The sequence below is a fragment of the Papaver somniferum genome, chromosome 1 (assembly GCF_003573695.1).
Source record: "Papaver somniferum cultivar HN1 chromosome 1, ASM357369v1, whole genome shotgun sequence".
Classification (NCBI taxonomy): Eukaryota; Viridiplantae; Streptophyta; class Magnoliopsida; order Ranunculales; family Papaveraceae; genus Papaver; species Papaver somniferum.
In genome coordinates this window covers 201,211,054-201,355,232 of record NC_039358.1, presented here as the reverse complement: position 1 = coordinate 201,355,232, position 144,179 = coordinate 201,211,054, and the positions used below count along the sequence as shown (strand labels likewise).

Genomic DNA, 144,179 nt, shown 5'->3' with positions numbered 1-144,179 from the left:
AAGACATATTTTCTTACTTATCTTTGTCACCCTAATGGAAGATTGGTGGATTGTGTTAGAGTATAGATCGGTCGACCTCGCATGCATTGCTATCTCAAGCATGTTTGTCAATGTTAGTGATCAAAACTATGAGTCTTGATTTCTAGCCTACATAGCTAAGTCTCGGACTAGGATAGAAAAGTGTAATTGAGCTCAAGGACTTCATGGAGATTCATCATACAAAGACGAAGATCTACTCAAGGAACCGTGGAACTTCATCAACAAAAAGGTATGCGGAGACTTGAACTTATCTATCACTCAAAAGTCTATCTCTTCTATCTCCTACTTCTTATGAGACAAAAGTCGTATGATATATAGACTGAATCATACACATTTGATATTTCGATCCGAGTATATCTCGCCTATCTATATCTCGAAATCATGTGTTGGTAAAGCTTTTCGCTTTGGTCAAGTTTATCTTCACCTAGTGACGAAAGTCATGAAAAGTTTCAATTACTTTGAGAATTGCTCTGACGTGAAACGGTATGTAAATAATGCCTATACAACGTCCTCTGAAAATGTCTCAATGATTGGAATGATAGGTTAGATTCCATAACCATGTATTCCTTAATCCGAAGTTTTCGAACTTTGTTGATTGAGAGAAGCCGGAGGAATTGGCTTTGCCAAGTCCGCGAACTCAGTCCAAGAACTGACGGAAGTTCTCGTACCGAGAATTTATGCTGGGATTTTCCAAAAACTCGTTTGCGTGTTAGTCCGCGAACCTAGTCCACGAACTGGCGGAAGTCTCTTTGCCGAGATTTTCTGCTGAGTTTGGAATACTCCGCCAGTTGTCTTAAGTCCGCAAACTTGTTTGTGAGCTTAAGTGGTTATGATCTAAAGATGTGCTCTGAACATGAAACTCAAATTACTAAGGAATGCTTTATGCAAACCGTGGCTATAAACTTCATGAGCCGATTCAATCGAATCGAATCATCTTTGTTTCAATTGTGTCTTGTGTAGTTACATAAGATATCATAGCAATTGAACAACTCTCTAACTAGTTCATTTGAGTCAATTGAACTAGTTATGGTGAAGAAGAACAAGGTTAATATGAAATGCTCATATGGTTAACCTTTTGGGTTACTATGTTAAACCAACATACAAGTACACGTTTGGGCCTGGTTTTCACAAACCCAGTAAACGTCTACCCAAGTGTGTGTGACAAGCTAAGTTTTCGATCTAACGGTTGAGAAATATTATCTTGAATCCAAATCAGGTTCTCATCTAATGGTGAATATGGATTGCTTTGTAACTAAGGCAAAACCCTAATTTGAAGGCTATATAAAGGAGACATCTAGCATTGTGCAAAACTAATCCCCACACGTCTATGTGATACTAGTGCGCTCGCTAGAGTCGATTCTCCTTTAAGCTTTAGTTTTCTTCTCTAAAACCAGGTTAACGACTTAAAGATTTCATTGGGATTGTGAATCCAGACCGATACTACTTTTATCGTAGTTGTGTGATCTGATCTTGCATCTTCTATCGTACGAGTACAATCTATTGATTGGCTTGAGATCGTGAGAGTTATCCGATAGGAAAGATAAAGAAATCACAAACATCTTCGTCTCACTGTTTGTGATTCCTCGACAAACCGCCTGTGTAGTCAGGAAGGATTGTAGAGAGGTGATTGATTAATCTAGGTTGTTCTTCGGGAATATAAGACCGGATTATCAATTGGTTCATGTTCACCTTGATTTTCATATCATAAGACGGAACAAAACCTAGGGTTTTTCTGTGGGAGAAGGATTTATCCTTTGATAGACTTTTCTGTGTGAGACAGATTTATTTATTATCAAGTCTGCGATTTTCGGTTGCAGCAACTCTTGGTTGTGGGTGAGATCAGCTAAAGGAATCAAGTGCGCAGTAACCTACTGGGATCAGAGGCGTAGGAGTACAACTGTACCTTGGGGTTCAACTATAGTCCAGTCCAAAGTTAGCTTGTAGTAGGCTAGTGTCTGTAGCGGCTTAATACAGTGTGTATTCAATCTGGACTAGGTCCCGGGGTTTTTCTGCATTTGCAGTTTCCTTGTTAACAAAACTTCTGGTGTCTGTGTTATTTCTTTTCCGCATTATATTTTTTATATAATTGAAATAATACAGGTTGTGCGTTCGTGATCATCAATTGGAAATCCGACCTTTGGTTGTTGATTGATATTGATTGATCCTTGGACATTGGTCTTTGGACCGTCCAAGTTATTCCTTGTATTTGATAAAGACTCGCTATTGTTTTTAGCTTGAGTAAAAATAAAATCAAGAGAGAGATATTAACTCCTTGAGATACTTTTATCTAGATTGAGTCTGACTGTCTAGTTGCTCTAGCAAAGTATTTCGTAGTTAGTCCATACAGATTGCTAAGCGAAATATTGGGTGGTGTTGTTAGACCCCCGCTTTTTCAGATTGGGTCAGTCAGGACACTATAAATGAGTTACGCATTAGTTCTGATAGCAAGGTGGCTGATTTTTTAGATGAATAAGGGTGGTATTTCCCTGATACAATGGATTAGGATCTTGCTCCGACTATTAGGCAATACAGGAAGTAGAATTTGATGTTTCTGAAACTGATTTGATTATATGTAAACCTAGTTATTCTGGAAGTTATACCATGAAGGATACATATAAGACTTTAGCAGGGGAAACATATACTATATTGTGGTCTAAGCTTGTTTGGTTTAAACCTTATGTACCAAGATTCTCTTTCATCACCTGGCTTGGCATGTATGAGAGACTCAAAACTAGAGATAAAATGGTGAAATGGGGTAAGTTGCAGATTGCTAGATGTGTGTTATGTGAAGATGAGAATTGTGTTGAAGATGAGGACTATATTTTTCATACTTGTTCATTTGCTGCTACTATTTGGATGGGTCTGCTAATTAAAATGGGTTACTCTATAAATCCTTGTAGTTGTTGGAAGGATGAGATTCTCTGGTGCCTGAATGAATTTGTTGGCCAGGGTGTTGTTACCAAAATAAAGAAACCCATCTTAACTTGTTTTGTCTATCATGTTTAGAGGGAGAGAAACAATAGGATTTTTAATAGTAAATAATCCTCTGCTGATCAGGTGGGATATTGTATTCTTTCTGATGTTAGAATTAAAGTGTTGGCCAGTACTTGAAAAGTTGAGGACTCTCTTTACTCCAGGAATTTTATTGAAGGTCTAAGAGTAAGTTGTGAATTTCTTTTACTTTCCATAGTGTTGTTGCCTTGGTTAGCTCCAGAGATGGATTTCATTATGATTAATATTGATGGGTCAATGAGGTTACTGACTGGTGGTTAGGGTGTAGTTTTAAGAGTTAACTCTAGGGAAGTTGTTGCTGCTACTAAGGGAGGTGTCCCTGCAATTTCTGTTAATGCCCATGAACTTCAGGGTGTGGAGTTAGGCTTTAACCTTGCTATTATGAGAGGATTTAAGAAAGTCCATTTAGCCATTGATTCAATGTATTTCTGATTCTTGCTTACGAAGGAATATTTTTCTCCCTCATGGAATTTGATTCAAATTTGGAGAAGAGTTAAGAGATTGAGATCTTGTTTCGAGGATGTTAAGATTTCCCATGTCTATAGGGAAACCAATAGAGCTGCAGATTGTTTAGCAAGTTACCATCCTCCCATTAAATGGGTTGATATTGGTGTTGAGGATTTCTCGCCTGAGTTATGTGAGATTATTAAAGAGGATAGTGAGGGAAAGTTGTATCCCCGTAGTTAGCCTGTTTTACTTCTTCTGCTTTTATTTTTTTGTTTTCTTTTCTGTTTCTTGGGGTGGGGTCCCCTTAACCCCAGATGTCTGATAAAAAAAAAAAAACAATGTGGCTCTGTTACTGTACTATGGTAGGTTACGTTATGATTGGACAAATTATAAAAAAATTAAGGCCACTACAACTCATGTGGGACTTAGTTGGTGATTAGTTTTTCCACAAGTCAAACTCTATTCTAAGCAAGCTTGTTCCTAAAGTTTAGGAACTTAAGAGCTAAGTTAGGAAAACTTGTTCCCAAAGTTAGGGCTTGTTAATGGGCCAAGTTAGTTTCTCTATATATAGGATTAAAATTAGAGGTGTAGATATAATCTAGCCTAGAAGAGTTGTAAATCCTTGTGTTTAGGGTTTTGGTCTCTTTGTTGAGAGGGTCGTGTGCTACTGTGAAGGTCAATATCGGTGTGAGAGAAAAACTTGTAGAGAGAGGATTTTGGCGTTCTAGTGTTTAGGGTTTGAGGCTTTGCCCTAAACCAAATTTCGAGGGTTTCCATGTTTCTCCTTTGTTATTAGCAACCGTGAAGACGGTGTAGAAGAAAAGACATGAGGCTGGTTTAAGGAATGGTTAGAGAATTGATTGCTATGGTTTCTTCAATGGTGTTCTCGGGTATGTCTTGTTAACTCTTTGGGTCTTGTCTTGGGTTGCGTAAAGAACATGTAATGGTCTTTGATTTAATATAAGTTTTTCTGGTGGTGTTGGTCGTGGATATAGCGTGTAAAGGTGAACCACGTATATCTTTTGTTGTGGTTGTGTGTGCTTGTTTATCTTCTGTCTCTCCTATTATTTCTCAAGGTTTGGTTCAAATTACCAATTTCCCTTTGTGATCCTGTGATTCCGCTGCGCTCGGGGTGCCAATTTTCCCAACAACTCATTACTTCAAGAAAGCTTCAGAGGTACAAATTGATTTTGCATTAAGAATGGAAGTCATGGTCTACCTTGTTGATGATGCATGCTAAAAATTTTATTAAAAATGCATGACCACGCTTAAGTTTCTGCAGAAACAATTTGTAGAAATCTAATAAAACATGAAGCTCATTAAGATAGCACACTAGTTCAGTTGTCAGCTTCATCTAATCCTACTCTATGTTTGAAGCCATCTTTCACTCTTCATGCTCATGAGAAGCATGTTAGCTCGATTTCATATTGTCCGGCTGCTCCTAAGTTATGCGTATGTTTACTAGTCAGTCCCTTTAGCTTCGTACGAAGATCATTGAACTCTTGTTATGGACTTTCAACATCGAGGAATGGTTGTAATTCCTTCTCTGCACATCCATAAAGTTTTTCTAATCCTCAAAAACACTAACCTGCATTTATGGGGTATGAAAGTGACAGCCGTGAACTGTCTTTGCAATACAACATTGAGAAAGTCATTAGAGAGATCAATAACTGCACCATCTTCTGAAACAAGATCAACACCATTCCCAGAAACAGGGTCACCAACTGCAGTAATAGAAAATCCGGACACCCCCGATTTATCTCAACTGGTTTTTCTAAACCATGTAGAAGAAAACCAACCCCTGCACTGTTGAGAGGACCTGCAACAACGTCTCCATTGACCACACCTTCTCTGCCCTTACAAGACTTCTTCCAACCATGTAGATGCATGCATCTGCAACATAGCCACATTCGAAGACAACCCAAAACCCTCTCTCAAGCCAGATATATGTTCAAGTTGTTAGCAGTCAATTCCCTGCAGAAGGTTTATTTTCTTCAGAACAAAGATGCATGTCACACAAGTGCTTCAAGAGAGAACCCTTGGATAAACCTCTACCGTTAATCCCATCCTGACAGCCATGAAAATGGTTGAAAGGAAAGTGATAGAGATTTTCGCCTGGAGCAGCTGCATCAGTTTGAGAGGAAGAACCCAAGAACTCCTGTGTAACACCCTGTGTTTTTAGCATGACGCATGCTAAAAGATGCGCCATGGCCTGAGATGAAGCTTCATCCAAAGCTTCTGTTGGGTAGGAAAAGGAACATTGTCCCTTGGCCAATACGTTGACAATGTTCAGCCAACATGGCTGGACATCGGGTTGGCAGCGGACAACCAACATGGCTGCACAACGGGTTCCCAGCTGACAGCCAACATGGATGGACATCGGGTTGGAAGCGGACAACCAACATGGCTGGACAACAAGTTGGCAGTAGACAGCCAACATGGCTGGACATCTGGTTGGCAGCGGACAACCAACATGGATGGACAACAGGTTTGCAACGGACAACCAACATGGCTGCACATCGGGATGATAACGGACAACCAATATGGATGGACATCGGGATGGCAGCGGACAACCAACATGGATGGACATCGGGCTGGCAGCGGACATCCAACATGGCTGGACATCGGATTGGCAGTGGACAGCCAACATGGCCGGGTATATGGCAACGGACCATGCACCAAGTGAGATAGCCTTAGAGATGTACAGCCATCACGGCTGGACATTGGGGTGGCTTATTATTTACTGTTACGATAGAAGATGCAAGATCAGATCACACAACTACGATAAAAGTAGTATCGGTCTAGCTTCACAATCCCAATGAAGTCTTTAAGTCGTTAATCAGGTTTTAGAAGAAGAAAACCCAAGGTTAAAGGAGCAACTAGTATCACACGTAAGGTGTGGGGATTAGTTTTGTACAATACTAGATGTCTCCTTTATATAGCCTTTCAAATCAGGGTTTTTCCTCAGTTACGAAGCAATCAATATTCACAGTTAGATGAAAACCTAATTTAGATTCAAGCTAATATTTCTCAACCGTTAGATCGAAAACTTAGCTTGTCATACACAAATGACTGTACGCTTCTAGGTTTATTAACCGCACCCAAACATGTACATTGTTGGTTCAACAATAGTCTACCCAAAGAGGTTAACCATATGAGCATTTCATACCAACCATGGTCTTCTTCACCATAACTAGTTCAATTGACTCAAATGAACTAGTTAAGAGAGTTGTTCAGTTGCAAGGAAATCTTATGTAACTACACAAGACACAATTGAAGCAAAGATGATTTGATTCACTTAAATCGGTTCATGAACTTTAATAGCCACGGTTTGAAAATGCATTCCTTAGACTTTTAAGATTAAGTTCAGCAATAATATTTAGATATATAACCTTCTCAAGTCCGCGAACCGGATAGAGTTTACAAACTCCAGCAAAAATTCTCGGGTTAGAGAACTACGTCGGTTCGAGGACTGGGTTCGCGGACTTGGCTCGCAAGTAGTTTTCCAACTCTAGCAGAAATTCTCGGATTTGAGAACTTCGGCAGTTCGAGGACTTAGTTTGTGGACTAGGCACTTTCCATTCTTCCGGTTCTCTTCATCAACAAAGTTCGAAAACTTCCGTTCAAGGAATCTATTGGTTATGTAATGTAAACTCTCATTCCAATCATTGAAACATTCTTAGAGGACGTTATATAGTTGTTACACTATTTCTCGTCAAAAAAATTTTCAAAGTGATTGAAACATTCATGACTTTCGTCACTAGGTAAAGATAAACTTGGTCGAAGCGAAAAGCTTACCAACACATATTTCGAGATATAGATAGGCGAGGTGTACTCGGATCGAAATTCCAAATGTGTATGATCTAGTATATATATATAGCATACGACTTTTGTCTCAAAGAATAGGAGATAGAATAGATAGACTTTTGAGTGACAAATAAGTTCAAGTCTCCACATACCTTTTTGTCGAGAAGTTCCACCGGTTCCTTGAGTAGATCTTCTACTTGTATGATGAATCTCCATGAAGTCCTTGAGCTCAACTACACTTACTATACTAGTCCGAGACTTAGATATAAGAGACTAGAAATCAAGACATATAGTTTTGATCACTAACATTGACAAACATGCTTGAGATAGCAACGCATGCGAGTTTGACCGATCAGTGCTCTAACGATCTCCCCTTTTGTCTATTTTAGTGACAAAACTATCAATACATATGGAATACAAAAAATATAATGAAACTTTAGTAGCTCCTATTCCACATGTCTAATTTTCAACATTCCTCGAAATCTTCGTCACTTCCAAGTACTCCAATTATCCCAAATGTTGTAAGTTTAGCACCATCGTTGATGAAGATCCGTAGCTATAACAATGAGAAAGCATCAGTCTCGATCATTGTTATACAGTGTCATAGTATTATTACATAGTATCAAAGTCCAATTGTATCACAACTTCAACAATAATACTATGGTGATATGTATCATTCCCCCTTAGTCAATACTCCATCTCACATGAAAATCACTCCCCCTTACACAATGATCCGAAAACCATATGTATTTGTAATGTGAACTACATATTAATTCTCCCCCTTTTTGTCAATAAAATTGGCAAAGGTACAAGAACGGGATCATAATGAAATTTCCGTAAGAGACATTTCATGACTAAAAGAAATAAACACACATCATCTTATTTAGATGCAATCATATAGCCGAAGCTAACATCATTCATCAAGGAGTTTAAATATACAAGATAACCCCTCTAAAATTCCACAGCCGCACACCCCTCAAGATATGACCATTAAGCATAAGTTCAAAAAAACTCTCCCCCATTTGATGTCATTCCCGAAAGAACAACAACGAGCGACCTTAATTTCAAGAGAAATGAAGGATTTTTATTGGACACCAAAACCATGAGAATGATTTTTTATATCCAAAACTCAATTAAATTATTCATAAGTAAACCCATGAATAATTCAATCGGAATACATAATCAAATTAACCACAAAAGTGATCAATTTAATTCATTGCGCTCAACATAAGTAAACTTACGGAGAAACGACTAAGATAACCATACAAGAGAGTGATTGGCTTAATCGTTCATATACTCAACACAAGAGAATTTTTGGAGTAATAACTAAATAACCAAGAAGATGATTAATTTAGTTCTATATGCTCAACATAACGTACCTTACGGAACAACCAACAAAGCTAATCAAGAATAATCAACTTAGTTGTATCGCGCTCAACATAAGACACATCATGAAGCCTCACGGTAATACAAAAAAGGATGGATCAATGAAGATCAATACCGTGGAATACACAAGGATTCATTCTTTTGCACAAGCATATACAATAGCAATAATCCTTGGATACAAAATATTTTAACCTATCTTCTGTCAAAGATTGACAATATAGGATTAACTTTTGTATATGTCAAAAGTCTATTCATTCTTAAACCAATAAACGAATGCCGATCATGAACGACTTACTTTTGACAAAATATGGGACAACATAGTTCACGGACGTAAAAACCAATATCCCATAACAAGTTGCAATATAACAAGTCAAAAATATTGCAAAACATCATCCTCCAAATAGTTTTAGAATTTAAACCAAAAACCTAAAAACAAGAAGATGAAAATAATAGCTATGTGTAGTCACAATCATCGCTATTCAAAGCACTAGTTATTCTTCCAACTAAACCAAAAAGAAGACTTACTAGGCAAACTAAACTCAGTTTTCCTTGATTATTTCATACCTCTGAAATGGTCCATCGAAATAGGAATCACTGATATCCTTGATCTTGTTGAGCGTAGAGACACCATGTTCATAAGTTTGAACGTTAGTTTTTGGATCAACAATGCGAGCATAATGACGAGCCTTTGCGCAGTCAAGGATAACTTTCTTCTGATTTATGATCAAGATATTCTGAGTACCAAGGATTTTTGTCTGTCCATCAATGAGCTGGTTTATCTGCAGTTGAAGGTTAGCAAGTTTGCTCTTAACTTCATTCTTAACGCGAATTATATCCTTGACAGACTCTCCAATCCAAGAGTTATACTCTTTCCTTTCAAGCATCTTATTCATGATGAACTCTTGAGCAGAATCACATCCTTTGAGATCATCCTCCAAGTTAGGGTTAACTTTTTCTTTTGGAACAGTTTCCATCGAGTTCCTTTCTGAAGATTAATGAACGCTTATAATATATATATATATATATATGTGTTCAAGTATACACCATAGATAGAAACCCTAGAGTTCCTTGAGGAGATATGGACGTTCGTGGGCCGATCGAAATGCCAAAGTAAATAGACCCAATTAGAGACACTGCATACTATGTTGTTTTCTAAGAACCCTTGTCTCTAAAAAGTTACAGAGATGAAAGAAAGAAATACCAGAAAAATATAAAACATACAAACCGAAAGAAAATCAACAAAACATACTTGAGCATCTCTCAGACATCATCCTTGTATATCTCAAGTTAGATATAAGAATGGAGTTTTTCTACTAGGTAGTAGAGGGAGACATAGTCTCACCAAAGTTTCTGAGAGAATAGTTGTGATTTCCTCCAGGATATCTGATTTCAACATTTCTTATCTTTTCATGGCAGTCTCCAAGTTTAGAGATCTGTCTCACAACCCTTCCTGGAAGCACAGGAGAGGAATCTTTCTGATTACAAAGTCTAGGACCTCTAGATATTGGTTCTAGGGTATTTTCGGAAACGAGTCTCCATACTCTAGACTTAGATTTACCAGAGTTATTCTTATAAACACAGGGAATGCTTTCGTGGGTAGCACAAGAATTTTTACCACTAGAATGCAACCCAGTCCTGTAATGACTTCTAGGAAGAAGATCATTTTTATAAGAAGTATGATTCCTTGTGAAGAGGTTCACTGCAGTAGTCGTCTGACTATGTACTCCATTGACAGTGGAAAGAAGCAAATTGCGAAGTTTCGAAATTTGTTTCTTCCTGGCAAAACAATGGACAACATAGTGATTTCCTTTTTCACAGAAGGTACAAGTTCGTGGAGAAGACGCAACAGTTGGTATCTGTTTTAACTTTTCAGCCCTGTGAGAAGATTGTAAGTTATATAAACTTTTCTCGACACAATCTTCTCTTGGAGGATATTTCTTCATGTACTGTAAGTCAAGAGGAACAGTTTAACCAGAAGAATTTTTCCTTAAGACAGAATTTTCCTTTTCCAAGGTCATACACTGTTCATGGGCTAGTGAAAGTGATGCATCTAGCTTTTCTTTCTCAACACGAAGTATGTCAAGATCAGATGAATGTGTCTTGATCAAACATTTTTCTCTAATTGAGCCTTCTTTGATCAACTTTTCAAGATCAACAATCTTTTCATGCTGTAGATTATTTTCTTGAAGAAGTTTCTCAATATCCTTAGATAATGACTCTATGATGTTATAGAGTACATGTTCACGATCAATAGACTTTTAAAATTCATCAATGTGCTGTTCATGATTCTGAAGATCAACAAACTCAGTAAAATTTTTTGCAATTCTGGTGAGCTCCATTTCAGCTTTTTCCATTGTGTCCAATGTCTCATTGGAGGAAGAGTGGTCAACACAAGATGAGACAGTCTTTCTACCTTGGGATTCGTAAGAATCAACTAAGGAGTAATCCTTTGAGGTATGCGTAAGAGATCTGTCCTCAGACTCAGATTGCTACAAACACAGACTTATAAGGTCTTGAACGTGTTTGCCTGCTCTGATACCAATTGAAAAATCGGGGGTCTAACAACACCACCCAATATTTCGCTTAGCAATATGTATGGACTAACTCCGAAACACTTACTAGAGAATCAACTAGACATTCAGACTCAATCAAGATAAAAGTATCTCAAGGAGTTAATATCTCTCTCTTGTTTGGATTTACTCAAGCTAATAGAAATCAGCGAGTCTATAATCAAACACAAGGAATAACTTGGATGGTACCAAAGACCAATGTCCAAGGATCAATAAATGTCAATCAACAACCAAAGGTCGGATTTCCAATTGATTGATTCAAACACACAACCTGCATTATTTCAATTATATAAACAAAGATAATGCGGAAATAGAAATAACACAGACACTAGAATTTTGTTAACGAGAAAACCGCAAATGCAGAAAACCTCGGGACCTAGTCCAGATTGAATACACACTGTATTAAGCCGCTACAGACTCTAGCCTACTCCAATCTAACTTCGGCTGGACTATAGTTGGACCCCAATCAGAATCCCACTGATCCAAGGTACAGTTTACCCTCTACGCCTCTGATCTCAGCAAGATATTGCGCACTTGATTCCCTTAGCTGATCTCACCCACAACTAAGAGTTTCTACGACCCATAATCGCAAGCTTTAACAATAAACAAATCCGTCTCATACAGACAAGTCTATCAAAGGATCAATCTGTCTCCCACAGAAAAATCCTAAAAGTTTTTGTTCCGTCTTTTGATAATAATCAAGGTGAACAGGAACCAATTGATAATCTGGTCTTATATTCCCGAAGAACAACCTAGATTAATCAATCACCTCACAACAATCTTAATAGTATGGTAGCGAAATAAGATGTTGCGGAATCACAAACAATGAGACGAAGGTGTTTTTGATTACTTTTGATATCTTGCCTATCGGATAACTCTCACGATCTCAAGCCAATTAGTATGATTGTACTGTTAAGATAGAAGATGCAAGATCAGATCACACCTACGATAAAAGTAGTATCGGTCTGGCTTCACAATCCCAATGAAGTCTTTAAGTCATTAACCTCGTTTTAGAAGAAGAAAACCCAAGGTTAAAGGAGAAACGACTCTAGTACACAAATTAGTATCACACGTAAGGTGTGGGGATTAGTTTTGCACAATACTAGATGTCTCCTTTATATATCCTTTCAAATCAGGGTTTTGCCTTAGTTACAAAGCAATCAATATTCACCGTTAGATGAAAACCTGATTTAGATTCAAGTTAATATTTCTCAACCGTTAGATCGAAAACTTAGCTTGTCATACACAAATGATTGTATGCTTCTAGGTTTGTTAACCTCACCCAAACATATACATTGTTGGTTCAACAATAGTCTACCCAAAGAGGTTAACCATATGACTGTTTCATACCAACCATGTTCTTCTTCACCATAACTAGTTCAATTGACTCAAATGAACTAGTTAAGAGAGTTTTTTAATTGCAAGGAAATCTTATGTAACTATACAAGACACAATTGAAGCAAAGATGATTTGATTCACTCGAATCGGTTCACGAACTTTAATAGCCATGGTTTACAAATGCATCCTTAGTCTTTTAAGATTAAGTTCATAAATCATCTTTAGATATATAACCTTCTCAAGTTAGAAGACTAGGTTCGCAGACTTAAGACACCGAATAGAGTTTACAAACTCTAGAAGAAATTCTCGGGTTCGAGAACTACGCCGGTTCGCGGAATGGGTTCGCGGACTTGGGTGACGCAAGTAGTTTGTCAACTCCAGCAGAAATTCTCGGGTTTGAGAACTTCGGCAGTTCACAGACTTGGCACTTGCCATTCTTCCAGTTCTCTTGATCAACAAAGTTCGAAAACTTCGGTTCAAAGAATCCATTGTTTATGTAATCTAAACTCTCATTCCAATCATTGAAACATTCTTAGAGGAAGTTATACAGTTGTTACACTACTTCTCGTCAAAGCAATTTTCAAAATGATTGAAACATTCATGACTTTCGTCACTAGGTAAAGATAAACTTGGTCGAAGCGAAAAGCTTACCAACACATATTTCGAGATATAAATAGGCGAGGTATACTCGGCTCGAAATCCAAATGTGTATGATCTAGTCTATATATATAGCATACGACTTTTGTCTCAAAGAATAGGAGATACAGTAGATAGACTTTTGAGTGACAGAGAAGTTCAACTCTCCACATACCATTTTGTCGAGAAGTTCCACCGGTTCCTTGAGTAGATCTTCTACTTGTATGATGAATCTCCATGAAGTCCTTGAGCTCAACTACACTTACTATCTTAGTCCGAGACTTAGCTATAAGAGACAAGAAATCAAGACTTATAGTTTTGATCACTAACATTGACAAACATGCTTGAGATAGCAACGCATGCGAGTTTGACCGAGCAGTGCTCTAATAGAATAGTTGTCCCTCCTTTTGATGGGCCTTCACAAATATCCCTAACAGACTTTATAAATGTCCCTGATGGCATAATTGAAAATTTATTTAAAATCATATTTTCCCTAGTTTCTATTTTTAACCTTTATGTGATATATACTTCAACTTCTTCAATTCTGATAAAAACACGAACCAAAACATCTCAATCTTCGTCACCACCATAACAATCTCTGTCGCCACCACAACCAACACCACCACCACCACCACCACCACCTCTTTAGTCACCGTCTCCATCTTTATAATAGATTCAGGAACCAATTGGGTTTGAGATTGATAAGATTTGAAATTGAGAGAGATATGTGATTCAAAATCGAACCAAACCAATCCCACCACCACCATCTTCATCGTCACCGAACCTGCAACTATCACCACCTTCGTCGTCGCCAACTAATTCAGGATTTTGAAGATTAATTTTAAATAGTAAATCTCATCGTAGGATTCGATTTATGGTAATTCGATTTTCTTTGAGATTCAGATCTACAAATTTAGGTCTAAATTCATAAAATCATTCTTAGATTTAAGATTATATAGAGATTGTTGAAATTTGATTTCATTTGTTTTTGTTGAAATGCAATTGCATGTGTGGTACTAATTCTGTTGATTTGTGAGGAAGATTTGGAGTCGGATGCGTTGCTGGTGGTGACAAAGTTGGAGGTGGTGCTGGTGGAAGTGGAGGATTAGGTTTGGAGAAGGATATGCTTCTATGTTGGTGATGAAATTGGTGGACTTGGTAGTGGCGGCAATGGACTTGGTAGGGTGGATTTTGGGACCGATTATGTACAACACTCAGAGTCAGGTTAGGAATTTTTCACTTTGTGTTCTTTCATAATAGTAATGGTTAGTGTTACTGTCAAGAGTGGTGTTAATGAAATCTACGTTGAGATTGTATATCATTATTCAGGATTAAGCAAATGCTTAGTATTCAAACTGAACAGTAGTGTAGAATCTTATCCCACTTCTTTATTTTTTATTTATACATTATCTCCCATTTGAAACAGGAAGATCGGTGTAATGGATGTCTCAATTGCAGAAAGCAGGGTCTGGAGTATAGTCTGCTTCATGCTATTACCAATTGGCATCCTTGGCATAGTGGATAGGGTTATGAGTTTGGTGCTGGAAGCTTTGCACTCACAGCTGATACTTATATATAAAAAATCAGTAGCAACGTTGGTGTTGGTGTATTAGCATTTTAGGTATTATGTATAGTAGTGAGCATTTTATGTTTGGTTGATTTCTCATCTGTTATTATGTGTAGTAGAGACGGCACATAAGTATGATGTGCACGAACTTGAACTTTTATTTTCGGTTGCGATTTTAGATGACACTCACATTTTGTATTTATTATTGCAGCTGTTACATATATTGACTCCAGCGTTGTTCAAGCAATAAGAGACCTGCACATTTATTTTGGTTGAATTTGTTGATGGTATTCCAGCAATTGTCCTTTCAGTAAACCTATTTACTTCAGTTTTTACGGGATCAACTATTGTTGTTGATCCAATTTATGGGATCAACTGCTATTGTTGACCCAATTTTTTATGGGATCAACTACGGTTGTTGATCCATTTACGGGATCAACTCCTGTTATTGACCTAATTTTTTATGGGATCAACTATTGTTGTTGATCCTTTCAACTCCAATTGTGACATTATTTCCTTCGATAAGTATAATCAGCATTGTAGTTTAAATCATGATTGTAGTATCTTGTAGTTTAAATCATGTAATTTTCTTCCAATGTTGAACTTGTGGTGCAATGGTAGCATGACTGACTCCATGTAAGATGATGCGTGTTCGAATCACGCCAAATTCACTCCATTTACATGGATCGACTTCATTGTTGATCCAATTTAGTGGATCAACTACCATTGTTGATCCCCTAGATTGGATCAACTTCTACTATTGATCTTTTTTTTGGATCAACTACCGTTATTGATCCCCTAAATTGGATCAACTTCTACTGTTGGTTTTATTTTTATTTGGATCAATTACTGTTGTTGATCCAAAAGTATCTGAACTAGTGGTGGCGGCGGCGGCGAAGTGGTGGTGGCGGCGGCGGCGACGGACTAGTGGTGGTGGAGGACTGTTGGTGGTGTAATGGTGGTGGTGAAGGAGTGGTGGTGGAATATTAGTGGTGGTGGTGGTTGGTAGGTGGTGGTCATTGAACGTTGGTGGTGGAATGGTAGTTGAATGTTGGTGGTGGTGGTGCTAGTGGTGGTGATGAAGTGGTAGATGAAGAAATTTGTTCCATTTTGAAATAAATAAAAATATTATATAGGTGAGGGTATTAAGGTAATCTAATTTTAAATGGATAAGGTCATTAAAAAGTAGGGACATATTTATTGTTGTATAAGGATATATTTATTGGGTGTCAAAAGTAGGGACATAAATAATGTACCCATGATTTTTTCTCCCCCAATTTGAGTTGTAAAAATGTCAAATTAACATATATAGGGAGGGGTAGTTGGTTGATGGCGTATATGCGGATTATGCACCACGTAAGCTTCATAGCTTAGCCGGAAGAGTATAAATGATGCCTAAGGATCATTTACATTTTCGTAGTCTCGCGAAGAGGGAATTTGATGCTTAGGCATCGTTATGCCATATTGCGGACCAAACATGCAACACTTGGATACATTTTGACGGAACAGCCTATACGGACTAGGAAATTACCTTTATTGCTTGGCCACGGCCTTGCAAACGAGTTGGTTTAAGTTTTTGTCCCTTCGGGGATGAACTACGGTCTGTGCTTGATCCCTTTAGAGTAGGGAAGGGTACGTAGGCAGCCACAATGAGTTGCAGCGTTGCCGGTCCAGCACTTTGTCGCTCATATCATCTAATTGGGAGATGATTGCGACATTTTGGCCCCTCATATCATCTACGCTCGGTAGATCGATGCAAGAGATGATTGTGGCCAGACTTGATGAGGCTAGTTGCATTCCATTCCTTGGATGCTCATACTTCCTATCAAGGCGTTCAACATAGGCTAAAAACCCGAGTGTCGTAATTTAGCTCAAAAGGAATCCATTTTGATGGGAAACGTCCCAAAGATCAAGACATGTCGATCTATAGATCCACATGGTCACCAGAATTTAGCCAAATTCCTTCTTTTAGGGCCTCAAAAAGCCGTTTTTGCAGTATTAAGAAAGTTTGTATTTTCTTAATAAACCCTTTGCGGAAAAAGGGTAAGTTGGAACAGTGTGGAAGCTTAAATAGCCGCATCATGCTCCACGAGCATGCTTGCAAGGGCAAATGAACGTGCATTTGGCTAGCTGTAAGGCCCGGGTCGTAGCTTCATCATGGCGCATCGGGGAAGTTACAGCCTGCAAGGAACGCACCAAAGGCGTAATTTTCCTGTCTGTCACATCCTGGGAAGAAAGGGGTGCAGTGAAAGAAGATGCCCTGGTGATTCTGGGCATTGCGACTGTAAAATAAATAAAACCCTAAAAAGGAAGGCACGAACCCTAAAAAGGAAGGCACGAACCCTAAAAAAAAAACCGCAAACCAAAACTAAAAGTGAAAACCAGGAAAAGTGGAAATCGTGGGAAAATAAACCAAGAAAAATCGAAAACTAAAGGAAAAATAAATGGAATCATGGTGATCCCAGAGAGAAAAATCTGGCATGGAGTGCTGGAGAAAGTCACCGGATCCTCATGGAGAGAGAAAGTGGAAGATAGTTATTTAAACATTTCTGTAAATAATAAAATTACCAAATATGTATTTTATTACATGTTTCATATACTCCTTCTAATTTTAGTAATAACATAACATTTAATAGGGGTAATTTTGTACACTCCTCCGGTCTCCTAATATCTTGACTTAGAGCATCTCCAATAGAGTTTGGGTCTCTAAAAAATATTGCCGCCACATAGGATTTTAGATACTCTAACATAAAAAACTCTCCCCAATGGTGATTGGATAGTAAAAAATTAGCATGAGTTGACAGTTTGAGTTTCGATGAGAATATCTAAATTTAGATACTCCAATCCATACCCACGTCATATATTTTTCTGTTTAAAATTATTCTGGCCCACATTTTTGATTAACTAACCTGTAACTAAATGACACTTGTATCAAAATATATATAGATACATCTACCATTGGATATGCTTACTAAAATATGATTCTATTTATACATAATGTTTGCTAAAAGCCTAATTTTTAGGTATCCACATATAAAAAAAAAACGAGACACCATTGGAGATGCTCTTAGTCGAAACATTTAGGACGGAGGGTGTACTATATTTGTAATTGTAATTTAAGTTGCTAATTAATTTTATTTGGGGAAATATATCGCAATTTAAAAAAATTCGGAACCATAAAGGAAAGATACTATTATATTTCCCAATATGGGAATTATTTTTTACTTGTATATTCAATATATTAGAGCATCTTCAACAGTGGGCGCTAAAAATCTCACGTGGAGTTTTTATTTAGATCCTTATTTATGGGGTTTTATACTATGGGAAAAATAACAATGTTTTGCTCATGTACCATTTCCAATGAGTCCAAATTTGTTCACACTCCTCTAACGAGTGTATATTTCACATATTCTTCTGATTGGTTGATTATTTAACTGATGGCCCCATTACCCTCCATGTTAAGAATCACAACCCTCGTTACATAACTCCCTAAATTAAATCAGGGGTAGAAATTGAAATGTGAAATATACACTGGTTAAGGAGTGTGCACGAATTCGCACTTATTTCCAATGATGCAAGGTCTTATTTTTAAGGTTAGTTTTTTGGATAAAGAATAAAAGTGATTTTTTTTTGTTATTTTACTATACAATAACGATTATTACATGAAACTAGTTGGAAGCCTAACAAGCTAAGCTCCAACGACATACTACTACATTAATTGAACAGGTTGCTATGCTAGCCTACCATCGAGCCTCATGGGTAACCTATCCAAAGGAGGCGAAGCGGATGGGGGCTGAGATTGTGTCACAAGGGGGGCAAGGGAAAACTAACTCTACCTTCCATGTTAATTTCTGCAATATCATGCCGTTGGGGGCTCGAACCTGGGACCTCCTGGAACGCATGAAACTTTAGGGAACCGGATGACCAACTGAGCTAGGTGTCCATTCTTAAATTGATTTAGAAAAATTTATTTGGAAATAATAATTAAAAAGGTTGTTAAATTGATTACATGGAGGTCATTCTCAATGTCTAAATAAGAATTTCTATGAAACCTTCTTATTTATTTTCACACCCCTCCTTTTTCGTAGGACCTTCTATTGGAGATGGATTTATGAGTGCGAATTCGTGCACTCATAAATCAGAAGAATGGAGGTGTAATATACACTCGTTAGAGGAGTGTGAACAGATTTGGACTCTGGATTTATGGAAAATGGAGGTGTAAAATTCTACGTGTCATGAAAAATAAATAATTTCACCCTCTATTAGAGATGCTCTTACAAATTTAAAATCAAAACCATAAACTATTTAACATAAATGAAAATATTTTTCTCATATGCAATAATTATGTTTCTTAAATTCAGCTTACATTCAATTCTGCATGTGTTAATTTCGATATATATACAGAATAAATTAATTTACATTTAAAGATTTTGACAATCTTATATATTATTATAGTATTTTGTATAACCTTTAAGAAATCATTTTCCCAACTCAAAACTGCTCAGAGTTTCCTATAGTTGTGTTCAATCAAAGAAGAGTAGAAAATATGCAGAAACGATCAATTCTATAGCAATGGTTGTTGTTTATCTTTCATTCCTACTAAACTCGACCATTGCAGTTAAATATTAACACATGCAAATATATAATAATATCAACACATATTAAGTACATGCAATGAAGAATATGGAAACAAGATTAGTACATGCAAAGAATAATATGTGATTGAATGCATGCAATGAAGAATATGGAAACGAGAATAGTACATGAAAAAAATAATATGTGATTGAATGCATGCAATAAAGAATATGAAAACAAGATTAGTACATGCAAAGAATAAGGTTTTCTCTATTTCCCACCCACATTTTTCCTATTTCCAATCCACATAATGTCCTATCCCCAATAATCCTATGTACCATCCACATGATTTTCATGTATCCTAAATACCATCTCTTGACTTTTTATTTGCACCCAACGATATAATCACCTGATAACCAAATAAAAAAAAACCTAATTTAGAGATGATATTTATTCTCCATCTTCCCCACCTCTGCAATCCACCATTATCTTCAACCGCCAAGTAAATATCAAGTTAAAATTATGCAACTTGCATTCATGGACTTAAAGGGAGCCCACGTTTTCAATGTAAGAAACATAGTCACAACTTCATATAAAACACTTGTACATGCTCGGGACCCTATATCTACATTAATATAGTCTATTTCGAGAGATGACTTTTACAGTACCTAGTAGAACATTGAAATTGATTACTTTAATACAGGGGAAACACAATCCACTGGATAGGTTAATGGCCCACAATGGCATTTACAGAGCGCTCATGAACAAAGCCTAATTGAATTAGAAGCAGACAAACGTAAAGATTGAAGGTGATTGACGGACAATTGGCCATGTTAGAAACACTATCTAGAAAAAATAGAAGAAAAAAGAACGGCCAGTTCTTCAGGAATTAAAAAAAAAACTGAATGAACATCCATTATTGATGATGTAAATGACCTCTAAATCTTGGTCGCATAATGGATTTTTAATAGAGTTTTAATATAATTTTTTTGGATGTTTGATTCAGTTTTAATATTTGTCCCTAGATATTCACTAATGGAATCTTCATAATAATGGTTTTTCAGTTGATCACCGATTAATTCGTATTCAAAATCTAGGATTTTAAAGTTTCCAGTGGTTTTTTTCGGTAAGGAAGAAGAAGATGAATAAAAACGGTAATAATTATGGTCATAGTAGTTTGACTTTTATGGATAGTAAATAGGAAAATACAAAATGGAAAAGTAAATTATTTCTAGAAATTGTGAAAGGGATGGGAAATAGGAAAAGAGAGGGTAGGAAATAGGGAAAACCAAAAATAACATTGATGTAATTAGTTTTAATTTCTTTGATTAATTTATAGGAATAAATTTAATTCTTTTGATGTAATTATAGTATGAGGATCCGCACCCATTCAATGTATTTGTACAAGTAGTATATATACAAAATAATGAAATCAATCTCATTACATTTGTATGAGATTTAAAATCAAAACCAATATTTCTACATGGTAATCTAGAGCTAGGTTAGATAATATTTTTTTCTCAATTCTCTGCAACTGCATCAACAATGGCTGTTGAGGATGAAACTCTACCTCCTCCACCTCCCAACAATAATCCTCCACCTAATAGGGAATCAGGTCTATCCCCATCAAGCCCCTATTACATTCATCCGGCTGACAATCATACCACTGTCATCTTCACCCCTCTTCTTACCAGTGCAACTATTGCATATGGGAAACATGAATCAAAAAGGCCCTAAGTGCTAAAGCCAAACTCGGTTATATTGATGGATCCATTGTGAAACCCACTGATCCAATTGATCTTTCCCATTGGACTCGAGCAGATGACTTAGTTGGTACCTGGGTTTCCAACTCAGTTGACCCAGAAATCCATGGGAGTGTTCAATCATTCCCATCTGCAAGAGATCAATGGTTAGAGATCAAAAACCGATTCTCTCATACCAATGCTCCTAAGATTTTTGCTCTCAAACAATCAATATCTTCATTGAAACAAGAAAATATGAATGTAACAATGTATTTCAGTCGACTCAAGTCTCTTTGGGATGAACTGGATTCATTCAGGCCTCTCGTCCGTTGCATTTGTGGAGCAGGCAAGGATTTTGTAGATCACCACAATCAAGATCATTCAATGGAATTCCTTCAGGGTCTTCATGACCGCTTTTCTGCTCTCCGCAGTCAATGCCTATTAATGGAGCCAATGCCATATGCAGCAAAGCTATACAATCTTGTATGGCAAAAGGAATCACAACAAGGTCTTATTCAAATCACGGGACTACATCCAACGTTGGGAATGGTACCAACAAGAGACAAAGACCTTTTTGAGACACTGCAACAAACATGGTCATACTCAACTTACCTGCTGGAAGCTCAATGGCTAACCAAAATATCCGCCGAGATCCAAAGATATTTCAACTCCGGCATATGCTGTTGCTGCTGATGTTCCTAATACACAGGCTTCTCCTGGTATAACTGCAACTCAATATGCCAGACTTATGTCTTTATTGGAACCAGACAATGGAGACACTGATGTCACTCCATTCGCCAATTTTGCAGGTATTTCTCTAACTTGTGCTTATAATGTTTGGATTATAGACAGTGGCGCAACTCATCACATTTGATCCACTCTCCCTTATTTTTCTTCTTACACATTGGTTATGAACCCAATAACGGTTCAACTACCAGATGGTTCAAATATATCTGTCACTCATATTGGGACTGTGAACTTATCTCCCAATATTCATCTACTCGATGTTTTTCACATTCCAAGTTTTAAATTTAACTTGATCTCTGTAAGTCAGCTTACAAGCACAACAAACTGCTATATCAATTTCTCACACGAGTCTTGCACCTTTCAGGACCGTCTCATGAACAAGGAGATTGGATGGAGTAGGCGCATCGCTGGCCTCTATCATTTCAGTTTCCAACCATCAGTTTCATCTTTAGATGCTAATAAACCAGTGGATATATGGCACTATCGTCTCGGTCATCCACATATGAATTTTTTTTAATTTTTTAGCTCGTAATTTTGCTTATGTTTTTTCTTCATTTAAACACTTATGTGATGTATGCCCACGGGAAAAACAATCTCGTCTCAAGTTTAATAAAAGTGTTTCTTTATCGAAGCATCCATTTCAATTAATTCATGCTGACATATGGGATCCTTTTTCTACTGCCTCTTTAACTGGTGCAAAATATTTTCTTACAATAGTAGATGATTACTCTAGATGTACATTGGTATTTTGGATGAAAGTAAAGTCTGAAACTTTGAAGTTTCTCAAATATTTATTTTCCTTTGTTATAAAACAATTTGGGCATCACATTACCAGCATCTCCTCTGGTTTCAATTCATTAATTATTCCTCAACTACATACTTTCAGGTCTGAGTTCAAATCAAATGAACTTCAATCTTGGTTTCATCAAAATGGAATTCTCCATCAAACCAGTTGTGTATATACGCCACAACAAAATGGTATTGTTGAACGCAAGCATCGTCACTTGCTCAACGTTGCAAGGTCTTTACGCTTTCAAGCCAATTTACCCATCCAATTTTGGGGAGACTGCATTTTAGCTGCAACATATTTGATTAACAAATTACCAACACCAGTATTATCTCATAAATCTCCACATGAGTTACTTCTCAATTCGCCACCAGATTATTCACATCTCCGAGTGTTTGGTTGCCTTTGTTTTGGCAGAAATATACGTATTTGTAACAAATTCGATCAACGTGCTAAGCCTGGAATTTTCATCGGATATCCGCATGGCCAAAAGGGTTACAAAATTTTTGATCTGTCATCAAAATCTGTGTATGTATCACGCGATGTAGTGTTTCATGAACATACATTTCCTTTTAAAGATATTTCTTCATCACCATCAGTTATTGTTGAGCCTTCACAGCCTGATTATTCTTATTACGACTCCATATTTCAGTCCCAATCATGTGGTGATATTATAAGTCCTGAGCATTTTATCCCATGCTCTCAGTCTCAGTCGCATTCTGGGCATTCAGATCCTGTCGTACCTTCTCATGATCCGCTGCACAACCAACTATTTCTACACGCAATTCCATGAGTCGCTCGTCTTTTGTACGTCCTGCAGAATCAATTTCTACCGATATTACTATTGTTCAGGTAGTTCCGTCACCTGTCGTATTGCTAGGCCAATCAACAACATCTCCACGTAATCAAGTGCCTATCTCTATAGAGATTCCATCATCAACAATACCTTCACATCCATCTCGTTCTCGTAATCCACCATCCTATTTAAAGGATTACCATTGTTTTTCTACTACGGATGCGTCTTCATCACTGTATCCAATGACAAATTATTTGTCCTTCGACAAATTCACTCCTTCACACAAAGCTTTTTTAGCTTCAGTTATTCTCACTGATGAACCCAGATCATTCTCTCAGGAAAATAAATTTCCTAAATGGCGTGCAGCCATGGCCAAGGAAATCATTGCTTTGGAAGCCAACAATACTTGGATATTAGTATATTTACCACCTGGTAAAACAACCATTGGCTGCAAATGGGTTTTTAAAATCAAGTTCAATGTTGATGGTACAGTTGAATGTTACAAGGCTCGACTGGTAGCCAAAGGCTACACACAACAAGAGGGTATAGACTACTATGATACCTTTGCACCAGTAGAAAAGTTGGTTACTGTTCGTGTCTTATTATCTATTGCAACTATTAAGGGATGGTTTCTTTATCAACTTGATGTAAACAATGCGTTTCTTCAAGGTGATTTGGATGAAGAAATTTACATGAAGATGCCACCAGGTATGGCACGTCCAGGTGAGTCCAAAGTTTTTAAACTTAAAAAGTCTCTCTATGGTTTAAAACAAGCATATCTCCAATGGTTTGTGAAGCTTTCTTCAGTTTTGTTATCTGAAGGTTTTACTAAATCCTTATGTGATAATTCTCTTTTCACATATCATCGTGGTACAACCTCTATATTTGTTCTTGTCTATGTTAATGATATTATCATCACTGGTACAGATAATAACTTCATTAATTCTCTCAAATTGCGTCTCGCTTCTCATTTTTCAATCAAGGATCTTGGTTGTTTGAAGTATTTTTTGGGCATTGAAGTTTCTCGCTCATCCAAGGGTATATTTCTATGTCAAAGAAAATATATCCTTGATATCCTTAAGGATTTCGGCCTCACAGGGGCTCGTACATCAACTTTTCCAATGGATACAAAACTCAAGTTGCTTCCTACAAATGGTACGGAATTGACTGATCCAAGCTGCTTTCATCGTTTAATAGGTCGTTTGTTATATCTTACGGTAACACGACCAAATATCACATACTCAGTTAATTATCTGAGTCAATTTTTGCAACATCCAAGATCAGCTCATATGGATGTTTCTCATCGCATTCTAAGATATCTCAAGGGAACCATTGGACATGGCATATTCTTGTCCTCATCCAGTTCTCCTTCTATTCATGGTTACACAGACTCTGATTGGGCAGGCTTCCCAATTACTCGTCGCTCTACCACTGGATATTTTGTTACCTTAGGTAATAGTCCAATTTCTTGGAAATCAAAAAAAAAACTAATGTGGCTCGTTCATCAGTTGAAGCTGAATATCGTGCTTTACCAAATCTAACTGTTGAGCTTGAATGGTTAGTTTATCTCTTCAAAGATATGCACATTTCTTGTCCTCTTCCTATCACTGTTTCTTGTGATAGTCAAGCAGCAATTCATATTGCTCAAAATCCGGTATTTCACGAGCGTACTAAACACATCGAGATTGATTGTTATTTTGTTCGTGAAAAGTTAATAAGTGGATTGATTCTACCAAAACATCTTCCGTCGTCTGATGAACTGGCTGATGTGTTTACTAAGCCTTTGGGGAGCTCCGCAATTTGGTCGTCTAGTTGGCAAGTTGGCGTTCGTTCAGGCTCTACCGCTCCAACTTGAGGGGGTATTAACACATGCAAATATATAATAATATCAACACATATTAAGTACATGCAATGAAGAATATGAAAATAAGATTAGTACATGCAATGAATAATATGTGATTGAATGAATGCAATGAAGAATATGGAAACAAGATTAGTACATGCAAAGAGTAATATGTGATTGAATGCATGCAATTAAGAATATGAAAAAAAATTAGTACATGCAAAGAATAATATTGATGTAATTAGTTTTAATTTCTTTGATTAATTTATAGGAATAGATTTAATTCTTTTGATGTAATTATAGTATGAGGATCCTCACTCATTCAATGTATTTGTACAAGTAGTATATATAGAAAACAATGAAATCAATCTCATTATAGTTGTATGAGATTTAAAACCAAAACCAATATTTCTACATTAAACCCAAGGGGTTTAGTATGAAGATGATTCGTAGCGACTCTAAAGAATCGCCTTTATATAGAGGGGATCATTTAACAGAAGCAGAAGGATTTCAAAGACTAGTCGAGAAATCCAAAGATCGAGCACGCTACTATGGATCAAAAGCTTCTTCTCACAATAAAAGGTTGATGAATCCTGACAGCGTACGCCTACCTGTAGCATTGGCTTACGGCCAACACTACTACCTTGCTCAGGTAGGTATAGGTACTATGATCCGTGATCAACCACAAACTTTCAACGACTATTACTTAATTATGGATACTGGTGGTGATCTTACATGGACTCAATGGCAAGGCGGCACATCTTATTTCTATCAAGATGAGCCAATTTTTCCTCATCAAAATTCGCGTACATATCGTCCACTTCCTTGTGAGGATCATCGGGGTTTGTGTGGCGAAGAAAATTGCAATGACCAAGGATATTGTACGTATCGAGAGGTATATTTTAGCGGTCAAGTTACATCTGGTGATCTTTCTATTGAAACATTTACTACAAACTCAGATGATGAGGATGCCTTTGAAACTGTTGATTTTCTCATGGGTTGTGGTTTTGAACAAAGGAATTGGGAAGGATATCTTGGTGTTCCTGATATTGGTGATGGTCATCAACTACCTAAACCGCTGCCTCAACGTGGAACTGATCCTGTAGCAGGAATGCTCGGTTTAGGACAAGGAGGTATCAGATCTTTGGTACTTCAGTTACGTGGTGATTCTGAAGGTAAATTCGCTTACTGCTTGGAGTCGTATACTAGTCCATACGTCGCGGGCTCACACACGTATTTTAAGGAACGATTTTTTGGGGACCATGATTTTTCTTGGGGGACCATGGTTTTATTTTGGGTAAAGACATTAGAAGTAAATGTAGGTCACCCCTTATCTAGATATTTATATTAGTACCTAAATTACCCTCCTGATTAATTTTGGATGATGATTAGCTAGTGTTAATAATAGTTAGTGTAATGATTAGTGAGATGATTAAGTTAAAGATAATTAGTGAGATTAAAAAATCAGATGAGTTTTTTTTTTTTTTAAGAAGTAGAATTATTGAGAGAGTAAAGTTAGAGAAGATGAAGAAGGAAAACATGAAAAACGATGGATTTTACCAACCACAACTGGAGGAAGGGTATTTGGGTACCCAGTATGCTTCAAACTTAGATAATGTTGGTTGAATTGCTCCAAACTTTCAAAAAAAATTAAATTTTTTATATAAATTTGGGCCAGTTCGGTTAACCATATGTCAACAACATGTAACCGAACACATCTGAAAGTGTAGTTCGGTTACCATATGTCAAGAACATGTAACCGAACACACCTGAAAGTGTAGTTCGGTTACGTTTTCCAAACACGCAGGTTACCGAACTCGCTCGTTAATGGAGGTTTTGGTCGCACAGTGCAATGTTCGGTTACCTAGGATAAAATAGTAGGTAACCGAACTTTGAACTTGACAATTTATTTCAGTACATCTTGTGTGTTCGGTTAGTTCGCAAACTTCAACGCAACCAAGTTTCCAACCGAACTTCAGGTTAAAAGTAACCTAGTGTTAGAAGTTCGGTTGGTTCGCAAACTTCAACATATTTTGTGAATCAACCGAACTGGGCTTATAGGTAGAGTTCGGTTACAAAGAAAACTTAATAATTTTGCGAACGAACCGAACTTATGGACTTGTATTGTTCTCATACAAGGAGTTCGGTTAAAAGTATTTTTTTGCGAATCAACCGAACTTTGAGTTCGGTTAAGAAAAAAATGATTTGTGATAACCGAACTTTTTACTGAAAAAAAACTCCATTAAACCTCTCTGCAACTTCCATTTTCAACTCATTTTGATGATTAGTTCTCATTTATTCAACCAAAAACGAATGACAAGTAATGGGTTTGTGAGAATATCTTTGTTAATGTTTTAAATTAAGCTATATATATAGTGGTGGTGGTTGTAATCAGAGGTGGTGCTGGTAATCGGTGGTTGTTGGTGGTGATAATTGGAGGTGGTGGTGGTGGTAATCGGTGGTGGTGGTAATCGGTGGTTGTTGGTGGTGATAATTGGAGGTGGTGGTGGTGGTGGTAATCGGTGGTTGGTAGTGGTGGTAATCGGCGGTGGTGAGAGGATGTGGTGGTTATATATATATATATATATAGAGAGAGGTGGTTATTGTGTTGGTTTTAAATTAAATTAGATTAAGGATAGGTTAGTCATTTCAATGTTTTAGGACACCCCTTATAATTATAGGGAAGGTGGCCTAATAAGGCCATGGTCCCCAAAAAACCATGGTCCCTAAAAAAAATCATTCTATTTAAGGTTTAGTTCAGACGCAACAATTGGAGATGATGGGCCTGAAGCAGTACATACAACTCCAATATTTCGAAACCCATACTTTGGGACGCCATACCACTTGCATCTAGAGGATATTAGCATAGGCGACCAAAGAGTAAAGTTTGCAAAAGGAGATTTCCAGATTAAGCCGGATAGAAAAGGAGGCTCTATCATAGATTCTGGGGCTCCACTTAGCACCATGTATAAGCCTCATTTTGAAAGAGTTAAACAGGTGTTGGTGAAACATATGTGTGGACACACGAACTGCGCGGGGTCCGAATGCCCACAATCAATTGTTAAAGTCTAAAGAGATTACGATGATGATACCCTGATGTGGATTCATTGGCTCAAAACCCACGGGTTTATCATGGCCTCCTCCAACTTCCCCGTGCGTAGCGATTATGCATGGGGTACAAATATAAAAGGAAAACAACATATATAAGCAAATGCATGCGGAACTAAATGAATGTAAAGTGCTGAAATGTAAATAAGACCAAGGTTTACGTGGTTCAGCACTAAGGCCTACATCCACGGGGTTTGTTGTTCTACTATATTATTCACGGTTACACGAATAGTTGAATGACTTGGGGTTTACATATTTCTCTCCACTAAGGGATTCCTTACCTTTGCTATTCTCTCTCTCTCTCTCTCTCCTGATGTTTTTTCGATCCCCCTCCCCCTTTGTGGAGATTGGGTATTTATAAGGTAGGAATGTGGGACCCATCTCTGAAGACCGTTGGAACCTTATCTTCTAGTGTATTGTGTCCATCACGCAGAGGTCTGCGTTTCCCCCTCGATCCCGCGGAGGCATCTTCGCTCGTTCCATAAGTCGGTCGACACGTGCACTGCTCAGAGTGTTTAATGCGGGTGGTTGAGGGGTCTGCTCGTGTCAGACAAGTGTCTTCTGCCCCTGTCAGTCCGTGTCAGCTGACTTTCTCTCCACCGTTGATCTTAGCTCCCCTTCTGGGGATGAGATAAAGCAACTCCTAGGGGTTTATTTGGTGCTTCGCGACGCATCGTGTTTTGATGTCTTAGCTTGCATGCTTTCCACGTGCCTTTCTGTATACACGTGTCCGATAGTGAGATATATGTGTACACAATTTGCCCCTTTTCTTCAGGCTTAACCGACTAATGGGTGCCTTGAAGAAAAACTATCGTCGCACATTCTTCTCACTCCTAATAACTTCTCCTAGATACTTGGGCACGTCTTTTATTCGTGCATTAACTGCTTATGTAACGGGCACGTTTTCCTATTTCTCCCTTAATTTCCTCTTTTCTTTCGGGTATTTTAAGGATAGAGAGGAAATTTAATTTCATTCTTCCTAAACACTCTCTCAGTTCATTCTTCCTTTAAGTTTCCTGCCTGCCTTCATTAAACCTGTGACCTTAAATTCTTTGTCAGTCTTCATTGCACCTGTGATCTTAAATTCTGTCAGTCTTTATTGCACCTGGGATCTTCCCCTGTTCGTTTCTTCTACTTGCTGTTTTTGGCGGTGAGTTTTTCTTTTCTTGATTTCACTGTTTTATGCCGTGTTGATTTGTGAATTTTCTGCTATTGTTGTTCCTTGTTTGTGATGAAGAACTTTTTCTGATGCTTGCATACTAGTTTGCCCCTGTTCTTCATCTTAAATTAAGGCAGCCATTACTTCGAGGGTGGAGTATTGAGATTGCATCCTAATTTTAGGGTTGCTATGTTATCGTGGTTGTATTGCTATGAATGTTTTTTTTGATTTTTGGTTGTTGTGTGTAACCTGTTCTTGATTTTATTCTTTCCGCATCCATGTCTGACCGTCCGCGGCCTACTTATGAGACTCCTGATTCTAGGTTGTCGAGATCTCCTCAGCGTCGAGAGTCTCAAGATGATGTTCGTCGGAGTCGAGTTTCTTCTGGAGCGAGAGCCTCGTCTTCTCGGGAAGAGATTCCTCCGATAATTCCGTCTGGATCACGGAGAGTCTTTAATCACTCAATGGTGCGTCCTCGTGAAGATACTCGGAGTACGCAGGCTCCTCCCCGCGCTGTTGCTTTTGACGTTCCTCCTTTACGTTCGTTAGTGCCCGAGCATCATCTACGGTCTTCTCCAACTTTTAAAGGGAAGAATACAAAGGGCGTAGCTCCTGCGGCTGGATCTTCAAAGAATCCCCCCGTGAAGAGAAAAGCGTCTGAAGCGTTTGTTAGTTCATCCGGCCCCGCCGAGGAGGAAGAGGCTGCTCCCTTGATACGCAGTGTTTCTGTTAGCAGGAGAAAAGTAACCTTCAAGCATATCGATCTTGAAATATTCAAGGAGAAGCATGATCTCCAAGCCTTCGGGGTTCGTTTTTATGCCCCCGAGGATGATATTACGTATGAGCTGATCTCTAAGTACGAATTCGATGAATTTCACTTGTTGACGACGGTTGGGGCCTTCGAGGCTGGTCTGATGCTGCCGTTGTACAAATCGGGTGATTCCTTCTACTACGACGTGCTCGCTAGTCGTGAGGGTTCTTCCACAAATACTCATAGCCGTTCCGTATCCCAATTATCGGGGAATTATCTCCGCGCCCTGAAGGAATGCTATCTGCGGAGTAAGGGGGAAACGTCGATGACCTGCTACGTCCCCAATCCCTTGGAGAAGGAATGGTACACTCCTGAGAATTTCAATAACTCCTTCAGTGATTACGTCAATAGCAGGAATCGCAAGCCGTGGAGTGTCAGCCTTCGGAATCTTCCTGCTCCTCGAGGCGAGATTCGTCTGTTAAATGAGGTCAGCGATGCCAAGCTGAAGTATGTTCCTGGCACGGAGGCGTCCAGTCGTCGGAAACTCTTCCCCGCGCGAGAAAGGATCAAGCGCGATCATGACTACGAGTGGCACGCCACTGTCATTGAGATAGTTGGTCCGTGGGCTTACGGTTGGATTCCCGGTTCCCGCGGATGGCGGCCAACCGAGAATAGTAAGCCGCGCGAATCTCCTCCCGCTCGCTATGGAGATTTCTGCCCCTGGCGTCTGAACTTTGCGGGCATGAATTTTCCTTATGCCCTGGATGTCGTAGAGGGAGACGAGGAGGATGGTTCCGGTGCTATACTCCCGTCGAAGAATATCTCAGCTGCTCAGGTACGCAGATTCTAGTTGTGTTTCGTTTTTATAACTTCCATCGGACGGGAAGAATGATTCCTTTGTGGTGTCGGTTTCAGGTATTGAAGAAGAAAAAGATTAGGCCGAAGCAGTCTTCTACTATGGTGGTGGGCGAGGTTGAGGCCCAAGAAGAAGTTACTAGTCCCGTGAACGAAGAGTTTGCTGAGGACGAGATTACAGATGGGGAGGAACGTACTGGTACCTCCCCTATCAATGCCGAAGAAGAGGTCTTCGCTGGTCCCGCCGGTGATGGAGGAAGGAACAAGGGTGTAGTGGCGGATGATGTTGTCATCGAGGATGTTTCCGTCCCTGCTGGTGATGTCATGGATACCCTCCCCACTTCTCAAGAATTTTCTTTCGATCGGATGTATTCCACGGGGGAGTTCTTTGACGAAGCCCTCGATTTTCCCGAGGACTTCTCTTTACTTTCCCCTAATGACGATTGGGATGTTCTTGGTGGTGATGGTAATGGTGATGCTGCTGTAGAAGGTGTTGGCGCGGAGGAGCCTGCTGTGCATGTAGGCGCAGGAGAACATGCCAACGTTCATGCTGAGGGGGTCGAGTCGGTCAAAGGAAAATCTGTTGTTGACGCGCCCGCCGATAGTCTTCCCCAGTCGCCGATGTCTGAGGGTGAGGATGCCATCATGAGTTGGTTTAAGGAGAAGAATCTTCTGTTTGTTTCTCATCCTGCTCCTGTGGTTGTTGGGGAAAAGGAATCAACCGCGTATACCCGTCGCATAATGGAGATGTCTTCGGAGGCTCAGGTGTCTGAAGCCTGGGGAAAAAGGTTGACCGTTCCCGAAGCTACCCTCGTGCCGGAGCCTCCTACTTCTGTTGCCGATATGATGGCTATTGCCGACGGGTATCAATATGGCTTCCCGCAACAGCGTTTGCTGGAGGTAAATTTTCGTACACGCTTGTTCGTGAGAATAGGACGCTTCGGTTGAATAATGTTTTGTCATTTTGATGTGTAGATGATGAGGAGCGAGCATTGCAACCACGTGCTATATCAGTTCTTTAAAGCAAAATCTCTGAAGCTCGAAGCTAAGCTTCGTCATCGGGAAAAGGAATTATCTGCGGCAGAGGTGGAAATAGAAGAGCTGAAAAAAAACCTCAAGGAGAAAGAAAAACTGGGTGAAGCAGAGGCTGATCTTCGTTCAGAACTTATTGCAGTGCGCGCTGAGTTAGAGCAAACTCGTAGCCAAGTTTCCACTTTCACAGGTTTGGTTCTTTTCCCTCGCCGTATGTCATTCTTTTATCTCTTAGTTGTTCTGTCTGAGTCTCCCCACCCTATGTCCAGTGGGTGGCATCCCCGAGCTGGTATGGCTTCGAAACGAAAGAGCTCGGCAAAAATCTCGTATTAGAGATTTGGTTGAGAAGATTAAGAGTGAGGCTAGGAAATGGGATGCTCGGGCTGAAGTATGGCGCGCGCGACATGTTCAGATGGTCGACATGCAAAATCTGTACAACCATGATCGTGCTTTATTTAATGGCACACTGCTGTGGACCAGTGATAATCTGCGGGAAGCCCGCGAGCGTACTTCCTTGTTGGAATCTAGGATTCAGCTATTGGAAGAAGAATTACAGACGGCGCGGTCCATTCCTCTTTCAGGGGTCCAAGATAATATGCTTGGTCTTGCCAGGGAACGAGATGATGCTCGTGCTGAAGTCTATGCTCTCAGCAATGCTCTTTCCGCGTCTCGTGCCGATGTAGCCCGTCTTGCTGAGTCTGAGAGGAATCTTGAAGTGTGCATGTATAGACTCAGCAAAGGGGTCTCAGAGATAAATAAAGAGGTCGACCACCTTCGTCATATGGACTCGATGAAGCAGGTAGAATTAGATGCCTGTCAATTTACTCTCACCAACCTTCAACTAGACTATAAGAAATTATCCGCGGAATATGATCATCTTGATGAAGCGCGAGATGCGGTTGTTAATGAATATGAAGAGGCTTCGGCTTGTGTCGAAGGTATAATCCCAATTCATCGAGTGTGATCTTGTTTGTTTTCTACGCTAACTCCGTGGTGTTGTCTTTTTCAGGGCTCGAGGAACGCCTTCGCGTCACAAATGAAGAACTTGAAAAGGCTCAATCTTCCTTAGCACAGCAAGAGGAACAAACCAATCACTTCAAGAATTTAGCAGCCACCCGCGAGGAGGCCGTTGGTGCTGCTTCCAGAGAAGTGAATCGGCTATCCTCGTTATTATCCCAAGCCCAACAGCGGACCACAGTTATTAAACATAAGGCTCGTTGTCAATTGGCTGAGGAGACGAACAAGATGCTGGAGAGGATAGAGCTTGGCCTAAGGAATGAACATGGTCTCGTGAAGAACTACCCTCGTCGTCCCGTTCCTGCTGCATTTCCCAGCTCCTCGGGCCCCTCTTCTGGTGGGAGCGTCCCATCAAGTCTTCGGAAAAATCCTGACGACGGGACCGCCACCTAGGTAGAGATGGCAGCGTTCTGTAGGGTCCGCGGCATAATTGTGCTTTTTGTAATGATGTAAAAGGAATGTTTTTTGATTGTGTATCCTTGGCTTTGGCCGTTCACTTCTTGTAATCACCCTTTATGAAATGAATCCTCTTCTTGATATACCTACAATGTTTTTGTATTTTAAGTTTGTGAAAAATCAAAACAAAAAGTGTTTTTGAGTGCGATACGAAAGGAAGGTACCTTCGTGATCGTCTTGAGACCTGTCACCGCGCTGGCAAATCCTGGGCCAGAGGATTCCCAGACGGTGGGGGCCGGGGCAACGTTCTAGGATATGGGGTGTAAAATATGTACGCACCCATTCCGTCGACCCGTTGCCTTAAGATTGGTTGGGTATCTCTTTCTGCTGGGTGCCTTCCCCCTGGTCCCACACTTATGGACTGATGGGGGAGCCCTGAGAGATTGTAGATTAACTACTTTCCCCAATATTGTAGGTAGATTCCACATACTTGATAATTTGAAAGCTTGTTTAATTGATAAGTTGAGGTCTGCAATTCCTCTTCCAGAGATAGAAACATGTTGGGCGGGGAGGCTCCTTTCTTCTTCTGGTATATTCCCAGCAGATTCAAATCTGCGTTGCTTCTATGGGAAGTATGGTTTGAGCCATTTAGCATTCCAAGGATGCCGGAGGACCTCACCTTGTAGATTACGAAGGTAGTAGGAACCATTACCCGCAATGTCGTGGATCATAAACGGTCCTCCCCATGTAGGTGCTAACTTTCCCCATTTCTTTTCTTGCTGATATCGTGGGATTGTTCTCAACACATACTGTCCCTCTACAAAATTTCGTAGCTTTACCTTTTTGTTGTACTCCCTTGCTAGTCTTCGTTGATAATTTTCCATCTTTTGCAATGCTACTTCCCTTCTTCCCTCCAAGTCGTCCAACCTTTCTAACATCATATCTGTTGTTAGGTTTTTCTCCCAGGCTTCAGTCTTCGTGGTTGTCATGAGGATTTCTGTAGGTATGACTGCTTCAGCTCCATAAGTAAGAAGAAACGGGGATTCCCCGGTAGCGGACCTTCGTGTTGTCCTGTATGCCCACAAGACATTGTGCAGTTGTTCGCACCATCTTCCCTTATGCTCGTCTAATTGTTTTTTGAGTATAAGGGCGAGGGTCTTGTTGGTAGCTTCCGCTTGTCCGTTGCTTTGAGGGTATAAGGGGGTGGACTTGTTCTTTCTTATTTTAAAGGTGTCGAACAGCATGTCTATATTTTTTCCCTGTAATTGCTTGCCGTTATCAGACACAATTTCAGCAGGTATACCAAATCTGCAAATGATGTTCTGGAATATGAAAGTGAACACATCCGCGTCTCTGATCCTGGCCAAGGCCTTGGCCTCCACCCATTTACTGAAGTAGTCCGTGGCTACTATCAAAAATCGTCTCTTCCTGGATCCTTCGATGAAAGGCCCGACGATGTCTACTCCCCATTTTGCAAATGGCCACGGGCTATCGACAGAGTTTAACAATGTTGCCGGCGCGTGGATTTTTTTCGCGAAGCGCTGACATTCTTCGCATCGTCGGGACATCCTCGCAGCATCTTGTATCATGGTCGTCCAGTAATATCCTTGCGTTTTTGCCTTGTCAGCTAGTGATCTCATACCGCTATGATTCCCTGCGTCACCATAATGGATATCCTTTATAATTCGATGCCCTTCTTTTCGGGATAAGCAGCGTAGTAATGGTCCGAGGAAAGATTTTCTATATAGGACCCCGTCCCGAAGATCGTATCTTCCCACTTTGGAGAGCGTCTTTCTAGCTTACTTCCGATCCGCAGGTAGGCTTCCTTTGTCGAGGAAGGCATGTATTGTCACCCTCCAGTCATCTTCGTTGCTGAAATCTTCGTCTTGATTTGCTTTTGACAAGATTTGTTCATCAAAGTCGTTATGGATGTCTTCTCCTACTTGGTCCTCAATATATTCTTCCATCGTATCTTGATTGGTAGCGAAGGAGAATTGAGATGCAATCGAAGGCTCGTATACCCTTGCTATTTTAATACCTTCGGCATTTTTATCCCTCAACATGGATGATATGTATGCTAGGGCATCCGCATGCCTGAGGTCCCTTCTGCATAAGTGCCGGAACTTAATGTTCGGGATTTGTGAAGCCAATGTTTGGACCAATGCCATGTAAGCTGAAAGGGTGTCATCGTACACATTATATTCGAGCGCGATTTGCCGTATGACCAGCTGCGAATCACTTGTCAGCCTTACATCGGTTACCCCCATCTCTATTATTATACGTAGGGCATGTATGACAGCTTCGTATTCAACAATGTTATTGGTATGCTCTTTGAATTCCAATCTAAGTGCCTGTATGATCCTTTCTCCAGTTGGGGTGATGATGACAATACCTATTCCTGCCCCTTCCTTATTTTTAGATCCGTCGACGAAGACTTCCCATTGTCTATGACTCGCAGGTTCGAGGATATCCATTGGGTCCTTGATTGCTTCCTCGGCTTCTGGTATTCCCTTGATCTCTTCGTCGTTGTCTAGAGGGAGGTCTGCTAAGAAATCTTCCAGAACTTGGGACTTCTGAGAATGTTGAATTTCATGAATGATGTTGAATTGGTCCAGATGGGTGTTCCATTTGGCTATTCGGCCCACTTTTCCTGTGCTTTTGAGGACTGCTTCCAATGGTGCTCTGCATGGTACCCTGACGAAGTGAGTTAGGAAGTAGGTCCTCAGTTTTTGGGTAGCCCATACCAGTGCGAGGATGAGTTTTTCAATCTTAGTATAATTTCTTTCCGCGGGATTGAGTGTCTTGCTGACGTAATAGATAGGCTGTTCTATCTTTGTATTGGTTTTGACTAATACCGCGCTGACTGCGTCCTCCGTTGCTGCTATGTATAGTGCCAAAACTTCATCAGGGTCAGGTTTCTGCAGGATAGGGATCGAAGCTAGATGTTCTTTGATCTTTTGGAATGCTTCCTCGCAATCGGCGGTCCATTCGAACCTGCTCCCTTTCTTAAGAATATTGAAGAAATGTTTGCACTTGTCCGAAGACCGTGCAATAAATCTGCCCAACGCTGCTATGGACCCATTGAGCTTCTGCACTTCCTTTAGATTCTTTGGTGACGGCATCTCTACTATGGCTTGAATCTTAGCTGGGTCTACCTCGATGCCCCTTTTCGTCACCAGATAACCGAGGAACTTCCCTGAGGTGACACCGAAAGTACATTTCTCCGGATTTACTTTCATGTGATGCTGTCTCATTGCATTGAAAATATTCCTCAGGTCCTGGTGGTGATTTTTACGCAGCTTGCTTTTGACGAGCATGTCGTCCACGTAGACTTCTAGGGTTCCTCCAATCCATGGTTTGAAGATAGCATCTACCATCCTTTGGTATGTTGCCCCTGCGTTTCGGAGCCCGAAAGGCATTCTGGTATAGCAATAAAGGCCATGTGGTGTATAGAATGCTGTGTGTTGCTGATCTTCTTCTGCCAGGACTACTTGGTTGTAACCAGAGTATCCGTCCATAAACGACAGCTCCTCGTACCCTTCAACTGCTTCAACCAGTTGGTCTATGCTCGGCAGGGGATAGCTGTCCTTTGGACACGCCTTGTTGAGATTAGTAAAGTCGATGCATATTCTAACCCCTCCATTTTTCTTAGGAACAATGACCATGTTGGATATCCAGGTAGGATACTTGACTTCCTTGATAAATCCTGCGTCTAGTAGCTTCCGAAGTTCTGTTTCTACCGCCTCATGATATTCTGGAGCCACTTTTCGTATTTTCTGTCTGAACGGGGGTGTGCCCTGTTTGATGCGTAGTTCATGTTGGATTACTTTTGGGTCGATCCCTGGCATATCTCCTAACTTCCAGGAGAACACATCCGCATATTCCTTAAGTAATTTGGTTAAGGAATGTTCTCTCCCTTCGCCCATGATGGTCCCGATTTTGACCCTCTTCGGGTCTTCTTCCGTTCCTATGTTGATTTCCTTAGTGGGTTCCACGGGTGTGAACATAGGCCTTGGGTTTCCGAGGACTGGGGCGCTCTTTAATTGCTATTTGGCGTGTTTCTGCTCTTTGTTGATTGTTGAGGTACTTGTTTCCGAGCCTCGGACATTACCCTCTTTCGTCAAGCCTTTTCCTGTGGTTTCCTTAAGGAATAGTTCTACGGCTTTCTCTTGCGTGGTTTCTTGATTTCTTACTCTTCGTATTTTTCGCTGTTCTTCTTGCTCGTTGTTGATATGATCCTGAGTGGCCTGGCATTCTCGTGTAGCGATTCGATCTCCCTTGATCTCCATAATTCCCTCGGGTGTTGGAAATCTGAGGTATTGGTGGTATGTTGCCGCAATTCCTTTGAGCTTGTGTACCCACTGTCGTCCAATAATGGCGTTGTAGGGGGAAGGGGTATCCACCACACTGAATCGGGTATCCAGTTTCATGGGCCCTGCGTTAACCTGTAACACAATGTCTCCCAAGGGCTTCGTGGCCGCTCCATTGAATCCGTATATGGTGTGATAAGAGGTCATCAACTGTTCATCATGGAGCTTCATCCGCTTGAATGCGTCATAGAATAGGACATTCACAGAGCTTCCCCCGTCTATGAGGATCTTTTTGAGGTTACATCCCGCTATTGGTAATGTCAGGACCAAGGGATCTTTATGGTCTTCCATATCTTCTTCGATATCCTCGGCATCGAAGATGACAGGTAATTCCATCCATTTTTCATGTTCGTCCACTGTTATCCCATCGACCTTATATAACTCGCAGCGATCTTCGAATTGCTTCCGTAACCTTTTTCCAATCTGTGCTGTGAGCGAGGGTCCTGTGGCTTCGGAACACGAGATGGTGTTGATTGTTCGGTTTTCTTCCGGAAGTTGGACTGGTTTGGTTCGTTTGGATCTGTCCTCGGTAACCTCCTTCCGTATGTAATGTTTGAGCTCTCCCGCATCAATTAATTTTTGGATCATTATTTTAAGGTTCTTGCATTTTTCGGTCTGGTGTCCGTTGAAACAGTGATACTCACAGTAATCTTTAGACTTTTCGGATCTTGGGGGCTGCTTTCCCTTAGACCATGGCCATTCTAAGTTTTCCCTCCCTTTGATCTCCCGCAGGATACGAGCATAGCTAGCGTTGAGTTTCGTGTAAACTTGGTCTTCGAATTTTCGGTCGCCTGTTCTTCGTTCATCCCTCTGTTCCTTTCTATCTTCGTGAGGTCTCTCATCTGAGGAACCCCTTTTGGCCCCATTGGTTTGTTCTGCTGAATTGGTGTGGTGAGACCTCTGCGGATATGCCCTCGGGTTTTCCCGTTGAATTTCTTCAAGTCGAGCGTGCTTCTCGATAATTATTCAGAGATCGCCTTCTGTCTTGGGCACGCTCCCGTGAATTTCAACAAATAGGGGACTCATTCGGTCCAAGCCCCACTTATAGCAATTGATGCTTACCACTGGGTCCACGCTTCCTATGGCTTGGCAGATCCTATGCCATCTGTTTGTGTATTCCCTCGTGGTCTCCTTGTAGCCGATTGCTAGTGAAAAAAGCTTATCCATCCCAGTGTTTACAGTCTTGTTGTACATGTATGTTCTTAAGAATTTCTCTTCCAGTTGGTCGTATGAGTGTATGGAGTTTGGTGGCAGATTATCAAACCATGATAACGCCGATCCCTTCAAACTTGACGGGAAGTATCTACAGAGTACGGCGTCGTTCTGTCCCCATCTCGCTAGGACGCGGTTCTAGTACCGAACATGTGCAGCAGGGTCGCTGGACCCATCATAGCATTCGAACGTCGGGACAGGGCATTTCAGGGGAATAGGGGTGTTGGCCAAGCGATGCGTCAGGGGCGTGGAGTTAGCTTCTCTCATAACCTCTTCTAACCTTCCCCCTCCTTGTTTATTTTTCAATTGCCTGATCTCTGCCATCATCTCATCTCGCAGTTCCTCCATTGCGCGTTGGTGTTCTAAATTCTTCAGATCATTTCCGTTTGACTCTCCATCGTCATAATCCGGGTCGGATACGCTATGTCTCCTTGTCGCGTCTTCATTAGTCGCTAGGACGACTCTGCAGTCTTGGTTTGGCTCTGGTGCTTTGGAGCTTGCTTCATCAAGTTGTTGGTTGGTCTTTGTGCTTAGAGCAATCCGCTCCTTTAAAGTGCTACAGCTTCTGCGTAAACCTGTTGGTTCCTTCTCAGTTCCTCGAGCTCAGCCATTAGTTGGTGTGATTGGTTGGACCCCTGATTGGGAGTCCCCGCACGTGCCGCTACAGCCGTGGCGCCGCCCTCCTCCATGGTCTGTACTAAAGGTGGCAGGGGTTCAACTTCTGTTGCTGGTGTTTCCAAATTGGAGTGAGCGCCCCTCTGCGGTGACCGAGCCGCCGATATGGTTTGATTCTGGTTATTTGTTAGCGGCATTCCAAAGGTTAGCAGATGCGCGGGTTGGAATGTTCTGGATTCATCCACCCTTTCCCTTGGTTGGTTAAGTTGACTCATGGCGAAGGTATTGCTAGCCTCCGCAGCCTTCGGGACTACCGCGGCTTCCCCGTATTTTATCGTTGCTGCTCTGAGAGCCGCCATTGCAACAGAATTAGCGTTCATGGGTGAAGTGATTTCAGTGGTATCCTGCCTTCGATTGGTCATTTTAGTTTTATCTCCTTTCTGCTTGCTTCGGGTGATGATCGGGGTTGTCCGAGGTGTTTCTTTTGACAAAGCTTTGGATTTTCCTGCTTCCTGCGTCTTCTCCATCACGTGCCTTTTTGTTGACGAAATCTAGCGTAAACTCGCCTTCTTTACTCACAACACGTTCTCTCTGTATAAATTTATTCAAACAGAAACGGGAATATCCGCGTGAAGCGGGTTAGTTGTCGAAATACAATTTTTCAAAAGCGGGTTTATTAAAGGCGATCTTTAGTATATAAAAAAAAACTATGAAAATTGTAAATCCGACGGATTAGGACAATAACCCATGCTTGGAACACTAACTCTTATCGAAGGCAAGAGGTGGGTTTTTGAATATAATACTGTTGACGAATGACCTATACAGTCAGAGCTGATAAAACCAGAGCGATCGTATGCCAAATTAGAATGAAATCACAGGACAAGATAAATCTTTTACCGGGACGAAGTCCCTGTTTCTAGCGCCAAATTGTGGACACACGAACTGCGCGGGGTCCGAATGCCCACAATCAATTGTTAAAGTCTAAAGAGATTACGATGATGATACCCTGATGTGGATTCATTGGCTCAAAACCCACGGGTTTATCATGGCCTCCTCCAACTTCCCCGTGCGTAGCGATTATGCATGGGGTACAAATATAAAAGGAAAACAACATATATAAGCAAATGCATGCGGAACTAAATGAATGTAAAGTGCTGAAATGTAAATAAGACCAAGGTTTACGTGGTTCAGCACTAAGGCCTACATCCACGGGGTTTGTTGTTCTACTATATTATTCACGGTTACACGAATAGTTGAATGACTTGGGGTTTACATATTTCTCTCCAGTAAGGGATTCCTTACCTTTTCTATTCTCTCTCTCTCTCTCTCTCCTGATGTTTTTTCGATCCCCCTCCCCCTTTGTGGAGATTGGGTATTTATAAGGTAGGAATGTGGGACCCATCTCTGAAGACCGTTGGAACCTTATCTTCTAGTGTCTTGTGTCCATCACGCAGAGGTCTGCGTTTCCCCCTCGATCCCGCGGAGGCATCTTCGCTCGTTCCATAAGTCGGTCGACACGTGCACTGCTCAGAGTGTTTAATGCGGGTGGTTGAGGGGTCTGCTCGTGTCAGACAAGTGTCTTCTGCCCCTGTCAGTCCGTGTCAGCTGACTTTCTCTCCACCATTGATCTTAGCTCCCCTTCTGGGGATGAGATAAAGCAACTCCTAGGGATTTATTTGGTGCTTCGCGACGCATCGTGTTTTGACACTAGTACAATTATGGCTTTTTGTCACGGTTACCCTAGTCACGGTTGTAACTATAAACGTGACTAAAGTTTGGTTTGTCCCGGATAAATATGTGATCGTGACCATTTCTCTTATATGTGGACACGAGTGCGTTCAACGCGTGTCTGATAATCCTCAATCCGTATTTTCTTAACACGATTGAAGTTAAAACTACTTCGGTTTTTTAACCCACCTTCTATCTCCCACAACTTCCTACTGGATTTCAAGTTTCCACTTCCTTGTCATTCTTCCGAGCAATCTTTCCTCTTTACTTCTTTTTTTGTCATTCCAACTCAAATTCGGCTTTTTCTTATCTCTTTGTTTTGATTCTCTCTGAGTCTTCTTCAATCTGCGTTCTGATTTTTATTCATTTTTTTTCCAGGTGATAGGAACTTAACTCCAAAATTGGGTTCTCTCGCTATTACATCTATTCTCACTTTCTCTTCACATATCTTTCTTCCGTTATTGGTTTATCTTTGTTTTTGATTAAAAAAAAGATTGCTTTTTTTTTTGTAGTGGGTGATCATAAAAGAACCATGAGGTAATCAGTTCTGTGTCATTGATAATTCAATTTAGTAAATTTCCGTTATTACTTCCATCTATCAGAGGTTAATTATCAGTTGATGTAAATTAGGGTGACTAGTTTTGTAAATTAAGGTTAATAGATTCTGAAAGTTATGGTTCATTAGTTGATGGTAATGCTTTTGTTCGTTCTACTTCACAGACGGGTTTAATTTCTTTTATGAATTGGTTGTTCAATTTTGTAAGTAAGGCTTAATTATAGGTATTAGCTTCTATATTATAAAACTTTATTCTTGAAACTTTTAAGATTTTTTAATTTTTTGTGCTTGAAGTGTTTGGTGAACAGCCTAATAAGTTTTGAGTTTGGTTATTGATCTTGTCAGATGTGTGTATTATATGAGAAGTGATGGGTTTTCAATGAGTTAGATTTTGTATTCAATATATTTGATCGAAGTGGCAAATTTAAGTAGCATGTTCTCTTATGTTCGATAATGACACATGGTTGACTAAATAATGCGGAATATAATTTGAATGGTAGTCATGTTTGTTAAAGATTTGATGGATACTTGTTGGAAAAAAATGTTATTACTATGTCATATTGTCATTTTCCCCAAAGGATGAACACGAGGATCAAATACAATTTGCACTTGAGGAATTTCAGCTATTCTGCCAGTCATTAGGACACAAATGCTTACCTTTTTAGATAATTCTTTTTATTTGATCCATTGTGCACGATGCAGGGTGCATTAGGATGCAGATGGTAGGTCTCAATTATATAAGATGTTGTTTTTGACAGGGTTGAGTTCCATTTCTCAAATGTTGTTGAATTCATATATAAATCGATCCCGAAGATTTCTGGAGCTTATTTGTGTGGAATTGTTTTTTTCTGCAGCTGGGAAACCGTTAATGGAGCTTAACAGGGTTATAAGGCCAGGAGGGGTTTTCGTATGGTCTGCAACACCAGTTTATCGTGATGATAGTGACAGAGATCGGAATGTCGGGAAGGTTTTGTTGGCTTAACCCATTTTCCCACCTAAATCTAGTTATAGAATCTTGACTGGCTAACCATGTACCTAGGATGTGGCAGTTCATCAATTGAACTTCATCTTTTTATGTTCATTGCAGCCATGGTAGCTTTAACTGAATCCATTTGCTGGAAGGTAGTAGCGAAGACAGTTGATCCAACAGGAATTGGGCTTGTAATTTATCAAAAGCCTGTCTCTAGTGTGTGCTATAAAAAACGTAAAGTGAATGATCCTCCATTGTGTCATCCAATGGAGAAAATAAAACATTCCAGGTATTTATTACTAAGTTAAAACAGGCATATATTTTTCATGCTATTCAATTGACTTATTTCGTGTAATACGACTTATGTTGTTTTGTCTCTGAGGCAGGTATACACTCCTAGTAAGTTGTCTTCCCCAACTCCCAGTTCTTAACTCAGGTGGAGATAACAAATGCACTACCCCTTGGCACCAAAGGCTTAGTATAAGACCTGCTAGTCCGGAACCAAGTGCTGAGGAAATATTTTACAAGGACGCTGAACACTGGTCTGCACGTGTGTCGTAAGTGTACATGGGTGGCGTTTCTCTTAACTGGTCGCCTATCCGGAACGTAATGTATACAAATGCTGGTTATGGAGGGTAAGACACATTTAGAAACTAATTATGCAGGCTTATCTTGATTTACTTGAATGTGAATTAAATGGAACTTAACCACTGATAAACCAATTTAAATTTGTACAACAATTCCCTTGAAGTTCTATATTAGTTTAGCATCGTCATATGTTCTTGGAGCACATCTCTTTCTCGTTTTTTGTATAGTCCCTATCTTTCAATCTCTACAATGAAGGCTAGACTATACGAAGATCAATTCCTTGTCACATAGAAGGATTAACAATTAGTTGAATTATAAAACATTAAGCTATCTCTTTCGCATTGTTGAACTTGATTTTGTGTTTAGTTCAATCGCCTGTAACAAGAGAGAGCCAGAGACACCAAATTTACTGTCTATTATTTTCTTCATCCACACAAGTAAAATTCTCAATGTTCAGATTGTTTTTCCTTTTCTTCATTTTTAGTCAGTGCCCCTTGGCTGCCACCAAAATACTGGATATGCTTAAGCAAAACCAGCTTGAGTAAAAATAAAACATTCTTGTTCAAATTCAGTATAAGACTAGAAGTTGTATTTCTTATAGTTAAATACATAATCTTGTCTAACATCACTACAATTGAAATTGGTTAGTTAAATACATAATCTTGTTTTCTGAATGCTGATTACCTTCAAAAAATTGCAGTGTATTCAGGCTTACTTCCGGTGGGATCGATTCACGGATTACCATACTACAAGACTGGTGTTTTAGTGGCTGCAGCTTTCTGTTGAGTATCACATGCTAAGGTAATTTAAGGAAGTACTAATTAAGGTTAAACTTTTTAATCTATCATGCATCTAATCTTCACTGGTAACACAGCATATACCAAGCTGTGAGATCTTTGATAGATTAGCGAAGTCAGTTGCTTTGTTTGTAACCTACTTTTTCCTCCATTGTTAGTCTTTTTTACACTTTTTTTTATTTTTCTCTTTTGCATCCGAGCAACATCCTAGCTACAGAGTTTGGAGGAGCTCTTGCAGTGCGATTGGGCACAACCATATTGAGTAAATCAGACCTGGAGCAGGCATGCAATGTCAGTGGAATTATCCCTAGGAAACTCGGTTGGGGGCCACCCTTCCTTCTGTTCTATGGGAAAGTGTTTATATGTTTTGATACTTGATTATTATATTGAGATGTCCTTGTTATTAACTCTTGTTGAATCCATATATCAACATAAATGTAAACTACGTTGATTTTGCAAGATATTTACAGATTCAATGCCATGCTTAGTGATTTTAATCGGGATTATTTAACTGTTTTTCCAAAAAAAAATCATAAGGAAGATAAATATGCCTAAGCATCCAAATCTTACATATGTTCGATAGCTTAAAATTGGTCACTTAAAATTGGTCACGGTAATAACAAGGAATTCGTCTCCAATGATTATGTTTGGTCACGGTATATTCCAGCATCCAATGACTAAAGAGAAAACTTGTCATGGTGTACAATGAAATCCCGGACTATCGAAGTTCTGGTCATGGTGGATTTTAGAAATACCCCCGCAATTCACTGTGACCAAATGTCAGACTTTTGGCCACGCAGGCTTTAGTCACGGTTCCTCAAAAATGAATCACCGTAACCATAGACATTTGGACACGATAAATTACCGTGATTAAAGTTCATTTTTGTACTAGTGTGATGTCTTAGCTTGCATGCTTTCCACGTGCCTTTCTGTATACACGTGTCCGATAGTGAGATATATGTGTACACAATATGGAAGCACAAGGTGCTCGTCTTGATGTTCCCGAACACAGTCTTTTGGATCCTTGTTTTGCTATACCACCCACTTTTGACCCGAATGAGTTTCCGACGATAACATTTCATTTTCAACAGGCAGATTATGTTGTTGATCAAGTTTCTGACATTTTCTTCTCTGACGACGATGACGCCCTTCTTTGTTTTGGTATTGTTGGCGTGGACGTAGCTGATCATGGTGGTGTGTATGATTTTGTTTTAGGAGCCATGCAACAAGCTAATAAAAGGATTTCCTACGATGTCATGAAAGAGACTCTCTCATTTACTAAAGAGAATTGCCAAATGGGTTCATGGTAAAGAAGACAAGACCAGATGTACGTTAGATCTTCTTCTTAAGAACGAATAAAATTACTATATATTTTGAATAAAATGGAGTTGTTTGCTGTGCAATGTTATTGTATCTTCTCTATTTGGTCGGCCGAAATGAGCCTACTGTCAAAAGAAGCCAGGTCGATGGAACAAGCCTTGGTTAATTTAAATTACACCAACTTGAGTAAAAATAACTGCACGAATAAAACCTGTGATGGATTAACTCTTTGGAAATCAAGCACATAGTTTTTTTGCTCACGATTTCTGTATAGCTGCCATCACCAAAAAAGAAATATTGCATTACCTCCAGAAGAACATGATTCCGTAAGAAATAAATGATCATGGAAGAAATTTATTACCTGAATTTCAAACTTTGTAACGACTTGATATTGACTATTCTAGCACCATTCTCAGCCAAAATATCATCTACTACGTTGTTACCGCTAACAGTGCGTTGATCATTTTCTCTACTACTTTCAACTGATATGTTGTGCGTTATGTTCGACGATCCTGCTTCTGAACTCAACGTTATGTAACTTAATGACCCCAGCAGTCTTATAAAGTGTTTTTGTTCTATCATGGACTTAATTTGAGTTCAATTTTTCTACAGGATCAAGGCCAAGCCAGAGTTCAGGCGGCATTCATATTTAATACAAAGAACATATATATATACTCACGTAAAAGAACTAGAAGAAGTATAGGGGCGGAGCACCGGCCCGGTTGGAGAGTTCATGGTTTCTAAGTGGTGGAAGTTGATTAAATAGAAGGGATGACCTTACATTTAGACACCACCTATTACACCTTGAAACATTGGGAGCAATTATCCTTACATTAGACAAACATCATACCATGGCTTCAAAAAGATTATCAAAACACTTTTATTACCTAGGGCCCACCCACATCTATAGAACCGTGAATCAAACGCATCTCTCCACAGAATCGCTTGTAGGCGTTTTGGAAACCGGTTAATCTCAACTAGCTCATCATCATCAGGGGCACTCATATTTCCTCGTTCTCAGCATAAGGGTTTTTCGTTTTTGCTATATAATGCGCAGCCCTATTTATACTCTTTGGATATGCATCCACATATTCTAGCTTCCAGCCATTAATTGTCATAGCTTCAATTTCCCGCACAAGAGGCACCAAACTCCTACTGCCGGAACCCCCAAAGATATCAACACCAGCAAATTTATTACTCCTGCAGTTTGGAGTACATTAAGTGACCAATAACAAGTGCAACATAATACGAATTGCAGATGACACGGAGTTGAGCAAGTTTATGCTTCTTAGCAAGTGCGACACCAGCATGTACACCCATTAGCACTTGAGTGAACAAAGAAATTCCATTTGCTGAGACTTGGCTGCAGCAGCGATTGGCTCTGCTAGCCAATTGCGTAAAATAACTCCACATCCTCCGTATCGTTTTTCATGACTGTAATAACCAAACACATTAACCCAAACAATTGGTGTTCGACGATTTTTTCCTTCCCAGGAAGCAACCCAATTTTTTCTTGATATACCGGCACTAACTTCAAACTGCAGGCGAGAGATGATTTTTCTGAGCCAACTTTTGCTTCTAGTGCAGTAGTTTCATCATTATCAAGTTTGCTGGCAATACTATAGTAGCCTTTCCTTTTGCGATCCAATCACCAACCTCGGCCATCTTCTTCTCAGAAACCTTAGCAATCTCCATGAAATTTTCCTTGCCGTAGAACAAGAATGCATGCTTAGTTTCTGTTAGCTTGGCGTGTAGCTTTGGTAGCTTGTTCTCTATATAGCTTCCATCCTGCTTGTTTATCAAATACCTAGAATTCTAATGGACGGTGGAGGGGAATAAAAAGCCAAAAAGGAAGAAAGGTTAATTGTTGGGCAAGAAAGGATTCCAAAACCACCGCTGCCGGGGTTCACGCGGGTGACACGCTGGAATACCTGCCACTATATTACAACGACCGAATTTGTTAAAAACGAGAGTTAGGAGATGGTTCCAAAATTTCATGCCTATGCACCTGCAGACTTAGGCCGGAAAACTTATTGTAAGCATTATGCAACGTTCCGTCACTGTACTCCCGAAAGGTTAAGTTACACTGCAAGAAAAACTGGATTAACCAACTAGGCAGTTTTGGTTGCAAAAGCACATATCGAGTCGCACTAACCCTTAGAGCGACTTAATTTGGCTCTCGCTCTTGAGTTGCAAAAGGTGAGATCTCTATAGGTCTAGAGCATCTAGGCACTCGCTCTAAGAATGTTTCAACTACCATCAGCGATTAACTAATATGCTTGCTGTCAGTTTATTCCAATTATCGTTGATCAAGTCGCTCTAAATATGCTTCCACTGCCATGAGCAGCCAACCAGTATCATTGCTCTAAATTTATTTCAACCATCTTAGCGAGTAATATGTTACGTTGACAAAGGTCTAGAGCAACTTAACTGACTAATAATAAGTTGCTCAAGGGTATTGGATGTACAGGATTTTAGTCGGTACAAACTTTCAACTTGTCTGATTTGTCTGAAATTAGTTGCTCATTACACAAAATGTTCCGGTTCGTTTAAAGGCTTCCGACCAATTTTGACTCGGCTGAATAAAAAATGAAATCATAATTAACACAAAAAGCAAGGGTATGCATACTGGACTTCCACTGACTTCGCCAGTACGCATACAGGTATGCATATTATAGCTCCCAGACTTCAACTGACCTACCAGTACGCATACGGGTATACAAACTAGATTCTTGGTCTTGGATTACATATGCAAGTACGCATACTGTACTTATATCCAATCATGGTTAATCGTTTTAAACTTTCATTTCAAACATTGAAACATTCTTGGAAGACGGGAATAGCTGCCTCACACAAACTATTATCTTCAAAGCAATTTTCAAGTGATGGAATGATCAATACAAAACATTCCGAGTCCACATCAAATGACTGTCTTACACAAATCATGTAAGGTGTTACAAGGCGATTTTCACATGATCATCTTTTGACTTTCGTCAAGAACATAAGATGAACTTGTTTAAAGCAAAAGCTTACCAGCACATATTTCGAGAAATATGTAAGCGAGTTTAATTCAGCTCAAAATATCAAATGTGTATAAACTGAAGTCTATATAGCTATACGACATTTGTCTCAAAATGGAGATAGAGTAGAAATAGACTTTCTGAGTGATAGATCAGTTCAAGTCTCCACATACCTTTTATTGATGAAGTTCCACAAGACCCCCTCAGTAGTTCTTCGTCTTCAATTGATGAACTCCGTGAAGTCTAGTGCTCAACTTCACATTATATCCTAATCCGAGACTTAGCTATAAGTAGACTACAGATCAAGACTTATAGTTTTGACAACTAAACTTGACAAACAACGCTCGCGAGTTCGACCGAGCAATGCTCTAATAGGTTTGTCTTAAGATATTTGTGATGTTTTAGATGCTCGAATTGGAGGCAACGGTGGTTGTCAATGAATGGAAGTTGGTGGCTCGATGTTGTGTTCAATATTGATTGTATATGGGGTTGTATCTTGCAGTGCAGATTGATTCTGAAGTTATTGAGACCATGAAGAATAATCAATGGGTCTATTAGCATACATTTGAACAAAATTAGAGGGATTTAACTCAATCGAATTGTTTGTTTTTGATTTTTTTTTTTTCAAAACCCAAAATGAAATTAGATTTCAATTGTTGTTTTGGATTGATTAGGATTTAGTTTTGACGGAAATTGAAAATGAGTTACGATTAACGATTTTTGTATTTGTTAATAAAGTGTTTATGATTTTGTATTTGAATTTGTGTTAGAATAATTAAATTTTCTATAAGAGTTAATTTAGTTTTTTCCATCTTTTTGACATCCCATATCCTTCTTTTTGTGTTGGTTGAAATAATTCATAGGCCCCAATTAAGTGGCTCCAATTTAACCAGGATAAAAAAGGTCATACTATGAGTGAAAAGAAAAGAAGAAAAAGAAAATCTCGTAATAGTGCATTTGCAAAAATAAAAATACAATGAAAATGGCCTAGAAATATTTTTCTCCCGAATCTTATGTTTCTTTTTTTTATATTAAAGTGAATCTGTATGGTGCCAATAGAAAAATAAGGTTTTAAATCGGATGAATATAGTGCAAGCACAGAAGTTCACATAGATTACTTCATTATCAAACGGTGCAAATATTGACGCGTCAATTTTAATTTTATGTTTGAAGCTAATCCGTGTGGTATACAATCGGCCAATAGAAAACCAAAACTTTTGATCGGACCAATATATTGCAAAAACGAGAGTTCACACGGATTGTTGCCTTATCCAACGTTGGAAAAATTGCCTCGTCAATTTTCATTTAGTGAAAAAAATTGGGCAAAAATGTTAGGCGTGTTGTAACAAAATGATATAGCTGGGCCACTTTCCTAACTCGCAGTAACTGAGTTCTCATATATCAATATTATACGAGTACTGGTTTACGATACAAATGCAAATTAAAGGAAAGAACCAACAACAACTAACAGTGCTAGTATACAAAGACATAAGAACGAAATAATGAGTGAGAAATTTCATTCTTCTTTTCTATCACAAAGTTCACCGTATACAGCACCCCTAAATGGGTATTTATACTTGTACTAGAGAAATAGATATACATTATCGAGATATAGTTAAGTGATAACTATCACTGTACATGAGACACATAAGAGCGGATGTGTCTTTTACTTGCTGGATGTTGTGGGACCCACAGAGACGTGTCCACCGGTGGATCAGCCACCTAGCACAAACTTGTACAACACTCCCCCTTGGATGATCCACCGTTCCAAAAATGTTGGCTCATTGAAGCTTCGCTGTAAAATCTTTTGGAACTTTAGAGTGATGATGGTCGTCTTGAATTTTCTTCTCTTGCCAAAGTTGCGCCAGGAAAACCATTTAGGACAAAGCCTGAGCGCTGGGAGCTTACAACAGTATTGTCGATGTAGCTTGTTTGGCTTTGTGTAGAACTTATTAGGAAAAACCGTGTGCGGTAAAAACCTGGCTTAAGAGTAGAGTGTGATAATCAGATCACTTATTCCGTCAAACTTTTTATGGATAACCTTCTCTTTAAATGATGATCAGCGTTCTAAGTTGTTATCTCATTAAAAACCTCGCCAGGAAAACTCATTGGGACAAAAACCTGAACGTAGGAAAACATGAGTCCTCAGAACAATGATAAATCCGCAGATGTTGCCTCGTTAAATTTTGCCGGTAAAATCTAGTGGGAAAAAATCCATTCGAAGGAGAAAGAGTACAACATCGGTAGCTTCAAAATGATGATGGTAGTCACACATTTTCTCTCGCCGCCGAAATCGTGTCAGGAAGACCATTTAGGAAAAACCTGAACTTGGAGTGGGCTTGATCACCGCCATGAAATGCTTCCTCTGTCAAAGTTGTGTCAGGAAAACCATTTAGGACAAAACCCGAGCTTAGAAAGAGGGTGGTCGCCGCCACAAAATATTTTCTTTGACAAGATTTACGCCAGGAAAACCACTTGGGATAAAACCTTAGCGCCGAGAAATACTTCCACCATAAAAATTGCGTTAGGAAAACCACTTGGGAAAAAACCTGAACGCCTACGTCAGGAAAACCACTTGGGATAAAATCTGACCACCAAAATTCAGAATATTGTCGATATCGAAGAGCATGTTGCCTCGTTAAAAACCTTGTCTGGAAGACCACGTGGGACAAAACCAGACCAAAGGAAAAGAGTACAACGGACGTCGCCCAATAACAGTGTTGGATACGCATATGCTGCCTCGTTAAAACCTTGACAAGAAAAACCCCTCGGGACAAAACCTTGATGAAGGAAAAAGAGTACAGCGCGTTTAAGCTCAGTCAAAGATTCTACGAGTTTAATCCTCCTGAAGCATGACTTCTTAAAACGGTTGGTGGTGTGGACATTTTACAGCCTTTAGAAAAACTGCTTTACTAAGTTCAGTTTATGAAGGATTGACTGCCAGATTTTGCGCCGGGTGAACAATCGCCATTGTACACCTCGCATTTAAATCCTCAGTCCATTGCACACCAATTTATTTTACTCTTTAACTCCAGGCATAACAATGAAAGGCCTTTTATAAACTTATAAATACCGTAGAATCAATTTCATCCTCTAAAAAAGTGTAACCTGCAAAACAATAGTTAGAACACAACAAGATAATGCATGCATTATATTCGTATATGGTACTTTTGGACCATAAAGTATTATTTCGACATACGTATCAGATAGATCGATCACTTCCCATTTTGGGGAATCACACAGTAATGGTGTTAATTTTAGTAGCACAATAAGTATTACTAGTATCAAAAGTTAGATACTCTAGTCTGTGCTATCATATTCTCGAACTTCTGACCGAGAAATATTTCAATTTCGACGAGATCTCACAGTTTAGTTTAAGCGTGGATTTTAGCGCTATTAAGTGCTCGTTAAGAGGCCAAGGATGATACCATCAGCTTATCCGGACTTTAGTCATTTTTCAACAATTAAAAACACACAAAAGATTGTTCACAAAATTCTCCTCTTCTAACTGGTGATTATGACTTGATTTCAAGCCTCACATAGTTCATAAAGTCAGGTGGCTGCCTGAGTTGGAAACTCGAATCCTTCAGGGATTCATTATATTCACTAGTCATAACAAGATGCAATATGAGTCCTTCATGGAATACCACGCTAAAGTGCATCAATATTAGGAGAATACCTTAGAACCAATCCTGGGATTCAGCAGGAAACCCTTAAATCGCACCTTGAGCGATGATATTACTCTCTCTGCGCTTCATCTTAAACACCAGCCTGTAATATTCAGGACTCGTGATTTTTACGGTGTGAGTCGGATCCGAACTTTTGCGCTTTTTCGAGAGATTCCATCTTTTACCTTAGTTTGAGGTAATATGTCATATGCCTACCAATCACAATGTCGATGTTCCTCTGCAGAGGGGTACACAACCACTATTGTAAACAGTAATCGACAATCATATACGATCTAACACATTCTCTATTGCATGCACATCCAAGAAAATTTTACAAACTGTTACCAGCGCTACTTCAGGGGCTTTATCATATCCTCATCTTCAATAAGGAGTTTCAAACTTAGAGAATGTGGATCATATTTTGATAGTCTCCACGAGCACTGTCTGTGTCTCTCTTCAAGAGCATTACATATTAGAAAAATGATTGGAATTTCTTTGAAGAGGCATATATGAGGCAGTTATTCAGGCCTCAAGCGTGTTTTAACACACAACTTCGTCACTGCGAGATGCATGATTTAACCTGCTGAGACAACTTCCCGTTTCCGCATCCTCAAGCAAGTGACAAACAATATTTTCCCAGAGCTACTGCAGTTATTTGTTTTAATCATGAGTAACACCTCAATTACATCCAATATCTTGGTGTGAGAAAACAAATGAGATGTTTCACGCCAATTCTAGTGGCAGTCAAACTTTCTTTGATCATGATAAAAACTTAATTAGATAACCTATTTAATTGTCGACTTCTTACTGCAACCTTTAGGTGATGCCTGTCATATCCATGACTTTAAAGGAAAGCCCTTAAATTTGTCGACATAATTCGTGCCATCTTCAGGTGGCAATCTTTCTCCCCCTGGTTAAGGCGGGAAAACCTTTTAGGTTATCATAATTTGCACCATCCTTTTATGGTGGCGTCTCTCCCCCTGACTAAAGTGGGAGAACCTTAAAGGTTATCAACCCTACTCTTGCCAAACTCTAGTGGCGGGTTGTCATGCCAACTTCTGGTGGCATTTTAGTTTTCCTGATCATGGCGGAGACATTACTATCTCATTTTTGGAAACTTCTGGTTCCATAATTGCCTATTTTCAAAGACAATTCTGCTCATGATAGTTTTTGGGTTTTAATTTAATTACACAATAAGTATCCCAAAAACAACTGCAGGCTCGATAAGAGATGAGATATTTCACGTCGTTCTTTATAACGGTTTACTTCCTCCCCCTAACGGTGGGAATACAGTCTCATCTTCAATAAGACATTACCAACACATGGTTTTAAATGTCTTATGAATCGAAACCAACATATATAGCTAAGTGACGTTATGGAACAAACACGTAAGTTGTAAGGTTGCTTCCCAAGATATAATTGATGGTAAATAGTTGGTCGAGCAATAAACTAAAGATGCTTAAACAAAGAACTCAACTAGACCATGTCGAGTGCGCACATGTGCTAACTATATGCTCGGTATAATACCAACTGAAGGCAGCATCAAAAGCTTATAAATTTACCACCAAAATAAATGGACTTAGCTGGAAAGTCCAAAAATGGATACGCAACCTCAAGATTTGCACAAACAGTTTGGAAAAATATAACATCACATGTTAATATAACAAGAGACCATCTAGTAGATGTGTCTATCAATACATTAAAGTACTGAAATAATTGTCCATATTGCAGGGTGAATAAGTTCTGCAATTTCCACCTTGAATCCTATCTAGGAGTTAATGTTGGTGATTCAGTAATGGGTTACCATAATGTTAATGTTAATGCAATTTAACAACTAATTGTCTCAGGGACCAATAACACAATTTACATCCTTATCTAATAGAAGCTTCAGGTTCTGTAAAGGATGTCCATGAGCATTTTGAATCGTCTACTCATCTTGGTAGAACTTTGGTGTCCATACTGATCATGCCTGAGCATGAATAATTCAAGGGTCATTAAACTTCTGGCTAATGACACTATGGAGCTCGACTATTCGAATTCTCCTATGGCACACCCCATAAAAGAAAGCCTTACGTTTCTTTACGATGTGCTTCCGGCACAAAAACAAATGAAGTAACAAAATACTCCATAAAAATGCTCGTTTGTCATTTCAAGGTGGTAACGCCAAATATTCTCAAAAACTCAATAGATTCTTCAGGAATCCGGAATATTATAAGGCGTTAATAAAGATGATTGTTGTACCACCAAAATGATACATGCTCTTCCGGAGCCATCTATCATGTTATTCGAACCCGAAATGGAATTTCACATTTCCCAAGACCTCTACAAGGTTACAGAAATGGTTCGAAAAATTTGTGTTTGTTGTTCCCTTGTTTAGAGACAAATATCTCTATCGTCTATTTAAAATGGATAGATTATTTCAGGAATCCATATCCGATGTCACAGTTGGACGAGAGACATACATTAATAAGTCATTAACAATATCATTATGTAACCATGGGCTACTTCGGGAACCAAAAAATTCGTGGTTGATTCCTGGAATCCAACTATTTCGATAGACCACTTCTGGAGTCTATTTTATGGATTATTACAGGAATGCACAAAATGTATGTTGGACTGCTTCTGGAGTCGACAACATCTCATGGATTGTTTCTGGAATCCATTACTGACAAAAATAAGCAAAGAAAATAAACAAAACTTAAAACAAAGGATAAACATCCAAATAAATATGGTACTAATACAATATCAACAAATCTCCAATTTTGTCGCCTTCAAGGTCAACGAAATATTAGTTTACAAGTGTGTAAATGGATACACTGTTTATGGCAAAGTTACCTAGTTGGTCACTTCAGGGACCGCCAATAGGAATGGCTAGTACTTTTGTAACGGGTCACTTCTGGGACCAGCGGCTAGCGGACCGTGCCTTTTGCATCCATACTATGCTAGACGAAATTCCAGCTTCTGGTGGAATTTTTTCAAAATCTCTGGAGATTATTTAGAGGAAGAGAAATTAAATTTATGTTCTCCTTTAGGGATACAACAATTTCTCGCTTCGCCGGTATTAAAACCGCAAGTACCATAACAAAAATAATATAGCGGAAAATTATTAAAGTTTACGGAGTCGCGGTTCTCACCATCCCGCACTTACCCAAAAACATCCGTACAAGTTTACAATACTTGTAGAACAACTTGCCTTCATTAATAGTGTTACTACCCTGATCAATAAAAGCAACGGAGTCAGTACTACTATTCACATATATAATCAAAAACACAAATTCAACTCAAAACACAAATATAAATTGTGAAGTTGATTATATAGCTTTGTAGATATCATCCCCGGCAGCTTAGCATAAACATCGTCGAACACTGGTTTATCAATTGGCGGCATCGAGCTATTCGTGCTGATAACGTGTTGTAACAAAATGATATAGCTGGGCCACTTTCCTAACTCGCAGTAGCTGAGTTCTCATATATCAATATTATACGAGTACTGGTTTACGATACAAATGCAAATTAAAGGAAAGAACCAACAACAACTAACAGTGCTAGTATACAAAGACATAAGAACGAAATAATGAGTGAGAAATTTCATTCTTCTTTTCTATCACAAAATTCACCGTATACAGCACCCCTAAATGGGTATTTATACTTGTACTAGAGAAATGGATATACATTATCGAGATATAGTTAAGTGATAACTATCACTGTACATGAGACACATAAGAGCGGATGTGTCTTTTACTTGCGGGATGTTGTGGGACCCACAGAGACGTGTCCACCGGTGGATCAGCCACCTAGCACAAACTTGTACAACAAGGCGGCAATTTTGGCGGAACAATTTAAATTAGGCGGCAAAGTTCAACTTGGTTTGAATTAAAACTTCCTTCTCGTGGCAAAATTCCCACCACTTGTGTATAGATCCAAGAAAAACTTGGTAGTGATCCAGTTGACTGCTTATCCTTCACGTGTGTGATTGGAAATATTGTTTTCTGAACATGGGGACCAAATGGTACAAAGTAATAACTAACGGTGTTTCAATGGGATGATCCTTGTATCTTGGAAACTTTACTCACCAAAAAAACTAATTCTTTTTATCACATAACTAATTTGAACCTATTGATGATGGTTCTGAAAATGAATGCTAAATTTTCAAAGGGATGATATCCTTGTATCCTCGAAATAAATCTTAATTCCCCAACATACTGATTTTTTTTATTACATAACTAAATTTAGAATGGCTAAAACAAAAAGCTTAGTAAACAAATCACAAGATTTAAGATCTGACTTTTCTTTGAAACGGTGGTGTTGCTGAGATACAATTGTACCAACCAAATGTTTTGAATTGCTGGCCGACTGTGCTTCAAAGTAAATAGCGACTCAAGCATTTTTGTCGTTGCCGTGATTGGCTTGAAAAAGTGATGTACCAACCCAACACCTTTATTGGTCGCTACGGAATAGTGGAAATAAATTTTAAGCAGGCAAATTGTATAGTGGCTGCAAATATTGTTGCTTGACCATTAGAGCGACCAAAGTTTTGGGAGCTTGCTAAGATTTTGGTCGCTTAATCCATGTTTTCTTGTAGTGTTATGATTGCCCCAACTATAACAAAGTTGAAGTTCAAGAAAGCTTCAAAGGGACAGATTGATTTTGCATGCAATTTAAGAATGGAAGTCATGGTCTACCTTGTTGATGATGTTATAAAATTTTACTACGTTTGACGTATGTTTTTTTTTTTTTTTTTATCAGACAGCTGGGGCGTTTGACGTATGTTGTCTTACTATGATCGACATCCTTTTGTGAAGACTGTCCTTTCTTACGCCTGTAGGAGGCTCCAAAGGAGATCTGCAAGTCAGTAGTGTGAATTTTTACAATTTATACCCACACATTGACTGAAAACGAAGCTGCTCGTCGATTCAGTTTTTACTTTTTAGGAGCGCGAGATAATAACACGATGCATTCATATAGCTAGAATAATGTTCAACCGAATTCTTTATAGACCAAAAAAAAAAAAAAAAAACTATTTTCAAGCATCTAGTATTGATATGGGTAAGAACCTATATCATAGTCCTATTATTTTGAGACAAGATTTCAAAAGAGTAAATATGATAGAGTCCAATAATTGATTCCCAAACTTATACTTCTGCTTTGGATTTAGAAACCAATAATACACTCCAACAATAACACCTACTGTAACGGCTGACACTGCAAACCCTAATTTCGCATCAGCATTACCTCCTAGCGCAGCAGTTTTATCGCCAACTTAAAAAAAAAATACGCCGTTGCCGGGGATCGAACCCGGGTCACCCGCGTGACAGGCGGGAATACTTACCACTATACTACAACGACTCAAGTTGATACGATCAGAGATAAAGAGCGCTTTATTTGTTATCATTTGCATATGAGTCTGATCCGCATCAACTTTGCAAAGTGAAATATAACTAGTATTCCTGGAACAACATGCTGCCGCCTCTATCTACAACTATGTTTTTGAGAGGAATGCGACAACAAAAGATAACATAAATTCTAGTTCTTCAATTTAGTTTGAAGACAGGGTCCGAAGAAGGTAAGATAAGTGGAGTTTTATCTCCATATAGATCTTTTGAGCAATGCCAGACCCTATAATCCTTTGACCATTGTGTTCTAGGCGTTGGTTTGTATTTCTTCGTAATCTCCATTCTCTTGTGTATTTCTAACATCTCTTCTTCCTTTGAGACCACCTTCATTGGATGTTTCCCAAATTCCTTCTGCTCCTCTTTATCACACTGTAGAATCGATCACCATATCAAACCCAAAATCAAACTCTGAAAACGCATTAAAAATTCTGAAAAATAAACAATCTATGGGAAGGGCCAAAAATATTTCTTATATCATACAACTCAAACTTCTTAGCACGAGTTAGGTCTTGGAAGCTAGGCTCTCCCTCAATGAAGGCCACCATACGTCGGTCATAGGGAGACTTTCGATTAGTTTCATGTTCGAATGACACATCTTCCGTAATTCCTCAAGCTTCATAGAATAAACACAACATAACCGACACAGGCGCAAGTTAGATATGGAAGAAGGAAATTCTGTAAGCCATGAAATTAAAGCATTTCAGAACTAATATTAAGCACTAACCCCGTCTACAAATGGGTCGAAGAAACCAGGAACCTTAACTTCTTTCCACACGCGCATGAAAACAGTATCCCCCATACAAATTCTGCGCTTAAATTTGCACTTAACAATCCCTTTTCTATGTAGCGCGTCATTCTTTCTTGGTCTATCCACACACACTTCTTCTGCAGCCTACACAAAAACAAGCCACGGGAATACTGGGTCTCAGGATACATTAAAAAAGAGTTGATCACAAGAGTGTATACAGTACTAATAACACTTACAATGCTGACCTTTTTAACCTTCCCCTGAATTCCGCTCTCAGTCCATACTTTGGCATCTTTAAACCTTTCAATTTCATGATCTGATCTAAACAAATCCTTAATAAGAGGAGTCTTCCCAGAGATCTTCCAAGGAGTTCCAGACCGCTTGCATGTCTTTAATATCTTCGCAGCATTGAAATCAACTATAAAGCCAGTTGCTAAAATACGAAATGCTGCCTGAGGATTCAAATGTAAGTCATTCAGAGAAAGTGGATTATGGGCGGAGCCAGAAACTCTATTATGGGAAGCAAAATATTTCTAGGGGGTGCAAGATGGCAAAATTGGGCTTGGGAGTCCAAAATCTCTGGAAATTTAGGCTTGGAAGCCAGTTTCGCAGGGTCTACAGTTGCAGCTTTAAACTGCCTCCTCCCCTGTTTATGTGCCTAAAATCAAAAGGCCATATCCCCCATTTTTCACAACTTTAATGGTCTAGGGAGGTATCAAATTCTTTTTTTTTTTTCTTCCTGATTTCCGACTAGATGCTGACAGAAAAACAAGGAGACCCAAATAAATGCACTTGGCCCTGTGGGTTTTTTAATTTATGATACAAGACATCAAACCTTATCATCAGGCAGATACTTCACAGCAACTCCAGTATTTGGGGATGCAAGAGGGCCCCAAAACACTGCAAGACACTGTGTGTCTACGTGGGTGTAATTGAGCATTTGAAGCCGTTCACTGCGATCCTCCATGGCATATATAGGGATCGTCTGGTACCGCCTCCAACCAATTGAAACAATGATTGGGTCTCTTGTCTTCAACAATTTCCTGTGCCATGTATGTCGCTTAAGTGCCGCCTGGAAGAACAACAGAAAATAAGTGATGCATGCAGGCAGGTAAGAATGTTAACTGTGAACAGTCATAAAACGTTTTACTATATTAAGTTACACTTGCATTCAACTGGCAGAATAAAAGTCCAACATATGTTACGCTAGTAAAATGAAAAGGCATATTAACCTGCATATATCCAACATTTTCTTCTCCAGGACTGATGCCTCCAACAAGAATCGGATGATAAGGATCAATATTTCCAAACATCTCGAAAGGCACTTCCTGGATCTCCAACCTTAGGTAAGTCTCTGGTCTGAAACCCGAATACTGATTCTGCTCTTTTCCTGATAGATGCAAGATTAAGGAATTCAAGAAATGATTACGAAATGAATAAATAATAATTACTATAAATATAGCACGAAGATTACTAGAAAGATCTGTGTTGTCCAACAAAGTGGTGTTGCTTCTCCCAGAACTCAGATATCATTCAACATTGTGTGACAAAGATATACAGCCTGTTAAGACTGAGAAAAACCAAGCGAAGATATCACCTTTACAAGATCTCTTCCTTCTGAGAGCAGCCAGTAAAGGGCAAGGATCGGCTAAGCTTGTTACACCAAGAAGAGAGAAATCACCAACACCAGCAATGTGCACCTGACGTGATAAACCTCAAGTCAGTTAGAATATTGGGGGTACAATATTCAAGTAAAACTCCACACAGAAGAATATTTACAAGCAAACAGAGCGAATTACTGTTGAGAACTCTTAGAACATCCTTAGAAGAGGCTGAATAAAAAGTGGTCGTCACTAGTTCCAAAAAGTGGAAGAATAAAAAGAAAGCTTGACGTCAAATAGCGTCGCTAAAAGTACCTTAGTTCGTTTATTAAGGTAAGCTTAGCGTCGCTAAGCTTGAATACAATGCCCCCATTGCATCCGTTATCAACTGGGTCTACAAAAACATAAGGTTGTGCAGCTCGCCATGACAAAGGATGAAATTCCATAACCGATATGAAGCTCGCCAGATCAAGAATTTCATGCTTCGGGTACCTGTTAGAACAAATAAGAAACCATAATGGACTATTAGTAATCTATTTTACTTTAAGCGAGTCCCTTGAAATTTACAAAATCATATAAGATACGTGCATGAAACACACGCAGCTACTTTTCCATATTCAATCATAAGATGCTTACATCCCATTTTCGAGCCCGGATAAACAGAATATTCTTGCTCCTTCATATATTTCAGTACGGAAATGATTCATGAGGTATTCTTTGGTTCTTGATAGTTTTTCAACATTCTTGCACAAATCAAGAGATGTCAGCACCCCCATGACCTTTGGCATGCCATGAACTCGTAAAATGTTTACAAACTCGAATGTTTCCTGAAATCAGCAAAAGCATCTTACAAATTAAAATACCATATTAACTTGCCGTGACCTAGTTCTAATTGTTATCAAGTTTGAACAAAGTGAAAATGGAAGCAATGATAATGGAAAATGGAAGCAATGATAAATCGAAATTGTTGATAATGGGAAGGGTACTAACAATATATTCTGAGCTCTCAAATGTTACATACCATTTCAAAACCAATATATGTGTCAATAAGCAATATAACAGCATCAGCATACTTTGCAGCATCAAGCATACCATTAACATTATTCGGACACTCCACAAACTGTATTCGTCTTTGCTCGCCTAACAAAAAACCAAAACACATAGTGAGATTATGAAACCGAACCAATCTGTCTAAGAATAATTCAAAACAAATATACCTGATATGATCGTAACTGGGCCTTGCATGTATAATACATTAAGATTTTCCTTGGTATAACACTCTACTAGTGACTTAATCAATGTGGACTTTCCAACCTAAAACACAACATGATGATGCCAATTAGAAGCAGTAAACCAGGCTAATTATCTGTCATCAACTTTAACAAGTAAAAGTACCTTGCGAGTTCCATGGACAACAATAATATATGGAGGTTGTTCTTCTTCCACAGTAAGATTAATAGCAGCTGTATCTTTCTGCTCATATGTAGTACCAAAATAAACAGTACGACATCTATGTTAAGTTATACTTGAATTCAATATGGGAACAGTAAATAATACGACAAACATTTTGATAGTAAGATGAAAAGGCATATGAACCTGTATATATTCAACTTTCTCGTCTCCGGGACTGATGCCTCCAATGAGAATAGGATGACAAGGATCATAATTTTCAACAATCTCTAAAGGAACGTCTCGGACCTCCAACCTTAGATATGTCCCTGATCTGAAACCCTTGCTCTCATCATGCTCTTTTCCTGAAAATTTAAAAATAAACAGAAGAAGAAATGTAAAAATAGCACAAAGATTACAACAAATACCCATAGAAGTATGTGTTTAACATAAAATTGATGTTTCCACACTCGAACAATCATACTACAAACATTGTGTGAAAAGAAACATGGCCTGTTAGATTGAGAAAATGAAGCTGCGATATCACCTTTAGGAAATCTATTCCTTTCAGGACCAGCCAGTAAAGGGCAAGGATCGACTAAGCTTGTTACACTAAATAGAGGGAAATCACCAACACCAGCAATGTGCACCTGACGTAATATTCCTCAAGTCAGTATTGATGTAACGATATTCTTGTAAAATACATGGTGGAAGAAGTGAAAACAACAGTTACTGATCAACACAAAAGAAATTGGGACAAGAAGACCTTTATAGAGCAAACAGAGCTAATTGTGTTTACAGGAAACAATAGGTTCACCATTGATAATCAGGACTCTTAAAACATCCCCATGCTTTCCCACATAGAGGAAGGCACGAATAGTTTCCATTGGTTCTAAGATTGAGGTTCAGATATACGATGTGGTAGTAATACTTTTAGCAAAGAAAATCACTAATGCTGCCACGGACAATATATTATGCATCCAAATGTTAAAGAATCAACACAATATACTCTAAACTTTTGCACTAGTGAAAATACTAAGGCATCTAAAGGTGACAGAAAAAAAAAAGCAAGCTTGGTAAGAATTAGCATCCCTAAGAAAAGTACCTTAGCTCCTTTCTTGATATCACAACCTCGGAGAGATACCCATACAAAATACTATTGCATTTGTTATCCATGAGCATTCTTTCTGGCCAAGTAACGTCTTCAAAACGGTCTACCAACACATAAGGTTGTGCAGCTCGCCATGTCAAAGGATGGAAATCCATATCTGATAAGAAGCTTGCTAGATCTCGTATTTCATGCTTTGGATACCTGTTAGAATAGACAAGCAACCGTGAAGGGCTATATGTTTTCTAGTTTACTTTGAGTGAGTCCCTTGAATTTCACAAAAATGGTATAAGATACGTGCATGAAACGCACAGAGCTACTTTGCCATATTAAATCATAAGAAACTTACATCCCATGTTCAAGTCCAGATAAACAGAATAGTCTGGCTCCTTCACGAATTTCAGTAAGGAAATGATTCGTGAGGCGTTCTTTGGTTTTTGTTTGTTTTTCTACATTTTCGAACATACCAAGAGATGTCAGCACCCCCATAACCTTCGGCACGCCATGAACTCGTAAGACATTAACAAACTCAAATGTTTCCTGAATTAGCAAAAGCATCTTGCAATCAAAATTTATATACTAACTTGCTTCTTTTAAAACTGATCTTAGGCACAAAGAATTACATTATATTGGCAACTTAAACTCGAGTATCACAATAAATGAACTTAACTCACGGAAAAGGGATGAAGAAATGCCCATGGATATCCAAATTCGTAAAAGAAAATTCATATAGATGAACAATAGACTAGTCCCAACTGTTATCAAGTATGAACCAAGAGAAAACGGCAGCAATCATAACTCACAATTATTGTTTAAGGGAAATGTAATCAAAAATACACTCTGAGATCCCAAATGTAACTACTTACCATTTGGAACCCAACATATGCATCAACGAGCAATATCACCGCATCAGCGTACTTTGCAGCATCACGCATACCATTAACACTCTTCGGAAACTCCACAAACTGTAATCGTCTTTGGGTACCTAATAAAAACAACATGCATTCAACCAAAAGGGCATGATTGAGACATTGACACCAATCAGTCTAACAAAACAATCAAGATAAATATACCTGATATGATTGTAACCAGTCCTTGCATGTACAATGAATCATGATTTTCTTTGGTATAATGCTCAATTAGTGACTTAATCAACGGGGACTTCCAAACCTAAAACAGAATACAATCAACGGGGCTAATTATTGTCTATCATCGAATTTAGAAAGTAAAATTACCTTGCGAGGTCCATGGACAACAATAACATATGGAGGTTGTTCTTCTTCTTCTTCCACTTTAGAAGCAACTGTATATTTCTGGTCATCTGCTTCAAAATGTAATCCAGCAGATACCTCTGGATTGCTGTTGGCGGTGGTTTTAAATACTTTGAGATAACTTCGACTACATAGAACAAATTCTTGATTACTAGAAGAAGAAGACGCCATTCTCACTTGAAGCCCTAGAATTTGATCACTTCAGGTGATCAACTGTGTACCGGAATTTCTGATTATTCTATTTAGGAGATGGTTTTTCTGGTTGCATCGGGTTAAGGTCGACCTAACCTGTGGGGTAGATTTAACCGATCCTTAAGAGCAGTGAGCACCATAGAATGGAGGGGTGTTTCCCTTGCCTAGGGCTAGATTTGTCCAGAGTCTCCAGACCTTGACTAGATTATAGCCAAACTTTGGCTAGTGACTGTGCAACATCATGCAGCCAAAGAGATGGTTGTAGGAAATTGAGTTTTAGTAGTGTGCGAAAACTAAGCCTCGAGTGTAACATTTTTGACAGTGAATATGCTATGCCTCCATCTAATTTTGAACAGACAATCCGTCCCATTTTTTATTTTATTGGTTATTAACCACGACCAGCCAGTATCATTATAGTATAGTGGTAAAATTATTGGGTGATGAAATAAGTGATCACCTCAATTTTTATTTATTTATTTATTATTATTATTATTATTATTAGTTTTTATTTTTTTAGAGATGTTAATCACCAAAACAAGAGGAAGAGTGTTGGGAACCCTCTTGACACACGTACTCAAGCTCCTATATATGAATTCACAAGCTTCAAAAGCCTCTAATGGAGAAAACAATAATGCTAAGAATTTTGATGTCATTGTAGTACAATGCTAAAGTCATTGGGTGATGGTACCAGTGACCTGAGTTCGAAAAGAGTATATGTCTGAGAGTGTGTTTGTTTTTTGCTGACTCAGACTCAGACTCGGTTCGACTCAGATGTCAGACCGTTTTTTTTTTTATTTTGGGTTAGATCTGTCTCGCGATCTGCATGGACCTAACTCCTAACTCGGACCCATTTGAATTAGGGAATAAAATGCTCCTGACTCATTCACCAAGCTCCTGTGTCACATATTTTTGAGTTAGATGAATCAAATTTAACTAAAAAAAACAAACACATTAAATCAGATCCAGATAAGTCATGTGATAACAATGCATGACAAATTAGATGAGTCATGAAAAAACAAACAAGGTGTGAGTCTTTTTTTTTTATACGAAAAAATGAATTTATTGCTTAAGTGGAAGAATTGGTAATGTCTTACGTCAAGAGACTACAGATTTCCCCTGAGAAATTGTTTGTAAAACTTAAACTAGTAGTTGAAAATCGAACAGACCTAGCAACTGCATCTGCAACTCTTCTCGACTAACATACGAAAAACTACAAAGCAGAAAACTATTATGTAGACTCTTTATTTGTTTTAAAGTGTTTCTATTCTCCCATTCAATGAGGAGAACGTCTTCATTGATAGATTGAATCACCAATTGTGCGTCTGTTTCGATGTGAATTCTTGTGTACTGTTTATCTCTATCCCACAACAATGCTTCGCGGACAGCCATGCACTCCCCTGCTTCTGCACTTAGTGTTCCATTTGAGTATGTTCCTTTGATTCCTTCACAAATTCCTGCATGATAACGTAAAACAATGCCAGTACCAAGTGTATTAGTATCTTCATCATAAGGAGCATCAACATTAAATTTTAAGACATTTTGTGGAGGAGGTTTCCAGTGACTTGTACCTCACAGTTGGAGGCATGTGTTGTAAACTAATTGGTTTCTATCAGGTCCATGCAGCAATCCGAGGCAGTGGTGGCAGCAAATCTTCCGTATCTGAAGGTGTGGAGACCTCTGTTATCTATGTTCGTTTTAAAGCAGCAGCTGGAGAGGTAATACTTCCCAGGAATCATAACCCCTCCACCCTTATGAGATTCTAGTACAAGCTAGGTACAGGTAGAGTTCTAATGTTCTATCGTTGTGGCTGTAATATGGTTATGAGAAGAAAATTGTTATGGCCCACGTCCTTTCAGTCACTATCCACTTATGTGGAGAGGTGATTCGGACTGATGTCATAACCAAAAGCACTCACTTTTGACTTTCTTTTGTTACTATTTCCTTGAATTATTTTTCTCTTAAGAAAACAACAAATTTACTTATGAGACCAAAAGGAAGATTTTTTAATTTATTATTTAAGCAGCTTGATGGCTGAGTCATTTATGCAAATTGCAGCTCAAGCCAGTCTTGGAGGAAATTGAAAAAGAGCTGTAAGGAAAGAATATGCTCAAGTTCTCGCGGAGTGCCACAAGTTATATTGTGAACAACGACTCTCTTTGGTGAGCTCATTATTTATTAAGTTTTTCCTCTATTTCAGTTCTAGATTCTAGCTTATACAAACTTTTTTTTTTAACATATTTCATTCCCGCTATCTAGATAAAAAGCATCGTGCATCAAAGGATCTCGGAATTTGCCAAAAAAGAGGAGTTGCCATCATTGACTAGGTCTGGATGTGCATACCTAGTGCAGGTGATTGTCAAACTTAACTCTAATACTGTAGTCATTGGTGTTCTTTTCTATTCAACGTATCAATAATTTGAAATAAAATTTTGCCGGAGTAGAATTCTTTCATGTCTATTTTTGTTTATTTAGGTGTTTATGTCTGTTTAAGAATTCAATGTAATTCCATCATGTCTATTTATGTGTTTATGCTCGAAAATAGAGTTCCATCAAAATAGGCTTTCAGTATACATTAATACTTTTATTTCTGGAGTAGTATGTAAAGTGATCTAATTGAAATTGTTATCAGGTATGCCTTCATGAGCACCAACTATTTGTTCATTTTTTCCCATCTTCCTCCGAGGACGTGTCTAGTTTGTCGCCATTAATAGATCCTCTGTAAGTTATCTTGCTTGTGTTAGCAAATTCACCTCTTCTTTTCTTACTAAGAGAACAAAAATATTAGTTGTTTTTCCATACTCTGTGATTTCAGATCCTTCGGGATGCAACTTTTTTTTGTTACCATATCTTTTTGTCTTTTCTCTCGAGTCTATCAGCTAACCACTTATATGCATTTGAATGTCATCTAATTCTTCAGGTCCACTTATTTGTATGATACTCTCCGGCCGAAACTTATCCATGAAGAAAATCTCGATTTTCTGTGTGAACTTGTTGACATTCTGAAAGTAAAAGTGCTAGGAGAACAGCTCAGTGCAAGAAGTGACTCATTAGCTGGGCTACGCCCCACACTAGAGAGAATATTGGCATACGTTCACGAGCGGTTAACTTTCCGTGCTCGTACACATATTCGTGATGAGGTATTAATATTCCTTTCACCTTTTTGGTGTAATCTAGTTATTTTAGCTCATCCTCCTATAGTGATCTTACTATTCATATCTGACCTTAAAGGCAGTTTCTGATATCATGAACTATTATACATACAATATGGCATTGCCACCATTCACTATAGATAACAGTTCTTGTTCACCAAGCGCACTGAGGATCGTTAACCAAGCAGACTAAATATTAAAACAAAATCTATATACCAGAGCAGACCGACTTACTAAATAATCAAGATGCTGCTGAAGAATGTGGTGTAAAAAATAGTTCATTAATATTAACTTCTGGTATCCTCAAATGTTTACACTGGGGGGTATTGTAAACAGATTGAGGTTGCTAAAGCTTGCTTATGTTTTCAAGGTCCTTAATTAAAATGGTGAATTTTTCCCCACAACTCCTCTTAGATAGCGATTCCGTGGCTTAATGAATGGAAGGATCAGAGAAGAAAAGGAGTCCAACTTGTTAAATCACCATCTATAATTTCTAATGCATTGTTTGTTTATTTTTTGACTATAATTTCTTATGCATTACCAAGTTGTTTATTTTTTGACACTTCTTAACTCAGTTCAGGAGGGAATTGATTAGAGATAAGGGATCTTTATTTACCATTGATGCGGTTTACTGTTAGAATTTAAGTGAAAGAAGATGCTGTCTATTGCAAAATTTTGACAATTTGACTTTCTATTGATGTTTTTTTATTGTTTTCTCATGTAGATAGCAAACTATATTCCTTTCGATGATGACCTAGATTACCCTGCAAAGCTTGAGCGATCTGCTGAGACTGAACCTGCAACTACCTCGGTAAATTGTTATTATCCCTCAGCATTTTGATTACTTAATTATAAGCAGTTGATGTTTTTCATGTGTGTTTAGTTTACTTCTTATATTTTCAAAAGGAGGGACAAGAAAATAAAATTCCAAATGATTGTTTTGCCTATGAGGATTTGAATATCCCCTTATATACATCATACATGATCTGCACAAGTATCTCATATGTGCATTTGGCTGATGTATGCTACTTTATTTTTTGATTTCTCAACCGAGATCTGGCTGAAGTGCGTTACTTCATTTTCTAGTATCTATAAAAGAGCCTGCCGTAAGTTTCGACCATGCATTAATGTTTTTCTCATATTATCGTGTTTAAACAGGCCGACGAGAACCCAGATCTTTTCAAGACATGGTACCCACCATTGGAGAAAACCTTATCATGCCTGTCAAAGCTGTATCGTTGTTTAGAGCCTGCTGTTTTTACTGGTTTAGCTCAGGTTTGTGTGATTGCTTAAACTCCTTGATTTGACACCCTTTCTTCTGTTTAAGTGTTTCCTTATTTTGAATGTTTATTCGTTTTCTTTTCATCAGGAAGCAGTAGAAGTTTGCGCAACATCCAATCAGGTTAGTGAACTGTATGTAGTTATTTTGGCTGTGAAAAGGTCTTAAACATGACGAAGATGAAGGTGAGGGACTAATGTTTCCATTTTCTTTTTACTCTCCATCTACAGAAAGCGAGCAAACTTATTGCTAAAAGATCAAGTACAACTGATGGGCAACTTTTCCTCATCAAGCATCTTCTTATCTTAAGGGAGAAGGTTAATACCAGTCTGTCCTCCTCTACGTTCTTCTCCTTGTCTTTCGCTTCGTAGATCACAGGTTCTTTATGATGAAAATTGTATAACTAATTGCTCCATTTTGTTGTTATTCCAGATTGCACCATTTGATATAGAATTTTCTGTCACACACAAAGAACTAGATTTCTCTCATTTGCTGGTTAGTGCCCTGTAATTAACTTCTCTTCGGTTTCATGCTCCTGTACGTTGGACTTGCTATTATTTCCTACCACTCACAGAGAAGTATAATAGCTCATAGACTTGAATTCCTCTTCCAGGAGAATGTAAGGCGGCTTCTCTATTTGACTGGACAAGATCAACCTCGTTGGCAAGAACTTTATCCCCCCGGGTTTTGGAAAGTCAGCTGGATGCCAAGAAGGTATATGGTTTTCCTGCTGATCAGTTGTGGTATTTACTTCTTATTTTGTCAGACTTTTTCTTTATCAGTTTTCATTTTCATAACTAATTAGCCCACTTAGGCAGTTTTTATTTTCACAACTGCCACATGAGTAAACACCATGTTGCAGTTGCATTTGTTCTTATCTGTGTATTGATCTGAGTGTAAATTGCATTTGTAGTAAGTATTCTATTTGTGGAGCAACTTTTTTTCTCTAATATATTTGTTTCTTAACGTAGGATCTGGAGAGAAACCTCAAAACCACTTGCGAAGAATTTATAATGTTGGTCACCAAGCTAGTTGTAGATCCGATGCTTTCGTTTGTGACTAAGGTGAATTTTATTTTCCTTTTATTCCCCCCCCCCCCCCCCCCCCCCCCCCCCCTTTTTCTTTTTTTGAATGAACTTTTTAGCTGTTCTGCTTAATTCAGATATGGGTTTTCTTCTATTAAACTTAAAAAAGAATAATGTGTGAATTAGGTGACAGCAGTGAAAGGTGCATTATCCTCAGGCAGCCAAGATAGAAAACCGGACTCAGCTTTGGCAAAACCCCTCAGGACTCGAGCCTTCGCTACTCCAGATAAAGTGACTGAGCTTGTTCAGAAGGTATCCTATAATGTCCCACCAATTATGATGGTTTTTAAAATGATTTCATATATCCGAGGTTGATGTACATCTTGATGATTCAAAATATAGTCAATGAAGCTCATTCTGTCAGTTTATATTGATGGAACAGGTTGGTGATGCTATTCAGAAAGAGTTACCAGTTGTATTGACAAAAATGAAGCTTTATCTGCAGAACCCTTCAACAAGAACCATTCTATTCAAACCAATCAAGTATGTCACTATTTCCCTCTAAGTAGTTGTACTATAGCTATAACTCTAAACCCTCGTCAGGTTGCAGTTTGTTAGTAGATTTCATGTGTAATTAACTGTTCGATTTATGCAGAACCAATATTCTGGAAGCTCATTCTCAAGTACTTGCCCTTCTAAAGTCTGAGTACACCGCTGAGGATCTACAGATCATCAATATGAAATCGATTCAAGACTTGCAACTCAACTGGACAGTCTTCTCTAGTGTACACTTGTGAACCTTACAGATCCTCTCTGGCCTCTTAAGCTTTCTGTGTTCTTTTTTTTTTGACTTTGATCATAGAAGAAGAAAGTTTTGTTCGCAATATTGGATACTCAAATAACCCCAACTTAGTTTCCATCGATCGATGCTTGGGTCTTTTAACTTTAGTCACTTGTTAAAGTTAAAAGATGACTAGGCGGCTAGATTGTAGAGAAAAATGAGAAAACATGGTCGGCATAGTGCTTCCTAAGTTGATTGCATCATTATCTCAGAGCTATATATTCAGATGGACTTACTAGGTGGAAATACATACAGATATTATTGTCATCACTTGATGAGGGTTTCCCTAAATTCTGCTCTCAGTAGGAAATGCTGTCTGAGGATCCAAAAGCGAACAATTTTTCGATATTTGCTATTTAGATGGCGGTACCAAATTTATGTTTTTCTGATTCCAAACCAGATGCTTCAAGGGAAACAGGGACACACCCAAAGACGCATGGTTTTTCAATTTATGATGGAACCAATTTTGGTCTGGCGGGCACTGTACAACAACTACTCCAGTATTGGGGGATGGAGGGCCCAAAACATTGCAAGACACCGAGTGTCTACGGGGGAAATTAGGGGGAGACCCAAAAAAAAATATTCTCATTGTCAAGCCCACAATTAATTTCGGGTACCGTGACACCCATAATTATTTTCGTGACACCCATAATTATATGAAATTCTTAAAAATGTATGCATGACGGATTATGCATCCGCATGACAGGTTATGCATCAGGGGTATAATTGGCAACGCAACTTGGATATAATATATCTAAAAATCCGCGCCTTGGAATGTTACAAATTTTATATCCTTGGAAATCTTTTTAAGAGAGCTGCGCAACGAGTACAAACAAGAATATCAAAATTTTGTTTTTAACGAAAAAACCGGAGGTGATCCTCATTTTAGTGAAATTTTTTGAAAACTTGATACTTAACCATTATGCAATCACCAAAAACGATGCATAACACATTCTGCAGACGCATAACGAATTATGCAACCATTTTCTCGACTGCATAACACATTATGCATCTGCATAACAAAGCTATGCATTTATAACAAGTTATGTAGCCATTGTATTAGTGCGTAACTACATAAAAAATTGATGCATAATGCATCATGCATCTATTTTCTCGATGCATAAAAGATTGTGCAACAATTTTTTCGATGCCTAATGCATTATGCAGCCATATTTTCGAATGCATAACAGGTTATGCATCTATTTTCGCGACTGCATAACATGTTATGCAGATATTATTGCAGGTGCATGACAAGTTATGCAGTCTTTTTTTTTTTTTTGGTTTCAACAGTGACAAAAAAGTTGTTGCATAATGTGTTATGCAGCCGTTTTCTGGACTGCATAACAAGTTATGCAACAAATTATGTAGATACATAATATGTCATGCATCCATTTTCACGACTGCATAACAAATTATTCAACCATTATGACCAACACCAACATCAATACATCCATAGCTTCCTAACCAATAACGCCAACATGTTGGTCTCAGCCAACTTCTCTTTCTCCTCCTCCTGATATGTACTTTATCGATTACAAGGTAAACGTATGAAGAAGTACAGATCAATTCTCTGTTTAGTCATTTTCAGGATGGCATATAGTCCAGCCTAGGTCCCATTCATTTGTCCCACTTCTAGCACATTCCCATAGTCCAGCCACTGTCAATGTTACACTCAATAGAAAAGATTGATTACACATGCACATACTCAAATTACCAAATTTCTAGTTTGGCAACAGCGCAGTTGAAACAAACTGCAGACATAGTTCAGAATAGCCAGTACCTAAATTTTTTGGACGCGATGTCTGAACATAGTAAAGGCTTGATTTTTATGGATTGTTAATGATCCAATATGTCTGAGCACAGTTACGATGGAATCATATATTTAATTGCTGATTCTCATCTTAGAACCTAGACGTGTATGAATGAAACCAATTGTTTTTGGCTGAACCTTCAGCTTTATAGACTAATGCACATCGATGCATATATCTTGATTTATGTAGAATGGATAGTGGACATTTACTATGCATCCATACTCATCATCAACCTTGAAGACTAACAGGTAACCCTTTCATTCACACCCATTATTTTGGTGATCAATTTTGTCTCTAATCCTTGAGCTTTTTTATTTACTCCCTGCTTTGCTTTCCTACCTACATATGTCTTCGTTTTTCTATTCAGTTCTGTTTCCCTCTATTCATAACCCAATTTCAGTTGGAATTTCAGACCAAGATGTAACTCAAATCAACCCCAATCTCCGCCAATAACCACCTCAACAAACGTAACTAATTTCCTTCTCTTGGTTGGTTCCGATTGAAGCTGCTGATCTCTGCTTAATACCCATCTCTATCTCTGGCAGGAAATTCCGAGTTAAATTATCATTTGTTGTTTTCTCCAAGGAATTTCTTCAAATACCTTCACTGTGTTCATGTTCTTTTTCTTCTTCGTTTACCATCTGCTGGCATAATTTAGAACTATAAAATTTGAATCAATTCTCTCGACCTAATTCTCTGGACCCTAATTTTCTTCTTCGATTTTACCATCAATTCATCACAAAATCTGAATCAACTTGAGTGATAACCAATACCCACTCTTCCTAATCGACCACAAATCATCGGGAATTCACGGTAGAGTGGAGAGGATGAAGAAAAGGAATTGAAGAAGAAGAAAGAAAACGAACGAAATAGAATTTTATAAAATATGGGTTTGAGAATAATTTTTTTCTAGAAAATGGGTGCGCGCTTTCAAATTTCTGGACGTGAGTTTCACTGTGGGAAAGATTCAAAGAATGGGTCTCCCTGTAGTTTTCACTTTTGAGATTGTAATCCAACAGATACCTCTAGGTTGTTGTTGGCGGTGCCTTTAAATACTTAGAGAAAACTTGGACCACACAGAACATATTCTTGAAAATGATTCTCGAATTCCTTTGAAATCACCAGCGCTGGATGTTTCTCGAATTCCTTCTGCTCCTCTTTATCACACTGTAGAATAAACAACATGGGTATCGGGGACCAAAATCAAAGAAACCTGTTTTGAGGCACACTCAATTTTTTTTGAGGCATATTCATTCATTACACCATCTAGGGTGGGTTTATAAGGGGTGTCTAAAGGTAGTTCAATTACCTATATATCCTTAAACAATTTAAATTACTAGAACGTCCTTGTCCTCAAAAACCTAAAATCAAAAATCAAAATAAACTTTAAACTTAAACATCTTGGACTCCAATTCAATCAAGAAATTGATCAAGTAAAGCAAACACGAATCAAAGTGAGTGATATTGAAGTGCGAAATCCAAACCTCAATTGCTCTTAGATGTATTTTAGAATGTATGTGTAACAAACCCATATTTTTTTTGATTGATTTTATTTTTTTTTATCGATAGAATATGATTTCAAAGATGAAATTAGGGTTTTCAGAAGATCAGTTCGGCTGATCTTGGAGTATCAATTTTGAGCCGAACCTAGTGTATGATTTAGAGAAACACTATGTTCGGCTCACGCGACTTTGCTAAATTTTGTTCGAATCAGCCGAACCTAAATTTGTCAGTTTCAGAGTGAAGTTCGGCTGACAACTTTTCAGCCGAACCTAGGTATATTTTCAAAAAACGGAGGTTCGGCTGAAAAGTTATCAGCCGAACTGTTCATCTGGTCAGTAGATCTGGGTTTTAAAAATTCATTTTTTTTGAAAGATTCAACTTATAAAAAGAAATTAAACCTCGTATAGAAGTCTACCTCTGATTTGAATCACCCATTTTGGTCACTTCTAATCACTAAAATCTCAAAATTCAAAACCCAAGTTTTTTTCACTTCTTCTTCTTCCTCTCAAAAATCCCAACTCTCTCACATAAATTTGATTTATCTACTAATTCACCACTAATAATTTTATTTTTAATTAATCCTTAAAATTCCTAGCTAATCAAATCTAATCATAATCATTAACACTAATTATTTAAGGGTAGTTATGTCATTATCAAAAAGGATGGATAAGGATGATGTTGTTTTTTGTTTAGTGACCCTATTTTGGCATTATATAGTATGCCTCAAAAAAATTCAGTATGCTTCAAAACAGGTTTCTCTGGAAAGGCATTAAAAGTTCAGAAGAAAAAAGTAGTATAGGATGGGCCTTGCTCAGCCCATACCTAATATCTTACTTCATACAACTCAAATTGTGAAAACTACCGCCACACCCATTTTTCCAAATTTTTCCACAGAGAAACCCAGCCACGGAAAACTTCACGGAGAAACCCTTTTTCTGAGAAAAAATTATTCACAGGCCCTTATTTTCACAGAAATTATGATTTCGTCGTATAAAATGTCCGATGATATCTAAATCTGTTTTTATGTTCTCACAATTTAATCAAGCTGAGATTAAACTTCTATCCAAATGCAATTAAATAAACGCTTTACCAGTTCATCAAATCATCCATTGGATCGTTTCGATATTAAGAGACTAATCAAACAAAAAAAAACAGAGAAAAAGAATGAAGAACATGGCACATTCCAATAAAATTTTCTACAATTTTTTCAATTAACATCAACTTCTCCAAATAACCCATTCACCAATTTTATCTGCATAGTCTAAAAATTACGAGGTAATGGATTTGGAACAACATTGATTAATCAATCAATCAAGAAGAAGAAGAAAGCCAAATTTTTTCGATTACAGAAGACGAGAAGACGCATAGCACGTAGTGTAAATTGACAACTTTAAATGTTTTCATTCGTGGAGAGTTCTGAAATGCAACGAAAAAGAAAAGATTTGTAGAGCTGGCAGGTTATTGATTTCATCGACATATTAATGGAGGAAAACTACTGCTGCTGCCACTGAAGAGAGGAAATGTTGTTGTTTTAAGATTGTATAGTCTAGCTGAAAATGTGCTTGATTTGTGACGTGTTGATCATGCATCTTATGTTAGCCACATGTGGACCACTAAGGAAATGGGATCCCTTTTTTAGTGGTACGACTTTGTTTCTCCAAGGCCAATGCCAAAACACTTTATTCATAGTGGGAACGACTGATTAGTAAGGGGCAAGTATTTATGCATGTGATCCAAACCAATCTGGACCTTGGATTATCAAAATGGCACCCCTATAATTAGTTTTCATGTAGGCAAGTATTCTTACAGTTTCAGAATATTTGTGAATATAATATTATTGCATGTGATTTGTTAAAGAAGAGGAAACATGCCTAGACGTCCACGAGCTGATGGGATTACTGGCTATGACTCCATTTCTAGGTCTTCTTTTGGGTGTTTTAGCTGTTGATTGAGTTGGTGGTGGTGGTGAATTTGGAGGATATAATTTGGTAAATTTGGAAAATGTCTGCATAACATGCAATGCAACTATGAAAATGCATGGATAACCTGTTATGCATCAACAAAAGTTAATGCATAATTTGTTATGTAGTCCAGAAAACGGTTGCATAACACGTTATGCATCAACTTTTTTGTTACTATTGAAACCAACAAAAAAAAAGACTGCATAACTTGTCATGCACCTACAATAACATATGCATAATATGTTACGCAGTCATGAAAATGGATGCATAACCTATTATGTATCCGAAAATATGGTTGCATAATGCATTATGCATCAATTTTATCTGTACACATTAAAATCAACCAAAACAATGGCTACATAACCTGTTATAGATGCATAACTTGTTATGCAGTTGAGAAAACGGTTGCATAATTCGTTATGCGTCTGTTTTTTCTTTTGGATTCAGGCATATACAACATTTTAGTGGCTGCATAAACCAAAATAATAGATGCATGAACAAAAATATGGTTGCCTAACGTGTTATGCATCTTTTGCGGTGTATGCATATTGTGTTATGCATCTTTTTTGGAGGCTGCATAACGAATATGTAGTCAGTTTTCGAAATTTTCCCATAAATTTTTCGTGAAAAACAAAAATTTGATATTCTTGTTTGTACTCGTTGCATAGCTCTCTTAAAAAGATTTCCAACGATATAAAATTTGTAAAATTGCAAGGCGCGGATTTTTAAATATGTTATATCCAAGTTGCGTTGCCAATTATACCCCTGATGAATACTCCGTCATGCAGACATTTTTAATAATTTTATATAATTATGGGTGTCACGGAAATAATTATGAGTGTCACGGTACCTAAAATTAATTGTGGGCCTGACAATGAAAATATTATTTTTTTTGGGTCTACGCCTAATTTTCCCACTCAAATTCTTAGCACGAGTTATGTCTTGGAAGCTAGGCTCTCCTTCAACAAAGGCCACCAGACGTCGTCGTCCTTCGGACGAATCCGATCAATTTCATTGTTGAACCCTACTTGCGGGAATTCCTCAGGCCTCATTTCGTTATAGAATTAACATAACATTAACCAGCACAGATGCAAGTCAGATATGAAACTTGAAAGAATGAAAATTTGTAACCGATGAACTTATATCATGTCAGAATTAAAATTAAGCACTAACCCCGGCTAATGAGTCAGGCACAGGTACAAATGGGTTGAACAAACGAGGAATCTCAACTTCTTTCCACGCATGCATGCAAATGGTATCTTGCAAGCAAACTCTGCGCTTAAACGAGCACTTAGCAAACCCTTCTCCAAGTAGTCCGTCCTTCCTTCCTTCTCGGTCTATCCACAAACACTTTTTCGGCAGCCTACACAAAAACGAGCCGTGGAAATAGGAGCAGTCTTCCCAGAGATCTTCCAAGGAGTTCCAGACCGCTTGCATTTCTTTAATATCCTTTGCAGCATGGTTAAAATCAACTACAACACAGCATTTGCTAAAATACAAAACGCTGCCCGAGGAAAATAATGCAACCCATTCAGAGAAAGTGGACTTCACACTTGATGCACCAACTATTTATTTATTTACTTTGGAGATGACAAAAGTAAAACATGAATTCTCTTATCCACCGGGTATAGATTGATTGTCACATGTGCCTAAATCAAAACATTTTTCATTTTTCATAAAGTTGGAGGTATGATATTCTTGTTTTTCGTGATTTCTAACTGGATGCTTACTGAAAAACAAGGATTACCCACTTAGACACGTGGTTTTTTTTTTAATATAATAGAAAGCATCAAACGTTATCGTCAGGCGGATACTGCACAGCAACAACTCCCGTACTGGGGGATGCGAGGCCCCAAAACATTGCATGACACTGTGTCTACGGGGGTGTAATCGAGCATTCGAAGCCGTTCACTGCAATCCTCCATGGCATATATAGGCTTGTCTGGTACCGCCTCCAAACAACTGGAACAATAATATTTTAGAAGTAAAAGTACAACATTCTTTACGCTAGTGAAATCCTGGCTGCTAATGGGGATGGAATTCTGGGGTGTACCAAGTTTCAAATAAAATAAAACAGTTTTTCATATAAAACAAAACAATTTTTGCCTTGGTAAGTACTTAGTACACCCCCAGAATTTGGTCACCCACATTAGCAATCTCCAGCAAAATGATCTCTTGTGCAAACTAGGTAACTCTGACATATCCGAGGATGAAAATCACTTATTTGTAGATAATTTTGTTAAAACAATTTGGTTCGCTATGTCTTTTAGTTTTTTTATTTAAAAACCCCTGGAGGCAGTCTTTTATTATAATAATAATAATATTTAAAAGTGGTTTATTTTTGGATGAATGGTAATAGATTTAAAAAATAGCTTGCATCATCTGGCACATATGAAAATACAGAAATAAAGTTGTTTTTGAAAATATTAGTCCTAATTCAAGGGATCTCATTAATATCATAAACTTGGATCATCTTTACTGTTAGTGCATTGTTCGGTCGAACTCGCAAGCGTTGATATCTCAGCTTGTTTGTCTAGTTTAGTTGCCAAAACTATAAATCTTGATTTCTAGTCTACTTATAGCTAAGTCTTGGATTAGGATAGTAAGTGTAGTTGAGCATTAAACTTCACGGCGTTCATTGATCGAAGACGAAGAACTACTGAGGCGAGCTTGTAGAACTTCATTAGCAAAAGGTATGTGGATACTTGAACTCATCTATCACTCAAAAGTCTATCTACTCTATCTCCTATTTGAGACAAAAGTCGTATAGCTACAGACTTCAATTATACACATTTGATATTTCGAGATGAGTTTAACTCGCTTACATATTTCTCGAAATATGTGTTAGTAAGCTTTCGCTTTAACCAAGTTCATCTTATATTCTTGACGAAAGTCAAAAGGTGATCATGTGAAAATCGCCTTGTAACATGTTACATGATTTGTGTGAGATACTCATTTGATGTAGACTCTGAATGTTTCGTATTGATCATTCGAACACTTGAAAATTGCTTTGAAGCTAATAGTTTGTGTGAGACAGCTATTGTCGTCTTCTAAGAATGTTTCAATGATTGAAATCTGAGTTTAGAACAAATAACCATGATTGGTATAGAATGGTATGCGTACTTGTATGCTAACTGTTGCAAGATATTCTAAGTCCGGGGAGCATGGTATGCATACCGTATGTGTACTAGTTGGTTTAGTGAAAGTCAGGGAACTTAGTACGCGTACCCATACGCGTACTGGCGTGAGTTTCAAGTTCCGGAAATTCAACTGAGTTTGGAAGGTATGCGTACCCGTTCGCATACAGATGAGCCCAAACTTAGTCCGGCCACTTAGGTATGCGTACCCGTTCGCGTACAGACGAACCCAAACTTAGTTCGACCACTTAGGTATGCGTACCCGTTCGCATACTTGAGTAGGTTATGTTCTAAAATCGGTTTGTTCATGATCTAATACATTTATAAATTAAGGAATGCAATCTTTTGCAAACCGTGGCTATAATATATTCATGAATTGATTCGAGTGAATCAAAATCGATTTTGCTTCAATTGTGTCTTGTATACTTCTATGGGAATATAAATAATTGAACAACTCTAGAACTAGTTTCATTTGAGTCATTTTAACTCGTTATGGTTAAGATGAATATGGTTGATATGAAAGCGATCATATGGCCAACTTCGGTTAACTATTGTTGAGCCAACAAAGGTGTACACGTTTAGGTACGGTTACTCATATCTAAATGAAGTCACTTTTCATTTGTATGTAACAAGCTAAGTTCGATATAACGATTGAAAGATATTAACTTGAGTCTAATCAGGTTTTCATCTAACAGTGAATATTGAATGCTTTTCTACCAAGGTAACATTGATTGCAAACCTTGTTTTGAAGAGTATATAAGGGAGAACTCTAGAAACTGGGAAACCTAATCCCACACCTCTTGTGTGATACTACTTGCGACTAAAGTTGATTTTCCTTTAACCTTAGCTTGTCACACACAAATCATCCGTTAGATCGAACTTAGCTTGTCACACACAAATGAAATATACCCTCATTTAGGTTTATGTAACCGTACCTAAACGTATACCCCATGTTGGTTCATAAATAGTTAACCGAGGTTGGCCATATGATTACTCTCATATCAACCTTATTCATCTTAACCATAACTAGTTCAAATGACTCAAATAAAACTAGTTAAAGAGTTGTTCAATTGTTATATTCTCATGGATTTATACAAGAACATAATTGAAGCAAAATCGGTTTGATTCACTTGAATCAGTCATGAACATTATAGCCACGGTTATCAAAGATTGCATTCCTTATAATTTAAATGTTTAAGTTCATGAACTGACCGATTTGATAAAGTAACCAGCTTAAGTATGCGTACGGGTATGCGTACTTAAGCAACCGGATTTGAGTTGGTTTAGTTTCCATACTCAGCAGAAATTTTTGTTTCGAAAACTTCCGTCAGTATGCATACGGGTACGCATACTTAAGGTGACTAGTTAAGAGCTTGTTAATTCCCAAACTCAGCAGAATTTTTCGGTTGGAAAACTTCCGCCAGTGTGTGTATGGGTACGCATACTTAACCCGTCTCCTTCACCAATTTCGTATACACACATATGCATACTCTTGGTTCCCGGTTTATGGATTTATACACTAATGTGCGAACACACTATATATGCTTATATCCAAAGATGGTTACATAGTCTAAACTCTTTATTTCAATCATTGAAACATTCTTCTACAATGATAATAGTCGTTTTCACACACTGTTAGCATCAAAACAATTTTCAAGATATTGAAATAATCATTATCGAAACATTCCAAGTCTTACACCAAATGATTGTATCACACAAATCATGTAAGATGTTACTCGGAAATTTTCTCATGATATAAGATGAACTTGGTCGAAGTGAAAGCTTACCAACACATATTTCGAGAAATATGTAAGACAGATATACTCAGCTCGAAATCTCAAATGTGTATAGAGAAAACTATATCGTAACACGACTTATGTCTCAATATATGAGATATAGTAGAAATAGACTTTCCAAGTGATAGATGATTTTAAGTCTCCACATAACTTTTGTCGATGAAGTCCCACAAGCTCTCATTAGTAGTTCTTCGTCTTCAAGTGATAAGCGCTGTGAAGTCTAAGCTCAACTACACAAACTATGTCCTAGTCCGAGACATCTATAAATAGGCTAGAAATCAAGACTTATAGTTTTGATCACTAACATTGACAAACATGCTTGAGATAGCAACGCATACGAGTTCGACCGAGCAATGCTCTAACAATCTCCCCCTTTGTCAATTTTGGTAACAAAACTACCAATATATATGGATTACAAAATAAATAAAAATTGTAGCTTCTCATCCAAATGCTTGATCTCCTTGGCATCTCCAAGTACACTATGATCCTAAAGTTTGTAAGTTCAGCATCATAGTTGTTGAAGATCTGTAGCGATAACAATGAGAAAACAAATGCTTTCAATCATTGTTATACAGTGTCATAGTATTATCACACAACATCAAAGTTAAATTGTATCACAACTTTGACAACAATACTATGGTGATATGTATCACTCCCCCTTACATAATGATCCGTAAACCATATGTATTTGTAGTATCAGACTACACATTAATTCTCCCCCTTTTTGTAAATATAAATTGGAAAAGATACGAAAACTAGTGGGATCCTCATGAAATTTTCACAGAGATACTTCATGACCAAAAGAGAATACTATATCAACTTATTTAGATGCCATCATAAAGCCGAAGCTAAATGCATTCATCAAGGAGTTTATAAAGATACAAGATAACCCCTATAATATTCCACAACCACACTCCCCACAAAGATTTGGCAATTAAGCACAAGTTCAAAAAGAACTCTCACCCATAAAATGTCATTCCCGAAAGAACAACAAAGACGACCTTACTTTCACAAGAAAATAAGGATCTTTGGACATAACCAAATCACATGAAAACATGAATTTGAATCCAAAGTATTCAATTGAATTATCCACAAAAGAATTCATGATTAATCCAATCTTAATGCACAATTAAATTAACCACAAGAAAACCCACGATTAATTCAATTGGAATTACACAACTAAATTAACCACAAATGTGATAAATTCAATTGGTCATGCTCGTCATAAGAGCACTTACTGAGCAACAACTAAACTGACCACAAGAGAATGATCAATTCAATTGGTCATGCTCAAACATAAGAAAACTTATGGAGCAACACAGTATATGCACAAGACACTACACCAAAACCAGGATTTTGTAACAATGCAACCTGTCACAGTTTATTTTTCAGTTACAGATACACCTGTGATAAGTCCTGCAACAGTTATAACTGTTATTAAATTTTGTATTCGTGATAATAATTATGAATGTTAAATTCTTTTATTAGTCACAATAATATTTGTTGACAATTTTACAGACAATCACAGTTATAATTCAAAGTGATGATTACACCCAAATATTTCACCACATCTAAAGCAACCCCAAAATTATATCACTTTGAATTTTACTTGTCACGAAGTTTCCCACATTTGTACAAACTAACAATTATATTTCATTTCTATAAATCAAAATACATTTTTCTTTTTCTTTTTAATTTTCTTAATGTTAGAAAACAGGATCAAGACCAAGTCAACAAGTCATGACTTTGTAGAAATTTGACTTTGACATATCTGCTTCTTCCGTAGATGGTAAAAATTACCAGAATACCCTTATCGAAATAAGTGCAATAAAAATTCTGAAGATTGTGAATCTGACTAGACTACCCTTATCGGAAATAAGTAAAGTAAATATTACAGACTGTTAAAATGACCATATTACCCTTAATGGAAAAAAGTGCAACAAAATATTATGCAGACTGTGAAAATGATCAGACTACCCTTATCAGAAATAAGTGAAGTAAATATTACATACTGAGAAAATGACCACATTACCCTTAATGGAAATTAGTGCAATAAATATTATGGAGACTGTGAAAATGACCAAACTACCTTTATCGGAAATAAGTAAAGGAAATTTTACACATTTTGAAAACGACCATATTACCCTTACTGTAAAAATGACCATATTACCCTTACTAGAAATAAGTGCAATAAATGTCATCGAGACTATGAAAATGAATATATTATCCTTACAAGAAATAAGTGCAATAAATATCATGGAGACAATGAAAATGACCAAAATACCCATATAAGAAATAAGTAAAGTAAATATTACATACTATGAAAATGACCATATTACCCTTACTGGAAATAAGTGCAATAAATATCATGGAGAGTATGAAAATTACCAAACTACCCTTATTAAAAATAAGTAAAGTAAATATTAAAAACTATGAAAATGGCAATATTACCATTAAAGGAAATTAGTGTAATAAATATTATGGAGACTGTCAAAATGACAAGATTATCCTTATCGGAAATAAGTAAAGTGAATATTACAAACAATGAAAACGACCATACTACCCTTACTGGAAATAAGTGCAATAATATCATGGAGACTACGAAAATGACCAAACTACCCTTATCAGAAATAAATAAAGTAAATGTTACATACTATAAAATGACTATTTTACCCTTATTGGAAATAAGTAAAGTAAATATTAGAGACTGTGAAAATGACCATATTACCCTTACTGGAAATTAGTGCAATAAATATTATTGAGAGTGTGAAAATGACCAGACTACCCTTATTAAAAATAAGTAAAGTTAATATTTCAGACTGAGAAAATGACCATATTACCCTTACTAGAAATTAAGACTTATATTTTTGATCACTAACACTGGCACACATGCTTGAGACGGCAACGCGTGCGAGTTCGACCGAGCAATGGTCTAACGATCTCCCCCTTTGTCAATTTTAGTGGCAAAACTATTAATACATATGAAATAAAAAAAATAAATAAATTAACTTTTGTAGCTCCTATTCCACATTCCTAATCTTCAACATTACTCGAAATCTTCGTCACTTCCAAGTACTCCAGTGATCCCAAAGGTTGTAAGTTTAGCATAATCGTTGTTGAAAATCCGTAGCTATAACAACGAGAAAACAGGAGTTATCAATCATTGTTATACAATGTCATAGTATAATTACACAGCGTCAAAGTTCAATTGTATCACAACTTTAACAACAATACTATGGTGATATGTATCACTCCCCCTTAGTCAATGCTCCATCTCACATGGAAACCACTCCCCCTTACATAGTGATCCGAAAACCATATGTATTTGTAGTGTGAACTACATATTAATTCTCCCCCTTTTTGTGAGTAAAATTGGCAAAGGTACAAGAACGGGATCCTAATGAAATTTCCGAAAGAGACATTTCTTGACCAAAAGAAAGCATATATCAACTTGTTCTTTAGATGCAATCATAAGCTGAAGATAAATGCATTCATCAAGGAGTTTATAAAGATACAAGATAACCCCTATAATATTCCACAGCCGCACTCCCCACAGAGATTTGGCAATTAAACGCAAGTTCAAAAGAACTCTCCGCCATTAAATGTCATTCTCGAAAGAATAACAAGAGCGACCTTAATTTCGAAAGAAAATAAGGATTTCTTTTGACACAACACACAAAGAACTCTGACAGAAAAATCAATCCTACGGAAACAAATACAAAATTAAAGTAAACACTTATTGGAGTTTCAAACTCAATTGCCTAAAAGATCGAGATAAGCACAGGGGCAAGAGTCATAGAAACAATTAATGAACCAAAAAAACACCAATAGACTGCCGTAAGTGTTGAAAAGTAGCAATGTCTAATGGTTTGGTGATAATATCAGCCAATTGCTGTTCGGAAGGCACAAATTCCATACTTATGATACCATTTTCATACAGATCTCGAATAAAATGGTACCTTATATCAATGTGCTTTGTTCTTGAGTTCTCAACGGGATTCTCAGTGATTCGAATCGCACTAGAGTTATCACAAAAGATCTTCATTATTTCAGTATCAATTCCATAACCAGCTAGCATTTGTTTCCTCCATAGGAGTTGAGTGCAACATGAGCCAGCAACAATATATTATGCTTCACATGTAGAAATGGATTGTGAATTCTGTTTCTTTCTATGCCAAGCCACAAGATTCAACCCTACATAGTAGAAACCCCCTGATGAACTTTCTTTGTCTTCTACACATCCTGCCCAATTAGCATATGAATAAGCAGAAAGGTCAGTGTTAGTATCAAAAGTGTAAGATAGACCATACCCGACAGTGTGATTGACATATCGTATGATCCTTTTTGCATCTGCAAGATGAGATTCCTTTGAATTAGCCTGAAATCTAGCACACCAACACTAAAAGAAATATCAGGTCTAGTGGATGTAAGATATAAAAGACTACCAATAATAAATCGATACAATTTTTGATCTACTTTTACTCCTTTCTCATCTCTGTGTAGTTTACCAGTAGTGGGCATAGGTGTCAGTTTCAGACTTGACTTATCTAGACCGAATCTTGTAACAAGATCCCTTGCATATTTTTCTTGAGATAAGTAGATTCCATCCTTATGTTGTTGAATCTGTAACCCTAAAAAGAACTTTAATTCACCAACATTTCTCATTTCAAACTCTTTAGCAAGTGAAACTTGAAAATCCTTTGCAAGCTTCTCTGAAGTTGAACCATAGATGATATCATCTACATAGACTTGAGCAATGACAACATTTTTCCCACTCCATCTGGTAAACAAAGTTTTATCAGCTCCACCTCTTGAAAAACCATTTCTAATAAGAGAAGTGGTAATTTTTTCAAACCAGGCTCTAGGTGCTTGTTTTAACCCGTATAATGCCTTTTTGAGCTTAAGAACATGATCTGGAAAATCAAGGTTTTCAAATCCTTTAGGTTGAGCAACATAGACTTCTTCCTTTAGAATTCTGTTTAGGAACGCGGATTTTATATCCATTTGGAAAAGCTTAACCTTGAGAAAACAAGCATGAGCTAATAAAAGTATAATGAACTCAAGGTGTGCCACAAGAGAAAAAGTTTCGTCAAAGTCGATACCTTCAATTTGTGAATATCCTTGAGCGATAAGTCTGGCTTTATTTCTGGTAATTGTGCCAAATTCATCATACTTGTTCTTGAATATCCATTTCGTTCCAACAATATTAATGTTGGAGGGACAAGGTACGAGTTCCCATACGTATTGTCTTATAAATTGATTTAACTCTTCATGCATTACATTCACCCACAAGGGATCGTTCAGAGCTTCATCAATATTTCTCGGTTCTACTTGTGACAGATAACAACCAAAATTGCACATGTTTTGAAGTTTCCCTATAGTCTTACCTGTAGAATCTCTTCCCCCAATAATACTGTTGGGATCATGATTCCTTTGAACCCAGAGGTGTCGTGGAGGGACACGTTCTTGTTCGTTCGGAGTAGCCTGATCAGTGCTTTTCTCCTCGTCACTAGAAATATCAGGATCAACAACAGTTGGGATAACTTCAACTGATTCTGGTATTTCTTTGACTTTCTCATTGTCTCGGTTGGAGGCAATTCAACAGGAGGATTATTATGATAAAAATCACTAATGTCATCGATGATGACATTAGCTGATTCCATCATGACTTGAGTTCTGAGATTAAACACTCGAAAACCACGGCTATCAGAAGCATAGCCAAGAAAGATACCTTCATCATTTTTGGTATCGAATTTCCCTCTTTGTTCTCGATCTTTTAGAATGAAGCATTTATTTCCGAACACTCTAAGATAGTGCAGGTTGGGTTTTCTTCCATACCACAACTCATAAGGAGTGTTTAGGGTTTTAGATTGTAAGTAAACACAGTTGATCAAATAACATGTCGTAAAAACAGCTTCTCCCCAAAACCTTAGAGGTAAATTTTTTTTATGGAGCATTACCCTGGCCATTTCATGAATGTTATTATTCTTTCTTTCTGCAACTCCATTAGCTTGAGGAGTAATGGGTGGTGAATATTGTTGAATAATCCCCAGTTCGTCACAAAATTCAAACACCTTAGTGTCCTTGAATTCAGTTCCACGGTCTCTCCTAATTTTTTTAGCTTGCGACCTTGTTCGTTCTGGATTCTTTTAACAATAATCTTGAATTCATCAAGGGTTTCATTTTTTTGAGACAGAAATGCAACCTAAGTGAATCTGGTGTAATCATATACCATAAGTAAAGAATACTTCTTACCAGCAACCGTAGGTTGTTGAATTGGTCCGAAGAGATCCATATGAATTAAATCAAGTGGAGCTTTAGTGAGAATATCTCGAGATGATTTATGGTGAACTTTAATTTGTTTACCCTTTTGATAGGCACCACATACACCTTCAATCTTTGCATTGATTTTGGGAACTCCTCTAACAAGTTCTTTGTTAATGTGACCAAAACGCTCATGCCAAATATTTGTCGATTCCACCTTAGTCAAACTGCAACAATTGCTAAACTGAGTATCAAGAAGATAATAGTTGTTTTACCATGAGTTCCTTGAAAAATTACTTTCCCAGTTTTGTCTACAATGTCACATCCATTTGCATTAAAGAAAACTCAATGGCCTTTGTCACAAATTTGACTAATAGAAATAAGATTTGCAGTCATACCTTTTACGTATACTACATCATGGATTTCGGGTACGCCAGGCAGTTTGATCGTCCCTTTCTTGCTAATGTAGCAACAACTCCCATCTTCGAAAGTTACTGGTCCTCCTTCATAGTCGTCAGAAGAAACAAACCATGTGAGATCACCTGTAATATGTCTGGTACATCCACTGTCAAGAAACCATTGAAAGGGTGATGTTGATTTTAAAGAAAAAGCTCCCATACTATTAGTACTTTCCTGTTTAGGGTTTCCTGATAGTTTTGTACGTCCTTTTAGAGAAACACTAAGTTGTTTAGTTTTCGTGTGAAGATTACTTGCAACTTTCAGTCTCTTTTGGAAGGACATACAAGTATGTTGAAAGTGATTAGAGGAATCACAAAACAAACATGGGCAAACACTTTTGGAATCGTCAGAAAAGTTCTGAGTCATAGCAGTTTTGACAACATGTGAGCGTTGTTTATTACATGACTTATGATTGTTCTTCAGAGAGAAGCAACTGGAGTTATTCAAATCCATTAAAGGGATTTTAACTGATTTCAAATCCTTAAGAATTGCAATTTCTGCTATGAGATTAGAGTTGATCCGGATTTGTTCATCCAACTTTTTCTGGAGAATAACCAGTTTATTAGAACTTTTTCTACGATTGGTTTTTAACTCTGGTGAAGCGTATCTAGATACTTTTCTGTCCATAGAGTCAGATCGCTACAAACACAGACTTGTAAGGTTTTAAACGTGTTTGCCTGCTCTGATACCAATTGAAAAAGTGGGGGTACAACAACCACACCCAACAATTCGATTAGAAATCTGTCTGGACAAACTCCAATATACTTTCTAGAGAATCAACCAGACAGTGAGCCTCAATATAGATAAAAGTATATCAAAGAGTTTATATCTCAATCTCTCGATTTGATATATACTCAAGCAAATAGAAATCTGCGAGTCTTTATCAAATACTAGAGAGATAACTTGGATGGTACCAAAGACCAATATCCAAGTGTCAATCAATTTAAATCAACAATCAAAAGGTCGGATATTCTAATTGATTGAACAATGCACAACCTGTGCTATTACAATTATATAACAAAATATAATGCGGAAAAGAAACAACACAGACACCAGAATTTTGTTAATGAGGAAACCGCAAATGCAGAAAAACCCCGGCACCTAGTCCAAATTGAACATACATTGTATTAAGCCGCTACAGACACTAGCCTACTCCAAACTAACTTCGGTCTGGACTGTAGTTGAACCATAATCAATATCACACTGATCCAAGGTACAATTATGTTCCTACTCTTCTGATCCCAGCAGGATTCTACGTACTTGATTCCCTTAGCTGATCTCACCCACAACTAAGAGTTTCTATGACCCAAACTCAAAGACTTTAATAAACAAATCTGTATCACACAGAAAAGTCTACGGTGATAGATAAATCCGTCTCCCAAGAATATACCTATGAGTTTTGTTCCGTCTTTTGATAAATCAAGGTGAAAAGGAACCAATTGATAAACCGTTCTTATATTTCCGAAGAACAGCCTAGTATTATCAATCACCTCAAAATAATCTTAATCGACGCAGCGAAAAAAGATATTGTGGAATCACAAACGATACAACGAAGTGTTTGTGATTACTTTTCTATCTTGCCTATCGGAGATATAAAATCTCGAGCCAATTATTACAATCGTACTCGTAATGATAGAAACGACAAGATCAGATCACACAACTACAAGAGAAGTAGTATCGGTATGGCTTCACAATCCCAATGAAGTCTTTAACCTGGTTTAGAATAAGAAACCAAAGGTTAAAGGAGAATCGACTCTAGCTTAGAACAACTAGTATCACACGTAAGGTATGTGGATTAGGTTTCCCAGTTGCTAGAGTTCTCCCTTATATAGTCTTTCAAATCAGGATTTGCAATCAATGTTAGCTTGGTAACAAAGCATCCAATATTCACCGTTAGATGAAAACCTGATTATAGTCAAGCTAATATTTCTCAACCGTTGGATCGAAAACTTAGCTTGCTATACACATATGAAATGTTCAATTCTGGGTTTATGTAGCTGTTCCCAAACATTAACATTTGTTGGTTCAACAATAGTTAACCAAATGGTTAGCCATATGAGCAATTTCATATCAACCATATTCTTCTTCACCATAACTAGTTCAAATGACTCAAATAAACTAGTTACATAGTTGTTCAATTGATTAGATCTTATGTAAATACACAAGACACAATTGAAGCAAAAACAGTTTGATTCACTCGAATCGGTTCATGAACTTTATAGCCACGGTTTGCAAAAGCATTCCTTAGTTTATATAAACATGAGTTCAAGAACAACCCTACTCAAGTTCGCGGACTGGGTTCGCGGACTTAAGATCACGGAAGGAGTTCACAAACTCCAGCAGAAATTCTCGGGTCGAGAACTTTCGCCGGTTCTCAGACTGAGTTCGCGGACTTGGCTCACGCCACATTCCGTTTCTCTTGATCAACAAAGTTCGCAAACTTTGGTTCAAGGAATAAGGACTTATACATAGATGTGTTTCCATAATAATGCTTATATCCTACCAATGGTTATGTAATCTAAACTCTCATTTCAATCATTGAAACATTCTCAGAGGACGTTATACAGTCGTTATTCACAGACCCTTTTTCGTCAGAGCAATTTCCAAAGTGATTGAAACATAACATGACTTTCGTGACTAGCTAAAGATGAATTTGGCTAAAGCGAAATCTTACCAACACATATTTAGAGAAATAGATAGGCGAGTTAAACTCGGCTCGAAATAGCAAATGTGTATAATGAAAATCTATACATCAACACGACTTTTGTCTCAAGAGTAGGAGATAGAGTAGATAGAATTTTGAGTGACAGATAAGTTCAAGTCTCCATATACCTTTTAGTCGATGAAGATCCACCAGTTCCTTGAGTAGTCCTTCGTCTTATATGATGATTGCATGGAGTCTTGATCTCAACTACACTTTCTATCCTAGTCCGAGACCTTTAGCTATATAGTATATAAATCAAGACTTATAGTTTTGATCACTAACATTGACAAACATGCTTGAGATAACAACGCATGCGAGTTCGACCGAGCAATGCTCTAACACCATGAACTACTTCAGCAGAGACCATCTCAGCATTTTCTTGATCTTGATGAGAAAACGCATAATAGCATGAGGCACAGGATTCGATTTCGTCAGACTTCATAAGGGTTCTCTTCTTCTTCTTCTTCTTCTTCTTCTTCAAAACAAACTCCAAATAAACCAAATCATCAATTGAATCGGCTGGTAAATCCCAAGAACTTGGAGTAGATCCCATCCTTAAAAGAGCACAACAAAGTATGCGTACTCTATAAAAGGTTTGGTACTTACAGGTTACACAAGAACCAAAGATTAGGGTTTCCAAGTTTGGTCTGTTCCTGTGTGAAAGAGATACATGCACGTACATAGACTTACCCTTATACCAAACAGTTGCGAAAAAGATATAAGACATATATGCTTGATGAGTAAAAAAAACTCAGCTCTAAAATAAATTTATTCTCAAAAAAGAGAAATTTAGAGCACAGCAATTTGACACCCTCTCTCTCTCTCTTTTTTTTTAAAAAACTTATGCAATAAAAAAGTGTTTGTAATTGATAAACCAGCTAAGAACGATAAGAAGATGGCTGGAGATTCATAAACACATTTTGTCAACAAGTATACCTGAACAAAATATCTCACTCTATCAGGATTTTTTGGGAGCGAGAATTCAACCTTGTGATTAATTATCTCAAGTATGAGCCTTGAGCTCATTAAATGAACGTTGCTTAGCCACTTTTTCCTGATTTTTGGAGGAAAACCATTGTGATGTGAAAAGTTATCATAAAACTTACTATGACGCATAGTGTTGATTCTTACCTGAAGAATTTACAGAGGTACTTGTCAGCCTATTGATGGTATCTTTATATCCTTAAATTATCCCTTTTAGGTTGGTTTCCATTTTTCCATTGCTTCCTTCTCCTGGTACCTTTTTTCACATCATGAACAACATAATATCCATTCTTAACCGAAGAATATCTATGAGTTCTTATTCGTTGATATGGTTTAGGAAGAATGTTATGTGTTTGAACATTTTAGGAACACATTGAACTGACTTTCCTAGTGGGGTACACAGGGAGTAATAGAATTGTGTACTAAAACCAATAGGTTTAGATATACGAATGTCAATTACACCTTTGAGAATTAAATATAAGGTGTGTTGAAGATGAGTAATATAATTGTCATTCAACCTAGAATTCCTCTTTTGTATACACGGCCCTTTTGAATCACAAAAGAGACACACTTTTTGATCACCTGAGTGATTAGCTAGAACAGTCTTAACACCATTATCGGGAGAATTCTTCCTTCTGTGTGATGTGGGCTTCCCTTGATTAGAAGAAGATACAGGCACATCTTTTTCAACAGAAAGGGTTTTTGGTTTTTCTTCTGAACAAATAATTTATTCAGTAAAATCAGAAGCAGTTGGTGTGACGAACTCTTTTGAACACTCTTGAAACGAGAGTTTACTTAAGATATATTCAATTTTCGAAGCATCCTTTTTGATATTTTCCTCTTGAAGAATCTTTAAATGAGAGTCACACTCACATATCATACCAACAAGGATATTGAGTTTTTGTTTCAACCGGTTGACATTATCAGCTTGTATTCTAACAAGTTTTAGAATCACTTTACTCTCTTTGGATGCATCCCTTTCAACTTCATAGTGATACTCGTCGGTAAGGTAGTTAGGGAAACACTCGTCAATGTATGTATGTTTCCTTTGAACACAAGATTCTTTTATATTCGAGATTGACAAATCTTTCTCTTTAATAGACTTTAATGAAACATAACTTTTATTTCTGGCGATGTGTTTATCAGAGACAATATCGGCCATCCTCAGATCGCTACAAACACAGACTTATAAGGTATTTAACGTGTTTGCCTGCACTGATACCAATTGAAAATGCAGGGGTCTAAAAACCACACAGAACAATTTTTTTGGAAATCTGAGAGGACTTACTCCAATACACTTTCTAGAGAATCAACTAGACAGTTAGACTCAATCTAGAATAAATTATATCAAAGAGTTTAATATATCTAACTCTTAATTCAATCCGCAGTCAGTAAATAGAAATCTGCGATCCCAATTGAATACAAGAGGAATTACTTGAACGGTGACAAAGACCAATGTTCAAGTGTCAATCAATAAATCAACAACCAAAGGTTGGATATCCTAAATGATTGATCTTAACACACAACCTGTGTTATTTCAATTATATAAAAAAATATAATGCGGAAAAGAAATAACACAGACACCATAATTGTGTTAACGAGGAAACCGCAAATGCAGAAAAATCCCCGGACCTAGTCCAGATTGAACACCATACTATATTAAGCTGCTACAGATACTATCCTACTACCAATTAACTTCGGACTAGACTGTAGTTGAACCCTAATCAATCTCACAATGATTCAAGGTATAGTTGCGCTCCTTACGTCTCTGATCCCAGCAGGATATTACACACTTGATTCCATTAGCTGATCTCACCCACAACTAAGAGTTGCTACGACCCAAAGTCGAAGAATTGATAATCAAATTTTTCTCACACAAAAAAGTCTATAGGATTGAATAAATCTGTCTCCCACGGAAATACCCAAGAGTTTTTGTTCCGTCTTTTGATAAATCAAGGTGAACATGAACCAGTTGATAAACCATACTTATATTCCCGAAGAACAACCTAGTATTATCAATCACCTCACAATAAACTTAATCGACAAGTTAATGTGGAATCACAAACGATAAAACGAAGATGTTTGTGATTACTTTTCTATCTTGCCTATCAGAGATATAAATCTCAAGAAGATTTTAAAACTGCACTCAATCAAGATAGAAACAACAAGATCAGATCACGCAACTACAAAGAGAATAGTTGGGTATGGCTTCACAACCCCAATGAAGTCTTCAAGTCGTTAACCTACAGGGTCTCGAGAAGAAACCTAAGGTTAAAGGAGAATTGAGTCTATTTATGCAACTAGTAACACATAGGAGGTGTGGGGATTATGTTTCCCAGTTGGTAGAGTTCTCCTTTATATAGTTTTCAAATCATGGTTGCAATTCAAGTTACCTTGGTAACAAAGCATTCAATAATCACCGTTAGATGAAAAAACTGATTCAACCAAGCTAATATCTTTCAACTCTTAGATCGAACTTATCTTGTCACACACAAATGAAATGTACCCTCATTTAGGTTTATGTAACCGTACCTAAACCTGTACACCATGTTGGTTCACAAATAGTTAACCGAAGTTAGACATATGATTACTCTAATATCAACCTTACTCATCTTAACCATAACTAGTTCAAATGACTCAAATGAAACTAGTTAAAGAGTTGTTCAATTGCTATATTCTCATGTATTTATACAAGAACACAATTGAAGAAAAATCGATTTGATTCACTTGAATCAATCATGAACATTATGGCCACGGTTTGCAAAGATTGCATTCCTTATAATTTAAATGTTTAAGTTCATAAACTGACTGATTTGATAAAGTAACCAGCTTAAGTATGCGTACAGGTATGCGTACTTAAGCAACCAGATTTGAGTTGGTTTAGTTTCCAAACTTAGCAGAAACTTTCGGTTCGAAAACTTCCTCCAGTATGCGTACGGGTACGCATACTTAAGGTGACTAGTTAAGAGCTTGTTAATTTCCAAACTCAACAGAATTTTTCGGTTGGAAAACTTCTGCCAGTATGCGTACGGGTACGCATACTTAACCTGTCGCCTTTACCAATTTCGTATACACACATATGCATACTCTTGGTTCCCGGTTTTTGGATTTATACACTAATGTGCCAACACACTATATATGCTTATATCCAAAGATGGTTACATAATCTCTACTCTTTATTTCAATCATTGAAACATTCTTCTATAATGATAATAGCCGTTTTCACACACTATTAGCATCAAAGCAATTTTCAAGATATTGAAATAATCATTATCGAAACATTCCAAGTCTTACACCAAATGATTGTATCACACAAACCATGTAAGAAGCGAAAGCTTACCAACACATATTTCGAGAAATATATAAGTGAGATATACTCAGCTCGAAATTTCAAATGTGTATAGAGAAAACTATATCGTAACACGACTTATGTCTCAATAGGAGATAGAGTAGAAATAGACTTTCCAAGTGATATATGAGTTTAAGTCTCCACATATATTTTGCCAATGAAGTTCCACAATCTCTCCTTAGTAGTTTTTCGTCTACAAGTGATAAGCGCCGTGAAATCTAAGCTCAACTACACAAACTATGTCCTAGTCCGAGACATCTGTAAATAGGCTAGAAATCAAGACTTATAGTTTTGATCACTAACATTGACAAACATGCTTGAGATATCAAAGCATGCGAGTTCGACCGAGCAGTGCTCTAACAACAAGTATTGCTTGTCATATGGAATCATGGATATGGTCCAATGTCATTGAAAGTTCAAAAAAATTGGAACTTCATAAGAAGCTTTACAGAATTGAACTTTTCTCCTTTACTGTTGAATAATGGGACTTTCTGAATCCCAGATCTCAAGTCTGATACAGGAAGCAATTTTTCCCACCAAAATCATCTTTCTCTGACCTGTCATACTCGTGCACTTCTATCCTTAACAATGCCATCTCAGGAAAAATTAGTGGGAACCAGAATTCCTTGTCCCAAACCAGTGTCCAATTATCGTCAATTATATATCTCAGTTTTATTCATCATACTATCAGCTGGTACTCCTGCTATCCCAGCCTTCCCAACATAAGATTTTACCCTGATATATGCATAATTTCTTGTATTTAGATTTAGAGAAAACTAGGAAACATAAATTTTGGAATCCCAAAGTTGAACCAGATTATATATACACCTTTGCATATAAATCTGGTGGAGAGTATGTATCAAAATGTGTTTTATAGAAATCTAAACGCCATCTATCTCCCATGTAAAAATATACCTGCTTAAGAGAACTATCTGAGTAATTGTGTAGTTCATTGAGAAGCGACTAATATTGTGCGCGTACTTTAATCAAATACACACCTTTAATGTTTTCTTCACGGGTAATCTTTCTCTGGGATCGAATATTTGATTACATTCTCCTGTTAGGAAATCAGGTTTTCTCATGTACCTACAACCTCCATTAGATTAGAACATACCCTCTATCAACCACAATGCTCTACCATATCCCTGATAAAAAAGAACTTAAATAATGATCATGTGATAATGTGTAGTGGATTTAAATTAATGAATCCTACAAGTGTATTTACAAGTAACTTGTTAAGGATGTCTATGTGATTGTATGCTTATATGTTGATGATATGATTATACTTGATACAAACATAGATGTGATTAATTCCACTAAAAACATGCACTGAATGAGAACGTTGACTAGAAAGACTTAGGCCCTTTTGATGTAATCTTAGGGATGAGGATTAGAAGATAATCAAACATTTATAGTCTTAGTCATTCTCATTATGTTGAATTTTTTCTTATGAGATACAATCAGTCTGACTGAAAGCCTGCGTGTACTCCATATGATTCTTCTCGTAGACTCGAAAAAAATAAGGGTAATGGAGTATCTTAACTTGAATACTCAAGATTTATAGGATGTCTGATGAATTTAATGAAATGTAAGAGTCCAGACATTGCCTATATTGCGAGTAAGTTAAGTATATATACTTGTAGTCCAGAACAAGAGCATTGGGATGCACTTAGTAGAGTATTATGGTACGTAAAATACTATATTACCTTTTGTTCGATTTATGAAAATATATTGTTGTCCTTGAGGGACTTTGTGGTGCGAACTGGATAGTTCACTCAGAGGAGTCTAAGTCTACGAGTGGATATGTTTCACTCTAGCAAGAGGGTTTGTTTTTGGAAGATTTTCAGAAAAGCATATATTACCCAATTCATTATGGAATCTGAGAGTATTGCATTATATAAATCACGAGAGGGGGCCGAGTGCCTAAGATGCTTTTTAAAAGACATTCCTCACTGGCATAAGCCTGTGCCAACTATATCTATACATTGTGTTACCCAACCTATAATAGCTAAAGCTAAAAATAACTAATCTGAATCGGCGTTATTTCCATTGATTGGATAAATTCCAAGGAGATTATCGCACAACCTTTGACGAAAGGTTTATCCAAAGAGATAGTTAGAAATGCATCGAGGGGGATGAGGCTTAAACTCATAAATTAAACTTGCCATGAAGGATACTCAACCTTGCTGACTGGAGATTCCAAGATCAAGGTTTCGAATGAGACAACTAATTTGTGGTGGGAAAGGTAAACACTATCAGAGAATTTCATTCTCTGTCCCTTCCCTATGGTGTAGACGTGATAGTGTGACTGCATGTGAAGGATGACTTTTAAGAAGTCTTAATGAGTTCCATAGTTTCAATTTAAGATTGAAGTGGGGTGTAGCAGTAACACTCTTTATGGAAACTCACCTATCTGACTGAGGAAGTGGGGTCGCTTCCTATGAGAATATGATCTTTGATTCTCTATAGCATTCTGAGAAACAAGATATGTCCAGGGCCAAATTGGATAAAACGACGCGAGCTTGGCAGCAACCTTGGAGATATCATCCGTGGTTGTTATCGCGAATTTCATCAAACGCTAGCAGTTCAAGACATAGTTCACTGTCTCTAGCAAGTAATTCCGGTAATATCTCACTAAGCAAAGGTTCAAGACCTCATGGACACCTCTGCCTAAAAATGGTATTTCCTGCGTTTTTTATGTGATTTTTGTTTTGATGGTTTTGGTATTACTGGAACTTAGGACCTAAAGGTTCATTAGTTCATGCTTTTTCACTTTCGTGAAAGGAAAATTTAGTCTCACTTGTGAGGAACTAAAGATGAAAGCTCTCTATACTATATGATATTTTCAATCCATAGTATGACCCTGGGGTCAACACACTATTGTGTGGAGGGAGATGACGTTGGAATGGCTAGTATGACTTCATCATGCACGATCTGTCTGTTTGTTCAGTCAGTTCGGGTCGTGAGATTGGGTTGTTGATTTACCAAGATCTATCTGTGTTTTAATGAGTTTTCATTCATGTGGGGGATTGTTGGAAAACGATTAATAAAATACGATTTTTAAAGTTTTAATAAAAATTATAATTTATTGTTTTCTTTTGTGAATGAAAAACTTATTAGTCCCACACCGTGGAGTTTACACTTTTTATTTGTTTTAAGAGACTATATAAGCTTTTAGTTCCGCATCGGGGAGTTCATATTTTTAAGTTGTATTACTCCATTATATAAACAAATTCACTACTTTGTAAAATATATGGGAAAGTGGTTTCTCTATATTTTAGAGGGACCCCCAAGGGAAAATATTTTATATTGTTTTCTATGCGTTCGCGATTTTCCTTAAGGGTTTTTTCGGAGTTGCCAAGCTCAAGTTGAGCATCGACTACATATGCTAGTAGTAGGTATAGTAGGGTGTTTTATCCGGGAGATATCCGTCCCGTGAGGGCTATAGCACCACTCTTGAGTGTAGCCGGATGCTGCTGTCTTAAGGGCAACATGTTGAACACGTGACTCACTCTGTTTTTCCAAAGTTTTGCCTTGTTGTTGTTGCGGAGATTTGGAGAGCTCGTTCGTTTCATCTAACCGATCACTTCCGGTATAAAGGAGCTAAGTATCGATAACTTTTGCTTATTTGATTTTTCCTTATTTTTGATTGTTGCACCCAACAACTTATAATCAGAATGTTGTTAGTTTCTGGAAAAAAATATGGAATCTCAGTCTTATATCTAAGAAACAGATATTTGAATGGAAAGTGGTGTCCCAAGTTCCACCTCTTGGAAAACGAATGAATCTGTATGATAAAAATCATGATCCCTATTGCAAACTTTGTAATTCTGACATCCCTGAGGATGAAAATCACTTGTTTGTACTTCTGACATCTCATTGATATCATAAACATGGATCATCTTTACCATTGTAGGAATAACATGGATCATCTTTACCATTTAATTTTTCTTTTTTTTCTTCTTTCTTTATCTTCTAATAAATCGATGACTCTATAAAGCTTGAATGAGTATTGAGTCATTCTAAGTATTACATAGGGTACAACATTGGAAGTCGTGTTCATTTGGTACTAAGACACCAAAATTTTGAGCTGAGTGTAATGAGTTACAAACCGTAAGTGTTGTTGAGACTTGAGAGTATGTTTTGGTTTTAAGCTTTGTTTATATATGCAAGTATTCCTTGTCATATGGAATCATGGATATGGTCCAATGTCATTGAAATATCAAACAAACTGGAACTGCATAAGAAGCTTTACAGACTTGAACTTTTCTCCTTTCCTGTCGAACAATGGGACTGTCCGAATCCCAGACCTCAACTCTGATACAGGTAAGCAATTTTGCCCACCAAAATCATCTTTCTCTGACCTGTCATATTCGTGCACCTCTATCCTTAACAATGCTAGTTCAGGAACTGTCAGTGGGAACCAAAATTCCGTGTCCCAAACTGGTGTCCAGTTATCGTCAATTATCTCGGTTTTCTTCATCATACTATCAGCTGGAACTCCTGCTATCCCAACCTGCCCAATATAAGATTTCACCTGGTTATATGCATGATTTCTTGAATCTAGCTTTAGAACAAACTAGGAAACATAAATTTTGGAACTGAATATTGAACCAGGATATGTGTACACCTTTGCGTAGAAATCTGGCGGAGAGTATGAATCGAAATGTGTTTTATCGAAATCTAAACGCCATCCATCTCCCATGTAGACATCTACCTGCTTAAGATAATTCATGGAGTATATATATAGTTCATTGAGAAGAGACTAAATATAAACGTACTTCAATCAAATTCACACCTTTAATGTTGTCTTCACTGGCAATCTTGCTCTCGGATCGAAGACCTCATTACGCTCGCCTGTTAGGAAATCAGGTTTTCTCACATACCCACACCCTCCATTAGATTTAAACATACCCTGCATCAACCACAATGCTCTACCATATCCCTGATAAAATAGAACCCATAGTTTAGTCTAAGCACTAAAAAATATTAACACATGCGCACCTTCGTTCAATGACATCCATGCAACTTAGTCATTGGCTGGTATAAAAAAAAAAACACTGAAACTTCATATTCATGCCAGAATGAAGAAACATACCTGCATATTGAACGCAACCATTTGAGCTCCGTGCATCCATGCAAGTAATGGTTTGTAATTGGAGGAGTTAACTCGTGTGCCTTTTGGATATACCCTCAGTAGATTCTTTTGGGTAAATCTAACAAAATGTGAAACAAAGTCACATTAACATTGAAAATGCAAAAGCAAAAACGCATACGTGAATATTCGTCACAACAGATTGTTTGATTGTAGATAATGATAAGTACCTAACAATGTCTGTTCCATTTGATATTGTAGCCTTTTCAAAGGCTTGTTCACTCAGACTAAGGCGTCCAACTTTAGCAGGATTAACCTTCAGCGATTCTTTCAACCCGCCTTTACGTTTTTTAGCTTGAATTGCAATTAAACGCTTATATTCTGATTGACCTAACTGTTGTGATTTGCGGATATCATAATCACTTGTATCGCCATCGTCATCTGGATTTTTTTCGATGCAAACGCCAATCCTCTGTCATGTAAAAGAGAAAAAAAGATGTGAATATAAGAACTTAATTCATAAAATGTGGAGGTACTAAAAGAATCCGTGTTGTTCAAGTCACCTTTTCACAAGCCTCAAGCTCCTCCCTAAGGTCTGGGATTTCTCTTCCCCATGTCTCATCTTCAGATGACTCCTTTCCCTTATCCTTAAAACTCTTAGTACTATCGAGATATTCTTTCGGTGGTTTAGTCGAAAGCATAACGCGATATTGCAATGCTTCTGGAGATGGAAATGCATCTGATTGTTCTGTTTCGGGGATATATAACATATCTCCGAATGTTTCAGTGACCATCTAGTGGAAGAAAAATGAACGAGTTATATAGAAATAACGGATATAAGATGAACAGTAATTAAAATGCGCAAAATATTGAACAATCAGTCACCTTAGCTACTTTAGCCTGAAGATCTGGAGTAAGATGATCTTCTAAAGTAATCACCACAGGGTAAGGAGAAGCCATAAAAGCATACTCCTTAATAGACCCCAAGCATTTAATAAGTGACACCGGAGTCGTCAATGTCCTATTGTAATGCAGACAGTGGATAATTATTTTGAAAATTCAGGCTGTGGATTTTTGCTCATATCTGGAAAGAGACAAGTTTAACTCACTGCAAAAAAGTATAGCTATTGCTACACCATATATTGCCACACCTTCAATATAGGTGTTGCCAAAGCAAATTTCTAGCCATAATATTTTCTTGCTGCAGCTAAAAATTATAATTTACTGCTGCAAAATAAAACTTTTGTCACATGGCTGTAGCAAGAATATGAAAAGAGTGTGGCAAAAAAGTATAATCTCTTGTTGCACCAATAAAAATTGGGTGCAGCAATAGATTTCTTGCTACATAGGTTCTCGCAACACTAATAGGGGTTTTTGCCATAATCATAGGGTGCTGCAATATATTAAGTTTCTTGTAGTGACTTGTATACCTTCCATGAAGAACATTTACGTCGTCTTTAGAGGAATTCGGCCATATATCAAGCTCGATAACTCTTACACCCTTCTGCAAAGCCTTTATGATTGGGATATCACTACAATCACTACTAAGTTGATTCCCAGTTAAGTAAGAATTATGGCCCGTGTATATGAAATAATGGGACAATGGAGCAGTCATATCTTGGTGCACCTGGAATATCAAAATTCACATAATATAATATAGTCAATTTTAAAGCCAAACACGTTTGTAATAATACCGAAGCATTTTCACTGTGAAAATCCAAACATGCTTGGCGGAATGTGGTTATAATGCTGCGAACCATGCCGGTGTTATTAGTCGACGCAGAATATAGTGGGCATGCATGCACATGTTACACGGCAATAATATATGGTGCTTGCAAAGGGCCGTAAAAATGCTTGCCATGCAAATTATCAACAAATAAAATCTAAATTCATCTCAGATTTTGCAATGACAATCAAGAAAAATAGGTGCGTGCAAAACCAGATTAGAACAATATTAATTGAGAATCATTTTTTACCCGGGATTTGAGAGATGGATTAAGATCTTCCGAAAAAAGGAATTGGAGAAAATCATTAAAAGTAAGAGCGTGTCTGGTATATCTCGATATATGGTGGCGTCTATGCATGATCTGTTCAATAATCCTCTCGGCGTCAGGGACGGTTGCATCCTTTTCGCCTTGAAATTGAACCAGGAATTGATGTAGTTGATTGGATGTCATTAAAGAACCCGCCTGTGTATATTTCCCAAACACAAGTTTCATTTCTGGCGGTGTTTGTGTTTCATGCACCTTAAATTTTCTACTAAAACACATGAACATTTTGTAACTCCCCATAATGATCGAAAATCAAAAAATCATCTAAATGAGATTTGTTCAAATTTTTTCATTGTGGTTTCTTCTTCTGTTGAATTTTGCTTACTAATAATATCCCCCGTATTTATTTCTCTCTCGTGAAAATATTTATGGCTTTATGTAAATGCTTAAATTCCCACCTTTTCATCTGAGTTTGTTTTAATTGCGTCACACTGGAGTTCATGCGTGCAATGTGAAATGACTAAATTTACCTCCAGGTACAAGCAAAATTGTTAATAGGGGCGCCAATTTACTTGGAAACGTACCAAAAAGTTTATTGGTAAGGGATACTACTATTTGCAGCCGTGGGGTAATTATAACAAGTTTTCATTTTTATGTTTTTTACAAATACAACCAGCAAACTGTCAAGTGTTAATATTTTGTCGTATGTTGGTCAAAATTCAGCATAATAATTTGTCGGACTGGAAAATGTTGATATGAGTTTTGCAAGTGAAAAAACAGCTAGAGATTTCTTCGCATTCGTGTGTAGCGGAAGAATATAAACTCTCAGAAGCACAAAAAAAAGAAATGATTACACACAAAATTGATTAAAAAGACCAAAATCAATAATTCATGGGTAAAATGGACAGAATGGACAAAAATGTAAAAATAGGCAGGATGTAATTAGTTTCATCGTGCCCATTTTCAAATATTTTTTTTTTATTTTTAATTTACACAGGATGTATCCAGTTTCATTCTTACTATTTTTTAAATTTAAGCTAGGATGAATCCAGTTTCATCCTTGCTATATTTTTTTTTTTGCCATTTCACCCAAATTATTTTTTACTCGTCCATTTGAACCGTGATTTAAAAATATTTGGACAAATGACCCATTTTCCGATGATTATAACATCAAATCCAATCCATGATTGTGGAGTGTAGTTTTAAAATTAGGACTTTGAATTAAAACCTTGACAAAAGAAATAGAGATTCAAAACCATTACAGTAATACTTAATACCATGGACTTCTTGGAATTTTATTTGATTTCAATTAAGCTCAATCGCAACATGTCTCAATCAAATAAAAGAGAGACTGGAGAATTATTTTTTAGCCACCATACGAATTATGCCAAGAGAGATTTTGGTTAACTGAACGAAATCATCATCTTGTTTTGTCAATGATGAAGGCATACCCCGTTTTTTGAAACCTTTTTCACATTCAGTTGCAACACCTGTGGCTATACCCATCCACTTGTTTGCTTTGCTATAATCTTTAGCTTGAAAACCTTCGATAGCTAAATTAATAAAATCATGACCAACCGCATACCCCAAAAAGCAAAACTTTATAGGGTGTACATATTCCTTCGGGGCAGATCCTTCTTTCCCTTCGCTCAATATTTTATTAATATAAGCTTGAATAGATGTTGCATTTTGTAAACATGCTTGCATTGATATTTCTCCAAGTTCCGAAAGATCATGAGCCTTTTTACTGGCAGGGTTTTCTAAAAGAGATCCAATACAAAATTTATACTTGAGTTGTGGATCACTTGTTGATGCAAACTTGCATACATCACTGATTAAATCACCATTTGCACCATGATTAGAAAAGGTATTGAGAAAAAGAAAAACAATGAAGATTGAAGAGAGGGAAAGCTAAGAGAATGTTGGACTCGTGTTTCTGTTTGGACTCTTAGTAAAAGTAGGTGCTTCTTAAGAAAAACCTTGTGATCTTCAAAGTCATGAAGTTCAGTCATATCTATAGAACAAAGTTGCTCCAAACCATAGATGGCAGAGACTTAATTGCGAATCAAACTTAATTGCATGGGAATCAAATCAAACATTAAAGAAGGGAATCAACAAGGAATTATTTTGGCACCACCATCTTTTTTTCCTTATCTTTTTTATTTTATTTTTAATACTACGTCCATCTAGTTTACTTGCCTAAATTGAGTGTTGTAAAAAATTTGAAAGAAATCTTGGATTTGATGATAATTTCCTTGAGGAGAAATGTTCTCCTTGGAAAGAATATATATAAAACCTTAACAATATCTCTTGTGTTTACAACCAAGATCAATGAGAATAATCTCCTAACGGTAAATGAGAATTATCTTCTAACGGTAAATAAGGTAACCGGATAATATAAACTCTATTACACCCCCTTAGTCTGAGCGGGAGAAAAACAACGCTGAGACTAGAACGAAACCGAACAAATAATTGTGGAGGAAGTCCTTTGGTGAAGATGTCAGCATACTGGTTCTCAGAGGGGACGTGTAAGACTTGAATGGCACCAATACGAACTCGTTCACGAACAAAATGTATATCAATCTCCACATGTTTGGTACGTTGATGTTGAACAAGATCTCCAGACATATATATCGCACTTACATTGTCACAGTAGACAATAGTAGAACGTCGTAGAGGCAGATGGAGCTCTAGAAGAAGGTTGCGAAGCGATGTTGTTTCAGCAGCTGCATTTGCTACTCCCCGCTATTCAGCTTCAGCGCTGGATCAATAGATTGTTGCTTGACGCTTGGAGGACCAGGAGATGATATTTTCACCAAGAAAGACACAAAAACCAGATGTCGATCGTTGAGAATCGGGACAACCCGCCCAGTCAGCATCAGAGTATGCTGTTAAGCCAGAGATACAAGAGACCGAGAGAAACAATCCGTGGTTGATGGTGCTCTGAAGATAGCGAAGGATTCGCTTGAGGGCATGCATGTGAGGCTCACGGGGGTCATGCACAAGGTAGTTAATATCGTGTATCAGTATCGTATCGGCCGGGTCCTATACACCTATACAAAAGATATTACCGTTTTCTATCGGTGATACATCATTGAAATTAGAATTTCAAATATATATAAGACTTTAGAAAAAATAATAAGAATCATACACGTATCTCAAATTTCTAAATCATAAGGTGGCAAAAACTTACGCGTTATGTCCAATTTTGCCGGTAAAATCTTTCTAATTATCCTGCTTTATAATAAAAACAATCACAAATACAACTATGTAGTCAATAACAACCGCTCAAATTCTACATTATCTTCTGCCGTCCACATCAAAATTCCTCCTCGAGTATATATGGTGTCCATATTATATCCAACGGATAGTCATTGATTTTATATCTTAAATATATTAGGTTTTCTTTTACATTCTCTAATTGACGTTGTACTTGTCTATAAAGACTAGATGCATGTTTCTCGAAAAACTTATCCACTTTATTTGGTGGTGATTTTGATAATTGATTATACTAGATGGTGCCTAGTTTTCCATTTATATAATTCATATTTACCACAAATGATATTGGAATCCTAATTTTCCCTTCATAGGTTTCATTTTAACCAAACATGATATTGGAACTGATATTATCGGAGTATAGGTAAAACCGATATATCAGCATGTACCGGCCTGTACGAACGTTTTTATCGTTCCATCTTTATATCGCCGATATTTTCGATATCGTATAGGTATTTTCCGATATCCGATAAAAACCTGTAATATCGTCATGTACAACAGATATTGACTACCTGGGTCATGCATAAATAGACATACCTGCTGAACTATGTATGCAATATCCGGCCGAGTAAAGGTGAGGTACTGAAGAGCACCTGCTAGGCTTCTGTATAGAGTGTGATCCAAAAATGGAGGACCAGAGGTTGCACTGAGCTTCAAATCAGTGTCGACTGGAGTAGCCACTGGATTACATTTTGTCATGGAGGCACGGGCGATGATATCCTGTGCATATAAGGACTGAGACAAAAATAATCCTGAGGATGAACGAGTAACAGTGATACCCAGAAAATGATGTAGTGGGCCAATGTCAGACATAACAAACTCTCTCTTCATCAAATCAATGAAGCGGAACATGAGAGCATCAGTAGAGGCAGTCAAAATAATGTCATCAACAAATAAAAGTAAGTATGCTGTTTCGGATCCTGATTGATAAGCAATAAGTGAGGGATCACATACACTACCACGGAAACCACAACCTGTGATAAACTTGGCAAACCTCTGAAACCATGCCGTGGGAGCCTACTTGAGTCCATAGAGAGACCTACGTAATCTACATACGTAACCGAGTCAACAAATCCGGGAGGCTGATGCATATAAATTATCTCGGTTAGATCACCATGAGGAAAAGCATTCTTGACATCTAGTTGATGTATGGTCCAAGATCGTGATGTAACAATAATGAGAATAGTACGAATAGTAGTAGGTTTAACAACCAGACTAAACGTTTCAAAACAGTCAACTCCAACTTGTTGAGATTTTCCATTGGCAACAAGACGAGCCTTGTGTTGCTGTAGGGATCCATCAGCATTATATTTATGACGAAACATCCACATGGAACGAATAACATGAGCATCACGTGGTTGTGGTACAAGTTCCCAAGTATTAGTTTTCATCATAGCATTGTACTCATCTTTGATGACATCATTCCAGTTTATCTCCCTAAGAGCATACAAGTGAGAACGAGGAATAGGAGAGATATAACGTAAGGTTTGGACATGAAGATTAAGACGATTTATAGGGCGTAAAATGCCACGAGAGGCACGAGTGATAGGTCGGGTGGGAGGTGTAGGAATGGTAGTAGCCGAAGGTGCTGTGGCTGAGGGTGTATTGGTAGTGGTAGTTGGATCTGTAGTAGAAGCAGGAGATGGCAGTATGGTCTGTTGTGGAGTGGAGTGAGGAGGAGGAGTGGGATTTGGATTTGCAGTAGAAGTAGGAGGTGGCAGTACGGTTCGTGGAAGAGTGGAGAAGGAAGACGAAGTTGAATCGTCAGTAATGAGGAAAGAAGAAGACGAAGTGGAATTGTCAGTAGTGGGGAAAGGAGAAGGAGTGGGCAGGATGCTGTGGAGTGGGGAAGCAGGACGTGGAAGATTGCTGGACATGGAGTGGAGTGGGACAGATTGATGGACGTGCAAGCATGGCGTGGAAGATTGCTGCGTAGAAGATGATTGAAAGTGGGAGCAGCGGGAAAGGCGTTAAGACACGGGTGAGGGATTATTGACAGTGGGAGTAGTATGAGTAGAACCGTAGGAAATATGGTGTGAATGAAGGGGAGAAGCAGTGGAGGAATCATTTTCAGACACGGGTGTTGGAGGATTAGTGAAAGGAAATACATTCTCGTCAAAAAGTACGTGACGGGAAATGAATATTTTGTTGGTGGAAAGGTCAAGGCAACGGTATTCACGGTGGTTGGAGGAAAATCAAAGAAAACACATTTAGTGGAGCAGGGACAAGTTTACGAGGAGTTGTGGAAAAGAGATTTGGATAGCAAAGACAACCAAAAGTACGAAGATGGTCATAAGTTGGTTGGCGTTGATAGAGAATAGACACAGGAGAAGAAAAATTTAGGATTTTTGTGGGGAGAATATTATGAAGATAAACAGCCATAAGGAGAGAATAAACCCAAAATTTTGGTGGAACGGAAGCGTGAGACATAAGGGTGCGGGTGATATCATTGACACGGCGGATCACGCGTTCGGCCTTGCCCTTTTGGGAGGAAGTTTGGGGGCAGGAGAAGGGAAAAATTAGACCATTAGTACGAGCAAAATTGTGAAAAGAAGAGTTGTCAAATTCACGTCCCATGTCGAATTGAAAGATTTTAATATTACGCTCAAATTGTGTTTGAACAAGAGACCGAGATTCCAAAAAATTTTCATATATTTGGGATTTAAATTTTAGAAGATAAACCCAAAGATAGTTGGTGAAATCATCTAGTAAGATAAGATAATAACGAAAACCGGTATCAACATGTAGAGGAGAGGTCCATAAATCACTGTGAATGATATCAAATGGAGCAAAAGGATTGGAATTTGATTCATAAAAAGGTAATCGAACATGTTTACTAACTTGACATGAATGACAAAGTTTATAATGTTGATTCTTATTACAATGAATAGAATTATTGGTACGAAGAACATCTAAAACAACCTTGTCGGGATGACCAAGGCGGCTATGCCAAATATTTGGCGAGAAGACAGCAAGAGAAACAGGGGAAGACTGGGACGATATTTGTGGTGGCACGACAGAGTTAGTGATCGAGTAGAGCTCCCCGGAACTATTACATCGAAGGATAATCTTCCTCGAACTCAGATCCTTCATAGAAAAACAGAAGGATCAAACTCTACAGAAACACGATTATCAGTGGTGAACTTACGAACGGATACTAAGTTTTTGATAATATCGGGAACAACAAGAGTATTTTTGAGTTAAAGAGTACGAGAGGAAAGGGTTATGAACTTGGTACCACTAGCAGTAACTGGAATACTATTGCCATTGCCAACTAAGATAGATCGTACATTTCTAGAACTGAAAACGTTGTGTAGATTACCTGGATCAGCAGTAAGGTGCGATGTAGCACCGGTATCCATGTAGAAAGCATCATCGGGTTGCTGTAGATGTATAGAACTATATGCCTCAACAATGTCTGTGAGCTTCAGTTGTTCCGTCGCCATTGATTTTAATGGTTTAGAGAAAATAGGATCGTAGGGAGGCTGATACCATCTTGGATTTGATGATAATTTTCTTGAGGAGAAATGTTCTCCTTGGAAAGAATATATATAAAACCTTAACAATATCTCTTGTGTCTACAACCAAGATCAATGAGAATAATCCCCTAACGATAAATGTAAATTATCTTCTAACGGTAAATAAGTAACCTGGATAATATAAATTCTATTAAGAAATACAAATTACTTCCAAATACAATATCAATCTTCCAAGTTTTCTTATTTCTTTCTTGATAAAATTTTAGTGAAAAATATAAAAAAATTCTGGTACACTTTTGCTAGAAAAAACTCCATATAGGATGTAAACTAGAACAAAGGGGTATGAAACAAGCTTTTAAACTATATTGATCTTCCTCAAGTGAGGATAAAATCCATAATGGAAACTCATTCTGTCTTGATAAAGTAGAAGAACAACGTAACATTCCATATGCTTCTTTAGCTATAAGATCGATTGGATTATTGGCCTCACTTGGCACATAATTGTATATTCATAATTATTGTTCTTTTTTTTTTTCTTTTCTTCTATTGAATTTTCTTGCTAATGATATCCCCGTTTTTATTTATTTCTCGTGAAAATTATTTATCGTTTCGTGTTTGCCTCACTAGATTCAAGCTTTTCCATCCGAGTTCCGGTTTAATTCCATTATACCGGAGCTCATGTGCAACGTAATAAATTTTCACAACCCCTTATCCAACTATTCTTACTACCCGTTTCACCTCTGATTAACTAACCTTAATTAATCGTATTAGGTGTTAATCAATTGTTTTAGATGTGAGATCAATTAATGTAAATCGATCTTCGAAACAACAAACAAATGATTTTTTTTGATTTTTTTCCGAAAATACAACCTAGAATCAGTTTACATTCATGTACTTTTAAACAGATTTTGTTTAATCATATATAAACCAATTGTAACATTTTCATAAGAATTATTTTTTTCATTCATTTCATATCTACTCCTTTTCGTAGGAATCACGTATGGACTGAGAACATGGATCAAGCCTTTGAACCTCTAGGTGATCCTAGTGGAAGAGTTATAATATCGTGAGGGTTTACATAGAGGTCTACCCACAAAACCTAGACAAAAACTTCTAAAACCATCAATCTTCGTCGGAGGAATCCGAGTGAGATTCACCCACCATAAAGTCCGGCCATACTTCGTAATTTTGGATACCATGAAGTGATAGCTTGCATCGAATGCGAATGCTTCCGCCTCTTTCTCCATGTAGCGCGCTTTCACTACTTCATGCAACAAAAACACAACACGAACTGAATTAGTTACCGACGTTTCATTGGAAGGTAAAACAACATGGATTACGTAAAATAATCCAAAAAATACTTATAATTTTTTCAATGGACAAGATAAACACTACAAGAAAACATGGCTTTGGTGACGATAGATTTTGCGGCGAAGAATATTTCATCGCTGAAGCTTGGTTATTGTGACCAAATTAATTTTTGTCACTGTTGTTCGGTTTTCAGCAACGAGACTTGGGTTTCGTCACTCATAAGTTTTTAGTGACCTTATTTAGAGACGAAATAATGTCTAGTCACTAATGAATTTTTTGTGATTATATATGTTTGTCACCATTCAATGCTATTGTGATGATGCTAAAAAATTGACATAAAATCTTTTTCGTGATAATCTATAAATTTCATTACAAAATAAAAGTTTATACTAACAAAATTAATTCGTCACTAACTAATTTTTTGGTGATAATCTATAAATGTTTGACGCTATATTTATTTTTAGTGAGCATAAGCTTGTTTGGTGGCAAATATTTATACAGTAACAACTTCTAATCGTCACAAGACAGAAAATTCTCAACGAACTAGATTTTGTCGCTTTATTCATTTTCAGTGACATTATAACTTCACCGCAGTTCGTGATTTCAGTGATTACTGAAATGTTGTCACAAAGATTTCTTTATGGTGATAAAAAGAATACATAGCTGCTAAAGAATAAGTTTTTGGTAACAATATATTTTATCATGTAAAACATAATACTTAAAAATAATGTAATAAAATTAGAGAGAATCAATTCACTTGTCGTAGTAATTTTTATTGGTAGAGTTCATTTATCAGGTTTTTTCTAGTTTGGATTTTGTCTAAACAACTTTTTTTAATGGGAAATTATTTTTTATTCAATTTATATTCTTTATTTAAATGTTTATTTATTTATATTATTTTTTGTATAATATTAAATCTAGGCTAGTCACCAAAGAAAAAATGGTGACGAGTTTGGTACGATGAGAAAATAGTTATGGTCATGCAGTGTCATGTCTCTAATAATTTTTGAGACGAATGACTTTGTCTGAATTTCTTTTTGGAGACTACTATATTTGCAGGTAAAATTGTTTCGGAGACAATGAGTTTTGTTATTTAAATGACCATACAGAGACAATCCTAATTGGTCACTCTACTTGTTTTCAGAGACGACTAAATTTTTCTATTGATTTTTTATTTTTTAGAGATGATTAAATTTATTTCGCTGCTAAATCATTATTTTTTCAGAGATAAAAATATTTCGCGGCTAAAACTATTTAGGTGACGAATTTGTTGCTTCACTATAACTGTATTTGAGGCGAACAAATTTCGCTGCTAACACTATTTATGTGATGATTTTGTTTCTTCACTATAAGTATATTTTGAGACGAACGAATTTCTCGGCTAAAACTATTTTATGTGAAAAATTTGTTTCTTCATGATAAGTATATTTCGAGACGGACAAATTTCACGGCTAAAGCTATTTTAAGTGATAAAATATTTTCCTCACCAATGATACCTAGAGTGACAAAATTCTTCATCACAAAATTAGTGAACAGTGTCAATTTTATTTGCTCACAAAAAGAGAGTTTTGATGGCAAAAAGACTTATGTCGCTAATTAAAAAATTCGGTGACGATTTCTTAAGGACGTCACAAAACACTTTCAATGACTCGCTATAGGTGACGAAACTTTTTGTGCCGCTGAATTCTTTTTGCAACGAAGAAATTGATTTTCGTGACACAATATTTTACCACTAAAAGTGACTTTTCTTGTAGTGAATGGCTAGTGTTCAAAATCCGATGTCGGATAGCTATATAAGAAAATATTGCATTTTCGATTACTTGGTGCCTATCATGGATTTGTTGAACACTTCTTCTATTCAGATTCCAAAAATATTTCCTATATTTTTCATATATTTTTGTCCAAAGGGTTTCAGAATCTAACCTTATGGCGGACTGATTTTTAATTCGAGTTTCGGCATACCATGCTTTGGTGATGAATAAACCTTCATTTGAATCAAACGATGTCATTTCTTGTATGTGGTGGTGTGAAATGAGTAGTTGTGGAGTATATTGAGTGAGAGGGAATAAAATGAGCAATTTTGGGGCAAATGAGGGCCATGGATGAGGTCTCTATATATACAGGAAGCCCCCAACGCCTTTTTTTTTTTTTTTGTAAAAAGTGAAATAATTGGTCTTCTCTAAAGTACATAAAATACGATTATGTTTTTATGCCACCAAGAATAGGTTTTAATTTATGGTTTGCCAACATAAACCGATTAAAGATATGTAAATTTTTTTTAATTTTCACCAACATTTATCAATTTATATAAATGAACGTATTATCCGATTATAGTAAGAAAAAGATACAGAAAAAACATCATTTCTAAGAAGTGAAGAATCAAATTACACCGACCCCACACTTACACGTGTTTCTTTATGGACTCTCGAAAATCTGTTAATATTGACTTATCGAGTAGCTTGATTGCTTTCCCGTGTTTGGAAAACAGAATTATTGAGCATGCGTAAACTTGTTTTACGATACATGTAATTATAATTAAAAACTTAAGTGCATTAAGTTCAAACCAGGATCATCTAAGATATAAACCTTAACCATCCCAGAAGAGTGTTAAAAACTTAAAACTTAAACAACCAGCTCTCAAAAACTTAAGCTTTTAATATCTAAAACTTTAACTTAAAAACTTAAACTTATAAATCATGGAGGACCAACATCAGGAGAAGCAATACCAGGAGCATTTACAGCAGCAGCAACAACATCTTATGCTTCAGCAAGGGCTTGAAATTCAACAATTTCTTCAAACATACCTTCCAAATGTCTGTCGCGATCCCTCCCAGCTGAAATCAAATCCCTCCTTCTCCTCGCGAACCTGATGACCTCATATATATCTTCCAGTGCGAGCTTGTTTACCAGTGTGAAAGTTTCCTCCAAACGGGTCTCACGCCCATATGCAAACTTGTAAAGGCTTCTTTATGGCATGGGTTGAGGTATCATGTGAATATCTTTCTGTGTGACATCTCGAGATGCTAGGTGGCAGAAGTCCATATCTAGAAGAAAAACAAAATCTGGTTAACAATATCGATACATAATTAAGCATATGTAATCCGATTCTCAACAATAGAACTCATAGGAATGTCAAAATTAAACAATCAGTTTATGTGATACATAAATAAAAACCGATTGTGGAGTGGAATCTGAAGAGGAAATTTCACAGCCGTTACACTAACACGCAAATAAAACCCGATTGTGGAGACCCACGGTTCAAAGAATGTAGTACCCAGAATCGGTTTATGTTGATGCATTCATAAAACGATTCTGGTAATTTCTTTTCATATTTCGGTTTCGAACCCTGAATAGGTCGATACTAATTAACATATAAACTGATTACTCTACATGCTCTTCATGGCCGAAGAACAAAACCCATAATCATCACTAAAAAAAAGATATTATCTTTGCGTGGAAATCATTAAAGAGGTAATTAACATGGGATCTAGACACAGTTTGATCAAGATTGTTAATTAAGTCATTGATTAATAAATTATCGAGTTTTATATTTCCAAATCAATGGCAAAATCTGCATAAGATTTCTCCTTAACTAGGAATTACTAAAGTTTTAAACAAGAAAATATAAATATCTTGAACTTACATACTTAAAAGCATACTACGATTAAGGATTAAAGCACAAATTTCGGATTGGGATTTAAATTTCATGTTGGTAACGTTTTTCTTTGGGAAGGATGTGGGGAATGGATCATGGTCATAATTGCATGAATTGGACAATTTTTAAAATATGCAAAGAGGGTAAGATACCCATTGTTAAATATTTTACCTATTTCTCATCCCCATTTAATTTCCTTGAATCCCATCCCAACTACATAACTTTTTCTTTTTCGTTTAACTCTTCTAAGAAAGATAAATCTAGGATTAAAGTGCAAATATTGGATTAAGATTTAAATTTCAAAGATTTGCATTATGATAATACCATTTGCATTGCAAAAATTTGAAAAGAGACTGCGATATGAAACTAACACATAAGACGTTTCAAACTAAGGTGACACGGCCTAGCAACACATTCCGTAATATCAAATGGAGCTAGTTTCACAAATTGACCGTAATGCCTTGTTGTATGCCCGACAGGAAAGATAGAATTTCACAATGACTCCAAAAAATTCCTCTACGCCCAAAGAGATCGGAGTTGAAGATGAATAGTCCCTTGCAAGGTGCTTGTAATAATCATCCTGAGAATTGGAATGCTTAGGGTTTTTTTTTGCTCCGATTTTATCTCTGGTGGTGAAAATTAGGGTTCGTCAGTTTTTGTTTTTCTTAACGCAGTTTTGGATCCATTGAGTTTTATTACAATGAGAGATCAACTGTCTGATCTCCCTAGAATCTCAAGATATCGTGATGCAGTCACGGGAAATATTATACGAAGTAGAGAACCAACCACTGTTGATCTCAACATTTTACCGAAGCCTGCTCGTATCGCTGGAAAAGGCAAAGGAATTATCCTAACGCCCGAGTTAGAACATGAAGCTATGGAAGACATGAAACACAGTTTGATTGGTCGTATTGATACCAAGAAAATTGACATGAAGTTCGAGATCGCAACACAAAACCTTTTATCACGATGGCAAACTAATGGAAGCTGCAGATTTATCCCTTTACCTAAAGGTTTCTTTACAATGACGTTTGCAAACGCTGAAGATGCAAACAAAGTTCTAGAATACGATCCTTACATCATTGAGACGACCGTAAAACAAATTCCAATCGTCCATGATGTTCGCGTTCAACCATGGACGACTGGTTATGATTCGGAAAAACAAAAAGCTTCATCGACACTTGTTTGGGTTATCCTTCCAAAAGCTTCATGGACGACTGGTTATCCTTCCACGGCCTGCCATTCTCGAAACCAATTCAACTATCATATCTGCACTCGTACCCAATAATTCCAACTTTAACAAGGCATCTTTTGTTCTCCCACAATGGGTTTTCAAGGAAGCTCAGAGATTTAGTTAATTGGGATATAGTTCGTGCTAATAAAAATAGAGGTGGTCTAGGTGTGTGCAACCTAAAAATCATGAATTTAGCTTTGTTAGCTAAATGGTGTTGGAGATTTGGGGTTGAAAAGAGTAAGCTTTGATATAGAATTATAGAAGATAAGTATGGAAAAGATTTTTCCTTTTGGGTTCCCGGAAAAGTCAGTCAATCCTATGGGGTCTCTTGTTGGCGGGCAATAGTTGAGTCGGGAGGCTTCATTAGTGATCATTCGATTTTTTTTCTACATTCTGGAACTGTCATTACCTTTTGGAATGACTGCTGGTGCGGGCATCAACCTCTATCTTCTATTTGTCCTAAGTTGTTCAAGCTAATCAGAAATAAAAATGCTTGTATTGCTGACATGATTTCTAGTGAAGGAAATTGACAGTTCGATTTCAGGCGGGTCCTTTCATATGCAGAGACTCAAGAATATGGAATGCTCATTGCAACCATTGGTGATATCCCCCCTGTTCGTGACGGTTTGACAGACACAAGGAGGTGGAAACTGCATCCCTCTGGTGTGTTTACTGTCAAATCATTGTACTCTCAATTAGTGGCAGAAAATGGCGTGCCTCACTTTCCTACTCATTTCATCTGGCAGCAGGCAATCCCTCCAAATATATGTTTTCTTATGTGGTGTTTGGTTCACGGCAAGTTAAACACTATAGATACGCTACAACGGAAACATATGTCTCTTCATAATGACTGTGCTGGAGGAGAGGAGTCACAGAATCATCTTTTTCTTCACTGTAAGATTGCATACAAGATTTGGTGCAACTTAACACCAACAACAGGTTGGTCTTGGGTTTTTCCGGGATCAATGAGAGCCTTGGAAGATACCTGGCACACTCAGCACTTTTCTCAATCAGGCAACTACATCTGGAATTTAATCCCAGCAGCTATCGTTCACACAATCTGGAAAGAAAGAAATTGTAGAAGGTTTGAACCTACACGCCTCTTCAAAACTGATAATGATCTCATTTTGGAAGTCAAGACTTTAGTTCTAACTTGGGCTGAGGCTGCAGGTCATAGGGTTAATCAAAACTGCTCCTACACGGTTCTGTCTAATTGGGAGGCATTGTTTTTGTAACTTTCTCTTTGTTTGTAGCGTAGATTGGTTTTTTTCTTTTCTTCTTCTACCCCTGGTAGATTTGCATGTACATTCCTCTTCTTTTAATAAATCCTCTCTTTCAATCAAAAAAAAAGGAAGCTCAGAGACTGTTTAATTTGGGTATCAAGTTAGGAATTACTTTTGATGCAATGCCGAATCATTCAAAGAGATTTTTTACTTTAAAGGTAGTTGTAGAAGGTGCAGTTACTAAGAGCATGGAAAGTACACATCAACAATCATCTGATATTGAGGAAGAATTCGCTGTTCAGACTTTCATCACCTTAGATGGAGTTCAGAATGTATCAACTCATGAGCCAAAATTCAAGCCTATACCTCTGGGTGGTCTATGTAATACTTTCATGGTACACATAGATATGAAATATTTTATATCCTCATCCTCATCAACTCCAACATATCTACCCGTATTTGAGCCTCAAATTGTTGATATTTCAGATGATGCTACCTCAAAACCTTGTTCTTATACAGAACAAAGTGTGGTACCCAAGAGGCTTGTTATAGAATGTAGAAGATTGGGAATGGATCCAACAACAGTTGACAACTCGGGTGGGAGGTCGAGAAGATCCATCAAAAGAAGGGGTGTTACATGTGATAAATGAATTTACAAATTCTCACATGGAATGTCAGAGGCTTATGCTCTGAAAATAGAAGAACAATTGTCAAGAAAATGATAAAACTCATGAAAGCACCAATAATCATCCTCCAAGAAACTAAAATGATGCATTGCTCCTCTTTTGATATCTTTCAAATCTGTGGTGACTCAAATTTTGGATGGACCTTTCAACAATCCTTTGGAAGTTCTGGTGGAATGCTTATCTTGTGGAATAAAAAAATTTTGGCAGTCAAGGATTCTCTTGTGGGAGATTATACTCTGTCAGTTTATTGTATTAATAAGCATGATGTTTTTGAGTGGATCTTAACAAATGTATATGGTCCTAATAAACCTCATGAAAGAGCTGATTTTTGGGATGAATTAGATAACATCTGCAGATTTTGGGATCTCCCTTGGTGCTTGGGAGGTGACTTTAATGTCATAACCAAATGTGATGAGAAAAAGGGCTGCAATAAGATCACCAAAGGCATGGAGAACTTTTGTGATTTCATCTTACAACACAACCTCATAGATCTTCCTCTCAAGGGTGCTAGATATACTTGGTCTAATGGTCAAGTTAATCATGTCATGTGTAGGCTTGACAAATTCCTAATTTCCCCATCTTTTGAGACTAAGTTTCCTGTTGTTTCCCAATTAGCAAAATCCAGATCCACTTCTGATCATATCCCTATACTCTTAGACATCTCAGACCCTTTCATGGGGGCCTATCCCTTTTAGGTTTGAAATCATGTGGTTCTTAGAGAATGGTTTTATTGAACTTCTACAAACTTGGTGGTCTTCTTTTTGTTTTGCAGGGAGTTCTAGTACAATTTTTTGGTGCAAGCTAAAAGCTTTGAAAGATAAGCTGAAAGAGCGGAACAAGCTTACCTTTGGTCACACAAATACAAAGTTGAATCATTTCACTAGTACAAATCTTTACATTGGCCACACTTAATCACCGTGTCCATAGGCTTTTGGTCATGGATTTTTTTCACTCCAAAAATGTGGCATCAGGTGCCGAGACAAAAAGGTATCCCTATGGCTGCATAAACTTTGAGTGGCTATAAAATATGATTAACCATGGCCATAACTCTAAAACTGTGTCTATATGGTACTCAATATTTTTTGTAGTTAAGCATTTTCACTATCACCGTGGCCATAGGATCCTTATAGACACACAATTTAATTATATGTGGCTAAAGTTTACCTTAAAGTCACGTAAATTTTATTATAGTCGTGGCCTTTGTCATCAATTGGACACGCAAAATTCATTTTATCATGGCCAATTCATGAGTTGCGGTCACACTAATTTTTCTCAACCATGGCCATCTCTATCATTTGGACACACGGAAAATAATTTAACATGGCTAATACATGATTTGTAGTCACGTTTAATCTATGGTACCATGGCCATCCATATTTTTGGACACATGATAAACATTTTACATGGCCAATTAATAAGTTATGGCTACTAAAAATTTGTAGCACCGTGGCTAAATTTTTTCGAAAGACACATCAAGTGTGTTGAATGTAGCTATTGTTCACCTTTTGGATACATCAAGTGTTTTCAATGTAGCTATTGTTCACCTTTTGGACACATCAAGTTTTTTGAATGTAGCTATTGTTCAACTTTTAGACACATCAAGTGTTTTCAATGTAGCTATTGTTCACCTTTTGGACACATCAAGTTTTTTGAATGTAGCTTTTGTTCACCTTTTGGACACATCAAGTGTTTTGAATGTAGCTATTGTTCACCTTTTGGACACATCAAGTGTTTTCAATGTAGCTATTCAAAAATCACCTAAATAACCATCCATAAAAAATTAATGAAGACTACAATTAGAATTGTACCAAAATAATTTCATTTCACAATATAATAAACATCTCAATCTGATAATTGTGCAGTAACCTTGAGAAAACAAACTTTCAAAGAGAGACTTAAAAGTTTAAACATCCAAATCCTATAGTCCACGACTATTTCTATTAATAATTAGGCTGCAGTCTTGAGTCTCTTGCTGGATCTCCGAGACTTTAGTTCCCCGCTCTTCATATATGAAGGTTTCTTCTTCTTTGTCTTCTTAGTGTTTGGGTCAGAATCATATTCATCGTTTGGGTCAGAATCATGTTCACCGGGGTCTGAAAGTGGATGGCCCTGCAGCAAGCCAGTGGATGTATAATTAAGGGAAAAAACCATGTTAACAGTTATATGGTCAGGATGCAGAAGGTAATAAACATGTATAATAAAGCAACTTACACTAGAGCAAGAGATCACAAACTCTTTAGGCCAAGCTACTATAGATTTTTCAGCATCCTCTACTGTTTTGAGATGAGTAGATGGGACTGGCAAACAATGATTCTTTAATATCGACTTTTCAACCGTCACTCTGACACAATCATCCCGGAGTGGATCTCCATGAACCTTCTGACCTGGCACTGATGGAAGAACCGAACCCCATGCAATGATATTTCTCAGTGAAGCATGAGCCAGTTTGCATTTACCAATCTGCAAAACTAAATGTTATATTGACATCAACATATTCAAATCTCAAAATGCTTAAATGCCTGTGAAAAGGACATACCGTTGAAAGTTCAGTTTTGTCTTTCGATTGAGAATTGTCTGGTGAACTAAGGGGTAGATGCTCAGATGCAGGAGACTTTTGTTTGTATTTTCCAGACTACAAAAATATACGCTATATTAACATCAACAAAAAATGGAACTCTCAAAGCACTATATATTTTAAATACCTGCAAAAGAAACATACCATTTGGAGTTCAGAACTATCTTTCGATCCCGTAGACTGAGATACATTTTCAGATTCAGGGTCATTTCTATTTGTATTAGATTCATTCCTTTCAGTCGGAGAAATGCTTGTAACAGGGAATTCAAGCATAAGAGACTTCTCTCTAATAGAGATTTCTATATAGTGCAGTTGACATATTAGATACTGCAGAATTATTAGGAAATACATACTTAATCAAAATTACTTGGATGATGTTAAACATACCCGTGCCTTTTTGCTTTTGATTTTCTTTTTCAATATGCCTTGAGATTTTAGCTGAGACATTAAGCTGCTCATCATTTCTTCTTGTGCCTTCATTGCTGCCTTCATTTCCTTCATTTCTGCATCCTTCCTATCTCTCTCCATTTGGTTCGCGCGTCTTTCATCTTCCAGTTGTTTCTTCCAGTTCAATGTGCTCCTTGGATGCTCCTTTCCGTGGCAGGTGCCAGTACGTTGTTGGAGTCACTCCCTTGCCTATACATCTTACACGCCCAGCATGTTCTTCCCCAAACACAAGGGTGATAGAATCATTGCCTGGTTGTTTTCTCAAAGTTCCATCTTCCAGCTGCTTATCAAAATCCTCCTGCACAAAAAAAGAATTAAGGGATTAGAAGTGATAATCAATTAAATCAAAATTATTTTCACATTTACTCAAGCACAAAACAAATAGCTAGATAGTTTCAGTCGTCTTACAAGCTGAGCTGCTTTTTCCCTAACATCATCGTCATCGTATTCTCCATTTTTGTTTTGATGTGCCTTCCTCCATAGTAAAGACCGTGAAGGATTTTCATCTTCAAGGATCTCTTTCTCATTAATCTAGTAATTATAAAATACACAAGAAGAAAAATTAGATAGATAATACTATAATTTAAACTGGAAATAATAATAATTTTGTATAACAAACTGGACTTACTAATTTTTCCAACAGCCCTGCATACCCTGCTCTTCCCTCCTGTGGTTATATTTGTGGTTCTTACGCGCCTTATCTCCCTAATGGACAACTCCTGAGCATACAGATTTAAAGAATTTCATTCATAAAAAAGTTAGACTAATTAATGAAATTAATATCAATATTTCCAAACTAAAACGTGCAATATACAACCTTGCATTTATCAGACAACCTCCACTTTACGAACTTGTCCCATTGTTCTTGGTTCACAATGACACGATATTGTTTAGGAACAGTATTTAGTTTAGCAGGTTTACCCAAATTGGGCACTATGAACTTTACATACAACTTTCTTCTGAAGTTGCGCAAATGTTCCCCAAAATATTTCATAATTTGTCTTCTCATAGTCTCCTCAATTTCATAAAACCGCTGCCAAAATATGGAGATGTTAACGGAGGTAACAAATTAATAACAAATATAGTATTAAAAATCAATATAGATCAGCATATACATACCCAATAGTTCGTGCCATAACTTATCCCTCATCACTGAATTCACTTCCTTCCACTTCAAGTGCCTTAGACCAACGTCTCGACGTACCAATACACCCATGTAACTAGCAATTTCAGCTTTATATTTCCCCTTAAATCGACCAAAATTATCAAATTCTATCACATGCTTCTCGCCGTCAAAATTTTTCTTTAGCTTCTTCAATCTTGTTAAACCTCGAACATTATTCTCCTTAGACTCTACTGTATTGTTTGGAGCTCCTGTGTCTTTTTATAGTTCAAAAACCCAAAATAAGAGTAAACATGGTGTAAGAGTGTACTCATATTTTTTAAGTCCAAAGCAAACAAAAACAGACAAGCTAGTATAGCATTACCAGGCTGTTCAGGACTTTCAGTCGATTCATCATCAGAACTGGAGCTATCACCATCGGAACCGGTGCGACTACCATCGGAATCTTCGTCTTCATCCTCTGACTCTCCTAAATTCTGCAAGGCTTGAGCCTCCAGGGCTGCAGTCTCATTTTCAGCATACTCATCATCATCATACTCTGGCTCCCAACTCGAATTCTCTTGTGTAGTCATATAGGAAACTGCATATACATGTATATGATTCAATCAAATAAGGTCTGAATTCTTTTCAATCAAAAGTCAAAAGTTATTAAGCTAGACACAAGCAAAAATTAAATAACAGTCAATTAACATGGTCTTGATTATGTCAGTACTAACATGGTCTTGATTAGTATGATTAGATGCAAGAGCAGGATGCCGTCTCAGAATTGTTAAAAGATATAACAATTAAAAAATTATTAATCGCTGAGGTTTTTACTAGAGCATTGAAAGAACTCAAGAAAGACTCCAGTTCAAACATACACAATTATGTAAACCTACCAAGTTCCCTAAAAACAAACGACGGATGCCGATCTCCGACATAATTATAATCCCATTATACAAAATGTCAATGACTCGGGAGTATACACGACAGATTTTCAATTCTTATTTGAGAAGGGAAAGAGAACATGGGATGCATATGCCCAAGAAATGTTTACTCTACGTGCAGTTGTTTTGTGGACGATAAACGATTATCCTGCTCTTGGTACACTATGTGGTTGTCGCTACGCTGGATATCATGGTTGTGTGGTGTGTCGTAAAAAAACGCACAGTATTAGGCTTCATGACTCAAACAAGAATGTTTATGTTGGTTATAGAAGATTTTTACCCTATGAGCATCCGTTCAGAAGGCAGAAGGGGGCATTTGGCGGAAAACAAGAGTGGGAGACTGCTCCAGAACCAATGACCGGGGAAGAAATATATGAGGAGGTAAAATGTATAAAGAATTCATGGGGAAAGAAGGGGACGAATACTCAAGGGGAAGACGTGCAGGCTACACCTGGAAAAGGTGGAAAGATGAAGCGCATCGGAAAAACGAAAATTGAGCGCATCAGAAAAATATCAAAAGAAGTCGATAGGTCAGGTGAGGAAGAGGAAGGCAGGGAAACCACTTACTGGAGCAAGTACAACATATGGCAGCGACTACTTAGATATTGGCGCTATAATGATGTCCAACATTGTATTGATTTCATGCATGTCGAAAAGAATGTGGGACAAAGTCTTGTTGGAACGTTGCTGCACAACGGGAATACAAAAGATGGATTAAACGCCAGAAAGGATTTGGTGCGTTTGGGGTTAAAATCGGAGTTACACCCTAAGACAGATGACAAAGGAACGATACTTCCCGCAGCATGTTATACATTAACTACGGAAGAAAAAGACATATTCTTGGAGACACTATCCGAGTTAAGAGTTCCAGAAGGGTATTGTTCGGATTTTTCCACCCTTGTGAACCTAAAAGAGCGTAAGCTGATCGGACTCAAATCACATGATTACCATATGCTTATGCAACAATTTTTGCCCGTCGCTATTCGATCAATTATGCCTACACCTGTGAGATATGCTATTATCAGGTTTTGTTTCTTTTTCAGATCAATATCTGCCAAAGAAATCATGGTGGAAGAGCTAGATAAATTGCAAGAGGATCTCTGTGTGACGTTATGCTTACTAGAGAAGTATTTTCTTCCATCCTTCTTTGACATCATGATTCATTTAACTGTACATCTTACCAGGGAAGTGAAGTTATGCGGTCCGGTTTGCTTTCGATGGATGTATCCTTTCGAAAGGTGTATGAAGGTTATAAAGGGGCATGTGCGAAACAAGAATCAACCTTGTGGATGCATTGCCGAAGAGAATGTTGCAGAAGAGACGATTGAGATATATTGTGAGTACCATAAAAGCATCAGGACAATTGGTATTCCACTAGATAGGCATAATACATCTCAGGAGGGAGAACCGTTATCAGCTGAAGAGCCGTGTATAGTTACCCCTGAACAGTTGAGACAAGCACATTTCTATGTAATGCAGAACACGCCTGAAATTGAGCCTTACATAGAGTAAGTATTAATTTGTGTTTTTTTCCTGTTTTTTTTTGTACAAAGTATAATAACATTTGGTTATTGTACATACCAGCCGACACAAGCTATATTTGGAAACTAACTATTCTACTAAAAAGCGAGCATGGCTAGAGAAAGAGCACTCTAACACTTTTGGCGCTTGGTTAAAAAATGAGGTAATAGGTCATAGAAAAAGTGTCTTGTTTGATGTGTTATATTCCTTTAAACTCAAGGTTCATCCTAATAATGAATTTCAGGTTGAAAAAGAGTTGGCAGACGACAGAGAAAGTATCTCAGAGAACTTAAGATGGATATCACACGGCCCGCACTACGAGGTAACGAAATACACTGTATATCGCATCAATGGATATCTATTCCGCACAAGATCCCGTGATGGTAGAATTCACCAGAATAGTGGGGTTAGCGTTGCAGCAAATGACATGCACATATCTAGAGATGATGATGTTACATATGGTAAAGCCTCTTATTATGGTGTCTTGCAAGAGATATGGGAGTTAGATTACTGTGAAAGAAAAGTTCATCTGTTCAAGTGCAATTGGGTTGATAATAAACGTGGGGTCAAAAGAGATGCTCTTGGCTACAAGATTGTTGACCTTACTATGTTGGGATACAAAAATGATCCTTTTATTTTAGCCTCACAAGCTAAGCAGGTATTTTATGTCAAAGACCAGTTAGATAAGAAAAAGTCTATTGTTTTTGTGACACCTCCCAAAAATTATAGAGATGACGATGGCAACGATGAGGAATTCAGTACAGTAATCTTTTCTGCGAATGATAATATCTTGCCGTCTGTAGATCCACAAGACTTGGGTAAAGAATCCCGAAATGATTACTTCCGAACTGACTGCCGAGGTTTACTTATACGCAAGCCAAAATGACACACTCCCGCAGGTACATCGCTTTATTTCCTTTAATCTGTGGTTATTCGGTTAGTGACATGATATTGAAAGAACGATAAAGATGGAACTTATGTTTAATCCTGTTCCTTAGCATGCTTTCTGTATGTTTGCGTGCTTTATTCTTTGTAAAATGAATAACATCATTTTATCCGTGTCTCATATGGAACTTCAATTGAAATTTCTACTACTGTACTTTACAACTTGCTACTCTGGTCACTTTTAAATAGATATCCAAGAGAATGAGAGTTGGTATGTTTTTGTCCTATTGCTTGAATATATTTATGGGCACATGCACTATAACTACATGTTGTACTTGTATTTCAGAAATCTTTTATACACTTCATAACATTACTCAAAGCATATGGTGAAATTGAATTCCAAGTACCCAAATTAGATTCGTAACCCTGTAGATATATGATGGAAACTCCAGTTCATTAACCACAAACAAAAACATTTAAAATGATGGTGCTAAAGGTCTTATGGTTCTCAATTTATGGTGAAAACATTTGGGCGCAGACTGATGCTTTTTCCTAAGTGAATTGCATGGAGCGGTTCACTTTCTTGTGTGAGGAATTTGTATTGTGTAGCCTGTGAAGAATAATGAATTTTAATCTCATTTTCCTTGTTCAAATTTGAACCCTCAACCGTTTTGAATACCATACTTGACAGGGTTTTTCCCATATCTTGTGAAAGTCCTCTTTGTAAGAAGTCTTGACCACAATTTATGTTGAGTTCGGCTGACACCTTGTATTAATTGTTGTGCCCTCGTTCTTTCTTCCTTGTTTTTGTTGAACTCATAACCCTATTTTCCTGTTGCAGGTTCGTTGTGGTTATTCAACACTCTACATTGTCCCTGAGCTTTGACGAAGTCATTTTTATGCCATCAGATGCCTCTATAAGTTTGACACTCGGATTGTAGGACACGAACTCTGCATCTAAAACATTAAAAATTTGATTATGGGATTGTTTTGTCTTGTTATATAAAGAGCAAAAGAAATGCATTCCTACTGCAATCAGTTTTGGAGTGTCTGGCTCCAAAATCAATTTGATGTAATATTTTTGTTTTTTTCTTTTGGAAAGAGGTAAATAAAAAATATTGGTTGTAGATCTAAATTTTTCATTAAATATATTGGATAAAATATACAGGCTTTTGTGAATTGATAAGTTAAACAGGTTTGGTTGGTCTCACAAATGGCTCCTGTCGTTTGCAGTCCCTTCTAGATTTGTATGAAAAGTTTAAGATATGGTTTCCTATTTTGGATTTTGGCATGGTTATATATCGGGAATTTTGGGAGAAAGTAACACAACAGAACTCCACTATACATGTTTTATTTTCACAAAACACCCGGCTGCACCCGCTGTATTGCAATTACCTTGGAAGCCACAATCACTTGTAATGTATCCTTCTATACACCAGAGCTTGAGGTTTCTTTATTGCAGTGAACATGCATAAACATTACCCTAGCATATGTTGCTTGAAAATTAAGCATACTAGGAGCATTTGGCCTAGAAAAGACTCGGTAACAACCATGGCTAGTACTTTAAAAGTTAAAATTCAATATCATGTGTCTAATGGATCCAACGCTATGTTCACAATTTGTTTTTCGTGTAGCCATATCATAATCCTCCCAAAAAAAACATGGAGTAACCATATGTCAATCTTTTGTCATGTTTGATATAATGTGTCAATTCCTTAGTATATGCGTGTCTAATAAACCAGATATTATGGACACATAAACAAACCAATGTGGCTAAATAAATCCTCTTTCCGTCACAGTCTAAAAGGTGTGTCTATTGTCATCCGACACTTTTGACACATACAAAATTATTTAATGTAGCCATATACGCATCTATGGCTACATGTGATTGGATTAAACTGAAAACCATGACCAAACGATACCCTATGGATACAGTTGATGGGTATAGGAATAAACCCATGACTAAATGGTGCACTATGGCTACATGGTAAAACAAAATATGGCTATAGTTATACTGATGACCAATAGCCACACAAATAACCTGAAACGTGGCTGGACTGTACACTAAAAAACGTGGCCTATGTGAAGGTTTGTACTAGTGTTTGCTGTCAGAGATTCATGATCTGGACATATTATCTGAAGATACTTCTTTGTCTGAAACACAGTTGCAGGAGTTGGTAAAATGTAAAAAAGACTTTGAAAAAGTCACAACTATGGAGGAGGTCTCATGGAGGATTAAGTCTAAAACCAAATGGCTGCAAGAAGGTGATAAAAACACTTCTTTCTTCATTAGTAAAGCAAGTGCAAGAAGAAGATACAACAGGATCAGACAGCTTTATATTGATGGAACATTGGTGGATGATAGACTAAAGTTGCTGGAGCATATTGTAAGTTTTTATAAAACTTTGTTTGCTGAAGAGGAAATTATAAGACCTGTCTTAGAAGGTATCAATTTTGATAGCATAAACTCCATTGAATCTGGTATTTTAGACTCTAACTTTACAGAGGAAGAAGTTTATCAAGCAATTAAAGATTTGGCACATGACAAGGCACCTGGTCCAGATGGTTTCCCTGTCATGTTCTCTCATAAATGTTGGGCTTTCATTAAAGATGATGTTATGGGTACAATGTCAGAATTTTTTGAGAAAGGTTATATTGATTCAAAGCATAATTCCACCTTCATTACATTAGTTCCTAAAAAACATCATATTGAAAATGTTAAAGACTGCAGGCCAATATGTCTTCTAACAAGTGTTTACAAAATTTTATCTAAGGTTCTGGCAACAAGGTTGAAATTAGTGATGACAAAATTAATATCACCTGTTCAATGTGCCTACATTGAGGGTAGACAAATAATTGATGGTACAATTATTGCTAATGAATTAGTAGACTCAAGATTGAAGTCTGGTAAGCCTGGGGTGATCTGTAAAGTTGACTTGGAGAAAGCTTTTGATAGGAACAATTGGAGTTACTTGGAGTTCATAATGGTAAAAATGGGTTTTAGCAAGAGATGGATTCAATGGACCAGATTTTGTTACCCTACAACCACTTTTTCAGTTCTAATAAATGGTTTTTCTTTTGGTTTTTTCAATAGCACAAGAGGTGTAAGACAAGGTTTTCCTTTATCTTCACTTCTTTTCAACATTGCTATCGAAGGTTTTTCTAGATACATTGACATGGCTGCCAATTCTCAGTTATTCAGTGGCTTCTCTATGGTAGACAATGGTCAAGTGGTTAACCATTTGCACTATGTAGATGACACAATCTTTTTTGTATATGACAACAAGGAAGAGCTTTCTAATCTTTTTTCCATTCTTCACTGCTTTGAGTACATTGCAGGTCTGAAAGTGAATAAAGCTAAAACAAGGATGATTGCTATTGGTGATATCCCCCTTATTAATGTTTGGGCAACTGAGCTAGGGTGTGCTGTTGATAAGATGCCTTTTTTGTATCCGGGCATGCCATTAGGAGCAAAATCAAACTCAAAATCAATTTGGGTGCCCATTATTGAGAAAATTGATGCTAGACTCTCTATTTGGAACCAAATATCTCTTTCAAAAGGTGGCAAGTTAGCTCTCCTTAAATGCATTTTAACTTCTCTACCCATGTATTATTTTTCTCTATTTAAAGCTCCAATTTCAGTTATTAAAACAATTGGCAAAAAAATGAGGAACTTTCTTTGGGGTGGGAGTAACTGTTCTCATTTGATCAAATTGGACATTGTTTATGCTGATAAAGAAAGGGGAGGGCTGGAGGTGCTTAATATGAGATTTATTAATTTTGCTCTTCTTGCAAAATGGTGCTGGAGATTTGGTGTTGAGAAGACTCAGTTCTGGTATAAACTGATTGTAGAGAAATATGGCTGTGAGGTTTCTAATTGGGTTCCTGCAACTGTAAATTCTCCTTATGGAGTTTCATGTTGGAGGGAAATCGCTGAGGAGAGTGAGATGGTCAATAATAATTCAACATTGAGCATTCATTCAGGAGAGTTGATATCCTTCCGGCATGACAAATGGATTGGTAATACTTCTCTTGCTAAGAATTTTAATCTTCTTTATAAGTTGGACAATATGCAGTTTGGGAATTTGGCTGATCATATTTCTCATGATGGTTTTTGGAAATTTAATTTCAAAAGAGCTAAGAATGGTTTAGAGGTTCTTCAGTTTGCAGACCTGCTTACTATTATAGGTAGTAACCCACCTACTACAGACAACCTGCCTGACACAAGAAGGTGGACTTTACATCCATCTGGATGTTTCACAGTCAAGTCACTTTACAAGACTTTTACTGTTGCAGAGGGTATAGCTGATTTCCCACATCAATTTTGTCTGGGCAATTGGTATCCTACCTAAAGTCAGTTTCCTTCTCTGGTGCGCAGTACATGGTAAATTTAATTCCAAAGATATGTTAAATCATAAAGGTATGGACATTTATAGTTCTTGTATTCTTTGTGGAGATAGTTCTGAATCTCAGGAGCATATTTTGCTACACTGCAAGGTTGCAAAGTCCATTTGGAATGCCGTGACTCCAAAAAGTCATTGGGCATGGGTGTTTCCATAAAATTTGTTATCTTTTGCTCATACTTGGCATAATAATCAGCTTTCTCACTCTGGAAGGGTGGTGTGGGATTTCATTCCGGCGGCAGTAATTTGGGCTTTGTGGAGAGAAAGAAATTGTAGAACCTTTGAGGAAAATTACAAGTTCAAGACAGACCAGGATTTAGCTATTGATGTAAAATCTTTGGTGCTTTCGTGGGCAACTGCTTGTGGGAAGAGAGTTCATCTGAACTTCTCAAATACTGTCTCACAATGGGATACTGTTTTCTCTTGATGTTTTGTTTTTGTTTTGCATCTGCTTCTTTATAGTCTATATTCTGTAGACTTTTATACATTCTCTGATCTTTAATAAAATCTTCTCTTCTGATACAAAAAAGACACTTGTTTGGGTTCAATATCCAGGCTTGAGGCAAGAATATTGGACGAAAAATATCCTGGTAGGTATGTCAGCAACTCTCGGTAAACCTGTCAAAGTTAATGAACTAAATTTGAAAATGACGTTTGGTTATTATGCATCAGTTTTAGTTGAGATTGATTTTCAAAACCGATTGATAAAACTGTTTACGTTCAATCAAGTTGGGTTCCTGAGGTTTATGCAAAGGTGGTGGAAATTCCAAAACATCCTGGGTTTTGCGAGCACTACAAGGTTTTAGGTCATTATATTGATCAATGTAAAGCTAAATCACGTCCTATAGCTGAAAAAATTGTTGCTACTGAGTCAGGTAATGTAGCAGATAATAATTTTAGAGATCGTAGAAGAGGTAACAAGAACATAGACTTTGTTCCCCCAACAACTGAAGAAGTCAGCAACAATAATAAATTGTTACAGGCGAGAAGAGAATCTGTATTTGAAGTAGCTAAGGGTACAAAAACTATATTTAGTGACAACGGTGCTGAAAATTTGGGTAACGTAAACACTGGCAAGTTTGATGTTCTTAAAAATATGGACGGAACTGAGGTAGATGATGTTATGGGAGACAACCAAGAAGGTGAGGGTGAAGAAGTGGAAAATGTTTATGATGAGTCATCTAAAGATGTAGCGGATAAACCTATAACTCCTGAAGTTGATATCAGTAGTCAGCAATCAAGAATAATCCCGCCGGTTCTTGGAGATTATGGAGTTGTTGTGAATGAAACCATACCTGAAACTATTGTGTTGGAGAGCAGTACATCAGTCATCGCCCCTACTACTCAAAACTCAGTAATAGTAGTTGATGATCCCATTTTTACTCAAATTATACAGGGTTGTTGTTGGTAACAATAAAAGACGTAAACGTACGAATAAATCTAAAGAGAATCTCTCGGAAGAGGAAATACGTATGAATAAAAAAAGATTGGAGGAAGAGGGGCTAGTAATGTCAAAGTTCTCCCACAAAATTATAGATGCTGCAACAAATAATCTTATTGATTAATTAGCGGAGAAGGTGGCCAATGAGGATGTGGAACAAGTTGAAAAAGATTATAATGAGGGGATGGATGCTGATATTAATCGATCAACGATTGTACCTTATATTCCAGGGGGGTCTATAATAAACTCCCCTAACAAAGATAAAGGGTTTGACCCTATTGCGGAGGAAAAAGCTCAGAGAGTCTTGAATTTTATAAATATGAAGTTGGCTACTGCATTAGTTAATAATGGTAATACATCGAGGAGTAGTAAAGTGTGTGGACCTTTACAATCACATAAACGGAATTTTAAATGAAGTTATGTTGATAGAATGATAATTGCTACAGACATGAGTAATCTGTAGGGTGCTTGGAGCTCGTGTGATATTAATGCTTGAAGTTTAACGGGTGTTATAGGTTTTTATGTTTTCATGTAAGGGCCTGTTTTGCCCATTTCTATTCATTTTTAGATTTTTAGAGGTTTTGTCTGCCTTTTAGATCTCTAAAGGGCTTGGAGCCATTGAGTCCCCTGGTAATTATTTGTAATTACTGTTTTTGGCTTTAATATTATGATTTAGCTAAAAAAAAAAGTATGTCTGGCAAGAATACAATGTAAGTAACACCGGAGCTGCTTCTTTATGATGCGACACATATATCCCAAAGAAAGAAAGAGAGAATATTCGAATGTTTCTCACAAATAAAAAAGCAAGATGCCAGTTGATTTGTGTGAACCTCTTCAAATGTTATTCTGTCCTGCAGAGGGAAAAAATAAGATGTAAATCTAGGATTAAAGTCTGAATATTGGATTAAGATGTAAATTTCAGGTAACATGGCAAAAGAAAAAATAAGTAGCCAAGGATATAGCATTTGGTTCACTAGGAAAATCTAGGATCATGGGCCATAATAATTTCATACATGAGAGGTTTCAAAAAATAGGCAAATAAAAATGTAAGTTCCGATCATGGTACCGCCGTATGACACTCAACACCCCATGATTTTCCATCTTCTGGTAACTTATTAAGTGAATGGAACAGGATCAGTTTGTTCTTTCCGATCTTAAAAAATAAAATCATATATAGCTTGTCTTATGATAGTTTTATGTTTGCACACCAGCTAGCTTCCACACCATATGAGGCTCGCGGATCTTAAAAAATCTTGAACTAATTAACACCAGCTGTAACCCATTACCAGTTGTTTACCAAATTAGAGAAAGAGTTGATCGACTCATAATTAGAGAAATTCTGGAAACCCTAGTGATAGTAGTAAGAAATTGATGTTCAGCAAATGACTTCCTTCCACTGCTCCACAAGTAATCCCTAAATATTTTCTGCGACGCCTTTTCAACGAAAGCACGTGGAAATGAAGCCTGCAGTAAATGTCAGTGCCACTTAGTAAATGATTTCCACTGAAATTTTAACAGGCACAACTTGTTTACTGAACTACTCGCTTTCTGTTTCAACTACTACCCAATCTCTTGCCTATAAAAAGCCTGACCCTAGTTCCTCCTCCCATCTGAAATCTTTTTTGAAAATTTGTGCAATCATGGCTTCTTCTTCATTCACTTCTCTGATTCTCATGTCTCTTATGTTTCTCACCCTTTCCAGTCTGTCTTTCTCTTCACAAACCCAATCCCCCCCTCCTTATGCTAAGAAAGTTACTGTTTCTCTTTACTATGGATCATTGTCTCTTGAGTCAGCAGAATTTGTAGTGAATAACCTGTCTAAAATCTACGATAACGGACTTTCCGAAATTGTTGATCTCCAGCTTATTCCCTTCGGAAATGCTGTTCTTCTGAAAAACGGGACAATAATTTGTCAGGTATGTTGTTATCTTTACCAAAGTTAACATATGTTAGGGTTTAATTAAGTTTATTTTCTCAAATTTGATATGCTAACGTTCAGTTTGGGGTTAAAATTTGAGTTATGTGTTTGCGAACTGGTTTTGGGTTTATTTTCCTAAGAATTCAGTTATTTGGGTATCCATGGATTGGATGTTTTAATTTGTGGTTTTGTGTATCATGATTTTAAGATTATGTTGCTTGAATGGATCTCATGCCATGAATTTACTGAAATTTCCGATTCTCTAACATATGATAGGGTTTAATTAAGTTTATTTTCTCAATTTTTATGCTAATGACAATTTTGTTCAATTCGGGGTTAAAAGTTGGGTTATGTGTTTTTTTGGTTTATTTTCCTAAGAATGATCAGTTATATATATTTGGGTATCCATGAATTGGATGTTTTAATTTGTAGTTTTGTGTATCATGATTTTATGATTATGTTGATTGAATAGATCTCATGCCATGAATTTTTACTGAAATTTCCGATTCTCTATCATTAGCACAAATTTGTTGATTACAATTTGTGTAACTGCGGTGTCTTACGATCACTAACTAATTTTACCGATTGCAGAATGGAATTCATAAATTGTGTCTCAAGACTAGTTTCTGAAGGAAATCCGCAACGTTGGTTTTTATGCTTAGATGACAAGAAGCCCGTGAATGGGGACCTTATTTCATTTGCTTTGAAAGTGGACTGGCACGAAAGGTATTGATCGATCTCGGTTCTCATGTTTCTTGATTTTGCTGTATATATGGTGGCATCTAATTTGTTATCATTTCTTAATGCAGATCAATTGCGGTATGCAAATGAAACAGCTGCCCTTAATCCTGCTCTCTCATACGTTCCTTGGGTTACAGTCAATGGAGTACCTATGCGTCGTGTGAGTAATTTGCTTATCACTGTTCATTCTCAATTGCTTTGAGTTTTCATGGATCTTTTTTTTTTCTCTCGCTAAAATGTGCTAATGTGATCCTCAAATCTCATTTCCAGGATGATGTTAACAACTTAATGAAGAAAATCTGCAAATCCTACACAGGATACTATGTGGTTTGTGAGAAATTAAGCTAAATTTGAGTCCAAACCGTCATTAGTTGAGTGAAGGGATATAGTGATGATGGACGATCTAGTTTTACTTTCATTGTTAGAAAAATAATAGCAGATCGATGCTCATTTATTTGTCTGTTTGATATGCAATCACTGTGACGCTTGACATTTGTTTTTGTGCATCAAAACTCATGTCTTAATTTCATGTACTCAGAATCATATATATATATATATATATATATATATATATATATATACATATATAGTCGAACATTGTTTATTTGTTAGTGATCTTAAACAAAGCAAGATTGTGATCAAAGATTTATTTGTTAGAAACTTCGGTAACGGCCGACACAAAAGTGCAGCGATCCAAATTGACTAATCCAATCTCACCAGAGTCACCATATATTTGCAGTGTGATTTTCCAAAATGCAAAAGTAATTTCTTTTCTTTTTTTTGAATGGGTGCATAATACACATGAAATTGCATCACTCATGAATTTTGCCCAAGTTAATCGATCCTTACACATTATTAATATTAAAATTATTTTATTTTAATTAAGGTCGGCAACAACATGCCTCAGTAACAGGAAGACTCGGGAATTATTTTTTCATTGTATGAATAATGGCAAGAGAGGTTTTAATAAGCTGAACGAAATCACCATTTATTTTGGTGTGCATACCACTTTCTGTAAACGTTTTTTGACAACAAGTTCCAGCAGCCATGGCAAGCCTCATGAACTTATCAGGTGTCCCATAGTCTTTAGCTTCAAAACCTTCGATAGCTTAACAAAATCTGTATACCAATCCCATATCCCAGAAAACAAGACTTTAGAGGGCGTGCAAAGCATATGACTTTGGATCTGGTTCCTTGTTTCCCACCTTCCAACATTGAATAAATGTTGCATTTTGCAGACATGTTAATATTCGTTCATATTTGAGTTGCTCCAAGCAAACAGCAGCAAACACCAACGAGAAAGTGGTTTGGCTCAGTGGGTAGCTCGGCCAGGCTGATCCGGCTCCGTAAATTTATTGGATCATTAATATTGATTGAATATATTAGATATGTATATATTCTACACAACAGCTGTGTATATAGTCTGCATCGTCGGCAGTCCTTGTATAGTCCACGTATTCAGGAATATGGTTATACTTCCGAGTCCTATGCATCTTTGGTTATTGTAACAAGTCCTGTAAACTCGTTCTATCTGTTAGGTCTTTCATTCTTTGTAACTAGTATAAATACTTAATGTAGAACAATCTGTAAGTTGTGAGAAATTAATAAAATCAACTCTTTAGAATCTTTGATGGTATCATCTTGATCCATCCTAGGACCTATCTCATCTTCCGCTACATCTTTTATCTGTATCTTTTCATCATGGTTGAATCTACTTCTCAAACACCACCAGAGAGTCCTCAAGATCAGACTTCTAATCATCAACCTTCGTCTGCCACTCCAATCTTGCCTGCCTCAGGAAGCTCCAGAATTTCAGATCCATATGTTATCCATCCGAGGATAACCCTGCCACTGTTTTATTTTCTCCTTTGTTACAGGGTGACAATTATGGATCCTGGGTTCGTGGAATCACCAAGGCTCTCAACGCAAAAGGGAAACTTGGATTTGTAGATGGAACTCTTCCTCCTCCTACTGATGCTCTTACCTATCAGTGTTGGAAGCGTTGCGATGATCTGGTAGGCAGTTGGCTTCTCAACTCATGCCATCCTGATATCCGGGCAAGCTGCCTGTATGCTCCTTCTTCTCATGCAATATGGAAGGATCTGCAAGTGAGGTTTTGTATCTCTAATGCACCTATTTTATTTCGTTTGAAATCTGCCATAGCTGCTATCCGGCAAGAGTCGATGTCTGTTTCCTTATATTACACAAAGATCAAAACACTGTGGGATCAATATGACTCCCTTGTTGTTGTTACTGAAGTGTGTATTTGTGGTGCTGGGAAACACCTGCTTGAACGCCTAGAGCGTGACAGAGCCATGGAATTCCTTCAGGGCTTGCATGATCGTTTCTCTAATCTCAGAAGTCAGATCCTGTTGATGGACCCTTTTCCATCTGCTCTGCGCATTTTCAACATGGTGCAGCAAGAAGAGGAACAACAACACATCACTTCCAGCCCTCTTCCCACCATCGAGTCTGCTGCTTTGAACACCAACCGTTACGCTGCATCTTCATCTGGTTCTCGTCCTGCTACCAGCCATAACAAAAGTCCTCGACCTCATTGTGATTATTGTAATCGTCATGGCCATGTTCGAGATAAATGCTATCGTTTACACGGTTTTCCTAACTCTTCTCTGTCTCAGCCAGTTGCTTCCAATACCACTGCTACCCATTTGGAATCCCAGCTTACTCATTCACCTGCTGCTCCCATCTTCTCAGCTGATCAGTATTCTCGACTGTTGGCTCTTATTACTCCTCCGTCTGAGGACACTCAAATGGAATCCAGGGTGAACTTCGTTGGTAAGTTATTTCACACTTCTTCTCTTGAACCCTGGTTTGTTGATAGTGGTGCTACACATCATGTTTGCAACTCCTTGTCTTACTTCACTTCTTATTCTCCTGTCACATCTTTAATTCAAATGCAACTCCCTGATGGTACTCTATCTACTGTCAAGCACATTGGTGAAGTTGTCTTCTCACCAACTTTAACATTGCATAATGTTCATTATATTCCAAATTTCAAATTTAATTTGTTGTCTGTGAGCCAGTTAACTCGCTCCTTGGATTGTGTGGTTATTCTTACACATAATTCTTTTACCTTTCAGGACCGGCTCACGACCAAAGTGATTGGTCAGGGTGAACTTGCCTCTGGTCTTTATCAATTACGGGCTTCTGCATCGCATTCTCCAGCCTCTAGAGCTTTTTTCAATAAGACGTCCTTAGATACATGGCATTGCCGGCTTGGACACCCTAGTTTAGCTCGTTTTCGTTTTCTTTGTAATTCATATGACTATATTAAGTCAAATTTTTCTAGCTTTTGTGATGTATGCCCTAAAGCTAAACAAACTCGTCTGCCTTTTAATAAGAACCGTATTTCTTCTCATCGTTGTTTTGAACTACTTCATTGTGACATATGGGGACCTTTTTCTACTCCTTCTCTGACTGGTGCTAAATATTTTCTCACCATTGTAGATGATTTTTCCAGATGTACTTGGGTATATCTCATGCATACTAAGAGTGAAACATGCAAATTTCTCAAATTCTTTGCTTCTCATGTTATAACTCAGTATTCTACCAACCTTCATATCCTCTCTACCGGTTCTTCCCTACCTATCTTACCAGTCTTACAACGTATCCAATCAGACAATGGTACTGAATTTTTATCCAATGAATTTCAGGCTTGGATACATGCAAATGGTATTCACCATCAGCGTAGTTGTACTTATACTCCTCAACAAAATGGGGTGGTTGAGAGGAAACATCGTCATCTATTGACTGTTGCTCGGGCTCTTCGTTTTCAGGCCAATTTGCCTATTTCTTACTGGGTGAATGCATTCTCACTGCAACATATCTCATCAATAAAATGCCAACTCCAATACTATCTAAAACGGTCTCCTCATGAGGTCTTATTGGGTACGAAACCTAACTATCGTCATTTACGTACTTTTGGTTGCTTATGCTATGCTCGCAACACTAAGATCGCACATAAATTTGATTCCCGTGCTATGCCAGGCGTATTTCTTGGTTATCCATATAACCATAAAGGTTATATCATTCTTGATCTATCCACAAAATCCACTTTTGTGTCTCGTGATGTTGTTTTCCATGAGCATATTTTTCCTTTTAAGGATGCACAGATTTCCACTACTGACATTTTTCAGCCTGTTCTTCAGGATGATTTTGTATATGACGATTCAACTTCTTCTTTGGAATTGCAATCGTCTCTTCCACCTACTGATTCTCCGCTGCAGTCCACTGCTGTCTCCTCGTCCAATACACATTCTCCGACACCTTCTCTGTCACATATGGACACTGCAGTTGATCCAACAACAGTTTCTTCACCTACTGCTGCTGAGCCTGAACCTATTTTACGTCGTTCTACACGTGAATCTTGTCGTCCTTCACATCTCAAAGATTATATTTGCTCTGTGAAGCAATGTAAGTCAACTACTCCATATCCTCTTACAAGTTGTATTTCGTTTACTCAATTCACTCCCCAACATTGGGCTTTCATTTTATCGGTTCTCACTAATGATGAACCACGAACCTTTTCTGAAGCAATTAAAATTCCAGAATGGCGCACTGCCATATTTAAGGAACATATGGCTTTGGAGGACAATGACACTTTCACCATTACTGATCTGCCTCCTGGAAAAACTGCCATTGGATGCAAATGGGTTTTTAAAACCAAATATCGACCAGATGGTACAATTGAACGTCGTAAGGCCCGTCTTGTTGCTAAGGGTTATACGCAACAAGAAGGCATCGATTTCCATGACACCTTTGCTCCCGTAGCCAAGCTGGTTACTGTTCGTGTTCTTTTATCAATTGCTGCCATTCATAATTGGTCACTCCATCAACTTGATGTTAACAATGCTTTTTTACAGGGTGATCTTGAAGAAGACATTTACATGAAGATCCCTACAGGTTTCCACAAGCAAGGGGAAACTCGTGTTTACAAGCTCAATAAATCTTTATATGGCCTTAAACAAGCTTCTCGCCAATGGTTTTTTAAATTTTCTTCCGCTCTTCTTCATGCAGGTTTCACCCAATCTCATGCTGATTACTCTCTTTTTACTTTCCATTCTGGTGCAATTTCCATTTACGTTTTGGTTTATGTTGATGACATTGTTATTACTGGTAATAATGATCCTGCTATTCAAGACCTCAAGCACAAACTTGAATCTCAGTTTTCTCTCAAAAACCTTGGTCGCCTACAATATTTCTTGGGCCTTGAGGTATCACGTTCTCCCAAAGGCATTTTACTTTGTCAACGCAAATATATTCTTGACATTGTGACTGACTGCGGTCTTTTGGGAGCTAAGCCTTCGCCTTCTCCAATGGAACAACATCTTAAACTACTGCCATCCTCTGGTGATCCTCTGTCTGATCCCAGTATTTATCGACGTCTCATAGGTCGTCTCTTGTATCTTCAGGTGACACGTCCTGACATCACGTTTTCTGTTAATTATTTAAGTCAATTCATGCAACAACCATGCTCTGGTCATTTGGCTGCTGCATATCGTATTGTTCGTTATCTTAAAGGTACCGTTAGTCATGGTATTTTTTTATCTGCTTCTAGCTCTTTGTCTCTCTCGGGTTACACTGATTCTGATTGGGCAGGCTGTCCTACAACTCGTCGATCCACGACAGGTTATTTTACGATGTTAGGGGATAGCCATATTTCTTGGAAGTCCAAGAAGCAACCAACAGTATCTCTTTCTTCTGCTGAAGCAGAATATCGTGCTCTTGCACGACTTACTTCTGAACTGCAATGGTTGCATTATCTTTTCACTGACCTTCATATCACTATTCCAAAACCTATTCCAATTTATTGCGATAATCAGGCTGCCATTCATATTTCTGCTAATCCTGTTTTTCACGAACGCACTAAACATATTGAAATAGATTGCTATTTCGTACGTGACAAGCTCCTTTCTGGTCTTATCCAACCTACTTATCTACCGTCAGCTTTACAATTAGCCGATCTTTTTACCAAGCCGCTGGGAGTGGATCATTTTCTTCGCCTTTCTAGCAAGTTGGGACTTCGTGCAGATGGTCCTCAGCCTCCAACTTGAGGGGGGGTATTAGATATGTATATATTCTACACAACAACTGTGTATATAGTCTGCATCGTCGGCAGTCCTTGTATAGTCCACGTATTCAGGAATATGGTTATACTTCCGAGTCCTATGCATCTTTGGTTATTGTAACAAGTCCTGTAAACTCGTTCTATCTGTTAGGTCTTTCATTCTTTGTAACTAGTATAAATACTTAATGTAGAACAATCTGTAAGTTGTGAGAAATTAATAAAATCAACTCTTTAGAATCTTTGAGAATATCTTTCACTGAAAGTTGGTATCTGCCATAATATCATCCACACACTGGCATTACTCAGTGAGTCGGTGACCTTCTTGTGTTAGGTGATTCTGGAGAATCATTTCCAAACTTGTATTTTTGTATAGAAGAACTGGACAAAAACTTCTTACGCTATCTCACTTAATGTCGACGCTAGATATGGCATGTTTAGGTGATTCTCGAGCCAGAGAGAGAGAGAGGAAGCTTCAAGGTGCAAGCAACTCCTCCTCATTTAAAGAAGCAACTACCCAATACCCACTCAAGAAATCCAGAAATGGTAACACTAAATTCCTAGACTTAATCCCATCTCAAACAAATCTCAAACAGAAAGAGGTTCCAGTGGTCCGAATTCCTTAATATGGTGTGTTGGTTTGGGTCACTCAAGTCAAAGACTCAAAGATGCCCATTTACCACCACTAACAACTCATTGCAGTTACGCGTCTTTTTTCATGGAGGAATATTTTTGACAGGGCTACCGACACGTCAAATCAACAATGAGATATCTACCTCTGCAAGTGAGGGGCACTAATCCTTGTTTGTCAATACGCAGCTAGCTCTCTCTACCTTGGCTTATCATTTACTACCACTAATTAACAACTCATTGTAGTTACGTCGTTTTTCATGGAGGAATATTGTATGGGGCACTTTCAAAAAAGAAAAAAAGAAAAAAAAAATGTATGGGGCATAACTACCTTTGCTTATCTCAGTCCATGTCCTCATGACAAATATTTTAGAGGACTGCATGTTGTAGCAAAGATTTCTTTCTCAAAAAAAAAAAAAAAAAGTTGTAGCAAAGATTTGTATTATAAAGATTGTGGAGAAATATAATACCGTTTGGGTTGGAAAGATTCCAGCAACACACTCCCTGATAACAACCTGAGCTAGTTTCACAAAATTGACCATAATACCCAATACCCCGTTATATGCCAGGGAAGGATACTATTGATCAACATCCTGAGGGTTATACACAAGTGGTGAAAATTCCAAAACATCCTGGATTTTGCGAGCACTGTAAGGTTTTAGATCATTCTATTGATCAATGTAAAGCTAAATCACGGCCTGCAGCCGAAAAGATTGTTCCTACTAAGTCAGGTAATGTAGCAGATAATAATTTTAGAGATCATAGAAGAGGTAACAGGAACATAGACTTTGTTCCCCCGACAACTGAAGAAGTCAACAACAATAATAAATCGTTACAGGTGAGAAGACAATCTGTCTTCGAATTAGCTAAGGGTACAAAAACTAAATTCAGTGACAACGGTGTTGAAAATTCGGGTAATGTAAACACTGGGAAGTTTGATGTTCTTAAAAATATGGACGGAACTGATGCAGATGATGTGATGGGCGACAACCAAGAAGGTGATGGTGAAGAAGTGGAAAATGTTTATGATGAGTCATCTAAAGATGTAAGGGATAAACCTATAACTCCTGAAGTTGATATCTGTAGTCAGCAATCGAGAATAATCTCGCCGGTTCTTGGAGGTGATGGAGTTGTTGTGAATGAAACCATATCTGAAACTATTGTATCGGAGAGCAGTACCTTAGTCATCGCCCCTACTACTCAAAACTCAATAATAGTAGTTGATGACCCCACTATTACTGAAATTAGACAGGGGGTTGTTGTTGGTAATAATAAAAGACGTAAACGTACGAATAAATCTAAAGAGAATCGCTCGGAAGAGGAAATACGTATGTCAAAGTTCGCTCAAGAAATTATAGATGTTGTAGCAAATAATCTTATTGATGAATTAACGGAGAAGGTAGCCAATGAGAATGTGGAACAAGTTGAAACATATTATAATGAAGGCATGGATGTTGATATTAATCGATCGGAGATTGTACCTTATATTCCAAGGTGGTCTATAATAAACTCCCCTAACAAAGATAAAGGGTTTGACCCTATTGCGGAGGAAGAAGCTCAGAGAGTCTTGAATTTTATAAATATGAAGTTGGCTACTGCATCAGTTAATAATGGTAATACATCGAGGAGTAGTAAAGTGTGTGGACCTTTACAATTCCATAAACACAATTTTAAATGAAGTTATGTTGCTAGAATGATGATTGCTACAGAGATGAGTATTTTGTAAGATGCTTGGAGTTAGTGTGATATTAATGATTGAAGTTTAACGGGTGTTATAGGTTTTTAGGTTTTCATGTAAGGGCCTGTTTTGCCCATTTCTATTCCTTAGATTTTTCGAGATTTTATGTGCCCTTTAGTTATGTAAAGGGTCTGGGATCCTAGGGTCCCCTGGTAATTATTTGTAATTACTATTTTTTGACTTTAATATTATGACTTGGCTGAAAATGCTAGGGAAGGATACAACATACAATAATAGAACATAAGTAACAGTATCAGAGAGGATTTTAGAGTTTTCTTTTGACGTGCCATCGTGTCACATGTTATTCTGTTTCTATCCTATTTTTGCTAAGCCTTGAATTAAATGTCTCAACGGATCAATGAAGGTAAGTTCACGGAAACAAAGGTACCGAGGCTCCACAGACTAGAATTGAGTTTATAGTAAAGGTCCGGAACTTCAATAAGCAACATTGACATCCTATCTGAGTGAACTTTCAACTCCAACGAGCCATTTACATCGTGAAATATACTTTCCCCTAACCGGTTTACCGACACCAAATTGATGATCCCCTAAGTAAGATGTCATAGCCTTACTGACGGAGAAGGCATGCACCTTAGAGACCAATCGACGTCAAATAGTTCCAACCGCGATAGGCCAAATCCCACCTCCGGATTTGAGTAAAGGTGTAAGGGGCACTAGCAATGAGCTCTCCTAAAACCTTGGAGCACTTGCCAGCCAACGAAAAGTTAACAACCCCAGTGATCGAAGCCAACAACTCACCCGCAACTGCCGCTACTGCACCACTTAACGTGTAAAATAGATGTTGTGCACGCAAACCATCACGACCACAATAAGTTCCTCTTGGGAAACTCTTGATGGCACCAAAGACAAACCTTGAATCGACCGTGACTGGGTTACAACTAACATCTTCATACGGGATGGAAGGTGGAGGAGTTGTTGGATGTTTAGATTGCAATTTATCAAAGAATTCTCGTTGCGATGGGCAACATCATTCGATGAAAAAACACGAATCGCAGCTGCATAGTTCCCGTATCCAATCTTTTTCCGGCAAACGCTTAAATTGGTGACTTCTGGCTTTTTTTTCTTTTACTGACTTGTTTAGCAATTTGTTGTTGGTCTGGAAGATGTAACATCTTGGAGATCAGCGTTTAACAACCCATATGTTCTTTCCAAGCCAGTAGAGCTTGTTGAACGGCAGCAACCTGAAGTCTCTTTTTGTTGCTCGACTTCTCTTCAGCTGAACGTTTACACGTATAACGCGTCAATGTGCATATGGGAAGTAAAAGTAGCCGAATCCAAGCAGTCAGGTCAGCTGGTTTACAAAGCACGCTGTCCAGGCAAGCCTTCGAAGTCCAAGAAAAGCTTAACCTGAACTGATGTGATATACTGGACAGCGTGGTAAACAGTCATTTGAAAACAACATTAAGGAGATCTGGATAAGGGGAAAACGACTCATCTATCATAACACTATATATCATCACTCCTTATTGTGAAAGCAAACTTCCTTGCATCAGTTGACTCGATCAAAACATGTAAGTCTTCAATGGCTGGCCTGTCTAGTCTGTGTATAAGAAAGTCTGCAGAAATACCGTTGAAAGGACCGACAATAGTATCACAATGAACTCCTTCCAGGACTTTACAAGGGGTCCTCCAAGCATGTAAGTTCATGTATTGGATGCATAACCACATACGTAGTTGGAGGAGAAGTCTTTTCCAAGCGCACAGACATGCAGGTCGTTTGTAATAAAGTCTCTGCAAATGATCCTATTATCTTCCGAGAAAAAGTGTCTATCCTGCAGAGGATGGAAGATAAAACCCCTGGCATAGCCTCTGCCATTCATTGCATCATGATAACCGTCGAATATTTTGAAAGGGCAATGACCATAACCATTCTACGAAACAACATCATGTGCAAGAAGAGATGGAGATGTATTCTGACGCAGCTGAGGAGAGGGAGGAGGTAGCTGAGGTGATGGAGGGGGTTTGTGGGAGGAGCGAGTAGCATAGGAACGTGTTGATGCATGTATAATACAAAATTCTCCACAACCCCTCAAAAGGAAAACAAGCCCTAGGTCGAGAAAGAAAGAAAAATCCGAAAGTATCTTTATATTCTTTTTTCTTAGAAAACGATTACAACTGATGTAAAAATGATTTAAAAAACTTGCGCTAAAATGAAAAAGATTATAACGAGTCTAGAGAACGTCGTTATTTCTTATTTATCGGTAATATATAGATACGGATGTCGATGACCCTCGTTGACACGCTACATATCAAGGTTCGAAAAACGGGTAACAGTTCGGGTTACTCCCTATTATAACGTGTTTTAACAGGGTGAGTATGTTTCGGATTTAAAAATAGCGCGTTAGGGAAAAATGCGTTTTTTTTTTTTGAAATAACGAGTCTGATAACAGTTAAATAGAAAATATAAATAAATTATAATCTGAATTTCTTATCTAACGGATTTAACATGCGTGAAAACCTTATATCGGGTCTAAATAACGTCGTTACTATGTTTTCCTTTTTATTTGCTTATTCATTTATTTTGATTTTCTTAATTTTAATTTTTAATCTTTTAGTTTAGAAATTAAAATTTGGTTATAAAGTATATCTTTTTTTATAAAAAAACAGGTACAACGGGTGTGAAAACGGGAAAAACACTCTAAAAAAACTTATGTTACAACCAAGGTAGTTAATTTCGGATTCCGGTTTATCTCGGTCCCGAGCGAGACACTGGTACAACGTTGTCTCAGGGAGATTCCGTTTTCAAATTTCGGTGTAATTTCGGTTCTAATTTTTACAATAAGAAGTGTTTGTTGCTAGGTTCAACTATCAGGCGTAAACACTAACTCTCATATGGATTGATGAGAAATTGTGCTGAGGCCAGAGTTCTGAAAGACTATTAGTAACAATTAATTCCATTCACAAATAAAATTGGAAGCATTTCACATCCACAGCCAGTTCCAGAGGTTATCAAGAATGTATCATGATTGCACAACCAAGAAAAGTAGTCTCACGCTCTAAGTAAACGTTACAAAATGTGTACAAAGTAAAGGAACAACAAGGATATTACAATTCTAATCAATATAATTTGATTCATCATAGATATCATCATCTAAAGTAACTCCATCATTCCCGACACCACCGAGTAGCCCATTTTGAGTGTCCAACATCAAGTCATCAGTATCATATCCATCATACTCCGAGTTAGTTGGATACGTAGACTTACTTCGAGAACTACTGGAACCTTTACTACCAACAGTCCCACGTTCTTCACTAACTATCTCTTGCAAATCATCAAAAGTTACATAATCACCATGAACCTCCAAGTCATTCAAATTTCGTAACTCCAACCATTCATCATTTTCATCACGCTCCTCC

The 144,179-nt window shown here is 37.6% G+C and overlaps 7 protein-coding genes, 1 long non-coding RNA gene, 1 other non-coding gene and 1 pseudogene across 9 annotated transcripts in view; 5 read left to right on the top strand and 5 right to left on the bottom strand.

Moving 5' to 3' along the window:
- Nucleotides 1-3,738, top strand: part of LOC113358007 — a 6,460-nt gene extending 2,722 nt beyond the window's left edge. The window contains exons 4-5 of the mRNA XM_026601507.1: nt 3,313-3,473; nt 3,597-3,738. Of these exons, the coding sequence (XP_026457292.1) occupies nt 3,313-3,473; nt 3,597-3,738 (303 nt within the window). The remainder of the gene's footprint in view (nt 1-3,312; nt 3,474-3,596) is intronic.
- A 53,990-nt stretch (nt 3,739-57,728) lies between these two features.
- On the bottom strand, nt 57,729-57,800 carry TRNAD-GUC. Its single transcript has one exon. It is a non-coding gene; the product is annotated as a tRNA-Asp (tRNA).
- A 2,058-nt stretch (nt 57,801-59,858) lies between these two features.
- Nucleotides 59,859-64,135, bottom strand: LOC113357990 (ribosome biogenesis protein BMS1-like). Its single transcript, XM_026601490.1, has 15 exons — nt 63,929-64,135; nt 63,767-63,863; nt 63,560-63,678; nt 63,043-63,233; nt 62,804-62,897; nt 62,691-62,741; nt 62,133-62,235; nt 61,793-61,950; nt 61,592-61,669; nt 61,414-61,510; nt 61,218-61,336; nt 60,833-61,023; nt 60,512-60,688; nt 60,193-60,295; nt 59,859-59,985 (listed from the first exon to the last, which is right to left on the bottom strand). The coding sequence occupies exons 1-14, from the start codon at nt 64,133-64,135 to the stop codon at nt 60,253-60,255; spliced, it is 1,725 nt and encodes a 574-aa protein (XP_026457275.1). The 3' UTR covers nt 59,859-59,985; nt 60,193-60,252.
- A 1,495-nt stretch (nt 64,136-65,630) lies between these two features.
- On the top strand, nt 65,631-69,984 carry LOC113357986 (conserved oligomeric Golgi complex subunit 3-like). Its single transcript, XM_026601485.1, has 13 exons — nt 65,631-65,645; nt 65,770-65,871; nt 66,413-66,505; nt 66,786-66,874; nt 67,074-67,293; nt 68,030-68,116; nt 68,464-68,580; nt 68,675-68,707; nt 68,815-68,901; nt 69,017-69,083; nt 69,201-69,298; nt 69,556-69,648; nt 69,796-69,984. The coding sequence occupies exons 1-13, from the start codon at nt 65,631-65,633 to the stop codon at nt 69,982-69,984; spliced, it is 1,290 nt and encodes a 429-aa protein (XP_026457270.1).
- Nucleotides 69,985-94,923: 24,939 nt separating this feature from the next.
- LOC113357980 lies at nt 94,924-95,518 on the bottom strand (annotated as a pseudogene).
- A 3,087-nt stretch (nt 95,519-98,605) lies between these two features.
- Nucleotides 98,606-101,906, bottom strand: LOC113335286 (phosphoinositide phospholipase C 6-like). The gene is made up of 9 exons (XM_026581392.1): nt 101,490-101,906; nt 100,944-101,140; nt 100,399-100,534; nt 100,077-100,307; nt 99,744-99,985; nt 99,517-99,634; nt 99,217-99,363; nt 99,049-99,135; nt 98,606-98,934 (listed from the first exon to the last, which is right to left on the bottom strand). The coding sequence occupies exons 1-9, from the start codon at nt 101,802-101,804 to the stop codon at nt 98,641-98,643; spliced, it is 1,767 nt and encodes a 588-aa protein (XP_026437177.1). The 5' UTR covers nt 101,805-101,906; the 3' UTR covers nt 98,606-98,640.
- A 13,134-nt stretch (nt 101,907-115,040) lies between these two features.
- Nucleotides 115,041-115,694, top strand: LOC113357975. The gene has a single exon (XM_026601467.1). It carries the CDS (start codon nt 115,041-115,043, stop codon nt 115,692-115,694), a length of 654 nt encoding a protein of 217 aa, XP_026457252.1.
- A 2,480-nt stretch (nt 115,695-118,174) lies between these two features.
- LOC113357967 lies at nt 118,175-121,433 on the bottom strand. The gene is made up of 7 exons (XM_026601456.1): nt 121,412-121,433; nt 120,878-121,051; nt 120,670-120,770; nt 120,044-120,109; nt 118,905-119,000; nt 118,580-118,828; nt 118,175-118,477 (listed from the first exon to the last, which is right to left on the bottom strand). Exons 1-7 carry the CDS (start codon nt 121,431-121,433, stop codon nt 118,316-118,318), a joined length of 870 nt encoding a protein of 289 aa, XP_026457241.1. The 3' UTR covers nt 118,175-118,315.
- A 108-nt stretch (nt 121,434-121,541) lies between these two features.
- LOC113357963 lies at nt 121,542-123,846 on the top strand. The gene is made up of 6 exons (XM_026601454.1): nt 121,542-121,820; nt 122,097-122,314; nt 122,483-122,566; nt 122,624-122,947; nt 123,024-123,123; nt 123,205-123,846. Exons 1-6 carry the CDS (start codon nt 121,542-121,544, stop codon nt 123,844-123,846), a joined length of 1,647 nt encoding a protein of 548 aa, XP_026457239.1.
- Nucleotides 123,847-131,308: 7,462 nt separating this feature from the next.
- On the top strand, nt 131,309-132,881 carry LOC113335280. The gene is made up of 4 exons (XR_003353249.1): nt 131,309-131,605; nt 132,199-132,333; nt 132,417-132,508; nt 132,619-132,881. It is a non-coding gene; the product is annotated as an uncharacterized LOC113335280 (long non-coding RNA).
- Nucleotides 132,882-144,179: the final 11,298 nt, after the last annotated feature.

Coding starts and splice junctions, on each gene's coding strand:
- LOC113357990 (XM_026601490.1), bottom strand. CDS start 64,135: ATGGCGTCTTCTTCTTCTAGTAATCAAGAATTTGTTCTATGTAGTCGA. Junction 63,234..63,559: donor CATATGTTGGGTTCCAAATG/GTAAGTAGTTAC, acceptor TTGCTAATTCAG/GAAACATTTGAGTTTGTTAA. Junction 62,898..63,042: donor TCTGGACTTGAACATGGGAT/GTAAGTTTCTTA, acceptor CTATTCTAACAG/GTATCCAAAGCATGAAATAC.
- LOC113357986 (XM_026601485.1), top strand. Junction 68,117..68,463: donor CTGAACCTGCAACTACCTCG/GTAAATTGTTAT, acceptor GTGTTTAAACAG/GCCGACGAGAACCCAGATCT. Junction 69,649..69,795: donor TGCTTTCGTTTGTGACTAAG/GTGAATTTTATT, acceptor TGTGTGAATTAG/GTGACAGCAGTGAAAGGTGC.
- LOC113335286 (XM_026581392.1), bottom strand. CDS start 101,804: ATGGGGAGTTACAAAATGTTCATGTGTTTTAGTAGAAAATTTAAGGTG. Junction 101,141..101,489: donor ATCCATCTCTCAAATCCCGG/GTAAAAAATGAT, acceptor TTGATATTCCAG/GTGCACCAAGATATGACTGC. Junction 100,535..100,943: donor GTAAATGTTCTTCATGGAAG/GTATACAAGTCA, acceptor GCATTACAATAG/GACATTGACGACTCCGGTGT.
- LOC113357975 (XM_026601467.1), top strand. CDS start 115,041: ATGCTCATTGCAACCATTGGTGATATCCCCCCTGTTCGTGACGGTTTG.
- LOC113357967 (XM_026601456.1), bottom strand. CDS start 121,433: ATGTCGGAGATCGGCATCCGTC. Junction 121,052..121,411: donor GTCGGAGATCGGCATCCGTC/GTTTGTTTTTAG, acceptor GTTGGGAGCCAG/AGTATGATGATGATGAGTAT. Junction 120,771..120,877: donor TGAAAGTCCTGAACAGCCTG/GTAATGCTATAC, acceptor AACTATAAAAAG/ACACAGGAGCTCCAAACAAT.
- LOC113357963 (XM_026601454.1), top strand. CDS start 121,542: ATGTTTACTCTACGTGCAGTTGTTTTGTGGACGATAAACGATTATCCT. Junction 121,821..122,096: donor GGGAAGAAATATATGAGGAG/GTAAAATGTATA, acceptor CATGTCGAAAAG/AATGTGGGACAAAGTCTTGT. Junction 123,124..123,204: donor GCGCTTGGTTAAAAAATGAG/GTAATAGGTCAT, acceptor AATGAATTTCAG/GTTGAAAAAGAGTTGGCAGA.